Source organism: Argiope bruennichi, chromosome 5 (genome assembly GCF_947563725.1).
Source record: "Argiope bruennichi chromosome 5, qqArgBrue1.1, whole genome shotgun sequence".
NCBI lineage: Eukaryota > Metazoa > Arthropoda > Arachnida > Araneae > Araneidae > Argiope > Argiope bruennichi.
In genome coordinates, this window is record NC_079155.1 from 101346553 (window position 1) to 101458431 (window position 111879).

The window sequence follows — 111879 nt, forward strand, 5'->3', positions numbered from 1 at the left end:
CCCTTTCATTGTACATAAACACAGTTTGCATAGGAGAAAAGTAAAATATAATCAAAAATACCAGTTTCTTTTAATTAATTATTCACCAAAAAATTGAATTTTTTTCAGTTAATGTAGAATGCACAAATATTTTATTGATTATCACTTGATAATAGGGAACAATATGTATTTTATAAAGTTTGAAAGAATGTTCTATGAAAATGACTTACCTATTTATTAGAATGCTTCAAAATAAGGATAGTTTTATTTGCAGGTACAGTGACAGTGAATAAAACAGGAACTGCAGAAGGAATTGGATGAAAAGCGGCATACGGATATTTTACACTAATGTTTGGTTCTCGTTTGATCGTCTAACTCACACAGGATCGGGTATGGGTCATAGAAATATAATAATCTGAGAGCACTGCGTATTTTTCGTTTACTTCTTGATTTTTTGTTTCATGAATTTAGTAGTTTACATTGGACACCATGCGATTAATCAGAACAAGCGCAGTACATGCGCAGTACATTTTAAATCGCAACTACGATATATTTGGTAATACGAATAGCAGTTTTTCCGTTGGTATAGTATACTTTCGAATAATATTTTATCCGTAGGCTCGTACCTGCAAATAATAATTTCCTTAAGATAAAGTAATTTTGTATGAGCAGTATTTAGTTTGTCATATATACATGAACAAGTTATGTGGCCAAAAATTAAAAGGTGAGAAAAATTGCAAAATACCGACTTCCTTCATACATATGGGATAAAAGAATAATAGTTAAAAAAAAAAGCAAAATAGTTTGAAGATGAAATTTAATTTCCAAAAACATTATCAAGAAATTATTCTAAAATCTTTCTTAAAAATAAAGATAAATATCAGAAACTCGCAAAAATTAAATTTTATGAAAGGTAAAAAATTTCTTTTCATTATTTTCCGATTAGAAGGGCAAAAGAATAAGAATTATGATAACTGCAAAATCAAAATGAAACTAATATATAATTCAGTATAAAAATGAATAAGAAGCAAATCTGAAAGCAAATGGCCATTATATAATTATAAAAACCTTAATTTGAATTCAGAGCTAAAAAATATTATATTTCACAATGAAAAATTTTTCAAATGAAATAAAAGTCTTTGCATTCAATAACATACAGTTGTAAAAGAATATTAAAAATAAAAATGTTAAACATGTAAAATATATTTTAGAAATAAAAATGTTTTATATAAGAAAGTGTATATATACTACTATTTTCTATAACTGCAGGCTCTGACGTAACCTTTAGGGACTACAAAGACAGTCTTACACCTTCAAATGAAATTTTTTAAGGAGGCTCAGTAGAAGAGTATTGAAAGCCCGCAAAGACATATAAAGCTTTTTTCTAAGCCCATTCCTTACTTTCTATTCAATGCATGTATAGAAGAATTCAGCAGGGGAAAGTTAAAAAAAAAAGTCGTTCGGATATATAATAGATATAAAAATGATAGATTCCTTAACCTATTCAAGAAAGTGACTCATTTTCACATCCTGTAAAAGGATGAAGTCTAGTAAATATTTCAGTTTATTTCTAATCGGTAAAGTATGCGATAAAAGCAGTTCGGTACCCTTTTTTCCATCCCCTCCCCCTCCTGTCTTCTGTTTACATTCCATCTTTCACCACTTCCCTTGACAAGGAGAACTGAAAGATTATATTTTCTTACGAGAAGATAAGCCTATTCTTCAAGTGAAACTCCAACCAACACAAAGATTCTTTCATGCCACTCGCCGATCTTTTGACCCTGCCTCTTTCCCCACCCCCTCTTTAGATGCTTGTCACACGATAGGACTGCTATTTTCGTCAACAAACTGTCACTCGATAAGCCCAAATTCTGAGGGGGAAGGTAACGGAAGAAGGGTGACTTAGCCCTAACGAATAGAGCTTCAATACTGCTGAAGTTCATTAAAAGACAGATCGGATTCGGGTATGCAGGACGTCTTGGCACATGTCAGACTTTCTTGAAATCGGCGCGTCATTAAGCGGTTGATTCACCCTTAATTAAGAATTAGAGGAGAGGCAATCTGACGCTCTGTGTTCTCCGCAATCAACAGAAATAAACCGTTCTTGGAAGCCGATAGTAGTATAACGTTCCCAGCTTATTAACTCCACTTAGAAACAAGGAAATGCAATTGTGGATTTTCCGTAGTCCTGTTGATTAATGTTTTATTAAGTTGCTCCAAGGATTTGATCTGCATTTTAGAATCTTCAAATCTGGATAAACTCGTGTAGAAATTGTCAGAATTCACTATTGAATTTATCAACCGAAAATGAACTTCTCAACTTTTTTATACATTTGTATATTCTCTATTATAACAAATGTGGTTTTCTGTAACAGAGAAAGAAAAATTACAGAAATTCTGGAATCCGTTCGAAAAATTGAGGAACATCTTTCGAAAGAAGACAGGCTTCGAGAAATCGCTGATATAATTCGAATAGATGCTAACGTAGAGAAACTGAATGCGAAAATGGATCGTGTCTTAAATATCTTAGACAACACGGCTACACCGGCAATTGGAAGAATTGATAGCAGCTCTTCCGTCAGTCAAGCTAACAACATGGAAATAATCCAAAACAAGCTGCAGAATTTAGAACTTTCGATAGCAGGTGTAGAAGAAGCAATGAAGAAAATAGATTTTGATCCCATGAAAGTTAATGAAATTGAACGCCGAACCACTCAACTAAAAGATGACATGAACGCAAAATTAAGAAAAATGATGAATGTTCTGACTGCTCTGTATGAATTGAACAAAGATATGAAAACTAATGTAGAAAGTCGGCCCGATAACAAAGAACAGCCAATTGGTGAATCAAGATCGTCGAGCTTCGCTACTGAATTCTTAATGGAAAATTTGGACGAATTGGAAAGAAAAATAAAAGAACAATTCAGTGTTCTGACGAGTGAGATCCGATCAGAGGTTACAAGTTTAAAAATCATGGCTTCTACTGCCAATTCTAACTGCCAGCCTGCTACTACAGAAGAAGATGAAGATGAATGGATGACTCCACAGGACAATGCTAGAGCAGGTAGACCACCACCGGCTGGAAGATCTTTGACCAGATCCAGCAATGGCCTTGATAACTTAGTAGAAAGTCTTAGTCGATCGACGAGAGAAATACGAGAAGAAATCCAGCAAGGAATTCAAGGTTTGGACACGAAACTTCAAAATCTAACTGCTATTGCCCAATCTCAACCGAAATGCGATTCTTTTGATACTGCAGAATCTATAATTACCAGTAGACGAGCTGGTATGCCATTTGATAGAGTTCCAATTCAAAATCTTGATGAGAATAACAGAAGAGCTAAGAGCGATACTTGCACAAAAGTTGCTCAAAATGTCCCAAATCCGAAATCTTGTGCCGATTTGAGAAGAGGAGGAGCAACTTGCGATGGAATTTATGTGATCTTTCCGAAAGGACGTAGAGCTGTAAGAGTTTTATGTGATATGACTACTGATGGCGGAGGATGGACTGTAAGTTAATTTAATTATTTAATTAATTATTTTAATTAATAATGTTTTTATTTAAAACACATTATCATTTGTAAAAATTTGAGTTTCTTCTGTAATATATTTATCTCTTTATGATTATTCTAAATGTGGTAGTGTTTAATTAGTTAATATGGCAATTTTATGGTAGAATGGTAGTTAGTATGGTAATTTTTAATTTTATAATTACCAAAAATGCAGAATCATCTACAGTTTTCTTTAATTTCAATAAGTTTAATTTGATATTCAATGCAATGGTTAATTAATTTAAAGATCTTTTTATTGAGATCATATCAGAATCTATGTAATGCATCACATCTACATTATGTGTAAAAATTTCACCATTAAAAATGAAGTTTTAAATGTCGTCTTTCTAAATTAAATTATTATTTCTCATAGCACATAGAATTGCTTTAGAATTGTTAAATGTGTTATAAGCTGTAATGCATAACTATCAAGTAGATAAAAATAGAGTAAAATTTTCTTCCATAATTCATGTATTTGCTTCAGTCTAAATTGAAATACTTCATTCTTTCTAACTTTGATACATACTTGATATAATTAATAATTTCATAATAAAAGAAAATGAAGTCAAAAAAAGTTTTGAAAGCAGCATAAAATTTATTTCCGTTGTAGAAGAACAATATTACCTTTAACAATACAAATTCTTTACGGCTGAATTTTTTGGAATGCAGTACGCTATTGCATTTTCTATCAATTTTTCAAAAAAAAAAATGCTTCCAATTATTAATCATTTTAAATAATGATAATGTTAATAATCATAAAGTGTTTGCCGAATGTTTTCTTTTTATATTAATATTTCTTTTAGAATGAAAAAAAATTATATTTTGTAATATAATATTTTAAAGGTAATATTTTGCATTATGGGTTGCACATTTCATGCAGTTAAAAAATACGTAAATTCTATATCATGTTTTAAATGTGATATATTCCTGTAATTAAAAACAAATATAAGATAATATTTTTCTTTGTATTTGAATTAAAAAAAAAAACAAAGTTTTAATAAGCAGTTTTATTCAAGAAATAAGTCAGTATGTTTAATTCGATCAAAATTAAAATTATTAAGGATCTCAATCATATTTTATAAATATCATAAACTTAACTGCAATGCGAAAATTTTTAATCGTTACTTATTCATTCGGAAAATGCATATTATCTAGCAAATAGACTTTTATTTGAGGTAGATTTAGGCAGAGGCAGTTTTTTCGGCCGTAGACAAAACACATTATGAGGTCCCACTTCTAATAAAATGATCAGTTCAGCTTCACATTTCAACACATTTTTATCGTAATCAATTCGTTAGTAATTTATTTTAGTGGTACGTTCTTTTTATTATTATTAACTCTTTTTATTTTCTCATATACGTATAGAAAAAGTATGTAATGTTCAAAACGTGTGAACTCGAGATTTTGATGAATATTCATGTTCCAGATCTCCTTAAGTTCAAAAAGACAATTGTGAAAAATGTCTGTCTGTGACAAAGATAACTTCAAAACACTTTGAATTAGATGGTTGAGGTCTTATAAATGAGTTTTACACCAAATTTGTAGATTTCTTTAAAATATTAAGAATAAATTGTTCAGAGGAAGCCTATCTGTTCGGCTATTCGGATACAAGTTAATATGATAACTACAAAACCATGTAGGATAGATAGATAAAATTTAGTACACAGATTTAACATCTACAATATAGAACATCTATCAAATTTTGAGCTAAATCCAACAAAGAATTGAACGTCTGTTGGTTTGAACTTTCAGAAACATGTAAACGCAGTAATCAAAATGTAATGACTTAAACATATCATATTTGGTATGTGATTTTGTAACTACATGTTCAGCTTTGTGTCAAATTTGTGTTTCAATTAGTTGGAAAAAATGTGTCTAAAACGCAAATGCGTCCTTAACATTTCATCTTTAATGCGCCCACTAATTTTAATCAGATTTAATAATAGTATTGTTTTCTAATATAGCATTAAAAATAGTATACATTTTTGTGAAACATAAAAACAAGTTTTGTTTATTTAAATTTAGAATTCTTTGCGTCAGTCGTAATTGCTGATTGTGATTTTCAATAAATTTCTTTGAATGTCTAAAATAATTGTTCAATTTTTGCCTTATATTTTCTTTGATAATATAATTCTAGATCTTCCATTAGAACAAATTTTTTTTATTCTTAAACTTTTTTTAAATTAATTAATATCGTTTATTTGATTTAATTTTTTGGGTTTTATTTTTACTTCTTAAACTTCGTACATTTTGTTTATTATCGTTTTTAATTTACATTAACATCATTCGTGTTGTTAATATTATTACAATTCGTGTAAATTAAACTGTATTCGCGTTTATTTTTTTAATTCAAAATACATTTATTTAATTTTGTCTAATTTTTTTATTCGATTACATTTTATTTTTTCATTAATTAATATGTATATTAGTAAAAATTTCATACTTAGCAGAATACAGAATACAAAATTAAAATTCCTTCACTTCGTGCTTTAAATAACTCGATATTATTGAGAGAAAACATGAACATGTTATTTTATTTTACAGTGTAACAGTCAAAATCCAAACAATTACATGTGTTTAGTTTTTCTCTAAAGCAATGACCCGTAACGTAAGTTAACGTAATAACTTTTTCTCTAACCGTTTCCTCAAAATGTAGACTCACCATCGAGACGCGACATAACATGATATGGCAGGCGCGTAGACAGTATTATTCAATTTGTAAATACACGTTAAATAATGTATGCAATCACATCTGTCATCTGATAGTGAGGTCACATTGGCTGACTTCTTTCATAAAAATAACATTAAAAGCTGAGTAAGAATTACAGTCAAATATACTTTACAACAAACTTTCACTGTTATATAAATAAAAATTTTCGGAAAAAAAAATTATAATTATGCCCGTGTGCATTTTTTTATTTTATAATAAGGTGTATCGATTTAATAGTTTGACAATTATTTGTTGAAAAATCACGTATGGAATAATCAATAAAAGGATAACTAATGTTAGATCTTTGGCAATTTCTTTACAGAGTAAATAAATAACTTAATCGTTTTCAATATGTAATAAAATTCTACTATTAAAATGTAATAGGAAGTCTAATATTAATTATGTTTAATAAAACTATGCACCAAGTTAATAAATATTTTTATGTAATAAAAATATTTAAAATGCAATAAAATTCTTATCAGGGCTGAATAAATAGTCACTTCTTTAATAACATTTAAAAAATAGAGAGATTAAATTAGAAAAATAATTCAAAACTATTTTCAGGAAATTTATTCCGAATAATGTTTTAGCCTATTGTTAAAATACCAAATTTTGCTCTCTTTCTTTTTTTCTTATTCTAGCGGAAACATGGAAATCAGAAATTAGTTTTCAAAATATTTGTCTACAAAATCGAACACTGTGAGTCAGAGGAAATATATATATATATATATATATATATATATAGGCAAAATTTCCTTTTTTGTTCATTCAAAACCATAAAAATAGTTTTATTTTGAAAATTTTAATAGAATTCTTTGTTTGAAATCGCATAAGTTAAATACTAAATACTCAGAAAAATGTATTGTACGAAGACAGAATGTAGATGATAAAATTATAAGAAAATTTTTATCGTTTTAATTTATACTATAAAAGATAACTGATTTTCCAAATATAACAAGTCTTATAGGACTCAAAAGTCAACAAACACGAATGTTCCCAGCTAGCTTTGCTCGTATACATTCATAATATAACGAATTTAATGTTCATTTTCATCATATAGTGTTAGGAATCGAGTATGCATTTTAAACATCTTCTTTTTGCCTAATTGGATTTAAAATTCGATACATATTTATAATTCACATATTTGAGTCAGCTCTTCATATACATATAAATAGAGAAATCTACAAATAGTCAACCAGTTGATGCATTTGGTTCTAAATGTGCTACATTTTTACGATTCTGAGGATAAAACTATACAGTAAATACCATCCATCCAGTTTATCGTATTTTTAACCTGCATACATATATGGGTGGGTAGACAAACAGATTCTCAACTTCTGCGTTTCATTCAAAATTTGAGGAAGTTTTAGTTTGCATCAAATCTGTATTTCCATTTTTTTTTTTAATTATCATGTTCGCAAGCATATGTAATTTCCCAAACTGGTCTTAAGATTTCAGGTCTTAAGATGATCTAAAACGAGAAATTTTATCAAAATTTAGAAGCGGAAGTTTTTGACAACAGTCGCCTCAGGCGAGTAGTTGGTTCGCAAAGAATATTGGTTACATCGTATTTTAAATAAATGGTTTAGATATGTCATGTCCATGATTTTATTAAATTATCTTACATTGAAGCCCTTTTATTTTAATTGTGTATATTGTACATGGAGCTGCATACACGAACTTTTCTTATGGAGAAAGTCCTGTAATATCATAGCGCTATTAAAAATGTAAGTATCTAATTTATATAAATTTCAATCGATTAAAATATGTAAAGCCCAATTTATCTAACTATTTAATTTATCTTTCACTTTTTTATTCGTCTTATAAATTACACAAGCATAAAAAATAATTCCACTTCAGCTTTCAAATCTGGAAGAAAATCACGTGATTAAATATTGGATAAAACAATGGAAATGATTTTCAATTTCAGGGCGAAAATGTAATCTATTATTAAAAATAGGGGAAAAAAAAAACATTTTTTTTTAATTTACAAGACTTATCAAATACACTCGCAGCTATTATATTGGTATCATTAAAAACATAATTTTTCTTTACATTTTAAAATAGAGTGAAATTAATTTTTGTGCAGTATTACTTTTGGAAGTTATTCCGAAAAAACTCCAAAATTCAGTTTAATTAATTAAATTACTAATTAAAATTTCAAAATATCGTTCCGAGGTGCGCATTCCCGTCCTCCAAGTTATATATGTACCAAATTTAGTCTGATCAAACGGTTCTGGTCTGTAGAGTGCCTGCGCACACATATTCACCTTTATTATTGGTACAGATTACAATAATTCTTTATATATAAGTATAAGAGAGAAATAAAAAGGCAGAAACCATTTCATATCTTGCAAATGGAAATATTTAAAAATGAATTTGCAGTAAAGTACCATTAATACATTTGTTATTTATGCATCGTTTCATTATAGTCCCGATTCATGCGCATCTATTGTGATGATAGGATATTTCATTTATACGACGCAAATAGCTTAGAGCTTCGGTTGTTCGTCATTTCCATGTCGAAGAAATTGAGATTTTCTGAGAATGGAGATCATTTTTCTGAAGTATGTAAACTGTAATAACGACACGATACAATGAAATTATTCACAAATGGTGAATGAATGAAAAATAAACTATCTATTGCTAATTAAAACTGTGGTGAAGAAGTTATTCCGCCTTTCTTTAAAAATGTAATGGAATTTATTTGAAAATTTCGAACTTATTTTGTTTGTCAAAATGCAAGTAAAAAACATTACATGCACATAATTCATTTCATAATCCTGTTATTCAATTCAGAACAATCAGCACGTCAAAAAAATTGAAGATTTTTTAAAAATAAATTTAATAATTTTATTTTTAATAATTGATATGCTTTCACATAAATAGAATAAAATAAGAAATGCATTATTTATCCTCTGGATATGCCACAAATGTTCATCTGATTTTTCCTCAATTTTGCAATAAAATCTAAATTTTTAAATTTAATTACTGATATTATTTTCAAATAAATTTTTATGAATAGCCTATAATAATCACATTTTATTCAAATTCCGCCTATATTTTTCATTTATGCATCTTTTTATGTTCACTCCCTTGAAGGACATATAAATGATGTTTCACCACATTTATTTGCAGTAAAGCAAATAAATGTGATAAAATTTGCTTTACTAAGTAGTTGCCCATTAATTCAATTTTGGTTGAAGTGTAAAATTAGGGCATATTGAATCCTAAACATAACTGAAAAATGAAGTCTTTTGGAAAAAAATAATAAGTTGTGATCATTTTCATATATTATTTGTGTCTGAATATTTTTGATTTCCCATCGTTAACACCTGCCAATTGCTGCGTCATAGAAACTGACTGTTTATATTCTGAAAGTGATAATGTCATTTGCATGAAAGCCGACCTTCAAAAGCTAACATAACTCGTGTCGCCGAGAAATATCACTGTGTTTAAATAAAACGCATTACTTTTAAACAAATTAACTCTGAATAAAAATTTTAAAAAATTGCTATTCTTTTTTCTTGGTCTGTATTTAAAAATAAATATAAAACTATACATATAATACAGTTTTATATGATGATATGACATAATTGTATAAAAAAGCATCCATTAGAAATCTCGGCAGAAGAAATTGATTTATTGTTTAGAATAAATCTCGTTGAATTTCATTCAAATTACAGTAGAATAATAAATATCTAGCAAAAATATAGCTGTATTGAAATTTTTTTTTAATTATTGATTATATATAGCAGATTTTATGAAACATTAGTTGTTACTTTGAAACATATGTAATAAATTTGTTAGAATGTATATGTACTTCTACGATGACGGAATAAGCTAAATGAAGTTGGAATTTCTAGAGTCTGTCTCGAAATATGATTGTGTGTCTCGATTGTTAAAAAAATGTTATGAAATTCAACGTCGTCATAGACTACGTCACCCAATAAACAGAATGCCAAAAACAAACAGAAAAAAAATCATTTAGACAGAGATGAAATATTAAGATAAATATGTTCTGAAACAACAAGATTTTATGTTCTGAGACTCCAAGACTACAGCATTTCATTAGAAACTGACGAAATTTCAAACTTCCGTGATTTAAAATATCACAGATAAGTGATATCAGAACATTATTTTCTAGAATTATCTCATTAATATGAAGGTCATTAAATTAAGAAATATCGTGCAGACTTCGAGTTTTCTGAGAGCATTTTTGCTACATTTTAAAATCACTGACTGACTTTTAAAATCCATTATATCAAATATCTCTGGTTCTTATAATTCTATATAATTAATTTTATTAATTTTCGAACACGCAGAAAAGGAACCATTTTTTATATATAGGTAATATATTTAAAATGATTCTTAAAGAAGAGATTATTAATAAATTGCTAAATCTTTTTCGGCCAAGAAATTCATTAATTAATTTTGTGAACTAAGATGTTGAGATATATTCACAGAGAAGGAGATCTTTCTTGTGGATATATTGTTTGCCAATAAATAGAGAAAAGAAAGAAAACTGGTATTTGTAATAGTGAGAAAACCCGAGATAAAATGAATGCATTAAATGGTGTATCAGACTCACAAAATGCTTTCATTGATGTACTATTCAAAATTGAAATCCAGTCTAACTTAAGTACAGAATACTTTGATCCACAAAGATATTTTCCACAAACTGACTCTTTTTGAAGACATAATATAAATGCCAAAAGGCTGATAACATGTTTTAAAACTGATTGAGTTCCAAGACTAAATTAAAAATTTTAACTGGTAAAAATTTCCTTTTTGAATTTTAAGAAATGAAAACTTCATGAGTTATTATAAAACTACTGCTTATTCAATGCAATCATTTTTCAAATAAATCAAGGATTAATAAGGAAATACTTTGTAGTTATAAAATGATTATCTTTCATGTCAGCTATAACAAATTGCGATATCAGATATGAATTTATTTCTTTTTATTAAAAATGAAACGCTATCTTGGAATTTTTGAAACGATGATATTCATTAAAATCAACTTCAACATCAACAACAACAATCTTTTCGAAATGCATACTTTTTAATGATAAATGGATAAAATGCTGAAAAAAATAAACCTATTTTCAAAATTTTCGTATTTTTTTTTTAACCGTATATTGTATAAAATATTTTCAAAATTTTTCAGTTAATGATATTTTTATGCAATATGTACATATTATACTAAATCAAAGCTTGGAAATATTCTACAACCATACGTCATGTAATGTAATATTCTGTTAGATTCCAAAAATAATTTACTTTATATACAAATTGCTCAATATAAAAATTAAGTATTCTTTGTTATATAACAAGTAGTTTTTAACCAATACAATCTCCAGCAATTTTCACAAAAATTGAGCTACATAGAAATATTTTTTGAAGTTTTAATATATCATTATAACAGTGGCAACGTATTTATTGATTTATCTAATATCTAGCATATTGTGTTTAACTTCATTGTATTGTGAAAAAAATCGAGCACGGATTTTTGACTTTTTTTTTTTCGATTATTTGAAGTCGGATCTGCAATTTGTGTCTCAAGATCGCATTCAAGATTTTGTTTATCTGGCTTAATAAGTTTCTGAGTTACCGTATTCTACGTATGCACGAATGGACAAACCATTAGATAACCAGTTTTTGGATGCATATGGGCGAAATTTGATACGTACCTGCAATTCGATGCTAAAACGATATGTCAACTTCCGTTAATCTCGTTATTTTTATTTAGAGTTTTCGTGTTCGTATGTACACAGACGACAAAAAGACCGAAATATTTCTTTTAAATTAGTGTTTGCTATCAAAATTGTGGCGATAATTTTGAAATAAAAACCACATAACAAGTCGTTTTCTTTTTATATCGTTTTTTTTTTTTTTCTGAGTTACCGTATTTACATAATGTAACATTTTCTTTTCGTTCTCTTGATGAATCTCCATGTCATTTATTATTATTATTATTATTAAGTAAATGCTTTTCTTTGTATATTTTGGGATGACAGCCTTTGTAGCCCTCATTCAAACAAACAAACTTTGTATATTTCGTATTCTATTACGAATTCTTCTTACCACAGTTGAAATCTTTAATTCTCCATTGCATTTCTTGCTGATATTCACATTTTAATTTAATTTCCATAAATAATAAAATTCATATTGGATTAGGTTTTTTTTTCTTCAAATAAAACATCATGGAAAATTATGATTGACATTTTCGTTTCAAAAAGTTGCTTGGTTTTTTTCTGGCTATCAATTCGTCCACCATATTAATAGCAATAAATTAGTGAAGTCAACCAACTTTGATGAACTATATCTTTTCATACCAAATGAAAGCAACATCTTAAAGTATACTTTCATAATAAACATCTGTTCGTTAATCGTACATGTGAAATGGCGAAATTAACCGAGAAATTATTCTAGTTATTGAAGTTAGGGATTTCATTTAGTATTTATATATCTTAAGAAATGGTGGCCAGAGAAGAGCAGGTGACTATTTGTAACGTATTTAAATACTATCAAATTTAAAATTAAATAAAAATCTGCAAAAGTGGACCAGTGATTGTGATTGGAATATAAGTTCTTTAGCGTTTCCTAATTATTTGAAATATGTAAATAACATTAAGATCGGGAAAATTATATTATTAAAACTACTTGGTCTTGTTTTTTCAACTGTAAGCAATGTATTCAGAAACAACGAGTGAAACTTAATTTGACGTATTTAATATTTTTTTAAGTGCCTTTGTTCTCATTTGATATGAGATACACGTGCCGCTTGAACATACACGCGTTAGAAGTCATTTTAAACAGATGCTTCTTGTACAAACGGTTATTTAGAACGCACGGTTTACGACAACTCTCCATTTCGTCATCCTTTAACACCTGCATAAAAAATGCCAACAGATGTGGAAGATAACAGTGCTATTCTTTTTAGTAAGATGTTCATTATTATTCAAGATAACAAGTAAAAAATTCCAAAAGACAATGAAATTTGTCTGGGATACTTTTATTTTTATTTTTCTAGAAGATTTTGATCTACCCATTATATATTATTGAAAAATAGATTCTTAATGATTTTGAAAGAAGATTTTTTTTTACATCTTAATAATAAAAAAATTTGAATTATGATTTTTTTGTAATCAAAAAATTTCTTGTCATGAGGGCTGAATTAAATAATACCAAGGAAAAAAAATTATAAAATCTTTATTCTGTAACCGATTAATTAGCTCCTTACTTTTCGGAGAATTTTGTAGCTGTTTTGTTTTTAATTGAAGATCGCACTTATTAATCTGCAGTGTTTCTGCATTCTTAAAATCAACGTCATACTTTCATTTACGTCATATTATCTCTACAAATAATAAATATGAATGTCTGTAATTATGTGTCTGTTTGTTCTGGTAGGCGCTCTATAGATCAGATTGTTTGACCTACAACTAATCAATTTGGTACCCATATACTTTGAAGAGAAGAAATGTGCACATTGGAGCGATTTTTTAAAAATTTAATTAAAATTTTAATTAATTATAAATGTTGAATTTTCGCATTTTCTGCAATGATTTCCAAAGTTATTATTGTGCAAAAATAAATTTATATATGAAAGGGTAACCCGATATTTATAACCAAGGGCTTCAGTGCCAGTCATTTATCATGAAAGGAATTTTTCACAGAATGGCTACGAATTTCTTTTATCTTATTTTACCAAGATCTCCATGATGTATTCGCTTCATATATCTTTGTTTTGCCTCACTGTTATATTGCAAGATAACCCCCTCCCCTGCTCCTCAAAATTGTTCTTCTCTAACAATAAAAAGTATGTGTGTGCGTCTGTCAGAGTTGAGGAAAAGACCTGTACTTTCTATATGTAGTAAATTCCGCACTGATATGATTTAGAGAATAACAATGCGTATCTCGACACAATTATTTGAAGTATTAGTTGGATTTTTAATTAATTTGCATAATTCATATTTCGAATCTCTAGCGATATTTTTATAAAATGTTATTGCAAATAAAAAAATTTTATATCGTCTTAAAATTTTAAAAAATTGTCTTTTTAACTATACAAATCTCAATGTCCATGCAATTTTTTTCTTTAATTTTACAATTTTGAAAAAAAAATGTATGAAAATTGCAGAAGCGATATCCTTTGTTGAAATGAAATTCAACCGTTTCCTTGTACATCATTAGTCACAATTAAGGCTTAAAAAAAAGAATTTGCTTTTTTTCATTTTTACCAGATTAAATTTCTACTATCACTTTTATTAATGTGGCGAGTTATTTATATTTAAAACAGAGAGGGGGGAGGGTGCTATTAGGAACAATTCCTAAATTTGGTTTTTGAATTTAATAAGCTTTGAAGATAATTTTTGAATTTCAAATTTTGATTTCGTTGTCGTGCTTCAAACAACCATTAAAATTTCTGCTTTATAAACAAGAAGAAAAATAGTAAAATGTGTGTGTGTAAGAAAAGTTACAACTAAGAGGAAATATGTTATCTACTTTCAAAAAGAATATATTGTTTACGTATAATTTTTTTTTATTAGAGAAAGTAATTTTTAAATGAATATTATAAAAATTTTCCAAAAATGTTATTTTTTCAAAAAAAAAAAAAAAAAAAATGTAAAAATTATGGATAAAAGCGCAAAAAAATATGGGAAAAAACGCACTGAAATTGATTCTAACTGGGCATTCAAGTTTTTTCTGAAAGTAAATTTTAAAACTGTCTTTGCATTTTTCCTACAAAAAAAGTTTGAATTATAAAAATATTCTTATAAATGGTTTAATTATTGGTGCATAAGAATTATTCTTCAGAAAATTTTCTCGTTTTGCACATCACATGTACAAATAATGATCCAAAATTAATTTAAAAATGCTTAGCCATATATGTGTTAAATTTGTTTATTTTTATTATAAATTACAAATTAACATTTTTTTTTCAGGTTCTCATGCGAAGAGGCGATTACGGAGAGAAAATGACAAGCTTTCACAGAAACTGGCTTAGCTACAAAAATGGATTCGGAGATGTTGAAGGGGAATTCTGGTTAGGAAACGATGTAATCTTTTTCATGACATCAGAGGAAGCAAACATGTTACGAATTCACATGTCAGCCTTTGATGGTGATGAAGTGAACTTGGATTATTCCTCTTTTTCTGTTGGCAACGAGACTACAAATTATCGTCTGCAACTTGGTCCTCCAGCTGGTGTTCCGAATATTGCTGCGAATAGTCTGCGGTACCACAACAATCACCCGTTTAGCACATTTGATCGCAAAAACGACGACTTTGACCAAAATTGCGCAGCTACTTACAAGGGTGGTTGGTGGTTCAATGGATGCTATTTTGGATTCTTAACAGGAGAATATTTTAAACCAGAAGATAAAAGAGAAAACTGGCAAGGAATTTTGTGGTATGATTGGAAGGGAAATTCAGCTTTAAAAGGAGCAGAAATGATGATTCGACCAAAGAATTTTGTATCATCGAACTGAATGGTTCTATAAAACTTGTGTTAACTTCTTGGATTTATTTCTTTATTATTATTCATCATAAGTTTACAAATTCCAAAGAAATACGGATCTTTCTCATTGAGTTTTGATAATTTGTTTTTTAATATGGAATAATTTTGTTGATAATTGCTCAGTGATTATAACAGAGATATTATTTATTAACATTCAATCTATATTTTACAATAAAAGGCTTGCGCCAACACAATTTCTTATAAAAAAAAACAAGAAATTTTTATTTAATTAATGAAAAAATACCAACGCTGAAATACAAAACAACATAATAACATTTCATGATGATTTATCTGAACCTATTTTATATGTATTCAAATATCATCTGCAGCAAATTATTATACTGGATTTAGAAGTTTAAGTAGTAGACAAAATGCATTCATGCATTTTTTAAGGATATACTAGTATTTTTTATTTGTTTTTTACAATTGTAATATACTATCTATTTATTAATAAAAATATAAAAATCAACAAATGTTGTGTGTTTATTTTACTCAAATGCTTCTTTTTTTCCTTTTAATATAAAAATTTGTCAAAATAAAATAATTATTCCAGTACAATATCAGAAAAGAAGACAAATTATAAAATAAAATGGTCCATTTACTGATAAATTTTTTTAAAAACATATATTAGTTCAATGATAACAAAAAATTATTTGTCAAAATTAAATAATAACTTGTTTAAGGTTTGTCTTCGAAGGTATAATATTCAGTATGAATAAATTTTAAATGCAAAAAAGAAACTCAAAATTATAATTTCCTATTTCAAAAACACGATAATAATTTTTTTAATGAAAATATGCTCAAGTTATACAACTTAAGCTAAGACTCATTATTGATTAAGAAGACCAAGATGCTTGATATGCAACTAGCAAATTGAACAATTTGCTTCAAAGCCACATCAACATACCTGTGCGATTCAAATTGAATCCATAATTTCTACAATGCAGCTATCAACCGTCTTTCTTCTTTCCTCACTATTAATCTATAATTAAATTACTATTCTTTTTATGCATTCATATAAATTTTAAACACAACCATTTTGTTATGTTGTTGTATTGTAAAGCTCTTCCCCTCCGAAAATAAATAGCAATAAATGTCTAGGAATTAAGAATCTTTGACTCGGAGCACACCGTGAAACTTCTCGAACATCACCTTACTTATTGAACGTTATCATGTAAAAAAAATATAGAAAAATAATTCAATAAAATTCATCTTAAATATTTAAAATAAATTAAACCAGAAATCAAATATTATGAAATTTTTATATTTAACTAACTTTGGCTACTATAGCATAGTTTTTGGCGACTATAGCATGAAATATTGGCTCTCCTGGCAATTAAATTATTAATATGGAATTCATTTATTTGATTCTATATTTTAATCCATATCACCTTACTTTTTGATATGATTGAAAAGTAAGAATTTGTTGAAATCAGTCCACCACAAGTTACTATTCGTGGAAATTAAATAGCGTATATTCTATGACATAAAAAGGAAAATGAAAATCCTACTTCGCAGTTAATGTCCAAAACAAAACAACAATTTTTTATCATAATTTTCACATATGCAAAGCAGACGAATGAATGGTTTGATTGATCAACGAAATTAGTTTGAATTTCATTATAACAATTAAAGCATTGTTACATATCGTATATCAAATTAAATTCAAAAAAATTATCAAAATTACAGGGGGGAATATACAGAATTGGTATCATAAGAAAGATAACTTTTTGAGTTTTAAAACAGTGTAAAAATCATTTTTGTGAGATTATATTTTTAGAAGATATATCAGAAAAACACCAAAAACTTGCTCAATCTTTAATTAAATATTTTAATTAATTTTGAAAAGTCCTTAGGTGACTTTCCTCTTATTTTGAACAGCACATGTGCTAGAACACATCAAGATTTGAAAAAAATTATAGGTTTGTGTAACAGAACTTATATGACAAGCATTCCTTTTTATAGATGCATATAGATTGAGATAAAGTATACATTACGAATTGCGTGATCTTACATTTTTTATCCTTTGTAAATCTTTGTATTTTAATACTTCTCCATAAAGTTAAGTGCTTTTGCCTTATTTTACTTTATAGGATAAACATAATTATTCAAAAAAAACATTTCATGTATAAATAAATAACATATGTAATGAGATATCATAATAACTGTCGTATAATATGTTTTAAGTATTAAATATGTGTAGGGGAAAAAGAAATAATAGTAGGCAATTCAGCACACAGCTGTGTCAGTAGATAAAAATAGATGGCTTTGAATATTTCCCAAAGGACATGGAAGGAATATATCTCAACCCTTTCTAATATACTCCCTCCACCCTCAACTTTCTAATGCCTCGATACTATTAGAGAATTCCCGGATATTCAAAGGAATCATTGTTTCGTTTAGAATTTCGGAATTTCAATTTTTAAGACAAGCCTCCGTTTGAAAGCAACAATAAAAAATTCCGTTTTTAAATATTGCCAACTTGGCATTTTTTTTCATTAGAACAGACCAATTTTTGAATCAATTTAACCATTCTTAATAGAAATCAGGCTTGTTGAATGAATAAATTCTATATGGAGTAATACCGTGCACTATGATAATTGTGCGGTAATATCTGTGTGAAAAAGTAGTGAGTATTTTATTAATTTTATAAATACTTCGAAATTATGCGCGGCATACTAATAAAGGATTATAAAATTAGATTCATTTAAAAGCAGCTACTGAAACGGTTTAAGTTGTAGGATTTTGACTTGCATAAAGCAGATTTAGGGATTCCAAAGAAATTTCCTACTCCTCTGATGTTTCGCCCTCCCTTGTTAAACCATTTCAGTGGCTGCTTTAAATGTACTTTTAAACTGGTTGCCGTCTTTTGAATATTGAAATTTAAATTAAATGGAAGCTGGTTTTCTCAATTTACAAATATCAAAAACTGTCTAAATACCCTTTGAAGCTGAACACCAGCCTCTTTTATGAAATCGTCCATTTTGAACAACCAAAAGATGGCGAGCAATTTTACCTATTACAACTACCTAAAAATTATCTGAAACAATCGACAAAAGCCAATGGAGACTGCTTTTGTTATTACTTAAGAGCACTTTCCATGCCAAACTGACAACCATAAACTGTATCGATGATTTTAACAAGGAGGTAGATGAAAACTACTTTAAAAATTTACAAGAATTCTTTGAAAAGTGTAAATTAATAGAAAAACGAATTTACAGTGAAGACTAAGCCGAAGTAACAAAGCAACAACAATGTAAAAGTTTCTTAAAATACTGGACCCAAATGGGATGAACCAGTTATTGCTATCATTTGCGAAAATACGAGGTACTCCATCTTGAAAGTTTGGAGTGGAGGATTGCGGCTCAGATGCCATCTCTTTAGGGATAATAAAATACGAAATTTGTCGATAAAAAACTGCCTGCTAATCAATCAAATTCCAGATTACGAACATAGATATAAATAATGGAAGTGTCTCTTAATCACGCTTTCTTAAATTTAGCTTTAAAACCACTTAACGTAAGCACTCCACGGACTCTTATTTAAATTCTAGTTCAATAATTTTAGAAAGCAAAATTAGAGAAAGTTTTACTTAAATTTTTAACCGTGAATCGATATATAAATGCTTGTTATCTTACATAAAGATTGATAATATTGTAAAAATATGTAACTCAAATAAGTCTTCTTTTTAATGTGCTTTTATTATCTGTAAATTGCATCATATTTAGCACAATGATAAAAAAAGTTACAAAATATTTTAAAGAGTAAATCAATATATTTAAAGCTACCAAGTCTGTCATGTTTTTTTAGTTACTTTTGGAGTAACAAAAGCTCAAGCAGAAATGATTTTTCAAAATTTGATTAGTTAGTAAAAATTCTAATGCTTTTCTTCGGTAACTTCGGAGTATATTATTGTATAAAATTCTTTTAAGCATCACTTTGAAATTTGAAAAGAAAAGAGTTTTTAGTATTAATTCGATTTCCGTTGAATTTTTTATCTTTTTAATAAATTAAAAAAATATTGTTAAATACAGTTTACAAAAGCACTTTTTATTATTTTAATTATTGCGTTTATATCCGTGTGCACGGAAATGAAATGAAATGCGCTATTTTGTGTGAATATTATTGTAGCTATAAGTAAATTTAAGTTTAAAAATAATAAATATAGACTAATCAATCTTTAAATATTATCGTGCTGCGATGTTCAGACAAATAAAAAAAGCGGTTATTTTCAAATCTGTTTTAAAATTAACATTTTTTATTTTAATTTCCGAGGAATAATAATACATTACAATTACATCTAAAGACCGGCTTTCAATATGGTTAGGTTAACATGGATTTGATTTCGAGTTTTATATTTTTCTGTTTTAGAAAGATTATATTTTTTACTAAGAAAGCAGATAGCTGCTTTTGTCCTTAAAATTATGAATTCTGGAATTCATAAAATGTAAATTTTGGGGATATCTTCTTTAAAAATAGAAGGCAGGACCTTCTTTTCAATCCTCAATACAAAATGTCAATTTTTATACATTTTATTTTTTACTGATCTTTAATTTACCATTAAAAAATATCAGTAGTGATCTTAAATTATTTACTAAAACTTCTTTTACATTCTTTAAAAAAAATACGTATTTTGATTTAATTCTAATTCTTGTTGATTATCTCATTTATATTTGTTTAAATGTGTTTAAAGAGGAGTTCGTGTCAATTTAAGATTTATTTTTAAAATACTAAACTCAGCTTTCCTTTCTTTCAAAAGGAAAGTTTAATAAGTTTTAAAATCTCTTTTTGGAAAGAACAAACGTGGAACCTTTTAATTTCATTTTGTGTACAGTATTGCACAACAGAGAACAATTCTTCTTTCTGCAATTAGTTTTTCATTTATTTAATGTTTTGTCAGCAATTTTCTAAGCTTTAATTGTTATTAATGTCAAAATTGTCTCAAAATATATAATTACTACCATATAGATAAATAAGCTAACTTATAGTAATTTCTGTTTAATAATTAAAATTTTAAGAAAGATTTCATGCATTGTTTTGTATTACGCATAATGATATCTTTAATTTCTTTGTGAAATTTTTTTAACTTCTCGTCTTAATTCTAAAAGTTACTTTAGAAAATAGTTAATCTGTAAACCGATGGTTATAGTATTTTAGTTTTCTAGCAATAGCGACAAAACAATCAGAATTTTAGTTGACTAAAAACAATCACTCGTTAAAAATTGTAATTACAGTTTTCCGCAATATAACAATAAATAAAGTAGATGAAACTCAAAAGATACGAGGTGCAGGCCGAAATTTTCCACGAATCAATTTATAAGATGATTCATGGAAAATTTCGGCACTAGTTTTTGGCCTCACTTGCTCTGCGGTCATGTAAGTATTTCTCAGAAAAGTCGTAGACAACACAGACTCTGACGAATCCGTTTGTTTTTTTGTATCTGTAACATAAACATAAATCAGTCGTTCAGAAATTCACAGACAAATGAGTTAATAACAATTACACAATTGTCTTTGATAATTATGGCATTTGTTTGATTGAAATTACGACAGAATTATGACGGACTAAATATAATTTCCTTACTAGGAAAAGTTTTTAAGCACAAGGAGATCTGCCGCGAATTACGTTTCATGTACCACGATTTTTACTTGGCATGATGTAATGAGGCATAGTAAATTGATATAAATTGTTCATCTAATAAAGTTCTTCAAGACTTTTTCAGTATTAAAAATACTTAATTGCAGTTTTGTTTAATTATTAAGAAGAAATATTGTGAAGTGAAGAATGAATCATGAGAAAAATTCATTCATTGGATGTTAATGGATTTCCGAATATAAATAACCTTGATTTTGGTAGTGTGTAGAAATTTTGTAATCAAATGGACTTTTCTTTTTGATAGTGAAAATTTACTCACAAATCACAATAAAAAATAATAATGATTAACCCTCCAGCTGCTTATCCCGCGATTTCCGTGGGTTGCCAATCTTTCCATTTGCATCCCGCGTTTTTCGCAGTTTAGAGTGTTTACTTTTACGAGTACAGATTTTTACTATATCATATTATTGTCCTGTAGCACACAGTAGCAGTTCGCTTTCTTAAAAAAATATTTGAACTTCCTAGCAAACATCGCATCTAAGTAGTGATTTTTATCACGCAGCCGGGTTTAAAACAGATAAAATTTATAAAAATTTTTAAAAACATTTTTACCTATCAGAAAGAAAAGATAAAATGAAAAATTAACTGTATTTTCTTAACTTAATCTGGAACCAATTCAAGAAATGTGGTTTAAAAAAAATTCATCTACAGTTTCCCTTTAAAGTTTTTTTTCCCCTACAGAACAGCTTCCCCGTGAATGAAGCATGTGAACACTACGAATTTCCTGCCATTTTGGTCACTCTTATTCCACGTGATTTTGTCAGGTAACTTTTAAACTCGTAACCTTCAAATAATGGTTTCTCACGTCGTTTGTGCGTGATCTGTTAATAGCTACTGAAATACTGATTTGTTTATTTTTACTGAAAGAGATTTGGGCATTAAAACAGTGGCAAAAAAGTAACAAACAATATTACTTAAATAGCAATAGTAAAAATCAATATAACTTTTGTAATTTAGGTAATTGTATACTTTACTCCATATTTCACGTAATAATATTTTTTTTTATTTTATTTTCTCTTCTCGAAGTTTTTAAGGATAAAAAAAACATTAACAATTTATAAAACTTGTTATAACTTGTTGCTTTTTGTTCTATGAATACTTCCACGTTATGTTTTGTTAGTCTTGAAATAAAAACATAAAACAAAAATAAAAGAGAGAGAACAGCTTTAGGGTTTTAATGAAATTTCAAATTGTTTCATGAATTTTAATTAAATTTCAATGCTTTTATAACGAAATTTCCGTGCTTTTTTAATGAAATTTCACCAAGCTACTTGCAATCTCATGCAACACTTTTGAGAAATAAAAAAGGAAAACGGTTTCATCAGAAACGTTTTTCATTTAATTTCAAATAAGAAAATCGATTCGAAATACGATTTTTTCTGAAATATGCATTTAAGGAAATAATAGTTCATTTAATTTACATATACAGTGAACTTAGCAAATTTGTAGCTGACAGGAACACATTAAAGATTCGATTCGATCGAAATAATGAAATAATAATAATTTTTTTATAAAAATGCTTGTAATGTATTAGAATTATTATTAAGTCAAAAGTCAATACTTGCTTTGTCATCTATTTTTATGAATTCTTTGCGAAATTCTTTGACGAACTGTTATACAAACGGTTGTCGCATACAATTACGAAATTATAAATGTACTTTTAGAAATTCAACTTGATCTAGAAGCAGTAAGTACAATAAATAATCTATTACTAAATTATTTGTAACCATATACATAGTGCTATAATACCTCGTTTTCAGATGAAGAAGATTCTGAAAGGAAACAGTTAATAAAATTTTCCTATATTCCGTAACAAAAACAAAACACATAGATTTTCAAGTCAGTGAAATTACTTCACAGAGTCTCATATTCTAATCACGGAGAGTCACCTTAGACCATTTTTTTAACCTTGAAAAGTTCCGTCTACAAGGACGATTCATCATTAGTTAGATGATATGCTACTTCACTTTCTATTTTTCATTGAACAATCGATGTACAGTAATATCCAATAGTTGTTCTTCCTCAAGGAGGAAGGGGGGAGGAGGAAAGGGATTCTTGTTTTGTACGTATCATGATACGGCTGCGCGCTTTTCTTTTCTTATAGGTCTGTTTACGATCTGCTGTATAGAAGAGAGAAAAATAATTGGTCACATCACATTGCGTCAGATAAAAATAGTGTGAAAGAATGTTCTCTTGATAAATCTGTTTACTTTAAAGGATCATCCGATTTTTCTGAAGATGTTTTCAGAGGAGTAAATCAAATATTTGTTGTCCGAAATTCTAACATACACTCTCAGAATTCAGATCTTGAAGTTACATTTACGGTAAGTAATCTATTTTAAAATTGTTTGTGACTGTATTCGAATTTTACTGGAAGCTTTTATATGCTACGAATAATGTTTAAATTCGCCTACCCTTTTTAAAATTTAGAAAAATAATTACTTTAAATTAACTGAATAAATACATTATGTAACTATCTACTTAATGAAATTTGATTTAGAACAGCAGGTAATAAAAATTAATCTTATGTAATTCCATGAATACAGGGTAAATTTTGTTGATCCTAAATCGCCTGAGTATAAACTGTGCATCACTCAAAAAAATTAAATCGTTTTTCTTCACTTTATGTATCTAAACAGATTTTCAAACTGAAATAAAAACTGAATTCAGCAATGCAGGAATCTTCAAACAGTTATTGTGCAAATTATTTCTTTCTTTTCATTTTCTATATAAGAAATATACATTTCAAAACTACATGGTTATTTATTTGGATTGCATTCATAGCGATATCCGATACGTTGTAATCTCTTATGTTTATTTATAAATGAGCCGCATTCAATACCGGATTGTTCGTTAAGAATGAAGATCTTTTTTCAGTTTCATCACTTAGATAAAATTTGATATTCACGATTCTCTTAATGAAGTAACGCCAGTTATTGTAATACAATGAGATCGAGTGCTCCGTCAAAATAACCCAATACTGGTGTGAGGACTTAGCAGAAAGAAAAAATGATCGGATTAGATTTCACAGAAAAGTTGATGAAATAAAAAAGGAAGCAAATTCCATTAGGATATTAGCTTTCAAAGATTGAAAAAAATACGTTATTAAATATTTATATAAACAATGAAAACGGTTTGAATTTCACTGCAACAATAAATAATATTGTTGAAAATTATGCATAAAAATATTTTTGATAATTTATTAAAATTAGGATAAAACATAAGGCAACATCCAAATTAATATTATTAAAAGAATAATTTTTTGAATTTTAAGATGATGCAAAAAATTATTTTTTACCCTGAAATGTTACAGACAAAAAGGTCATTTACTAAAAAAATTAATTAAATACAATTCTTAACAAAATTTCAAAATGAAAAAGAAATCATTCCGAAATATAGATACCCGTCTTTCAAAATATATCTGTGCCAAATTTGTAAGGATCTTGGTTTAACGGTTCGTCCTGCAGAGTGCCAACTGATAACCTCACAGACACCTATTTGTTTTTAATGTTTGTAGATATTAAAAGTGGTATCGTTAAATATATTTTTTTAAATAAATTTTTGGTTGCTTTTTAGTAGAAAAATCAAACAGCATCCACTTTTTTAAACACAATTTAATGACATATCATACAAATGGTTAAGCTAATAAACTATAATGTAGACATCAATAATAGTTTAAATTGATGTCTACATTATAGTTTAAATTAATGTCTACAATACAATTTTAATTTCGTACTCCTGTCGATATTTTTTTTAAAAAAAAAGTAATGAAAAATATATGAAAGAATAATTTTTTTTTTCTGTGTTGTATCTGTCGTATTTCTGTGAATTTAGAATATAACAGGAAATTTTTAATTTGAAACACATATATACATGTATTAATTTTATCTTCACTGAATAATGGAAACTAAAGTAAAATGGTACATCAAGAACCTGTGTGTGAAAATTTACGAATTTTTTTAAAATTGATGGAAGAAATGTTGTACTTTTTTTTGCATTATGTACATTTTGAAATTATTGTTTAGATATTAAAAATTTAAAGGAAGAAAACTGTTCTGATGATTAATTCTACAACTGTTTCATTTATTCTTAAATGAACCACCTGGATTTAATTCTCCCGCCAATGCACAAAAATGTTACAGTCCTTGTTTTTGTTATTTTTTTCCTTACAATAAAGAAAGGATTTGCAATTGAATTGCAATGCAGGATGGAATTATGGATCAAAATATTTTGTTTACTTTAAAGATTAAAATATTATTTTCAAGTATTTATTTCCTGATAAAAAGATTTTATTGTTGCGAACGGAGTGTGAAGTTAAACTTTTTAAATTCTTAATCAGCGGAAGATAAGATTTATTTATCTGTACAATTTATTTTAAAAAGATAGCATGTTCGTATCAGTGCCATTTCCTACACAAAAAGTACTCGCTTCAGATTACTTAAATAAGATGAGAAGAAAAAAAAAAAAAAAAAATGATTCACGTGAGATTTTAATAATTCCCTCATTGTTTAATTTCATTTTGTCTTTTCTTAATTCTTTTGCTTTTCTTCTAATTCACGTGCACATCTCGTGCAACATACATGGCGAATTTGATATCTTAGTAAGTGATATTGATAATAGGAATGAACGAAGAAAATTCGATAACAAAGATTACTGACTAATCGCTAAGTTCCGACAAAGCTGATAAAGCGACTCCAGTTCAATTCAATCAGTCTGGTTTCATACGTAAAGAAGTTTTGTTGGAATGATCGATAGAATTGCATAATGGGTTATATATTGTGAAATTAGTTTGGAAACAAATATTATAAAAGTTTTTTTTTTTTTCAAATAACTTATAAAGAACTGGTAAATCTTTCAAATAGTAGCTTTTAAAAAACCAGTAGACAAACGAAATTTCCCCCCTTTGTTTTTAAATTTATTTTTCATTTTGCTTTTTTTTTGGGGGGGGGGGTTCTTTTTAGAATGACTTTCCAAACAAAATTTTTAATAAAAGTAAAGAAAAACAAAATGTTTACTTAGAGATCTGTTTTAAATACATTTTCGTCATTCATTTTAATGAAAATGATCATTGTTTGACAACGGATTCTAAAACCCTCCGCGCTTTTGCGCATGCGTTAGAATAGGTTTAATTCGTCAAAATAGGGGTGAGAGGAAAGATGAAAGGAAGGGATGTTTACATTTAACAATAAAATAAATTCGGATTACTCTCAGACTGAATTAAAATAATACGGTCAGAAACGATGCGATATTCACATAAACGTGAAAAAAAAAATTGAACAAAATAGTCTCTAATGGGACGAAAATCAAGGTGAAAGAGTGACCAAGAATTCCGGAAAGGCCCTCATCCATCCACGTCTCTCCCCTTAATGATATAGAATCGTCGAAAAGTGGTCGTCTCAGAATATTGAAACGAACAGTAGCATATTGATTAAAAGTTCAAAATAAATTTGATAGAAATAATGGCAGAAAGGATGAAAGGCTAAAAAGAAAGGATAAAAAGAATTTTCATCAATCCTGCAGTTTTATATCCTGAGTTTTAAGTTGATTCTTTGAAAATATAGAATCAAAATGCATTCGAACGTATTCCTGAATGGTATAAGTATCAATGTTAAAAACTATATTCTGTATAATTTGTTTCACATAATTTCAAAAAGATTTCCATGGCTATTACACTTTTTCAACTATAAAAAAAACCTTTTATTCAATTAGTGCTACTGAAATTAACAATTGCTGATATTGAAGAAAAAATCGTCTTACTTGGATACAAACATATCTTTAACCAATAAAAATATTATAATTTCGTCCCAAATTTCACAAAATATTTGGATTTACACACACACACACATACACACACAAACAAAAAAAACCTTGAATGCACAAAATGCTTAGATATTATTTCTTTTTACTTAATGAATTTGTGTTAAATTCTTTTACTTTGCATAGTTAAATCGCATCCAAGGTTATCGGGATTTTTTTTTCTCCGGAAGATTAGAAATTAATCCAAAATAGCTTTATTAAAATAATTTTTAATATTATACAGATAAATTTGGATTTAAAAAATATCGCTGAAATTATTTTTTTTAGATTTCATATTTTGTTAGCTATATCAGTATCTTGCTTTGAGTTAGTTACTTGAGGACTATTTGGCTCTGGTCTCGTAATTCTGAAGTAATGTCAGATGATGAAGATGGAAATGAGCTGGCGCTAAACTCTCTAAACTTCCTCAACACAAATGTAAGAATCTCACTCCTCAAATCCCACTCTAGCCTGAAATTATTTTACCTATGACAGCAGACATGGCGAATCTTCGTCGGATCCGGATCTCGAGCCATAATCTTCAAATCCCAAAATCCGGATTTTAGCATAGAGTCACTATGATATTTTTTCTATGGAAATTCACGAACTAAATTTCTATTAGTAAAAAAAAGGCGTAACTCCTCAGGAGTAAGAAAATTTTATCTAGAATGTTCTGGGTAAAAATTTTTTTTATCTGAGTATTTTAATTATGTGTTCATAACTTTATTTAAATATTTGACATATATAGGGTGCCCATTTTTATCGTCCAATAATTCATTTCTGAATTCATTCTTATAATTCTTATAATACTTATAAGAATAATTCATTCTTATAAAATTCCAATTATAAAAATAATTTAAAATACAAGAAAAATTATCTTTTATGTTGTTTGAATCAATAAAAACAATTCTGAATAAGTTACGAATTCTGACTTATTATATGGTTCCCGATCTTATCAGTCATATTTAATAAAATATTATTGATGCCCTAAAACTTGTGATAAAAAAAATCTCATCGTTGACCGAGTTATAGACTTTTTAAATGCGCATCGCATGCTAATTACACTATTACACTACTATTTACACTATTTAGAACATTTTTCCAAATGGAAGTATGTACTTATCACTGAAAGATTAGAAATTAGCTTTTGGGCCACGATTAAAATGAACATCTCGTATATGGATAATACATGGAACATAACTTTTTAAAGGGGAATGCCCCAAAATATAATATTTCATATGTGCCTATCATTATGTGATGTTCCATTTCAACTTTAGGGATCTGTTTACAAATTTTCTTAGATTTAAAAGAATTATAAGGAAGTTCTCTTTAACGATACTAAAACAAGAAAAATTATTAAATATAGTATAGCAATAAAATGTTGTGAAACAATTTAATGTATTTGCTTTACAGTCGGTAGGTATAGGAATTATTGTGTATCACATGTACTTGAAGGCTTTTGACCTTATTCGTTAGAATTAGGCTGATGTTAAACTTAATTTTTATATTTATATTAATAAAAACAAGAAGTTTATTTAATGTCATTCCCGTAAAGAAAATGTTTAAATTTTTGATTTAGGAAGGGGTCTTGTAAAACACAAAGAGATTGTTCAAATATTAATTAAAAATAAAAACAGAAAAAATTAATTGAAGTAACTATTGTTAATTTGATTTTATTAATAAAAGTCAATATAATTTAACGATTTTCAATAATAGAGTAAAGATAAATAAGAAACGACCTTCAATACTAGAGCAAAATTTGGGGTGAAATTAACAGGAATAAAAAAGAGTAACATGATTTATGCAAAATGCATGCTCAAAATGCAATGCACTTTTGGAGTTGAGATAAGGAACAGTTTAGGAATATTACAAAGCTTCATATTTGCATTAGTAATCACAAGTCAACGTGTCTTCTCGTAACTGAAAAATAATTATCAAAATTCTTGTCCAAGTCAGTTAATTTCATTTTCTTTTTGGAGCTAGAAATACTAGATCATACTTAAGAAGTTCCTGAGGAAGTTTTTCTGAATCTGAGATATATTTTGGAAAACTTTAACCAAAACATTTTCCATATGATTTAAAATGGATTAAATTTTTAAATCGTTGGATCTTAGTTTGATATCATGAACCAAATCCGTAATTAACAAACTTGTAAATTCTTTAATTCACTAAAAAGATAATGAACTCATTTTTTTTTTTTTTAGTTCCTGCCTTCACCAAATGGTGGAGCCATAAATTTTATCAAGCCCTCAACAAGCCTAATCGTGCAAATGTCTATAAGCGTGTTTACGGAGTAATTATAAAAGAGAAAATGGCTTATGTTTAACGTCTGAAATAAAATTGTGGAAAACAATCTTATTGACAATAAAGTAACATTACAAATAAAAGCTGTTTTTAAACTTGACGCCGTCGTACACTTAAAGACCCTGAGCTTATTGACTGCGCGTCACAACGTTATCTAACACCGTTCTGAACCGAGAGTATCTGCTTGATTATTGTTAGTTGCTTTATCTTTCGAGTACACTAACCGAGTAATAAGTCGATTCAAATGAATGCTGGTCATTTCTGATTTGTTGATGAATGCTTTGTTATGGGTATCAGACAAAGATATGCAATCCTGAAGATATGTTATTCAGAAATTTGAGTAAGACTTAATAGTAATCTATACTTTCTACCCCTCTCCCCCCGCCTCTTTAAGATGAGACTGACAAAATCCTTTCCAGTCAGAATCTTATTTGGGATAAATAATTCTTCAAAATTTGGGTGATAACTTGGATTTAAATATCAAGTAAAACTGAGATATCAGCAAAGATTGGTAAGCCGTTTTGTTTTTAATAATGTTATTGATATACAGGGATAATCCCCATCCAAAGCCATTCTCGACAAATCTAAAGGATGAAATTATAATTATAATTTAAATTAAGATTATGTGAAATTACATAAATCTAGATGCGAATGTATATTTTAATCAGAAAATGTTAGTCACATGAACTTGGAATATAATTTTTGTGACTACTCAATGTATAAAACTGTCTACTCAGTTTGTAAATTCAATTCTATTAATGATCATGTAAGATAATGTATTTCATATTTAAACTCTAAAGTATATTCAAGTTAAGATTATTCGCCATGATCATGGATTATTGATATCACGTTTATTTTTACTTTATCATTCGTTTATGTAAATTAACTTATTATCCCTAATGAATTTTTCTAATAAAATAATTAAAGTTAGTAAAAAAAGCTCTCTCAATAAACAGGATTATATTCAAGTTTATGCCTTTCGATAGTTCCAAAATATCTGTCTATTAAATGAAAGGCAATTGAAATCAATGACGTAGCACTTTCCAATTCATCAGGGAAAAAAATCTAAGATTGTCACATGAGGTAATAATTCATTTCCTTGCTAAAGTATTAATTCAGAGCACTGAATTAACACTTTGTTCACATGGCATGAACTTTGAAACTGTAACCTATTCACACAGAAATCTTTCCGTTGGATGCATAAAGGAAAATGACGCTTTATTCAACAGATATTCTAAAAAACACAAAGCAGAAGTAACACCTGACAAAAACACCACATGTGAAAACTGACATTATAAGCAGACATCATATATCTCTAATTAAACAGCATTAATAATGTTCAGTGACAATAGCTTAACAGTTCGCTCTGTAAACAGACTTCATCTTCTGCTGAGCTCACACACTTAGAACTGTTCTCTCAGGCGAAATTCCTAAATAAGGAGAATTGGATGGTTCCCCCTACTCATGATTGGAAAGAGCCAATAAGCCGGGGCAGTCCTTAAATCTTCCTTGTGATAGAAAAACCAACACTTGCCTGTCGCGCCTTGCCAGTGGCCACCTTAAATTTCTTTTCTCAGGGTGAAAAATTTTACCCTCTTTGCCCGAAATGCTGCCAGCATCAGGCCTCTGCTAAACATATTCTGGACTGTTTAGGATTTCATTGGGGAGAAATTTATTCTTCTCCCTTCCTCGTTTTTGACTTTCTTCTTGTCAACGGATTTTTGGATTTGGTCTGACTACGTCAGACCATGGAGATTAGCAACAACAACAGAATTCGAGAGATATTAAAACGTTTAAGTTTTTCTTTGAGATTATATATTTCTCTATGAAGAGTGACAGCAAAAGGATTCTTCATATGAATCTTTAGAACTCGTGTCTTAATAGAGATAGAACCATAAATCATGTTTTTTAAAGAACATTAATTTTTGTCGCTAGTCATAAAATGTGTAGCAAAGATCTGAGATCATAGCTTTATAGATTTGTATCCCTAAGAATCTTAGTGAATCTTTCTTTCTTGTTATAAGACTAACACAGCAGAGAAGCGACTTTACAAATTTCTAATAATATTTTGGTATATGTGCAATTGCTATAAAGCTATGTTGATCCTTAAATTTGCTAATTTGTCTAAAAAGGCATTTGTATTTCTAAAATTAGTACTTTTATTATTGCTGAAAAAATACCATCATCTTATAAATGTTCATCCAAACAATTATTATAAATAATTATTTATATGAATATGAAAAATTGTTAAGAAGTTTGTGTTTTATAGTGTATCTTTTAAAAAGCAGTAAAATGATATAAAATGTAAAACAACGTTACAGCAGTTTCATTGATTCTGTTAGATGACGCTGAATTCCTCAATTCAATTAACATCAAATTTATCTTTAAAATTAATGCCCCAAATTATTTAATGATTTATAAATTTAAAAAAAAACTCTCAATGTTATCTTTATCGATGAATAGCAAAATAAATGCAAAGAAAAGCAAAATTCAAATAACATATAAAAACAATACTTCTTTAAAAATATTATTTTAGTTTGATGTTTGATGTTATATGAAATAATTTCGTTTGATATAATTTTAATTATATTTAAAAAATATATTTGATTTTTCTTGCAAGAAAATTTGGTGAATGTGTGTTTGGTGTTCTTTAATAATTAACAGCCTTTCATCCAAATTTATATTCTTCACATTTATCTACAAAATACAAATAAAAACCTGTTTTGATAATCACCTTTTAATTTTGTAATAAAATTGAAAACTTCGATGGGATTAGAGTAATTGCACATTTTTTTGATTGAAGGTAGGGATGACGAATATTTTCAGAGCGGTTATTACGTAACCAATATCAAAAAGTCACAAATACAAGTGATCAATACTTTTCAAAGAGGGGTGTGATTCAAATCCTTCATACGATCTTACTGATGATATTTCGATTACAAGTTTTGGATCACGATAGAAACTAACAATCGATACGATATCACTGAAATTTGCCGGAGCAGTGACGATACGATCTGTCCAATGGAAGCTCTCGAAAGAAATCTGTGATTGGATTGAAAAGTGAACGGACCGGTTATTGGAATTATTGTATCGTATCATTGAATTGCATATCACTGAAATTTATCGCAGCGGTGATTTCACCGAAAAGTGCGAGGCTTCACTGGAAAGTGCGAAGTCACCGCTCCACTTTACGGGAGTAACCGATATTCGTATTTGATGATGCAGTATTCCATACTGCATTTTTTATTGCTCGTGACATGATTGACTTTGATTACATGTACTCTGTTTACTGCTGGCGGCATCTATTGGTAGAATATAGGACTAAAGTAAACATTTTAAAGAAATGACATATATTTTTAACTCATCTTTTCCCGAAAATGGTTCACTCTAATAAATAAATTAAATAAATAGTTTTGAGAAAAAAAATAAAATTTAAGAAGTAAGCTGAAACAGATAAATTAATTCAATCACACGTTAATTAAATTAGTAAATTAAGTATTAATGGGGTCAATTCACGGTCACGTGTCAGGTACCAAACAAACCGTTTCTGTTCAATTTTCAACCGTTCTGCGCATATCGTGATGTCTGCCGATAACGTTGACGAAACCATTGTTTAGTAAACATTACGCTAGCCGATCAATTATTAGAAACTTCTGATTTTTTTTAAAGATATTATATTGAATTATTTTCTCCAAATTTTCTTAGCTATATAATTTTATTTCTTATATTAAAATTTTAATTAGTATTTTCACTGGAATTATTGTTTTTGCATCATTAATTAACATCGTTTTTTAATTCGTTTGGTGACGCTTTATTCTTTCCTTTCCCTCCCTTTATTTATCCGAAGGATACATTTTGACAAATGACTATGGCAGTGTTTTTGAAAAATTACATATGTTCTTTTTTAGATATTATTTTTTTTTTTGTGATATTCGAGTTTTGATTTTTGTGAACCCGGCACAAGCTAAGAATCCGTTCAGGAGCATACGCCGGAAAACAAACCTCATTCCTTCCTTCCTTCCTTAGATATTATTTAAATAGTATTGAATGTTGAATCTTATGAATATAGTTCCCCCAGTTAGTTCTTTTTAAAAATAATTATTACTCTTAGATAATTTAATATTTTAAAGCTTACTAATAAAATTATTTTTTTTTCTTATGTAATTACTTTTATAAATATTGAGACTTTGATGTTTTCAGTTTGCTCAGAGGAAAGAACATGAAACTCAAATTAGTATATATTCAATAAATTATATTTACAATTTCAAATAATGAAATATAAAAGGCATGGATACCTTTTTTTAAATCTATGCAACTTATGAATAAATAATTTCATTTTAATTTGTAGAATTCATTAAAGGAAAACAAACAAAATTACGCTTTCATAATTTTTATTTACACATTACAAATATATATATATATAGAGAGAGAGATCAAATATATGTGATAATTATTTGAAGAAATTTTATCAAATGTATGTTTTAATGTACTCACTAATTCAAAAAACTAAAAAAAAACTATTTACTTTTTATCAACATTTATTTTTCTAGTCAGAAATAATATAAACACAGTATGACAAGAATGTCAGTGTAAATGATGAAATCAATTTTATTCAACAGAAACATCCTAGATACTAAAGAACAGTTTTTTTTATCACTAATAAAAACATAATGTTGAACAATATACTTTTAAAGCAGAACATTTATGAAATTTTTTTAAATGCTAAAGTTACATTGATAAAAATTACATTGAATGAATATCATAAAATAAAACAAAAACATACAATACAGTAAATTTAATAAACAAGAATAATCTCATATATATATATATATATATATATATATATATATATATATATATATACAGACAGAGAGAGAGAGAGAGAGAGAAGTTAAATAGGATATAAAGAGGAATTGAAAGAAACACTTTTATGCTTTCACAGAATTTTATAATTCGAAATTGATATGTTAAAGAAATAGAAAAAAAAAAGTTAAACATGCATGTAGCAATGAAGTTGGGAATAAAAATTATATAATAAATGCTGATAAGGAAATTTATTTTCAATGAAAAGACCTTTATTTATTAAAACAGAAATCACTGAGGTGCACAGTGTTATAACAGGATATTATGATAACAGTGAATTTCAGTTTAAATACAATAAACTATTGACATTTCATTTTTAACAATAGAAATAATGTTTGATATAAATTCACTTTGAATCCATCACAAATCTGCAAATGTAATTAGAAAGCTAGTAATATTCACTTCCACCTAAGTTTAGCATTATAGCAGTTGTTATTTTGGTAAAAGTTACTTTTAGTGTGCACCCAGCTGCGCCAACAATGCCAAGTCGCCAATAAAGATGGCGGACAAAATAAACAAATACTTCCACAGAACAGTTACGGTTACCATTTCCCGGCATCTAATTAGGACTTTTTAAGAATTTTTTTTTTCCATACTGCCCGGTGCCTTCTACAGATGCCGAAGGCATCTGTAAAAGGCACCGGGCAGAATTTTTTAACTTAAAAAAAACATCCTACGGCTTCGCTAGCAGCGGGAGCGGGAACCTAGTATCTTCGCTAGCACATTGAACATAAGGACAGTGTGGATAACATAATGAATTGAAAAAAAAAATAAAAGAATGAAGTACGTTATACGAACGGATTTCAAAGAGAATTTTAAAGAATTAATGTACTTACTTGATTTAAGCAGTTGCCTCGACAGGATACGATTTGGATATTTCACTAAAGAATCGGCGTATTTTTTCTGTTATGACGACGTTGTTCTGTCGGCGCCAAATATACTCTGCCATGTAGCCGTCAAATTCTCCGGCTACATGGTTTGTCCCGTGTAAAGATCTTTTTACTGCGCTCCAGGTTCCCTCCATAGAGTTGGTGTGAGCGCCTGTTTCCGGGTCTTTAAATGTCAGACTGTGGTTCACCGTTAAATGCTGAAAACCTTCGTTTTCAAGACACTTATACGATGACCAACAGTCTGAAATGATGGTACTTCCCAGAAGAATACGCCTTTTTATAATTTCGAGTAATACCTCTGTAGATCTTTCAGGCACTACTTCAAAAAAACAGTCATTTGTGTATCGAACTATTCCTCCAAACACCCATTTCCCTTCCACTCGTTTTCCTCTATTATACTTTCTCTTTCCAAATTTGCTCTCATCAATCTCCACAATCTTTCCAACGCCACCTATTTTCCCGTCAAAAGCCAAACAAGCATCTTCACATACTCCTCGACAAAAATTCATCCAATCAGTCACCGTTCTTGGTGAAACATTTAAATCATTCACAATACTTTCACGCCTCATTCGGTTTAACCACATGTACGTTAAGCACAAAATTGTTCCTAAATCCAAATGACTTTTATCGAACCAGGAACCCTTTCGTACAGAACGTTTAATGTGGTGTGGATTCAATCCTTTCTTTCTACAACGCCAGATCTTTCCATCGATTCTGTTTCCTAAATCAATCAATTTCATATTCTCACCACACACCGGACATACACACTTAGATGCAATCAAACCATTCTCCATACAAAATTTTAAACACGCATTCTGTCCTAACTTTTTCAACTCGTAAAAAAAAAATACATTCCACTCACCCTTCATCCATTCTGCAGGTTCGAAATACTGTTTTCCATCCCATTTGCCCGACATCCATTCCTGAACAATTCTAGACATAACAACTTATGGAGGGAACCAACCGTTAGAGCACCAAAAGAATTACGAGAACTGCGAAGAATTCCATTGCAGCCGTCTTTTAAAGTGAGAATGCAGACGATTTCGTTAATTAAAAATCCAGACGATTTTTTAATGCGTATACTTATAATTGAAAAATTGCATAAGAATAAACATTTTCTGTTCGTATTCACATTTTAAAAAAAGAAAGAAGAAAATAACATTTAATTATATGCTTAAATTTCTTTATTTAGAATGCAGACGATTTTTTAATGCGTATGCTTATAATTAAAAAATTGCATAAGAATAAATATTTTCTGTTCGTATTGACATTAAAAAAAAGAAAAAAGAAAATAACTTAATTATATGCTTAACTTTCTTCATTTAATAAACTTTTAATTATAATAAAGAACAAAATTAAAATCTTTAATCGATAATTTAATATTTTTAATTTAACATTTCTCATAATGTAATTGTAGTTTATGTACAACTCAACCATTGCAAAAAGTTGTAAACAAAACAGCAGTACGGTTGCTAGAAGAGGAATCCGATGGGTTGCAATATTGGCGACAAACAGCTGGTGCACACTAATCTTCACTCAGGCCGTTATTTTTGCAATAGGAGTTTGTTTACTTGCATTAATTAAATTTAGATAAGATTTTGTAAAAAAATGCACTGTAATACTCATGTAAACATTTTAAAACCTTCTAAGCATATTCAAAATTATCAGAAATTTCATCAAATGTGAATAAAGTAAATTAGAAATGCACTCACGATTTTGTTTGAATGTTTTTGGTGGCGAATCGCTTACCGATTTCTTTCCCTTCGAAGAGTTTTTTTAACAAATTACTGGAACAGCTATATTTAATAAATGGACACACACTGCATGAATTCTTCAAAATGATTGGAGCATATCACCGACTTCGAAGGCTTGAAAAAATCTATACCAAAGCTATCAACCCAAGTCAGGATTGTTGAAAGGAAAATACGAAAACATTTTATCATGACAGTCACTCTTGTGTTCCGCATTAAAGCATGCATTTATCAGCACACCATTATTTCCTCTGTTAACACATAATAAAAGAGGAAAGAAAATGACTCAAAAATTATAACTTCAAATGTAAACAAAAAATCCGCTTCATACTTGGCGGAGAACGTTAATGGCAGACTGATCGATGAGAGTGGCGCGGATGAAACTTAAATGCCATGCGCAAGAGGTACATGACATGTGACTTTTACGTCACATGAATTGACCCCATTACAATTAATAAATTTTATATTTAATATTAAGTAATAATTTTTAATTAATAATATGATTGAAATAACAGATATTTGGAACGCATATTTAAAAATAACAATAGCAATATTATTTGTTATTCAAAAAATTGTGGATTATGCATCTCTAGTTGAAGGCATACATTGAATTTCAATATCGTATATTTGTCGAGATTCTTAATATGCCCCAATAAAATACCAACGATTTATTGCGCAGCTATTGTTTCACATATTAAATGAACAACGTGATGCAACAGAAGTGTATTTCCTTCGTTTTGTTTTGTTATTAATTGATTTTAATATTAGAAATAAAGATTGTAAATAAATAAGTAAACGTACACAGAGGAGGGGAATAGGATGATAATTCGAAAAAAAAAGTGTCATGTCTTTGTTATCTTTATGTTAAATGAGAGGCGAATTTCTGACTAGGCAGCTGCTTTGAGCCACAAAGCTGAGAATGGGCTTCAGGCAGGCCGATTTAATTGTTTTAGTCGAATTGCTAAATAAATAATTTTTAAAAAACACAAAAATAGTAGTATAATATTAGCACTTGGTCAAGAATAATTGGTCAAGTTCCCATATATTTCATTAAGTTCACTTACTCATTGCAATATTTATAAATGCTGAACGTCTGCTTTAATAATATTGTTTACAAATTTGGATGTAGCGAATTGCGAATCATTATAAATAGATAAATAATAATGAAAATTAATAATTGCTAAAAAATTAACCTAAAATAAATCCTTCACATATTATGATTTATTAATGATTTAAATGTTAAATATATTGAACAATGAAATTAAATTGATCAAACAAACTGTATGAAAGAGGAAGCATCGTAATGCTCTCTATTCAGCGTCGCAGTTGTCTAAATCCCCTTCTAATAAATAATTTTTAAAAAACACAAAAATAGTAGTATAATATTAGCACTTGGTCAAGAATAATTGGTCAACTCCATGGTCACTCTTCCGTTTAATACAAAGAGTTTTACTGAATTATATCGTAAATTGACTTTGTGATTAAAACGTCAAATATTTTTTTTACGAAATAAATATATATCCTCAACAGAGAATGTGTGTGTGTATGTATGTATGTGTATGTGTGTATGTATGTATGTGTATGTGTGTATGTATGTATGTGTGTGTATGTATGTATGTGTGTGTGTATGTATGTATGCATGTGTGTATGTATGTATGTGTGTGTAGGTATGTATGTATGTGTGTATGTATGTATGTGTGTGTAGGTATGTATGTGTGTGTGTATGTATGTATGTATGTTTGTGTATGTGTGTATGTATGTATGTGTATGTGTGTATGTATGTATGTGTATGTGTGTATGTATGTATGTGTATGTGTGTATGTATGTATGTATGTATGTGTGTATGTATGTGTGTGTAGGTATGTATGTATGTGTGTATGTATGTATGTGTGTGTAGGTATGTATGTGTGTGTGTATGTATGTATGTATGTGTGTAGGTATGTATGTGTATGTGTGTGTAGGTATGTATGTGTATGTGTGTGTATGTATGTGTATGTGTGTAGGTATGTATGTGTGTGTATGTATGTATGTGTGTGTATGTATGTATGTGTGTGTGTGTATGTATGTATGTGTGTATGTATATGTATGTGTGTGCGTATGTATGTATGTATATGTATGTGTGTGTGTATGTGTGTGTATGTATGTATGTGTGTGTGTATGTGTGTGTGTATGTATGTATGTGTGTGTAGGTATGTATGTGTGTGTGTAGGTATGTATGTGTGTGTGTAGGTATGTATGTGTGTGTGTGTGTATGTGTGTTTAATCTACAAAGTTACTATGCAGTTTAGCTAAATCATATGCTGTATCATACCGCAGGAATTCTCCAATTCTGAAAATCATGCCATTAATCTCATTAAAACCGCAAGATTCTTTATATGCCCCCAAAAATACAACCGAATTACTGCGCAGCTATTTGTTCCACAAATTAAATGAACAAGGTGATACAAAAGAATTGCATCAAAGTCGCGAGTTTTATTTCCATGATCCATTGGTGAATCTTTAGATGACAAAAAAAAAAAAAAAAAAAGCATATCCACGATGATTTGAAATGTTAACACCTCCTATTAAAGTCGTCCTATGTACCAGTTACATCTTCGGTACTTTCGGTCGTCTCTAAGTTCCAGGTACTATCTCTAGCGCAAACTTGAACAACTGAGTCTCATCGTAACAGCATTGCTTGTTCACTTTATCTGAAGAGCGATGACAGCTTCGGTGAGAAGCTGTCATCGCAATCGAGTGCTATTATTATGCCCCTCAAAAATGTCACTTTTCTTACAAATTTAAAGATAAGAAAATAAAAATAATATCATCAGTTATTAAGCATTTCTATAAAATTTTCTCTTCTATAAAATAAATCAATTATACCATTTGCAAAAGCGTTTTTTTCTAACGTTATTTAATCTCTTCAATCACTATAAATTATATCTTTAATAGATTTTAAAAAGAGAAGGCTCGAAAGTTAAACTTTTAACAATGGATAATATAAAAGAATTCGGTGGAATTTTAAATAATCCATGATTCTATGTGAAGAGGAGGAACTATTTTAAGTGCCTTATATCGTTCCAAGAAAAAAAGATTAATTAATAAAAGTTAAGAAATAAAATAAAATCTCGATATGTATAACTTCGTACTTTTCTTCTTATCTTCAAAATTATGAAATATAATGATGAGAGGTCTCTATTCATAATACAGAACGGACTATTCTGTTGCTTTTTTTACAGCTAACACTTTCATGAAAAAGAAATTTCCCTTTCGTGATGATAAAAAAAAGCTCATAAATCAATGATTGATTTGATTCTAAGCTTTTCCTTCCCGAACGTCTTAAAAGATGCGTCAGTTGTGGAAATTGAGTAATCCTCTATCGGTATATCAATAAAAAGAAAAAAAAAAGGCTCGTTGTTTCGTAATAGATAAAAATCAGTCGATTCAGTAAAAGCCCAGCGATAAAGAATGATAAAAAATTTTTACTATCAGCGATAAAGTTTTCAGCAGGTGTTTTGAGGCAAGCCTTCAACAAAAGTACGTTGCTCTGAATCCTATTCGATCGTACCACTTTCCTGTCTGTGACCTCCACCTTATGAAGTACGTCGCACGATCACGAAACTGAGTTGCGGAAGCGTGTGCGCGCAAGCTTGAAGAGAGAGGGAACGAGAACATTCGTTTCTTTTTTTTAAATGAGAAATCTTGACATGGTTCCTACTCCTGATTTGAATCCTTGAATTATATAAATTATAAGTAAGTTCGTTTCAATTGTAAACTTTTCAATGATCGATTTTATATATCTTGTCTTACTATTTTATAATATGAATACCGGCTGAGTTAAAATGTAATTCAAGTACTTGACGTTTAGCGCATTGTCATAATCCATTAAGCGATGATAATTTTAAAAAATCTAGTGGTTTATATTGTTAGTGATTTGTTTTTTTAACGTGGAATTTTGAAATAATGTATATTAAATTGACATATGTCAATTTTTTTACTTTCATTTTCCCGCCTCCCCTTTTATGACAAGTTTTTTTCTTGTTTCCCCGTTCTGTTTTATTATTTTCACTTTTAGAGTACATTTGATTATGTGTAAAATAAAACAAGAGGCAAGAATTTTTTTTTAATGTTTATAGTTACTTACATAAAAAGATGTATAGTTTTACAGAAGTGTAAATATTGGCAATAATATAAATTGTTGAAATCAAAGTTACGCCAGATATAGTGAAAAATTCTGAAAAAATAAAAATTCTTCAATTTGCCTAACTTTTGCCGGGCTTCCGGTTAAGATATATTTTAATAATCAGTAAATTTAAGCCTTGTTAAAAAAAGTAATCTGAATTGTTAATTTTATATATCTAAAAATGGCATGTTCCGGATTTTTTTTTTTTTTTTTTTTTTTGTCTTTTTCGTTTCAAGGAGTCATTTTATAAACAAAATATTCTATTTTAAAATATACATGAACATTAAATCCTATTAAACTAATATTAATTATTTATGATAGAATTTATCAACGCAATAAAAATACACTTTTATCCATATCATGAATATGAAATAATATCAATTATCATTTTTTTTAAAAAATTAATATTACATTTTCCTACTTGTATTAGTTATTTTTATGTGATATATTACTTTCTGAATTGCTTTCATAGATGCAAATAAATTATTAGTATTGGTTTATTTATGAAAATGCTCATTTAATTTTTTTATAGGTTCCATTTTAACAGTGCATTTTAGAAGTACCTCTTTCAAAAGCATAAACGAAATCAACAATCATTCTCAAAATTGTAGCCAAAATTTCATCTCTCTAAAAGAATCTCATCAAAATAGTTCTCATCTGAAGTATGGTTAGTGATTGGCGTCCTTTTGCTTATGGTGGGCTTGCATCAATTGCAGCAGAATTTGGTAATCTATTTATTATAACTTGTTAAGGGATATTTACTACATTTTTAATATCATTTAAGTAAGATTGCTATAAAACTCAGTATAAAATAATAAATAAAATCTAATGCAATTTATATGCTAAATATGAATCTGTGACTTAATACTTGTTACAATAAGTGTTCCAAATTAAGGAAATGTGGGAAACAAGCATTTTACTACTTATCCAATAGTAACACATTCTTTACTTGTTTTTTTTTCTGTGTGTAACTAACAAATTTTTTCATTGCTTTAATAGGTAATCTTTACTTATGAATCTTAACAAGTGTTAATCATTGGCCATACAGGAGAATTGGTGGTAAATAGTGTCAATCTGTAACTTTTAAAGATTATAAGTTGCTAAATATGTTAATCATTTTCAAAAAAATTCTTATTGTATTGATTAATTTGGCAAGTTTCCACAGTCCAAGTTGGCGATAATTTTTTTTCTACCTTGGCAAGAACCTAAAACCTAATTCTCCTGTTTTATCTAATCATTTTATACATTTTCCTATCAGATGCAAGTTGATAAATGATATTTGTCAACAGAACACACACATATATATATATATGTAAAATATTTTGTGCACTGCAGTTAAATTGGCAGTGTTTGTTAAATATAATAATTGGTACAAAACTTCATTTTTTCTATTGGTATAACTATCATTTGTACTCAAATTTGCAAAGTTTAACAATCTTGCAATAGCTTGAAAAAAGCTGTTTTTCACTATCTACCAAATGATGTTTTTGATGTTTGATTGCTGTTTAGGTAATGGAGAATTATCAAATATTTGATCAAAGTCTTTATATTAATAATATGACCACAGTCAGTAAATTTTTATTAGATTTATGTTTGTATATTAATGCAAAATTAAGTTTTTCAGCTCAGAAAGAGAATACATTATACCACAAAAAATTCTAGATTGTGATACATAAGATTTTCTAGAGCATTTTTTACAGCAAAATTACAGTTTAAATTGACTAATCTAATGATGTGAGTTCTTAAATTTGATTTATATGCTGCTGAGTTCACATATAGTTAATTCCTTTATTAGGCTTTTTATATGAACAGAGCTGTTATTATTAAATAATATTTACTGGCATTTTGCAGACTTTCACATTTTTCTTTTCTTTCACTTCATTAATAAGTATCAATGTAAAGTTTCAGGAAACCAAAGAATAAGGTATTTAATTTTCTTTTAATGCAAAAATTAAAAATATTTTTAAGATTTCAAGTATCAGATTATTATAAAGAATAAGAATTTTTTTTTTTCTCTTTTGAATAATACTGAGTTTTGTAAAAAGAAAAAAATGTTTAAGTTGATGAAAATTAACTTTGTACATGTTTTTTAATCAAAAATTTCTAAATTTTCCATAAATTATTCATTTTTAATGTACAATTTTAAATTGAACTTTATTTTCACATTAAATTTTTATCATTTTAGGAACGTTTCCAGTTGATACAACGAAAACTCGTCTCCAAGTTCAAGGTCAAGTGTCAGATGCCAAATTCAAAGAAATCAAGTATAAGGGCATGACTCATGCCCTTCTTCGAATTTCTAAGGAGGAAGGAATCAAGGCTTTATATTCAGGGTTGGTATCTTAGCCTCTTTTTTAAATTATGTTTTTATTGCATGTTTTAATACTGCTGAGAACAATTTTTTACTATAATTCCACTTATGCTTCAGTTTTTATTGTAATTAATGATTGAAAGCTAACTATGTATTCAATTATAACTATGAGTTATACTGTAAAATGGAAAAAGTATTTTCACTGTTATCAGTACAAATTCTTATTGATAGAACTGTTAATTTAGTTTCAGTTCTTTCATCTATCTGCACTCAAACCACTTACATACAAAATTTAGCAGTTATATTTTATATTTATGATGGTCTAATTAATTAAAAGAATATGCTGTTATTTCCTGATTTCAACTTTAATTTTTGATGATGCTTGTATATTGTAACATTTTAATTTAGAAATTAAATTCATGCTAAAGTTGAATTTAGGATGAAAGGTAAAGGGAGTATCAAAGTTGTGATCATATGAATTTATCTGTTTTTTCAAATTCTTTTGCATTGTGATAAATACTTCAAAATAATTTGGAAGAATTGTAAATATGTTTATTTCAAATTAATTTTTCTAACTAATAATATAAGCTTCAAAAAAAAAAAATCATAGATATTAGTACAGGCTTCATTTACAATATGTGCCATTGACATGATAACAAGAACTTCATTGCCTGAAGAATTTTTAATTGGTATATTTTAACTATCATGGCTTTTTAAATCAGCTTAAAAAGTTTACTTGTAGAACAGTTTAGTGCAATTCAAAGATTTTATATCTATATTATATTGGAATATTTTCTTCGCTTCTGTTGCTTTGATTATGGCAATTTTCATTCAATATTCTTATTCACAATATATTATTTCAATGTAAGTTAGGTGATCCCTTGCTTAAGGAATTTCTTAATGTGAAACGAAATCTGCTGCAGCTTTTATTAAGAATATTGACACTGTCGTTAATGTTTAACATTTCAGTTATTACATTTTGTGGGTTATTCTGAGAATAATGAGCAAGAATTTCTTATTAAGCATTAAATTTCATATAAAAATTATATATTTTGAGTTGATTGTTAAATAAAATATTTGATAGTAACTTTTTAATTTAATTAATTACTTAAAATGAGGAAGCTAATTTTCTTTTAAACAAAAACACATTTGCATAGTTAAAAATAAATTTGGGAACCACTTGCATGAAATTAAATTTCATGTTTACTTCCGATTCCTATATTACCTGAAATAATGGAATAAACTTTTGCCTGAAAGAAGTATAGTAAAAATTCAAAATTTATATACAATTTAATAAGAATTAACTGATAATAATAGAATCAATACTATAATTAATATCTTTTCACAGGGCAATAGACTTCATATTTAATAATAAATATTCAGTTTATGGAGAAAAATGCCTCTCTATTACTCCTGAAAGGAGCATCTTGGCATAAATCCTTATACTAAATGCTACGTATATAACAAAAGTTATTTCATTATTCTGAAGTCTTATTAAAAAATCTATCATGTAAGGAAACTTGACTAAAATTACTTAGCTTATATTTAATAAAATTTAATTAAAAATGTTAAGTTCATAATGTTGGCAGACATCTTTTATTATGTTGTTTGAGAGTCATTTATCTGTTTTGTAATTTTCAAATGTTGCATATAGGAGAAAAATATATTCTATATTGGATTAAAGGTCTAAACTTGAAGAACATAATAAAATCATAAATTGGATGTCATGGTGAAAATTAAGAGTAATTTTATAGTATAAAATTACAGTCTTTTTTATTACAATCTGAAATTGTTAAATTTGTACTGATTATTAAAATAATTATCATTTTTAATATAATGTCAGACCATTAATCTCTTTTTGAGAAGTATTTCAAAATTTATTTCAGTGGGCAATTATTTTTAATAATGTTTATCAAATGTTGAAGCTTTTAGTTAAATTTTAAAATTATAATTTGCAAAAGAATGGATTGATTTTTCTTGAACAAAGATGTTTTTAATATGATGTTTAATAAAATAATTAGTGTTGGCTATAAGTTTTTTAGGCATGTGCACTTAATTATTAGATTAAATTGAAATCATGAATGCATGCTTTAATAAAGGAATTTTTTTCAACAATTCTTTCTTAATTTTGCATGGCATATTTAAAATGTAACAACATTTTTAAGAAAACATCTTCAATGCTTTACTGCACTTCAGATTTCATATTTTGGCTCTAATTGTCATTTTATTCTTTAGTTGCTACTTTATATTCATAATTTAAAATAATTACAAAATTATATTTAAAATTTTCAAAAAGTTTTGTTTGATATCATTCTATATAACAATTGATTAAAATAAAATATTGATTCTTTTCCCTCTTATTTCAGATATTGAAAGTTTGTTTTAATATTTTTATTAATATTTTGCAAAAAAGAAAAAAAACAACAAAAAAACATTGTAGTTTAAAGTTTTTTTTTATGTTGATTAGGACTTTTGTTATTGATAATTTGAATGTTTATGTATTATTTAAAGAAAGTTTGTTCCAACTTTGCTAAAATGCATTCCAACCCTCTTCCTCCCTTTAAATTCAAGTATCGTAAAAAAAAGTATAATAATTTATTGTTATTGGAAAACATTTGAATATTAATTGAGCAGAATTTTATTTTCAAATAAATAAGGTTCTAAATTGTGCAGATTGTCATACTATTTTATGCTATTGTTAGAAGCTTCAATTATGTTGAGTATATCAAAAACCCTAATTGCTTATGGTCATGAGACAAATGACATACTTTAATACACATCCATAAGCAATTAGGGATTTTGATATACTCAACATAATTGAAGCTTCTAACAATAACATAAAATAGTATGACAATCTGCACAATTTAGAACCTTAATTTATTTGAAAATAAAATTCTGCTCAATTAATATTCAATTGTTTTCCAATAACAACAATAAATTACTTTTTTCTACGATACTTTTTTGTTTCATGAATGCCATTAAGTTTTTAAAGTTTTTTTTTATGTTGAGAAAAATACTTTTATATAATTTTAATGAATGTTTATTTAAAAACAAATATGTTGCAGAATTATTGAATTTTATCAATTTGAATGTGCTTATAATGTTACATAAGTATGTTTTGTTTTTTTGCTTTGTGCGTCGTGATATTTGAGTGATTTTGTGTGTTGTATTAGTGCTGATTTTTATGAGTTCTTTTCAGTTGTTAAAAGATCTGAATATCCAGTTTGCACGTTCACATAATCATCATAATATCTTGAAAGGAAATACACTTAATTTATACTAAATAGAATTTATTTAAATAAAAATGTGATGCTATATATAAAATTTAGGTTGACACGTCTTTTCAGAATAAAATTGATTATACAATTCTTTAAGGTATTTTAATACATATGCTTAATTGCTATTTATTTTAATGTATGATGATACCCAGCGTATTTTCTCTTGCTGCAACTTTTATAATGTTTAAATTATTTTAAGTTTTTTGCTATTATTTAGTATATATTTAATTATTACAGTCTTGAAATGTCAAAAGATTTCATTATTTTTGAAAAATTATGTAGTCTAATATTTTAAAAAATTCTTGGTCATGATGATTAAATCATGTACATGTCATTATATTAGCTGCAGCATATGAACGTTGGTCTTTATTTTAATTTCTGTATTTGCTTTTGAATTCGCTACGGCTGCAGTATTTGATTTTTTGATTACCACCCAGTGCTATCTTATCTGCTAGGTTAGGTCACCCCGTGCGGTCTTGGTACTGCTTGCAAGGTGTTACCTGATCTGGGAGAAAGCATCCAGTTAAGTCAGCATTACAATCATTAATTTGTGGTAGGGTAATTCACTACTACATTTTTTTGTGGATTTGTATTGTGGGAATATTTTTTTCTCCTTATGGGAATTCAATTAAAATAATTCTCTTGAGAAACAATTAATTCCATTATTTTTTATCAAAGAGTTTTGATTTGAATTTTAAAAATATATATGTATGTTTAATTCATCATAAATTTTTGATATGTAACTCAAAAAATTAATCGATAAATTTTGACTTTTAAAGAAAAATGTTTTATAATATTTTCATAATTAATAGAAGAAATCTAAGAAATTCTGTCTGATAAATTAAAGAATGCTTAATATTTAGATAAGTTTTAAACTGTAAAAATTAGCATGTCTTTAATATTTCCTTTAATGAATAAAAATCAATTTCTGGAATTTTTACGTGAAACTGCATATTTAATTTGAGATATTTAAACATCTCTCAATATTTGCGGAGAATTTGTGGAATTTATCAAGTGCCAACATGATATTTTGAATAAAGTTTATACAAAAATAGGTTACAAATAAAAAGGACAATAACTTTAATTTAGTGATACATTAAAATGTCTACTAAGTGGAGAATTGCTTTATTTTTTATAAATGAAATTAATGTTGTCTCCTCTTGTTTTTAACTGGTTTAATCTTTTATTTTAATAAAAATTATATCATGAAATATTTTTCATTCGATGTTTGTTAGAAGTTGAATAAACTTGGCAAGTATAATTTAATTATCAATTATTTTTTATGTTTATGCTTGCCTGAAAAATTTCACTTTGCAGATCCCTTATAAATCTACCACATATTTATAGAGAATATGGCAGTTTCATAGTGGAGATATATGTATATCAAATTTCATGTTGGCATATGCTAGCTTCAAATTTGCTACTGCCATTTTTTTTATTTTTTACATTGTTTGTAAACAGCTGGGGGAAGGATGAGAAGCATAAAGTTTGCTTCCCTTATAAATTTATCTTAAATCATTATTAAAGAAATTGCTTTATAGCTAATTATATGTGAATTAATCAAATATTTCAACTTTTTCCATTTAGAATTATAGATTAAAATTTTATGGGATTTTTTAAATTTCTATAATATGATTTATGAAAACACTAATCTTTTGAGATGTAAGTTTTAACTATCATATTTGACTTATTCTTTTATTTTTGACTGAGACATAATTTATTTTAACATCACTGATAATTTGAATTTTGCCATCTGATTTTTAATATATTTTTGTAATTAAGGTTGAAAATTTTTTTAAAATATTTTTTATTATATAATTTATTTCCGATGCATTGCGTAATTATTTAATAAATTTCGTATTATCAAGTATTATTTAAGATTTTTTTAATTGGAAGAAATTATAACCTATTTAATTCTGTATGCAATTAAGAGTTTCAGTTTTCTTGAATTTGTTATTACCTTTTGATTTAGAAATAAATTAATTTAAACTTTGGTTTTGATGATGTAATGATGAAGTATTTTATAATTAGTAATGAATTTCACTTTACTTTTTTTGTAATATGTAATTGAATGAATCATTTTAACTAAATTGTTTTTGTTGATACGTTGGGGATCAAACATTTATTTATATACTATATATATATATATATATATAATTCTTTGTGGATAAATAGTTTCACTTTTTATCTTGAAGGAGTTTACTTTTTTCTTTCTTTCTTTTTTTTTTCTTTTTCTTTTCTTTCATCTTTGTTTTGCATTCAAACCTTATACTAAATGCTGAAAGCTTATTAACAGTTTTCTTTTAATGACAATGAAATCCTATTATGCAGTCATTAGTTTTATTTAAAAAATTTTAATTTTTTCAAATCTTTTTATTGATCTGAGATGTTTTGCAAATTTTACATTGACAATTAATAATATAATTAAGTTAAGCATTTGAAAGAATATTTTGTCTTTATAAAAATTTCTCTGCTTAAGTTTTAGAAAAATTTTGATTACTGTCATTCTTAATTCATTGTGTACTTGTATTATTAATTATATAAGAATATAAATATTGTTCTTTTATGAAAGATTTAAAATTCATTCTTTTTAAATACATAAATGTTAGTAGAACAGTAACATAATGAAATGAAAAGAATCTAATACCTAAACATTAATTTTAATTATCATTGATACAAATTTACAGTGGTAGATTCTGACATATTTTTATGCTTTCTAGTGCTTTTAATTTATTAAATTATTTATTGAATTAATTTTATAAAGAATTTTCTTAATTATAGTAAAATTTAATTATCAATAATTTTTTTATAAAATCATGTTCATTCAGTTTGATTTTAGTTCCCCCCCCCTCCCCGAATTGTCAATATTTATTATTTTGTTCTAAAATTGAATCTGTATTTTTGTTAATATAAGATGCAGGCAATTATCTCGGAGTTCTGAACAATCAGTATACTTGAAAATTTTAATATATTGTTACTCCTTTATTTTGTAATGGTTTTTAACCTTATTTAATGTATTTATTTAAAAATAATTTTATGAGAATGCAACCTTATCCATCTATATTCAGTTTATATTTAAAAATAGATTAAATGGCTACGAAATTCAATTATTTTTATTACCCATTGTTTTCTAAGTGTAATTTCATTGTGCAGAGCTGTATCTTATCTGAACATGGTAGCTGTTCCATTTCCCTAACAGGTAAATATGTATTGGTAAGTTAGAATCTAAAATTGATTCATTTTTTCCCCTTTTAATTTCCTAACTTTGCTTGTCTTTTTTTGTGTATGCTTGTTTGAATGCATATATATTTGCCTTATTTTCCTAAAATTCTAATGATATCTATTTATTAATTATTTAGCTGTAGTAATGCAAAAATCTCCCATGTCTTGTTCTACATAAATTTTGGTTTCTTTCAGAATTAAACCAGCACTTTTAAGGCAGGCTACTTATGGCACAATCAAAATTGGCATTTATTACTCATTGAAAAGTATAGTCATTAAAAATCCTCATGGTAATTATAGTTCTTATTGTAATTTTTTCATATATACTTAATTTACATAATTAATTAAAGCAACAGAAATCATTATATTCTTTTGAAGCATTATGAGATTTGTTTATAATATCTTCAAACAGCGTTAGATTTTTTGATACAAGTTAGTTGTTCCTCTGGGAATTTGAAATATGCTGTCCAAGTGGAATTTGATATTATGAACTTTCATTTTATTTTTAAGTTTAAATTTTATACAAAGATTCATTTGAATATACTCTGTTCTATATAGGGCTATTAATTTATTTTTTCAGTTTGTTAATTTTAAAATTAAAACTTCTTTGATAAGAACCCTCCATTTTTCAATTTTATCAAAAATCAAAGTAAAACTAGTTGGAAAACTGATACTTCTCTGAGAAATTTTATCATGGCTGTAGTAAATAATATGCAAGAAAATAAGAAAGTATAGCATTATAATTATGAATTAAGCATTAATTAAGAGTTGAATTTAGAATAATAATTTAAAAAATACTATGATTTAAGTTAAGATGGTCCATTCTATTTTTATTTGTTAATAATATTAAATCAGAAAAAAAAAATGTCCTCAAAAATTTTTTCGTCTAACAATTGACTGTTTCACTTAAGTAGTGCATGTCATAAATTCATAATATAATGTTAATTTTTTGTGTATTTGAATTGATTCAAAATTATTAAAATATAATCCTCTGTCTGAATTATAAAAATTAATTTATAATGAAATTGAAATGTAATATTTTGCCATATGAAACAGTGTTATCAGTGTTCATGTTCAATTTTTTTACTAATGCAACTTGTTTTTTAAGTTGTCTCTCCCTTTCAGAAGCACAGCCAATTTTATTTTACTTTGTGAACATAACACTAATTGTCTAACATTATTTAAAAAGAGAGATTGGACTGTTATATGTTATTTTTACTAGGTATTTTAATTTATTAATAACTAAACATCCACTTGTAGCTGAGAAATATGAGATTTTTCAAAGGAAACTCCTCAATCGTGAAAGGATTAAATAAATGAATTTTTCAGTTTCTTCATTAAAATGCATTGCTAATCTTAGTATTTATTGATTGTGATGGTTTTTCATTTCTTTTTGTAGATGAAACTTTATTTAAAAATGTTTTGTGTGGTATCACAGCAGGAGTCATTGGTTCATCAATTGCAAATCCTACTGATGTCTTAAAAGTAAGTGACTCAGACAATGTTATTTTATTCAAATAGGAGAAGCTTTTATCCATGCCTGATATTGTAAATATGAAACTGGTATCAAAATTTTGTGGGAGGCAAAAAGGTCTTTGATTAGTTTACATTTTAAATAAAGTGAAATTATACTTCTTTTTAGAGTTGTACATCTATGTGATAACAAAATTTGATGTTACGTAAAATTGCTGTAAATACCTTTATTGATTGTGAATGATTTACTCTTATGCCCATTTTTTTATTTTCCAAAAAGGCAAGGAGGACACTAAGAAATTATTATTTTTTTTAAAAATTGTCTAAAATAACTATAAATGGTTTTGTAACTAAATTTTATGTAAATATATAAATGATTTTATAAAGTATTGGTGTATTTTCCTGGGTGTAATAATACACCGTATAACTTATTCAATTTTAATTTGGCAATTCACTGACTATTGTCTATATTTATCTATATTCTGATTCCATATCTAGTTAAAAGAAATTCATTAAAAAATTTCAGAGAAGATAAATAAAAATTCTATATTATGTTGATTTAATTTTATCTTTCACAGCTAAATTGGATCATATAAAAAAATTAATGATAAGAGAAAGATTGCCAAAGTTATTTTATAATATAGGGATATTAGACAATAAAATGAAACATTTTATTTGTTGTTGTTTAGTTTTAAATCATCTTTTTTTAGGTTCGTTTACAAGCAGAAAAAGAAGCATATGCTGAAAAAGGAATGCTAAGGTGCTTTTTAGATATATATAAAAATGAAGGCGTGAAAGGTTTATGGAGGGTAAGGGTAATCTTTTTTTTTTTTTCCCTTCTTAGACTTGTGTTTAAATTTGTAAGCAAAATGTTTTGACTTCAAATAAAATAATAATTTTTTTTAATTTTATTTATTTTATACATTGCATTCACATAAATATTAAAACTTTGTTTTGTTTTAGGGTGTGTGCCCAACAGCTCAAAGGGCAGCTGTTTGCGCAGGCGTTGAGCTTCCAGTATATGACATAACAAAAAGGAATCTCATCTTATCCGGTACCATAGAAGATGGTGTTTTCAATCATTTTGTGTATGTTAAGAAAGCTTTCTCCTCAAATTATTTGTCTTGTTAAAATTTTCTTTTGTATTTTATACTCTACTTTCTGATCTTTAGTTTTTATGACTCTAAAAAAAATCTTGATGTGGAAAGATAGTTTGATGATTTATAAGTCAGTTTATCCAATAAAAGTATTAATTTACTATAGATAATATGCGACTTTGGGCTACAGAGCCGATAAATAAATTACACCTAAAGCAGAATAAATTTATTTTCTGAACTATGTATTGAATTACTTGTATTAGCTGCTTGCTTCTTTAAATGTTTTCTTTGAAGGCAATAATTTTTTGTCTTCATTTATCATCCCATGTATTTAATTGCTCATAACATGTATATTTTTAAAGTTTATTAAAGTAATTATTTCCCTCCTTTGATAGGTCTAGTTTCACTGCCGGTTTAGCTGGTGCAGTAGCGTCTACACCTATTGATGTTGTTCGGGTATGATTTTTATTTATTTTCTAGTCACTTTTGACGAACAGTTGTTTTTTCAGGGAGATTGATTATTATTAATTTCAATTAAACTGTCTGGATATAACTTCATAACTTTGATGTTTGTCAAATTGTCAGACATTAAAGCCATGGTTTTTTTTTTTTTTTTTTTTTTTTTTACATATGCTCTATTCATTAAGAACATTAATCTGCGTAGTGGAGATTATTTTATGATGCTATTAAAAATATTAATATGTGGTTTCTAAATTTTCTTGTATTTACTTTTTAAATCTTATAAACTGCACAGATATTATATTAACACAATATAACAGAATCTTCCTGTTTGAGCTTTTTACAACAGAAGAAAATCATGGCAAATATTACTGAAACAAAAAAAATGATTTGAATTTTAGGACAAAATTTTGTTAAGTCATTTTTAAAAATTTTGAAATATTGTAAAAATTATTGTGCAATAATATTTTTGGAAGTTATTGTGGGAAAAAAAAAGCCATAATAAATTTTGATTTTTAATTAATTTATAATAAAATTTCAAAAAAAAAAAACTCTCTGAATTGCACATTTATATTTTTCAAAATAAATTTGTAAATCAAACAATCTGGCCTGTTGAGTATCACACATCCTTATTATTTGGAGACATGTTACAAGTTATATTATTAAAATTTATTTTAAAAATGTTTTAATTTCTTCTAATTTTAGACAAGACTGATGAATCAAAGAAAACTCAGAACTGCCATTGTAGATGGTGCCCGAATGCAAGTTCTCTATACAGGGTCATTTCATTGTGCAATTCATGTATGTATGTTTGACCAGTAAATTATGTGTATTGCTATATTATTTTAAATAATTTCTTATCAAAAAATATGTTTTGTTACTTAAAATCTATTAGTGTAGAAGTACTTATTCCTCAAAATTTAAAACCTAATATAATTTTTAAGCTTACAAGCAAATGAAATACTGTATATGTATATTAAGCAATAGATAAGGCAAAACTTTATTAAATTAATGATTTTTTTTTTCTTCTTTTTCCCAGACTGTACAGACAGAAGGACTTTTAGCTCTTTACAAAGGTTTTGTGCCAACGTGGGTTAGATTAGGACCTTGGAACATTATAGTATCCTTTATATACTTTGTAAGGTATTTGATATATTTGTTGTCAATTATTTTACTCACAGGTCTGCAAAGCTTTGTATTTTTATGTCAAAATTGTAAATTGTATTTTATGTATATTTTAAATTTCTTATATCAAATATATGTAAGTTAATATATATTTGGATTTTACATCAACTTGTGTGGTTGATAGGATGTATTATTCAGTGATATAAATTGTAAATTTTGCAACTGTAAAAAAAAATAGGTAAAAGAATCCTTAGGCTGGCTGGTCAGAAACCTTTTTCGTGTCCATTTGGAATATTCTAGATGGGTTATAGTAATAGGCTTGTATTAAATTATCTGCCTAACCTTTCTATTTTGCAAATGCAGGTTATTTACTTTATATTTGGCATACTGTTTTATGGTCTCTAATTTAGAATGAAAATAGATTTTAGTGAGAAAAGGCTATCTAATTTAATTATTTTTGACCCTTGTAAAGATGCAACTGTATATCACTGGATTCCACTAATTGTTCACAGCTTAATTTATGTATAATTTTTTGTAAGAGATAGACTTCTTTATTAGAAATTATAATCATATCATTTTTATTTGATTCTAAATTTTAAAGTGCAGAATTTGATCTCATTCTTTCATATATTTGTAGACAAATATTGTGAAACTGAATAGTTTAGCAATTACAGAGTAAGTTTAATATTTACATAAATTTAAAATCAACTACATTTATTCTTATCTTGGACACAAATTATTTTTTTATCACAAATTGCCATGTTAACTTTTAAAAAATCAGTCATTGCATACAAGCTGACCATATCAAATTGAGTAGCACATCAGATTCCTATTTTTTCAGCTTCATTGGTTACAATATTTTTTTTTCAATGAGTGATATGTAATATAAATAAAATTATCTGGTTTGATGCTTTTCAGTTTTAATGGCATATGCATTATTATTAGTTTTCTGTGTACTAAATTTTAAATGCCTTATTGTTGGGCATTTGGTAATGAAAGTATTGATTTTTATTAACACTAGAGTTTTTATTACTTCATTTAGTTAATTATACTAATTGAAAAAGTATGCTTTGCATTCCTTTGATTAAATCATACTACCTTTTTCTTTGTATTAAAAAAAGGGCAAAGAATTCATATTTTAAACATGAAAAAAGTTAACTGATATTTTTCTTTTCATATATTTAAATGTTTTCAAATTATTGTATTCTACTACCATACATTTATTTATCCATGAGTTATTGCCTTAACTTTGCATTAGTTTTTTATAATGTATGAACAGATGAAGCGCCTTTACTGAAGGCCTATCAGATTTTATGCCTCCTTGCGAACTTAACTTAAATGCCAGTAGGAATATTCTGAAGTCCATGGCCCAAGCTTAAACCACTCTTCGCTTCATTTGCTGACAATTTTTTGCTGTTGAATTGGAGAGTTTCTGCAAAGTGTTTGCAGTATTAGATATTTTTGTTAGGACTATTTTAGAGTCAATCATCTTGTTTTATTTATTTTGTTTTGTTTACAAAAATATCTATTTTCAGCAAATTTTCGAGAAGTTTATACACATATACTTGTATATATATCTTTCTCTATATATACACACTTTGTTTGTTTCATCCTCCCAAATGTGATAATATGGCATTGGTTAATAAATTTTATTCTAGTGGATTTTGTAAAACTTATTTATTTCATCTCATCATGTTTGCTTTGTTTTTAATGCAAAAGTTGTTATTGATTTCTAGTGCCAAATTTAAAAGCTAGCAAATAGACCTGCTGCGAATAACCTCTGATATCTAATAATTAAACCTTCAAAACGCATGATGCTACAATGAAAATAGATTAGTAATATCAGCAATGATAATGTAAATAAAATCAAACAATACTCATTGTTTAATGCAAAGCAGTACCTACTTTGTTTATATTAATCATTTTATGTTCATAAGTTGTTTGAACAATGGTGCACATGAAAAGATACAGCAACCAAATTTAATGTGTCCTGATATAGCTTATTAATTCAATACAAGAATTGTACTTTAAGGTAAAATTAATGAAAGAAAGGTATCAAATTATTATTAAATCACATTTTCATGAGTACATATATTCTTTATACATTTTAATGAATATAGATAAAATAAACTCTTACTTACATATATATTTTAATACAGGGATTGGATTTTTTTTTTTTTTTTTTTTTTTTTTCAATTAGCAACTATTTAGCCTTCTCCTGAATTTTGATTTGATGGTATGCTGCAAGTTAAGATTTCTATTTATTAATGAAGTAAAGTTCATTTTGGTAAAAACGTCAATATATTTTAACAAATTTTAAAGTCAGTCTAAATCAGCATTATTTTCAATTATTTCTTATGTTCCAGTTTTACATGCATTGTTTCTGAATCCTCTTCATTAGCAGGTTTAATTTTGAATTTATTATTATAAAAGTTATCATTACATAGACTAAGGTAAATCTGTTTGCATTATTTGCAGGTTTTGAAAAAAATTGTAATTTTCAAACATTTTGAAAGATGTACTCAAAATCACAACAGAAGTGGTTTTCTAATCAATCTGTTTATTAAATGATGATCAGTTGCTTATTTTTACAAGAAATGCAGTTTCTGGGCTTAAAATATGCAGACATGAGATAGCTTAATATGACACTAATTCTGTATTTTAGAATAAATATTATTTCATTATTGTAATGAATACTACAATTCAATTTTAATCCTTAAAAGTCTGTTAAGAAAGTTTAATTTTATGTTGCCCATGTATATGGATGATATGTGTTCAGAAACATTGCTTTCTTGCTGATACATCCAGTTTAGAAATGATAGTATATGTTGGCTCATAGAGAACAATTAATAAGCATATTATATTATTTTAAAAAGAATAAGTTTATTTTATAAAAAATAAACTTAGAGATAATTATTATCTTTATTTCAAGATTAGAAAAATTAAATGTACATATTTGTTTGTTCATAAAAGTCTAATAAAACATCACAGTTAAAGAGCAATATATTCAGATATATTTCATGCTAGAAAAACCTTTCATATCCGGAAACTGACAAGAGATCCACCACCATCAAAGTGAGAAGAACAAATACTGATAATCCGAGTGTCAATATCACTGTAGAAGACCTTACGGTCACACCAAATAGCTTTGACTGTAATAAACACATGCATATTATTTTTAGAGTTTTAAATCAAAATATTTATTTTCATTTCACATTTATGACAATATTTCTTTGACATTTATTATTTGCTTTTTAGAACCTTGTTTTATACAAGTTCTTTGCTTTGTTTTTTGTCTAAATGTGCTTTGTTATGCTGCAACAGACAAACTTTTATTTAATGCACATATGTATTGAAAGGATTCCTTAATGAAGATGCATACAGTTTTCATATTTATTTCTAATTATATATATCGGAATAAATTCTTTAACCGTGTAAATAACACACTCAATTGTCAGGTTATTTTTAATACTCTTTGCCATGGGTAACACTAAATTTACCATTAACATGAAAAATTTATTTATTCTGGGAATTTTTAAATTTTTATAAAAGGCAATAAGGATTAATTTAAACTGTCAAGACTATTGCTCGTACTTCATCTGTTTATAACTTTTATTTGCTTTTTATTTAATTAAACGACAAATTATCCGATATTTCATGACAAAAGTAATAAATGGTATCCTGCATTGATAACAGCATATTCTTTTTTAATTCTTTTGAATGTCTATTTATTTCTTCACATCTTTTGAAATGTTTAAACTGTAAATCTGGTCTCTGATGATGATGCTTTAAGCATTTAAGGAATAATAATAGACAAGATGTGTTAGTTTTGTTCCATCTGTAAGTAAGTGAAATAATTCTTGAAGTTAAAAAAAAATTGATGTTTACCAATATTATTTTTTTTTTAATTATCTTAGCCTGCTAATACATATACCAGAATTAAAACTTTCTCAACTATTTTGACATTATTAAATTTATTCATATCTTTCAGTATGTATTAACAAATGCTGATTTAGAATAATTAAATATCGGAAACACTGCAAAAAACTAAGCCTCCCCCATCTTTCTGGGTTCGTTATTCGTTAAATGAGAAATGACAATAACTTTTTAAAATTATTTTGATAGCTTAAGAAACTAGTTGTGGCATCTCTCTGTAACTTTTGAGCATACTTTTTAAGAAAGTTGCATACAAATTGTAGACCTTGGGTAAAGTTGTAAGCATTTTAAGTGCTCAAAATTTTATTTGCCGAGTCCTTCACATGAGCATTTTATATTTCGTTATTTAGCGATGAAAAAACATAGGATGTATTTTTGATGCTTTTTTATTTAACAATTGAAACTAAAATATGACACAGGACTAGGATTTTAGTAATAAGATCGCATGTGAAATTTAATTTATCTGCGATTTTGCGTGTTTACATGCATATGAATGTAAAGACCGATAGACGATACTATATTAACAAATTAAGTGACAATAGATGAAAATATTAAAATTTTCCAAAAATTGGAATTCGAGACTTTGGTGAATTTGCTAGTTTTAGACTTCCCTTTGTTCGTAAAACGGACTTCCTTTATCGTGTTCGTAAACGGAACACGATAACTCAAAAAACATTTTGAGCTAGACGGCTGAAATTTGGTATGTGGTCTTTACAACGAATTTGTACATTTCTATTAAATTTTTACGAAATTTATTCATAGAAGGTTTATCATTTTTCTACCCAAGTGCAAGTGATCACGAAACTACAAACACGGTAACTAGTAAATGAATGAAATTTGGTACAGAGTTTTAGCGCCTAAAAGTAGATTTCCATCTAGTTTTGTACCAGTCTGTCAAAGCGCTGAATATTTGTTGAAATTGCATTCGTATGCATGCAAATGAGATAAGCAAAAATATGATATAGTTAAATGAAATTTGGTATATGATCCTGTTTCTAAAATTATAGTTTTGTGCCAGATTTTGGTTTTAATCGTTAGAAAGAAAGGCATTCAAAATACATGCTCGGTTTTCTTCACTATATTTACGAAACACAAAAAGCTCATATGCAGGACTGAAAATAAAAATCTGAGCTTTCACGGGCTTGCTCAATTTTTGTAAGGGGAAGGGGCATAACACCTTTATTAAAGAATCTAGGTGAAAGTTGAGGGGTGGGGAATTACCGCTGTTTTTTATAACTGATATATCTGAATAGAATTTTTAAGCATCTATAATAATCGATATTTTGTATTTAAAAATTTTATTGTTTCAGTTCATATAAATTTTTTTCCCTGGCTTTTTAAAGCTTAGTAAAATATATTTAATTATTCTGAAGTGATCCAGTGCTAGCTTGATTGTCACTAACAATAGATATTTTATTGAAAGAGAATAATGCATTTTAACTTACTCTGAGAGTGGCTCCACTGACGAACAAAACAAACGAATCCAATTCTAGCATGGAGCTCGTCTGGTAGCCGAATACCCTCATTTCGAAAGATATTTGTCGCAGTTTGCTGCCGGTTTGAGTGAGCCTCGCTGCCTGTAATGTTATAATTGGATTTTGAATATCTATTAAAGCAGTTTCAAAATTTGTGATGGTAATGATAACTGGAAAGTTGTAAATCAGTTTACCTTTATATGCTGTAGCGAAGCCATGATAATTTGGGCTTGGGATATCTCTACTAGTAATAAAGATGAATGTGTGGTGTTGGCCCTCTACAAGTTATATTATTTGACCTATGGTACCAAATTTGGCACATATATACCTTGATGAGTGGGAATATGCTCTTTGGAGCGACTTTTTTTGAAATTCCTATTAATTCAAAATTAAATGAATTTTGGAATTTTTCTGCGATAATTTCCAATTTTATATATATATTTTTTGCAAAAATATTTTAAATTGTTTAATTTTTTTAATTCCTTATTAATGATACCTATTAAATAGTTGTGCAAAGTTTTTCTGGACCTAATTTCTAACAGATTACATTGCTGCCCAGATATTCAAATTGTTTAACGAATTAATTAAACGTGTGATTTTTTTCCCATTGCTAAAAATTAAGAAAGAAGGATTCTATTTAAATCTATCTAGTTTGCAAGACGAATAAAAAGTGAAGTTACTATAGCGCAAAATGTAGAAGATGGATTAACCCCACGTTTTTGTTTTTAATAGCTTTATGATGTCATGTGACTGTTTCCATTGGGAAAGTCCATGTGCACAATGAACGGAATACATGAAAAATAGTTAAAATAACTCGCCTTAAATATCTGATAATTTGAAGAAATCATGGACAGGAAGTTATATCTAAATTGAAATTAAATATAATCAATATTTCTAGCGAACAAGTTAGTTGCCAGAAGCCGTTGAAAATATATTCTCCACATGCAATAAATACTGGGAAAGTATTTCCCATTATTTTTCCGCATGTAATAAACACTGGAATGAACATTTTCCATTCAAGTATGTATGTTTGCATCATATCACTCTTATTTGGAACAATTCGACATCATGTTTGCTTTTCAAAATGTGCTTGCATTTTAATAGGTAACTATTTCATGCCATTTATCAAGAGCAATTTTGATTGCTTTTAGTAAAACATGCTCAATTTTTCCTTTCATAATGATACGCATAATTTATAACCATTTATACGTATTACTAGTTTCTATAACTTTTTCCAGGAGCATTGTCATATATGTACACTTACAGTAATTAAAAAAGAAAACCTAAATGAAAAGAAATGCTGATCTGTAGGATAAAATGCATAGTTTAATTTTTCCTGGCTTGCTAAAGTACTGCTGATGTAAAATAAAAAAAATCATTAACACCAGATCAGGTTTTCATTAAAAAAAAAAAAAAAAAACACCTAGAAACTACAATCAATATTTACAAGTTTTCTGATTTTCATGATTCATAGATTTACAATATCAATGATTTAGCGTGATAAATTTTTTCCATTTATCCATCTTTTTCTTGCACTTATTTGTAAAAAAAATGAGCATCCTTCATTTTCTTTCATTTATTTTAAAAGTAAAAAAAATTAAGTATTATGATCCGAGTTCTACATATGCAGATTTTGAAATACACAAAAATATGCTTGCTATTTCATACAATATTCTTTTTAGACCTTTGTGGAAAAGAAGGAAAAAAATATGTGTATATTATATATATATATATATATATATGTGTGTGTGTGTGTATTCATATACACACTCATAAGAATATCGGATACTCATAGTACGTATTACAGAACATAGAGGTACGAATATGTAAAAAAAAAGAAGAAAATAAGTTAATAAAAAATTTATGGTACAATTGAAATTCAATAAAAAATTCATGTGCATTGATTTAATTGATATTTGAATATTTATAATTGTTGCTAGCATTTACTGCATACATATACCATTTACAATTCATAATTAATATACAGGGTGGTTATAGTTAAAGTTCCACTTTGAAATGGTCATAAAAGGAGAACTACTGGACCAAATGTTATCAAACTTGTCAATAGTTTAAAGAACATCATAAGAATTTCTTTCTCAAAAAAAAAAAAAAAAAGCACTGTGGGGGGGATGGCGCTGTATGCAATATTGTGAAACAAAATCAGACATGAAGACATTGGTTTAAAATGTGCTTAATCGTTTTTTAAACAAAAATGTTTGTGGGATTATGTAAAACCGCAATATCTTGTAATTAATTGGCTTATGGTAGCAAGAAGCAAATGATTTATGCAGATGCGCTTTATACGTCATTTGGTTTTCCGGATAAACGTGAGCCTATTTGTCAGAGTTCAAATTTTTACGAATCAACAATGTCTCTAACCATGCAAGACCATTCTTTTCTCGTTAAATGTTATTATGAATGCGATAGCATTGAAGGGAGTGCTGTGCAAAGACATCGTTCAGAAAGAGGGATATACTAAGAGCTGTTGTTGAGACTGCAGTAATGCGATTTACTTTGCTTTCAGAAAATGATGGATGTCACATTGAACATGCTTTGTACCACATTCCAGAAACGATTAAACACATTTTACAACAATGCCTTCATGTCCTATTTTGTTTAACAATATTGTATACAGCGCCATTTCTCCCTTGGTGGTGAGTTTTTGAATTTTTTTTTGTGTGTGTGTGGGGGGGGGGAAATTTGCATGACCTTCTTTAAACTATTACCAAGTTTGGTTAATTTGGTCCAGTAGTTTTTATTTGATGATCATCTCAAAGTGAAACTTTAATTATAACCATCCTGTACATTAGTAGTGGGATTGAATTACGACTGAATATTATGTTATACAAGTGAACTCCCTTTTTCATCATTCATTAAACTTTTTTTTTTTTATGATTCACTTTACCATGGTCTTATCTCTGTATCACCAATATTTAAAAATCTATGGCCGATCATTTTTTTCTGCAGTGATTTTAATAAAGATATTTAAATTTTAACCACGCAACGCAGAAGTTTCTTGTACTTACTTGAATCAATGGCGCTATGAGTGCAATGAACCACAGAAATGGAAACAATACTCTGTAACTGATCACAGTTCCTTCTTGTAATCTATTCAAGAATAAGAGAGCTGTACCTAATAAAAGATAAGTAAAAATATATATATATATAGTGTTTATTTTTATTCAAATGAGACTTTTCATCAAAATGAACTTATTAATTTATGATTGCACATTTTGGTTATAAATTTTAATGAAATTAAATATTACTTTCCCATTTTATATATATATATATATATATACATTTGCTTGGGAAAGGATTAAATTATATAATTTAAATATCAAAAAAATTAACTCGAAAAATAAATGTTATTCACATTAAATTCTTTTACTATGATGTTATTTTGAAAGTAAACAATAATTAAAAAATATTTTGAACTTTGTAATATATAAATAAAATATCGGAATTTGAGAAACATTGTATAATAAAAAAAATTCAGTATGATCTACCCTTTTTAAGGAATGAAAATTGTCATTTTTTTTTTATTTAATTGCATAAAAATGTGAAATAATTCTTTATACATAAATTAAAAAAATAATATTTATGTTGGAAATAATTTTTATTTTATTAAATATAAAACAATATTGACAGCATCTTCAAATTCATTTTCTATCATATTGTGGCAGATGAAAAACAAATATTATAGTGGTGATTTCAATTTCACTTGATATATTTTATCTTGCTAAGTTTATGAATCAAAATATCTTTATGAAAGGGAGATGCCATCGTCAAAAAGATCTTGCGGCGCCTTGACAGTATTTAAGATATGCGACTATGCTAAGAATGAATTTTTTAGAAAAAGCCTTAAAATTGTAATATTTTTGTATAAAATAAATTGAAAAAACATCAACTCAATGAAAATGCACTTGTAAACATCAAAAGTTTTGTTAAAAAATAATGGCAAAAATTATGAGCTTTTTAGCTAAAGAAAGGCATATAGCAAAAACCTTTTAGTTTAAAATTTCAAATGATTTTTTGTAAAGGCTTTCAGACAGCTTAATAAATATATTTCTTAGTTCCTAATAAATATATCTCCTAGTTCCTGAACTAAAGAAAAAACTCAACTTCCATCCGATCTTCAAATATTGGAATTTGATTGATAAATAACATGAAATGTTCAGGTATTTTTTTCGCATCGTGAAGCATTAAAACAACTATTGAATATTCTTAAAGGAATTGATTGCTTACTCTCTAGTTCAGAAACTGCAAACATATCGAAAAAATTATTATGCCAAATTTGAACGCAATATATCTATTAGATTTTAATTTGGGATGTTTTTCGTAAGTTTCGAGGAAATATCATTTAAAGGTATAAAAAAAAGCATTAAAACATGTTTTATGCAAATATAAAGGTAAAAGGGGCTCTGCTAGCGCATAAAAATGAAGCAAAATTAGGTGGAGAATCTCCAAGGTAACCTCTAACAAAGAGTAATTCGTTGTTAAAATGTACACCAGTCTGTCTTTCCCTTTTTTGAATTAACTTCCTCCTCCTTTTTGTTCTTGGACTATGTTATGACCTTACACATTTGATCATTGACACGTGTTCTAACAAATAAATTTATCACAGATAATATATCAGAATATCGTAATCCCATTAGTATTTAATCTTACTGAAAATATAGCAAGAAAAGACTGTAGAGAGACAAAAATAGAATATTTTTCGGAAATAATCTTTTTGATATTATTTGCTTAGATAAAAAAAAATCTGTTATTGGCAAGAATTAAATAAAAAAAATAACATTATTGGTTCTATTTGTTTTTTGTTTTTTTTGCCGCAAAAATTAGTTTTAGTAATGGTACCCCATAAACATATTTAGAAAACGGATTTTCTCCGCGATATGCCGTTACAATTTGCTTATTTTTACCTAACACATTTTTAAATTGAACCATCAAATTGAATGTAGTCTTTTGAACATTAAATAATTTTTTAAAATATTATAAATAGATTTCTTTCTCTTGGAATTTTTTTTATATATTTGAGAAAATTTAATTGCTATTTTGATAAACCTTATATATTTTGATATACTATACTCGAACATTGAAACTAACCTAAAATAGTGAGTTCTGTGAAGTTGACGATGCACAGTCCCATCATTTTTGCCACATTTCCATTTAAGAGACTTATATACTCTCGGACGCCTAATATTTCCTAGAAAATAACGGAAACTAGTAACAATTGCTTTGCAGATTCATACTGCCGACAGAAATTATAGACATTTAATGAAAAAAGAAAATATATGAATAATTGTAGCAGTTATAATTTTTTTTGTTTATAAATCTCTAATCATTTAAGGATTCTAAATGCATTTATTCTCTTTTTTCTCATATTCTATTTATTATATTTAAGCACTGATGTGTCATTAGTATTTAAGTATATATAAGTATTATTGCTTTGCTAAAAAAATACTGTTATTAAACACAATTTATTTAATAATCATTTAGAAAAGATAATTTATTTAATAAACATTTATTAGAAGAGATATTCCTTAAAAATAATTATTGATAGAGGGAGTTAAAAGGACTCCCTTTAAACCTAAAAATTTTTCCATGCCATTTTTAGCAACTTCCCTATCTTCCTTCTAAGCTTCTTTCTTTTATATATATATATATATATATTATTTTGGGATTAATAGCAAAATAATTCGACTTTCTGAATGCAAGGCAAATCTTAAAAAACACAAAATTTTCAGTTAAGATGTATATGCACCAAAAATAAAATGTTAATACATTATTCTCAGTAGAATTCAATAACCTATGTTTAAAGTAGTTATTTCATTTTAAAATATTTAAAAATTGAATATTCAAAAATTTAATTTGGCTTTGATTTAATTTATTAGTTTTTCAAAATATTGGTATTTTTTTTTTTCTTATTTGAATTCCTCCTCTGTTGTATTATTCTGCATAGCACAAGCTAAGAATCCCACATCTACTTATCTTTTTAAATATAATAAGTCATTTTAGACTATAATTTTAATTTTAGGCTTTAAAAACCGACAGCTTGAATTTGTCTATTTCTATAATAAAATACATTTTATGAACAAAGAATTGTGAGAAAATTATTTGAAATAGTGCAGCAGTTGAAAGTTCCTGACAGTGTTTTATTACCTGATTGTAATAAATACAAAGATTTCAAATGCCGCTAGTTGTGGATTTTCAAGTTCTGTTATTTTATATTATTAATAAAATTTTGAATAGTTTTGAAATTTCTAGTAGCCAAAAGCACTGTACTCTATTATACAACACCTTCTGCTCTTTGGAAATAATTGGCTTTCAAAAGTTAATTAATCAAATGTTTATTAAAATTGACATTTCAAAAAAATTTATGGTTCAAAAAAATTTATGAAGAATCATCACATTCTTTATTCAGAAGAACTTACATGCATGGCTGATTTGATTTCCATGGATTTCTCGTGCAGCTTAAGACAGATACCTTTTATGTACAGAATGAGGGTTTCACACTGGACACAGTAGTTAATGGCAACAGCCATATTCACACACTGGACAAGAACCATGCCTGCGAACTTGACTCCCAGAAACACATATTTGTATATCACACCTAAACTAAATTTTTTAAAAAGAAAACATTCTTTATAACTGGTGTTATTAAATTTAAAGATTTCTATTTGGGAATAAACTCAGATATTTTTCTTGTACTCTTCAAATGTGGAAAACAAAAATTAAGTTATAAATACAAAACATAATATTTCGAATGCTGATTCATTTATTGTTATTAAGTTTTATCCATGCATGTCCAGCAATAATAAAAACTTATAATATAACAAAATAAAGAGGATAAATTGTTTTTCAGGCATACATATGGTATAAAAACAGTCAAAATATATTTCTAGAATTCTCTGACTAATAAAACATGTGACTACCTCGCTTTATAAGCCAAATAGTGAACTCTTGGGATGAAAATGAAGTTTTTGATCATAATTTGTAGATATAATTCTCATTATTCTAAAAGTGAGCAAATTTAATGTTAGGATTTATGGTCTTTGGAGGAGAGAGAGTATCAAGCAATATCTCTTTCTAAAACATTCCGAACCTCTCTCTCTTGGCTGTACCATTCGATAAATATCAACTTCTTACGGCAAATCTCCGACAAGTTGATCTCTTTGCACTATCATCAATTCCACGAAAATTGTCTCCAACAACTTCTCCAAAATCCACTCCACGAAGTTCAGAAATTCATCGCTATAGTACTAAACAGTTATCAGTTCTCATACAAAACAGTGTTGTACGGCCATTCAATGTGAAATCTATCTACACCAAGATTACACTTTCACCAAAGTGATGACTTTCTTTTCTTTTGTGTCTCTTTTGGAGACATAAAAGAACTAAGACATTTTCTTTTCTTTATGGAGGGGTCCCTTATCCTCACCATACGAAATATCAGTAATCTCCTAATGTTCTGAATCTACACTTATCTGAACTAAGAAAATGTCCCACCTTTTCACGAGCGATGTTTCTGGCTTCAAAAAAAGATGTGTCCGTCCTCTGTAACCCAATGAGAGGGATGTATTTTGTCATTATCCGGACAAAAGGCCTTTCTCCCGATGTGCCGATCATCAATTTGGTTGAAAAATGGTTGTTCCAGATGCAATTACGAGATGCTGACAGAACTCTGTTATTACTGTTTATTTATGATGTTACGTTATTTGCACACAATGCCCAACAATATTCTTGCGATATCTACATGATATTGTGAATATATTGTAGAATATCTTGTGAGGATAAGACGTTTTGATATCACTCATCGATTCTCTATATTAATGATATTTTTTGGGTGACTCTTGTAGTATAGATATCTATAATTTGGAACTGGTTTCCTAACTCAAAAATCCCCATGCAATACACTCCTAACCACGGAAAGCTTCTGCTTGATGATGTTCAGCTTTCAAACTAAAGATGGCCCTCAACACATCATCTAAACGCTTTCGAGAAACCATTTTCTAGAAGGAAACAGCTATTACAAACGATTTCTCTATCTACGCTTCATGTAATAAATACAATTTCAATAGTGAAATTCACAAATTAGAATAAGTGTCACTTTGGAAACATAAAATCATTAACGAACGCATTCTTGTAATTGTTTGACGGGTGTTAAATGATAACGTTATATTTTAAATTCTATATGGCATTTATATTTAAAATATTTTTGGCAGCTATTTTGAATATTTGTAACAAATGATTTTGTGTGAAAATCTGTTAAATTTAAAAAAAAAAAAAAAAAAAAAAACGAATATAGAATAAAAGTTTAGCTAGAAATATCAGTTGCACCTATCGAAACACACAAATGGCATAAAATTTAAACATTCGAATAAAATATACTGTGTAAATAAAGTGCGTCTCTCCCCCTCCCAATCCCCCGAACCTCTTTGACAATCACTCGAACTGAGCCGATATGTTAACCTGCTGAGACGGTTTTGAATTGGTTATAATTAAGAATGTTTGTATCTATTGTATCAGGGTTTGTGGGCTGATTTTTAAAACTGTATCGTGTGCTGCACATTTTTATGAATAAATTAAGGATTTATCTTTATTATTTTTTCTGGGTTACAACTCTAATTCTTTACAAATTGGTTACTCGTATAAGTTTACAAGAGAGTTTTCAATGTAATCAAGACAAATGGATTGAAGAGAACGAATGCTTTACTTACAACTCTAACCTGTTTTGCGGAAATGTAAAATTGTACAGAATCTCCAATCCAACTTGACAGGATAGCCAGATAAGAGCAGCGAAAAAGAACACCCTAAGATAAAGAAATAAACATTTTAAATGAGCAACTACAGAAATAAACATTATTTAAAAACGTTTTAAATCTCACCTAGAGTTGCGAATTAAAGCATTTTGTAGACCTCGTGTAGAACTGGATTGTAGAAATACCTAATAATAAATAAAAAAATGAAATAACTTTTTTCACTTCATAATGGAAATAATTAAACCAAAAACCATGTGGTAACCACCATTTAATTTCGGATGTTGGAAATTGAAAGATAATACATGATTAATTATTTTAGTTATATTAACATTCTAATTGACTATTCATAAAGAATATTTTGAGGCAAATAATTTAGAACCGTAGTTCGATAAAGAGAATATCCGCTAAGACAATATTCATTGCTCCAAATTTCAACACAAAACCAGCAATAGGATGTTTGACAAATTTAACTCGCATCAGGCTCTTAGGTATGGTGGCTCTTTGATGCAATTGTGTATTAAATTAAACCGTGGTCAGATGAAGAGAACGACTCCGGGCCATTGCTTGCATTAAAAACTTCCGCGTCACTCTAGATAGAAATTCGACCTTTGGCGGCAGATTTAACTTGAGCCAGATCCTCATCCATAGTGGATATTTGGAGAAAGGTTTTTAGAATAAGGGATCCTCCGCTTTTGAAAATGATAGCATACTACTAAATACTCTTAGTGTCTCTCTTTATTTATGATTTTAAATCTCAATAAAGCAATATAACAGTATTTCATTAAAATGGCATGAAATTTGAAAAGTTCGATATCAAACATATATTGTACATGCAGGACAGCGTAGACATTTCCATACAAATTTGTCTAGATTCCATCTTATTGTTTTACACAAAAAGTATAGATTAGGAAATATAGTTTATATTCATATAATTGGATTTTCCAATTAATGGAAATAATGGTTTGAAGAAAACAGTTTGGGTATGACAAATGCATTTCTTTTCGACCAATGCAAAATATCTTGAAAATTTGCAAAGATTATTGATATTATTCAAATTTATATAGTTCCTTTCGGAACAAAATTTAGTTTTAAATTTATTTAAACAATTTTGGTTATGATATTTACAAAAAAAAAAAAAGAATGGCAAATAAGGAACCTTTTAAAGAAGCAATCTTACCACTAGTAAAAAATGCCACTAAATGTGATGTGATTTATGATGAGCCAATCTGAGCTGGAAATGAGCCAGTCAATATGTACTAGATATCCCCAGTCTAAATTTTGCCAATGATTGCCAAATTAATTTCCTTTATCAAATCTACTGCATTTATGTTATCCGTATTAGCACACTATGTCCAATAACATTGCTACTATATCTACACGATGTTGACCGGTATTCAGAATGTTGATAACATTGCGGAAATACGGTACAGCATCTTCTGCCAATAATTTAATGTTAATGTAATAAATTTTAATTATTTTAAAAGAGCTATAGGGTCTCATAGTGACATTTTTATACATATACTCACTCTTTCCATCAGTGAAAACAACTGCTCGCATTCCACCAGTCGAAAGTGATAAAACCCATATGCGAAAGCAAGGAAATGCACAAAACTGGGCACTATATAAGTAGGTACAATGTGTTCGCAATAGCCGGAACCCATGGGCCTATACACAATTTTTATGGCGTCCATGACGTATCTGGCATGGCAGGAGAATGTTATCATTCCCCAAGTGCAGTTGCCCTTCATGTTCACTTCATGAGGAGTAGGAGTAGGAGGAGAGGGCTACATTTGATATGAAAAAGATATGTAAGCTTATTAAAGTTACTAATATAATTGAAACAGAAGGCGAGATAAATAAAAGAAAAATAAATATTTATATGGCACTTTTCTATACACAATGGCAATTTTTGCACTACATCAGTGTAAAGAGTCGAGAATCGACACCAATATTTGAGAACTATGCTTGTCTACTAATTATACTACGTTGCTATGTTGTTGCTAATATTTTAATACTGTTTCTACAATGTTACTACGTTAAAGCTAATATTTAGCTACAACATGATGTTTGGTTGGTGGGCCAAAATTTTAGCTCCATGGTGATTTGTGCTGTTCTAACAGAAAAGTATCTCTACATCTGCAAACAAGTACAGAAAATATTTATACATTTTTAGAACCATTTCAACAAAGAATTTTTTTTAAATATATTTTTTTTTGGGGGGGATCATAATTTTGGTATTATTTGAAATGAAAAGTATCGTCTGTATCGATTTTCATTTTATTATCTCTTATTTGAAATGAAAAGTATCGTATTTCAGATTCATTCTTCGTTCAAACTGTGGGTTGAAGGGTAAGTTTTTGCCCTTTCAGAAGAGAAATATCCCTGTTCTATTATTCAGAAACATTATGAAATGTATGGCATTAAAATTTATTAATGTGAAACAACATCATTTATTGTAAAAGGAAAATCTTCAATCACTACTTCTATATGGAAATATTATATAAGACTCCGAAAAAGGTACCGAAAAAGTATATATCCGAAAGGTATATATCCGAAAAAGGTACATATTTTTCAAATATTTCTAAAGTGAAATTGTCGGTAACAAGTAAAAATCTGCCAGTTCAAAAATCAATCGCAAATTTTTTAAATAATCTGCACCAATAATAAATAAGGTAATAAATTAAGATTTCCAACTCAAAGAAGCTTAAAAAGAAAAAAATCTAATGTTCACCAGCTTTTACCAATGCATGTGGCTCAACGCAGAGCAGTTTGTAGAACTCTGTACGAAAACTATTTAATAGAAAGTAAATGGAAATGTTAGCCTTGATAAAACATGGCTTAACTGCTGCAGCAAATGACTATAACAAAAATAGGTCTATTTAATATTGAAAATGAAGAAAATAAAAATGTGAAAACCTGGTTCCATCAATGGCGAAGTTTTAATAAAGATTTATAAATTGTATCAAGATTCTTTCACAGTGAGAAATTAAAAATAAGGAAAATGGAAAGAAAGTTAAATTCAACCCAACCTATTAACGAGAGAAAGTTTTTCCTTCGATATTTATAAAGGAAATTATATTTCTTGAATCCTAATGCTCTTCAAAGAGTGAAACAAAAGGTGAAAATGCTAGAAGTCATATTTTGAAACGTAACGCATTCCTTGAAAAAAATGAAAGATGATACAGATATTGCATATATATCTTTTCAATATAATCCTGCAAAGTTCCCTGATGTTTCACCAACGGATTATTGTGTTTTTTTATCTATTAAAAAACGCTGTTTTTAATCGCAAATACACCGCAAGTGGTGTATTATGGAAAGTAGAATAAAAGGAATGGAGGTTAATACTCCTTAAAATTTTGGCAAAACCCTTCTATCATGGAAAATACGAATGTAGGGTTACAGTCCAGTAAAACTTCAGAATAACCATTTTAAAAATAGTCTTTACATTTTAAACATTTATTAAACAGTCTCAAAAAATCGCTCTAAAAATGTGTAAACACCTTCTGCATTTTTATCACTTTATTGTAAACAAAAGTGACAGATATGCCACTGCTTCACGATTTGATTTACTTACAGCAAATACAATTAAAGAAAGAAAAAGAATTATATATTTTGTTTAAAGTTATCGAATGTAGCCACTTGTATCATGTTTAAAAATTATATACAATAAATAATCTATACTACTATTATAAATGTGAAAGTTTGGATGGATGTTTGTTAGTCAATCACGCCAGAACGGCTGAACAGAATTGGATGAAATTTAGCTGAGAGATAGATTATAGTCTGGAATAGGACATAGGCTACTATTTATTCCGTTTAATTGAGTGGTTAATTGTTTATTAATTAAAAACTAACTTTCCCGCCAAAAATCGCCAAATGAGTAAAGCTTCAGGGATTTTTTTTCTCCCCCACACCAATGATTTTGACTATTATTTCAAACGATTCTGTTTATTTTCTTAATGTTCGATACATTTAAAATTAAAAATTGTTAATTAATCAATCTTTCGGATTCATTCTGAAGTACTTTTGAATTAAAATAAAACAGAATGAAGGAAAATAAAACTTTATAATCTATATTGCGTTACCCCAACTGGCGTAGAAAATTCATACATTTGTGTTGCCCCAATTGGCGTTGAAAATTCACGCATGCGCAGGAGTAACAGAAGATAAAACCATTGATGCTATAAATTCCAATCTATTTCCACGCGTACAAAGTCGCGGGTAAAAGCTAGTATCATATAAAACAAGAGCAACCTCTTAGCTCAGTTGCGGTGTTTGTCTCCTCAATAGCGTAATGACAAAAGTTATAGATGGGCCGGGTTTGTATGATTCTCATGTTCTGAAGACCGCTCTGAAGTCAAAGAAACAGCAATATGATATATAGCCATAATATTATTATATTATTTTATATCGTCTTATTGTTTAGTCTCCCCCATGGAAACTATTATGGGGAGGTGAAACAATAATATTTTGCACCGGGTGAATTATGACCCCTACTGATCAAGAAAAATCAATATTGTTGGATGTTAAAATGTACAAATTATCTTCCACGTATGCATTGAATTAATAAAAACATTCAAATATTTATCAAAACTGTGAAATTCGGGTGTGCTTAAGCTACTTTTAACTGTATATATGTATATAAAATGATTTACATTTCGACAAATAAAAACACTTATATACCGTTTTAGTTGTAAAGACTGCTTAAATCTATCAATGTAATAAGCAAAATTTGAAAGTCTGTATTCTAAAAAAGATTCCGTTTGTTTTATTTTATTTTTTTGGGTGGTAGTGGAGTGTACAGAAGGGAAAAAATGAATATAGATCTTTGAAAAATAATTCATTTGCTAATTCGTTAAGATGAATCACCGAGTTTAAAGTTAGAGGTTGATAAAACCGCAAGTATAATGTAAATATTCAATAGATGTTCTATATATTACCCTTCCATATTAGTCTTTGCTTATTAAAAATTGATTATTAGCTAAAAGATGCCTCCTAAATTTCTTTTTATCTATATCTATACTTATAATAAAGCTCAATGTGTGTGTGTGTGTGTGTGTGTGTGTGTGTGTGTGTGTGTGTGTGTGTTGGCGCTCTACAGGCCAGGTCATTTGACATACAGCTATCAAATTTGGTACATGTATACCTTAGAGGTCGGGAATGTGCACCTGGGGTCCCTTTTTTTGAAATTTTAACTAGAATTTTAATTATTAATTAAAAACCAACTTTCCCGCCAAAAAAATCTTCCATTTTCCCCACCGACAACTTTTCCGCCAAAAAAATCTTCCATTTTCCCCACCTCCAAATGAGTAAAGCTTCAGTCTTTTTTTCTCCCAACAGTAATGAGGCCAGGGTTAACATTTTTCGGCGGATTATTTCAAACGATTCTGTTTATTTTCTTAATGTTTGATGCATTTAAAATTAAACATTGTTAATTAATCCATGTTTCAGATTCATTCTGAAGTACTTTTGAATTAAAATAACACAGAATAAAGGAAATTAAAAATGTATAATCTGCATAGCGTTACCCCAACTGGCGTAGAAAAATTCACGCATTTGCGCTGCCGTAACTGGCGAAGAAAATTCACGCATGCGCATTATGTTCTGATTGTTGCCATGACAACCGTTATCAACTGATGATTTAAATTATTTTTAGGTTAGTTGCATGCTTTTGTAAGTAAATCGTATTTATTACAAAAGCAAGCTTTTTGTATATGCTTATAGTTTTAAGTACATCGTTTTTTAAGTAGTTTTTTTTAACCTGTTTTCAATGATTTAAATTATTTTTAAGTTAGTTGCATGCTTTTGTAATTAAATTGTATTTATGTTAGTTATATATTTTTTTGTATATTCTTATAGTTTTAAGTACATCGTTTTTTAAGTAGTATTTTTAAACCTGTTTTCGACCGATTATTTTAAACGATTCATTTTCTTAAAGTTTGATGCATTTAAAATGAAACATTGTTAATTAATCGATATGTTCATGATGAATCTGAGAAAATTTTGTTGACAAATTCTTGAGATATTACATAACTTAAGAGAGATATTCTTTAGTGCCCATAAAGTTTAAACGCTCATTGACTCTATTATCAGTAATCATATTTAAAAAAAATGCTTTGTTTCAGTAAAAAATATTATATTAATTGCAGTTTAGTCATTTCCATTTTAATTTTAAGCATAAATTCTACCGGAACTAACAGCAAATTAGAGAGATACATAATATGTTATGGCTGAAGGACTTTATATTATTATGAGTGAATTACATGGCTATCAAAATTTGAAGCTTTAAAATATTTGATGAAGAAGCTATTAAAGTAGGAATTACATAAAATATTTAATTATTAAAATTTTAACGAGCATTAAGATTGGCGAACCGGCTGGTCGCCAAAGGCGGCTAGTATGAAATAAAAGAATGGTACAAATGAATTGAAAAGGCATATTTGGCGTACTACCTCTACATCTCTATGAATGTTGAATTTTCCTTGGCAATTTAATACTTGGAATACATAGTTACTGACGATGAGGGTAAGAACAAATGCAGGATAGACACAGTTGAAGTACCTCCAGAATGATGACCTTCGGCTTAGAGATTCATAAAACCATGGTCTCCAACCAATCTAGAAAGAGAGGAAGGAGAGAGAGAGAGAGAAAATAAAAGACTTTGAGAATTAAAAAAAATTAATGACCGATATTGTTTTTAAAGACTTGCATGGATATAAGTTACTTTTTACTTTTTTGTATACATAGCATAGAGAAAGTATAGTAATCGTCAAAGAATTCGAACTCGAGATTTTGACGAATCTCCACGTTTCAGACAACCCTGAGTTCGAAAAACATATTTTGCCTGTCTGTGACAAAGATAATTCAAAAACGCTTTCAGATAGACAGTTGAAATTTGATATATGATCTTTATACCAAATTTGTATATTTCTGTCAAAGTTTGAGCAAAATCCATTCAGAGATAGTCTGTCTATCCGGTTGTTCGAATATAAGTTAACACGATATCTACAAAACGAAGAGAGCTAGATAGATTAAATTCAGTGCATAGATTTAACATCTATAGAGTAGAGCTTTTAAATTTTGAGCCAAATCCAAGAAAGGGTCGACCTTCTGTTGGTCTGTATTTTCAGAAATATGTAAATGCATTAACTCAAAGACGCAAAGATTTAAATATATCAAATTTAATATCGAATTTTGAAACTAAAAGTGCATTTTTGTGTCAAATTTTAGTTTCAATAGAGCCGAAAAAGGCGTGAAAACAAATTCGAGTTTCGGATTCTGTTAACCGCATGTCAAGATTAACAGCCAAAAAATTCGCCAAAGATGGCAGGATACATTCAATAAAAATTGGTTGATATTTTGTAACTATTGAACGCCAATGCCATATAAGGCGGTTTCTGGGATAACACTTTTATTAGAGATTGTGTGAGGAAATTTTGGTGAAATCACTCTCGTTGATTCTCTCATACATCTCAAATTTATTTCACCTATTTCCGTTTTTCTCTTCATCTTTAAAACCAGAAAACGATAAAGTGATAGCATTATGGAGATATTTTTATGATCTATTTAAAACCATTAGGGTATGTGATTGTCCACTATAAAAATCTGAGTTATAATGTGGTAACATAAGAAACGATACCATAATAACGCGCGTCCGTAGTATTCAGTGGTAATAAGAGTAAACAACAACCAGATTGAATAGTGATAAAACTGTGTTAAATAATGTAGGCCGAGAAATCAAGATTCAAGGCTTACGATTCATCCTATTGTATAATGCAAAGAACTAGTTTTATTATTGGTGGGGATCAATTTTACCTCGTCATCTTATTTATGTATTCCGTTTTATCATTTTATTAGACTGATGATTTTTTTATCGTTTGCTCCATTATATTCTTGGAAGTTTAATTTTAATCTAAAGACATCTTTATTCGGGTAATTAATTCATTTAATTTATGAATATGCAAAAGAGCAAGCGAGATTATACTCTTCTCAATTTTCTGGTTTGAGAACGTGATAAGGCTCGATTTGTGTTGCTTTGCATAGTGAATATGCATTCAGGTAAAAACAACAGTTGGAGTGGTCTTCCTGAAACATTCTCGCATTTTCTCTAATAATAGTCTTATCCCACGTCTCCCAAAATTAAACTGTGGACTTAGGGAAAGACACATGGCATGGCACTGGTGAACAGTAGTTACGGAATATAGATCTTTGATGTGAATCTAACACTTTTACTGAATTTTTTGAGCAAATATGTATTTTGGACGTCTGTTTTCTGATCGATCCTAACCAAATTTTAACACTGAATTACAATTGTGTTTTCAGGACTACATTCCGAATTTCAATCATTTAAGCCATTGCATTTATATGCAATTGAAAGCACAGACATTCAGTGAACCTTCGACAGATTTGGTTTAAAATTTGATAAAAATCTAAATTTTAAATGCTAAGCTTGTGAAACAAATTTTACCTATCTACCTTGTAAGTTTTGTAATAATCGAATTCACTTATATTTGAATAGCCAGACAGATTTCTTCTGAATGGATTTCATTCGAAATTCGATAAAAATCTACGTATTTAGCCTAAAGTCCATGTATCAAATTTCAGCCTCTAGCATCATCTATGATAATTCAAAGCATTTTTGAATTATCATATTCACAGACATGAATACAGACAGACATAATATCAAAAATGTGTTTTCCTGACTCACGGAGGTCTGAAATATTCGTTAAAATATCGAGTTCGAATTACTTGATGATTACAATAACCCCTCTATACTTCGTATACGAGAAAGTAATGAAAATCATTTTCGTATATTTGAGAATTTCAAGGATATTTAAATTGAGCAGCGAATACATTGAATATGCAAAAGAACAAGCGAGATTATGCTCTTCTCAATTTTCTGGTTTGAGAACGTGATAAGGCTCGATTTGTGTTGCTTTGCATAGTGAATATGCATTCTAAGCACCTTATATGCGCAATAAATGTTAAATATATGCATTGAATAGATCAATCTAGCTTTCTTCATTTTATAATTATCGTATCAATTTATATTCGAATAACAAGACAGATGGATTTTTTCTGAACAGATTTTTCTCAAAATTTGAAGAAATCTAAAAATTTGATGTAAACGTATACCAAATTTTAACCGTCCTGCTCAAAGATTTTTTTTAATTATCTTTGTCACAGACAGACGGACATTTTCTAAAAAAGTGTTTTTCGAACTCAGAGAGGTCTAAAACGTGGAGATTCGTCAAAATCTCAAGTTTGAATTTTTTCACGATTACTACATTTTTTCTATACTACGAATATGAGAAAATAAAAAAGTAATACTCACGAAAGACAGAAGACAGGAATAAGGAGCGATGATCGTTCTTTTGCATTTTTTGAGAGATAAGGGAATACTAGGAGCATCTCCTTCTCCGTTCAGGTCTGATATCTATAGAACAAAACAAAATGAACTTAAAACAGAACCGGAAATCGATAAATCAGAAATATTTCATCAGTTTCAATTTATTTATTGTCATAAAATTATCAATTCTACTTTGGAAAATAAATTAATACAAAAATACAGCTTATTTTGATTGTTTATTTGTTTCTTTATTAAATTATGATTTCACTTTCTATTTCTTAAATATGTAGCTGCTAAGTATAGTTAGCTAAGATCTAATCATGGTCTAACGTTTCAGGGCTGAACTTGTTAAAGTGCAGCAGTTTTTTGTTCTGAGATTTGAAAGAGTTTCTTTGACACGTGTCGACTTAGGAAAGAGGTGTTTTAAAAAAGAATGCCATAGTTATTAGGGGTACTGTTAGAAATAATTAAATAAAAAAGTGGGATTTAAATCAGGAAATAAGAGAAAATTTTAGTAGCAAGTAACATGGATTAATATAAGATAAAAATTAATTAAGAGTTAAATTAAATTTATATTATTACATACACTTATATATATATATATATCTTTTTTGTGCAATTTTTATCCGATTGTAGTCTTCTTCTACATGTGCTCTACCACATAAGAGGAAGATCATTGAACGAAATCCAAAAGTTAATTAAAATATAAATAATAAATTTAAGCTATATCTTGTGATAGTGTTACTTTACAAAAAAGAATTTTATGCTGTCTTAAAACTCAGTATATTATTGATACAAATTTTTCTCCAATTTTAATAATTTTTGAAAATTTAATTTGATTTACACAATCTAACAATGTTTTTATTGCCATGATAAATTTCGAACTAATTTCACTGTTCCATCAAACCATACTTATTAGCACAAGATAATGGACGATATTTCCACGATGTTCTTCGTCATTCTGAATGCCGAAAAATATCGTAAGAATATCGTAACAATGTTGTTAGGTATTTTGCGCAAATATGGATTCAATCGAATATTTTTGCCATAGTTAAAATGAAGATCAAAAATTACTTTCTTTGAACATTGATTCCGAAACAAGGATTTCCATTTCCGTATTTATTTCGTAATTGCATACATTTTTTTTAAATATACATTTGTAGTAATATTAATAGATTGATTCCATTAAATTCATATTTTTCAATCTTGTCATTTAACAAGATAAAACTCACCTTGCTATTAAATAAATGCATTCTATGTTAATGATTTTACAGCCAGGAAAGCTAATAAAAAAAACCCGCCCGAATAAATGGTTACCAAAGGCGGTTATTAAGAAATAAAAATTAAGGGTATTTTGGGCATTGTTTAACCTATTTATCTTTCAAAAATATTTCAAAACATAAGGAAAAGAGGGAATTGTTGCTGATTAGAAATATTTCAGTACATATATTTACTTATTTTCAGACATATAATTTAAATTTTTTGATTAAATGAATGTATAATGTGTGCTTTAACTTTAATAAAGTCTGGCTGGATTTTTTATTGTTTTTAAACATATTCATAGCCTTTCTGTTGTAGATTGATTAAGATACATCACGTATGTACAAGGAATAATAAATATTTTCTCCCACACAAAAAGCGGCAATATCTGGAAGGGACAGCAGTAAACTTACGTCGACGTGTACTGCGCTGTCCATACTGAGACTCCTGCGCGCATATTCGTGGGAGGTGAGGAAATGTTCCCCTGCTACACAACATGACTGATGGTGTCCGGACTCTTGGATGCTGCCGTAAGTACTGCGCCGATAGAAATCCTCCTCTGTCAGGGAAATCCTGAGACGATCCCGGAATTCCACTGACGGGATGGAATTTGGAGGACTTGAATGGTCAGATGAGAGCTGGAAAAAATAATAATGAAACTAACTATAATATTTGACAGTAGTTGAAGTCAATATGTAACTATCCGTTTCAACTTCCCAAATTGTGGAAGCTGAAAATGTCTTCTTCGATTATTCTATTTATTATTATTTAGTTTGTTAGTTTTATTTATTTTAAAATTTCATTGCTTTTAAAAATTTGTAAAATTTGATGCCTTTGCAGAATATTATTATTGTTATCAATACGTTTTTATTAATTCACTTTCTTCTCTGTCAGTCTATTTGGTGAAAATTTGAAATCGATTTTAAATTAACTTTACGATGAAGTAGGTCTTATACCATAGCTCGGAAATGGATGATTATGCAATATCAACTCGCTATTTTGTCTATCTGTTCAGTACAAATTTTGCAATCAATTGAAACCTTTCATTACAGACAGATGGCGCTATGTCAAGCCGTTAGCTCATCAGGAAGTTAGCTTATAATTGATTCCAAACTTTCACACACGCAAGGTTTAAAAACAATATATATATATACTATTCTATGTATTTAAACGGACTAAAAAATATACAATAATTTCTCCTAGTCCCACACAGATTTTGTGATTAAGAATTTGAACAATTCACAATCAATAATTTTTCAAGACAATCTTTATGGGGGTAAGAGAAATTATTTTATACTTTTTATCCGTTTTAAAAATGCAGAATACAATTTTTTTATTTTACTAATTATTGTCAAAGACTTCACGAAAAATTATTACATAAAAATAATTTTTAAATTGTTTGGAAACGCAGAAAAATATTTGCCGAATCATGTTTTTTTTAAAAAAATTATTATTATTACTATTATTTTGAAAAATGTTTCAGAGCATACTGAGCTGTTTGGGAAAAGAGGAAAAACTTCCCTTCAGGTCCGGGGAATATTATATATATATATATATATATATATATATATATATATATATATATATATATATATATATATTAAAACAATGCTAAATTTAAAACAAATGTTCGTTTATTTTTCTGTATAATGTATTTCTTTTTAAAACTAATCATATTATTATTATTTATTTATTTATTTTTTACATTTCTTACAGAAGCTTCTGTAGAATATAGAAAATTAGGAACATTTTTCTACATAATCGTAATCAATTTGATAATTATTATGAATCTTTCTAACCTGCGGTCTTGTTTTTGTTTCGTTTTTCACATATTCAGAGACATTACAAGATTATTTATCCCTTTCAAAAAAAATCTTTCTTATTTATTAATGCTGAAACATTTTCATCCAGACTGAACCAGATTATTTACGATATTCAACTTCCGTCTTTCTATTTTTGTGACCGAAATCGATGAAGAGAAACAGTGAAACCTTTGTTATTCATTGAATACTTTCCGATAGAATTTCTGATAAAACAATTCTTATTTTTGCTAGAAATAGCGGACAGTGCACGATATTTTTTATTATTTTTTCTTCCATCATAATCTTACTTATATAACTGTATTAAAAAAAATAATCTGTATAATAAAAAAAATATATATAAATAATTCGAGGAAATTTTTAAACCCTATAATATACCACGTTGTAGCATCAGGCTAAAAAATATGGTCTTGTATATAATAATAATAATTTAATTTAATCCACCATTTCTGCAGTAAAGTATTGGCAATCTTATTAAAAGAAACATTTAACAGCTGATAGTTTAAGTTACTAAAAAATGAAGTGATAGAACAACGTGTTTTCAATGTCGAACAATATTTCAAAAATAATAAAAGTCAGTTCCAAAACTTGAGGATCAAGCCCCTAGATCGGGTGATTTAACAGCATGGATTTCTTTTTATGGAGTTATTTGAAGTCAAAAGCATATGCCAACAAGCTCGCAAGCACACGTGCTTTGAAGGTGGAAATTCAATGTTGCACCAATGAATTCAGCCACATTTATGCAAAATGGTCATGGAAAATTTCGACAAAAGAGTGCTTATGTGCTAGCAAAGTCGTGGAAGCCATTTGTCCTATGTGTTATTCCATATATAACCCTATCCTGTGTAATTGGCGATTCAATATTTTATATATATATATATATATAATTAAAAATAGTTGAAATTTATTAATTTTTTTCTTCGTTTATTGTCTTTGACTTTCGATCGATTTAAAAAATTTTATTCTTTAATTTTCTTCTTGTTTTAAATAAATGCGAAAATACATATTAAATATGTTTAATTAATACATAAAGCATTTCAAAGAATTAAAAATCGTAATAAAATTCTAAGCGGAGGAACTATAGGGTATTAAATGTTAAATAAGTAATTATAACCAAAGAGATGAAGGATTAAAAAGTAGAATGATTAAGAATTATTTATTAAAAGTTCGCGTTGTACTGAAAAATTCGATTTAATGGAAACTCGTTTGGAAACAGTTCACTGAGAACAAAGTTTCTGAGGGAAATAAAAAGTTCAGTACACTTTGAAACGTTCACATCCAATTGGAGAATACTTACTACTGACAGCTGAACCGGAAGTGTGTAAATGCTAATGCGTCTGTCGCTCATTCTTCAAAATCCATGTTCGAAAGGAATAGTAAGTCTTTCCGTTCTTGTTCGGGAAGCTATTATCGAATGCAGTTTGACCTTTTGAGTCAAAAACAATTGAAATTGGAAATCTTTATCTAAGAGATTACAATTAGATAAAAAGAATGTTTGATTACTCCGTACACCACGATATCTAATTACTCTTTTTTCAAAGAATTGTTCTAAATTGTTTCTAAAGTTTCTGATTGAAAGACAAAATATTTCCTTGAATTTTATTTGTTCTAGGTATTTTTTTTTGTGTTCCAAATGTCATTTATAAGTCATTTTGAAGGATTGAAAACATATAGAGAGGTATTTAATATTATATTTTTCTTTCTATTTTCAATGTGAATATCTCAGCTCACTTCAAGAGGCGCTGCTTTCTTTTTAAAAAAATGACAAAATTTTATTTACTGTCACAAGAAATTTGTGGCTTTTTAGATAAAAATAAGAATATCTATTTTTATTAATAATTACTAGTTAGGTTTTAACTTCGCTTCTCTCTAAATTATATTTTTTTTAAAGTGAAGTCTGCTTATACTTAGTTTATTTTTCTTTTCATATACGATGCATGATCATTAAAAATACGCAGCAAATTACATAAATGGAATCTGTTTTACTGTCTTGGCACCAAATTTGTGGATCTACATTAAATTATGTACCAGTCAGTTAAAGGAATGAGGACCAAAATGCATGCTCGATTTCTTTCACACTGCAGTGGAGATAAATACCCAATATTATTGTATTCCTGGCAAACTAAATATTGCGTTCCCTGAAGAATAGAATTACAGCGATACTCTATTAAAATAAGAATATATGATAATAGCGGGGGGGGATATGGTTGTACGTCGTCTGTAATTTATGCTTACAAGGAAGATAGATTCTTTAACGATAAGTGATGTGCTAGGATAGAACCTGGGACCTTGTGGTTCGCAGTCCAGTAACTAAACCTTGATACAAAAGCGTACGCTCGTGTAGCGTAGTTGTTAACTGGCTTATATGCTATTCACCATAGTACTCTCTCTCCAGTGAGTCGGAAGTGAGACGAACAATATGGCTGTTGAGTGGTGATGTATTGAGCTGTTGTCTTAATTAATGGGCTGTACCCAGTTGAATAGCGAGTGTGTGTGGGTGAGTGGTTGCTGCGTCAAATGAGCCTGACTACTTTGGTTGCGGTAGATGGCACCACAACAGCTGTTACAAAGGTTGAAGGTTCATCGTCCGAGGTCACCAATTTAACGATAAGTGATGTGCTAAGATAGAACCTGGGACCTTGTGGTTCGCAGTCCAGTAACTAAACCATGATACAAAAGTGTACGCTCGTGTAGCGTAGTTGTTAACTGGCTTATATGCTATTCACCACAATTCTTTTTAGTGGAACTAGTAATGAATTATGCCATATTACAAACACATTTTTATAAAACTTGGAACTTCAATTTTAAAGTTTAGTGTTAAAATTTTTTAAAAATGGTAAAAAGTGCAGATTAGTTAAAACCAATGCTTCTTAAATTTTGGAGATATACAAACTTTTACAATTGTTCTTGTACCAGAATCTTCAATAATAGTAAGCAAACATACTGAACCAGCAGAAGTGGTTTCCCCAAATTTTTGAACATACTTCTTAATAAATGCTTTTGTTTATAATTAACCGTACGCCATTAGCGAGAAATAGTTACGAAAGAAACTATTAAAATGCGTTCATTGGAGAATTTTTTCTGGCAATTAGTCACTGGGATGCAATTAATATACAAGTACCAGAAAAAAGAATGTGTGATTTGGATGCCCCTTTTCGACAAATTTAAACCAAAATTTGACGAACTACAGATTGCAGTCTCAAAATCACACATCAAATTTCATACAATTTAATCATCATATTTTTGAGTAGATATTTACATGATTATGATAATACAGGCCGAAAAATGAGCAATCTCTTGGTGAATTTGGTCCTAAATTTGACACAAATCTACACTTTAGATGTTAATTCTATGTACTAAATTATACCCATTTAATTCTCTATCGTTTGCAGTTATCATTTTAACTTATTTTCAGACAGCCGGATGGAAAGATTTGATCTGAATAAATTTCATTCAAAATTTGACAGAAATATGCAAATTTGGCGTAATAGCCATATAACATCTAGCTCACAACGTTTTTGATTTATCAAATTCAGACATAATTCCAAAAATGTCCTTTTTTAAAAAATCTAAATCCAGATCTAAAACGTGGACATTTGGCGAAATCTCGAGTTCGAATTTTTTGACGATTACCCTCTATATGCGAGAAAATAAACAGGCATCCTTAAAATATTGTATCAATATTTTTCAAAAAAAAAAATGTTTAATTCTATAATTCTTAATTGATCTCACACGAGTTCGTAAATTTTTTTCACACAGTCAAGGACTTAGAGAGTGATTTTTTTTCAAATGAAAGGGTATTGTAAATGGAAAAAAGTTATTAAAATGAATTCCATACTATATGGTTATCGAAAGAGACCCCATTGTAAAATCATCGTAAAAGATTATCGAAGTAATAGATACGATAATATCTTTGTGTGGCTTACAATAAAGCGTTCAAAGCTCACACTTATATAATATCTTAATCATATATTTTGAAAAAAAGCTTTTAAAATTTAGATGGCGATTTCATTTCAAAATTCTTTTTGTTAAGATATTTATTTTGACATCATTTTTGAGCTTTATAAAATTTACCTGATTCCTAAACAAACGCTGATAATTTTTAAAAACCTGAACAAAAAAAAAAAAAAAAAAAAAAAACTTTTTTTTGAAAGAAAAATTTATTTTTAGTCATCTCGAGGACTAATTGGAGCCTCTTGACAAAAATGCATTTTTTAGTTACCACTAGGGGTAATAAGATTTCTCCACTAATTTTAAAGTCAAGTTTAATTAAAGTAACACTCGTTTAGTCATATTGGCCTCATATGATAAATAACATTTGCCGTTTCCATCTCTAAATTTCCACACCATAGTAGAGAAAGAACATTAGAACATTGGAACAAATCAAGAATGTTCCGAAATTCAAATCAAAATCTGATCAGCTGATTGGTTTCAGGATATAATAAAGCAGAAAAATTAATAGGCAGAAAAATAAAGGAAGATGTGCTAAATTTTCTCTATAAACTTTATATAGAGGGCGATAAAAACAATAATAAATAAAACTCTGTTTCATCATGATAGTTTCATGGAAAATTAGACATATTTAACTTATTAGGATGTAAAGAACTGCTAAATTTAGTTAGATTTAAAATATGTATAGAAAAAAATTAAGCATTTTGTAAATCAGTGCAATAAACAGCAACATGTGAAGATTGCAAAAAAGAATGTAAATAACCCTCTTATATTTTAGAATATTTTTTTTTGTTGTTGTTGAGAAAAATTGCATTGGCTTATAATAATGAATTTATTTATACGAAAGTATTAAATACAAAAAACTTCTTTAGCAAAATATTTTTTAGAAAATATACCACAAATAATGTCTTCTTAAGCTCCTTTAATAACCATAAAAAATCATTATATGGACTTATTTGATTAATTACTAATATTCTTTGAGGAATTCATTTTCCTCCAATGAAAAAAAAAAGAAAAAAAAGAAAAGGAAACCAGCCAGAGTAGTCAGCCCAAGACTTTCTCGTGTATACTTTAATAAAACTGTTATCCTAGAGAACACCTTGTATAACATTGGCCGACAATAGTTACGAAATATTAACCTTTGGCGTGAAGTGAGCATTTTTATTAAATCTATCGTATATCTTCGTGAGTTATTTGGCGATTAATCCGAAAATCAAATTTGTATTTTAGACGCGTTTTTCTCAATCACCTGAAATAAAAATTTGGCACAAAGCTGCACTTGTAGTTACAAAATCACATACCAGATTCGATATATTTAAGTCATTGTGTTTTTGAATGATCGCGTTTACATGTTTCTAAAAGTACAGACCGACAGACGGTCAATTCCTTACTGGATTTGGCTCAAAATTTGAAAGATATCTAGATTATAGATTATAGATATAGATTATAATTCTGTGTTTTGAATTTTATCCATCTAGCTCTCTTCTTTTTGTAGTTATCGTGTTAAATTATATTAGAACTGCTGGTCAGACATACTTCCTTTAAGCAGATTTTGTTCAAAATTTGATAGAAATCCAAAAATTTGGTAAAAAGATCATATACCAAATTTCACCCATCTAGATCAAAACATTTTTGAGTTATCTTTGTCACAGATGAACGGACATTTTCCAAAAATAGGTTTTTAGAACTCAGGGAGCTCCAAAACATGAAGATTCGACAAAATCTCACGTTCTAATTTTTTGACGATTACTATGCTTTCTCTATAATACGTATTCGAGAAAATAAAAACGAAAAATCAACCTGATTAAATGACACTGGAAACCAACTACCATTTGCACTCAGTACAAACAAAATGGTCAAAAGGCGAGAGTTAAAAAATAACTGATTTCGATGCTTCATAATACTTTAGTTACTTAATATTGTATTTAAATATTCTAAATCTCTAATTATCAATTGAATTTAAAGCTTGTATCACACAGAAAAAGAACTTTTTTGTTCATGAAATATAACGAAAAAATCCCCATTATAAAAAAAAAATTGACCTCGAGATTGATGAATCACCGAATTTTTTGCCCGCAAAAAAATACTTTTGTAATTTTATCGTTTATCTTTTCTTCCTTGTTTATATAAACAGGATATCTTATTAATATCAAGAGCTAGATGGAGCTGAATAATCTTTGCACCAAAGTTGTGAAATATAAAATTTTGTATCAAATTTTGGTCCCTATCTTTCAAATGAAAAAGGCATTCCTTCAAAATGCATAATCGATTTTCTTCTCTATCCGACAAAGCTGGCACACAAATCACGCTAATTTTGGAAAGATATGAGAAACTCGAGGTGCAAAGCACCTCAATTTTTTTATTACAAATTCACTGCTTTTGGTAACAAGCTAGTTCGCTGATATAGTGATTGTGTTCAATTTTTCATATTCATTTCTTCGTGCTCATCAACCCCCCCCCCCCCTCCCGAAAAAAAGTACTTTTAAGCATCATTTTTGGATAAACATTAAAACGTATTATTTTAGTCTTACACCTGTGCTGCTTATTGTGCAAATAAGACTTTCTAAAAGTGCCAAGTCCCATAACATGATAAGACATTCCCACACCATTAAAATCATAACTTATTGGATAATGCATTTTCTAAATGCCCGTTGTCTTTTGCAGTAATGTAACTTTCTTCTTCTTCATTGAAAATGCGCAGATTTTTAATACAATTATGAAACAAATTTCAATATTTATTAAACATATTAAAAATGTATTAAGAGCAACCATCTTACTACGTCATATCAAGCCGAACCACTTATCTTCCAATAAGTTGTAATGCTCGAAGGTTAAAAACCTTGAGTTCAAGCACTCCGCCCACTTTTCTGCAAATCAGGAAAATTGAGTAGATAATAAAAAGAATCTTTCTTCTTTAGTTTTTCAACGATGGAAAAAAAACGTGCCATTAAATACTTTATCAAACAATGAGAACTATAGCAAAGAAAACTATTGCGGACAATTATGTAAAATATGTACTTAAAAGATTGTTGAAATTTCGGAAAATTGCAGAGCAATTAAATTGGTGTTAAAAAGATAATTTTTTGTTATATGTTTAAATATTAGTAGTCTCAGGTGGCCAGCTGGTTGGCCGGAGATATTGGTTAATTTGATTTAAGATAAATCATCTAGATGTAACTTCATGCCCATGATTCCACAAGACTATCTGGCTTTAAAGCCGTGTTATTTTAATTGTCTTAAGTTCTTTTTATTGTGTACATGAATACAATACATCATATTCTTGTGCACATAACATCATAGTGCTAATAAAAATATAAATTTCTGCTCATCTATCTTCCAAATTTTGCAACATTGTAACTTCATTTTTTTTTTATAAATACATTTTATTAATAGTCAGATGGTTCGTCGGAGACACGTTATATTTAATTTCATTTAAATATAACTTCAGTTTAATATAACTCAGTTTTCAGTTTAAATATAAGTTCATGTCCACGACTAGGTCAAATTGCCAGATATTAAAGCCGGTTATTTTAATAGTCTTACGTTGGTTCAATTCATAATGTACATGGACCTTCCTAATGGGACTCCTAATGGGACTATGATGTTATGGGACTAGTCTCACTAGTCCCATAACATCATAGCGCTATTAACCCATTTAACGGATTGCACATATAATCTGCAAAAAGTTTCCGAGTCAAAAATATCGGTAGCACACCGTGGATGCAATAATATTGAATTGCAATAATCAATCAATATAGAAAAAGCAGCTTCTGGGTATGGTCTCTTCAGGGGACAAAAAAAAAAAAAAAAAATGCCGACTAGAATGGATTAACAAACATAAATGTGCTGTACATTTGTCTATTAAATTTCACGTTATTGTAACTTCACATTTTTTATTCGTTGTAAGCAACACAAATATTAATCAGAATCTATCTTCTTTATAACAATGAGAGAAAATAAATCGATTAAATATTTGATAAACAGTTGAATCTCTGGGCAACAATGGTATTAATAGTTGGAAATTGGAAGAAAAAGAATTAAAAAATAGACAACATTCAGCAAAATTCTGCACAATTATTAAATTGATATCATTAAAAAGGCAATTTTTTTAATTTTAAAATAACGTAAAACTTATTTTTGTACAATAATATTATCGGAAATTATTGCGGAAAAACGCTAAAATGTACCTCAATTCTTATTTAATTAACATTTTATATAAAATTACTCCGAGGTTTATACATTTCCACCTTCCAAGGTATATATAGGCCAAATGTGGTAGCTGTAAATCAAACGGTTTGGCTTATAGAACATTAAAAAGCAAACACACTCTGTTGTTTGTTGTTGTTTCTTATGGCACTTGCCGTGGACAAGCCCGCTTTTACGAAGACAGCCATTTTAAGCCGGTGGAGGAGCGTCTCTTGTTTTTTAGTAGCACCAACTAGGGCCAAGAGTACGACTTTGCTACTCACGCATTACTCTTCGCTTACACAGCTCTCCTTTTTACAGAAGGGCACATTCACACATCTCACAGATAGAACAACGGAAGAACAACCATGCCCAAACCGGGACTCGAACCCAGGACTCCCAGATCACTGGGAAGACGCGCTACCCCTATGCCAGGACGCCGGCGCACATACTCTTTTATTGGTTGTTGAAATAGAGACAACGTTTTCATTAGAATAAGAAACATAAAGCAGTTTAATAAATACAAATTGTTTAAATATAACGCATAATATTCGGATAAACTCGTTCATGATATTACTAACTGGAAATTTAAAAAAAAATAATAATAATATTAGTTTCTAACCAAAAAAATTTATGAAAATAGCTTATTCAAATGTAAATCACTTTATAGACTTATAATTCGCAAATAATATAACATTAATTGAGAAAAGGCTCAAAAAAAATTAATTGAGGCTCATAGAATTGAATCATTATAATTAGAACGTCATTATTTTCTGGATTTGTTATAAAAGAATCCAATTGTAAAATAATTAGTAAGAGCAAATTTTGCTGCTTAATTTCTTTAATAATATTTGAATTAATAATATGTATTCATTTATTAACTAAATTATTTAATAGGTTCGGTTTATGTAACATGAAAATTAAATAAATCACGAGATCAATTATACACTATTTAAACAGAATGACAAACAACCAAGAACTATTTTGAAAATTTGAGATAATAAAATTAAGTAAATAATAATAGAAAATATGAATTTTTTTTTCCTGCGCATTTTGAAAAATTCTTAATGAATTCACTAGTTGAGTAATAATTATTGTTTTATAGGAAGATTTTTGCATATCACTGAAATATTTGAAGTTCATATTCAAAATTATATTCGTAAAAGAAAGCATATATTTGTCAATAAAACAGGAAAAAATTCGAGTTGTCACAACTTTACCTCTTTCGATGTCTTCCATTTTAATTGTACCATTTCATTTACCCACTTTTAAAGTAAGTTATTTAGCTTATGCCATCTAAGATACTATATCAAGAACTAATATGTCAGATAACAACGTCGTCGATTATTCAGCTTGCCAGCATCTTTTTTCTTTCTATATGTCCAAAGTTGTTGCTTATGGATATCTGAATCGAAACTAATTTTTCTTAATGCTATAGGCTGTCATACTCTTTATGCCTTGTGACATATGGTGAAAAAAAATCAAATCAAATATACTGAGCAGATTGTCTGGCAATAAGCAACTTAATTTGACATGAAATTTATTCTTGGATAGCTGGTTCTTAACGAGAAAGGATTTTCAAAATTTTAATTAGATTTTTAGTTAAAAATTAATCAAAATTCTAATGTTTTCCATTAGTAACTTCAAAGTATATCATTGAACAAAGATAACTTATATATCACTATTAAGTTTTAAAAAAATAAGATTTTCAATTAATTATATGTCAGTCTAATTTTTTCTTTAATTAAAAATTTTTTTTATATATTTAAGTGTACTTTATAACAATACTTTTCATTTTTAATAATTATGTTTTACACTACCACATTTGTGAGTATATTAAATATATTTTTTGTCCAAACTATTGTTACTATATTTAAGACTAAATTCTAAAAATAATTCAAAGACAGGCAAATCAAGCTTACACCATCCTGTTGCGAGGTTTCTGGTGAAAGGTTCGAATCGCCATTAATTTTTTAAATTTTATTTTTAGCATGTTTCATTGGTATGCAAAATGTACCGTACTATAAGTCAGCACTAACTTCTAATTTATATTGCATAACTGACGTATATAAGAAAAATCATTCATATAAATTGATGCAAATAAGCATCATTTTTAAAAAAAATATCGTAAACCTGAATTTTTTTTTATAAAATGAATTTATTTTTCGTTCCGTTAACATATTAAATAGCAATTTTCGAGCTTAAAAATGATAGATAATTTTAGTAGAGAGGAAAAAAATATGTTAAGCATTTACTGTTTTACTTGAACCAAATTAACATTTCATTCCCAAAATAAAATGAGTCATCTAATTACACTAGAGAAGACATTCATACTTAAAGAATTGCAAATGATTATTTGGGACAATTTTAATCTTTTTATGCACGCTCTAACAACAATGCATGAAAAATAATTCCATGGCTATTATTTACTAGAAAATAATAGCCAGGAAAACAAAACAATTCATGATAATTGTAGAGAAATTATATTTTCGTAAATTTTGATGACATGCTTCCAATAAAGAAAATTTTATTTAGCATTGACTTATCTGACATTTGCAAAGCGCTGATAATGATTTGACTGTTCGAACAATTTCATTACAAATGCACTTGGAAAACAAAAAAATTCATAATTGTAGAGAAATTATATTTTCGTAAATTTCGATGACATGCTTCCAATAGAGAAAATTTTATTTAGCATTGACTTATCTGACATTTGCAAAGCGCTGATAATGATTTGACTGCTCGAACAATTTCATTCCAAATGTACTTGGAATTCTTATCCATTAAAAAAAATTGGTTTGGAAAGCACGAATGAGACAGATATTACATTTTCTTTCAGTGTCAACACAGTAATGTGATTCTACTCAGAATCAGGGCTCATATTAGTCACATGGGTAATACTTTCATAAAGAAACATGATCTATCACAATTCTTAACAAATCTAATATATGAAAAGAAAATAATCATTCTGATTAGCATTCCGATTAGTTTCGTCGATCATAAATCTAATTACTCTGAAATGACTACTAATAAAATTGAACTTACCTGAGGACAACTAGCAGCTTTAATTCCTGGCATGTTGTGGAAAAATATAAAAATTTATCAACCAATATCAGTTATTGGTTATATTTAGAACTTAGATTAGTTATTTCCGTAATACAAACCGATCGTAAGTACACAAAGCTGAATTTGTTATTGTTTTGAAGTACAAAATCATAACACATGATCGAAGCAGAATGGCCGTCCCGATCTAATCAGCAGGACGGAAAATCATGAAATGATCGAATAAAGCTTTGAATTCAACAAAATTGCACTTTAATCTAGAAAGCCAGAGTTCAAACGACGGATTGTTTTAAGGTAAATGAGTCTGATAACGAACCCTATCTTTTCGATAACTTGTTAGGCACTGCGTTGCGATGATTGACTCGATTTTGTAAACTCAGCGTTATTCGGACATTAGTTTATTACTCTTTTTCGAGACAGGATTTTGATTCTCATTGTTTATTAAACTGTCTTTTTATTTTCCAAAGAATTGAAGCAGTATTCGTTATAAAAATATCGATAAATAGAATAAATTTAATCTTCAAAACATTAAAAAATCACATTGCTACTGATTGTTGTTCTTCAACTATGTGGAATTCGAATTCTTAATCGCTTATGTTCTTTGTTTAGAAGTGAGATTTTCAATCTCCGAAATGCCCACATTTCAGAGATTACATGCGAATGCACTTCAGAAGTTATGTCATGTGAATTCACAAGCGGACCTTCCATTCGCCATTGTACTTCTTATACGTATAAAACACTTTTCTTGTGTGCATCTTATAGAAACAAATTAAAAAAAATAACCAGCAGAAATGGTCATTCCCTACGCTTTCTTACAAACTCACTAATAAATGCATTTGTATATTATTAACCGTAAACCAATGGAAAACAATAGTTTTTCGAAATAGCCTATCAGAGCTTTTGACAATTTATTACTGAAATACTGTCAATACGGAAGTTCAAAAAACCGAATGTGTATTTTGAATCTCCCCCCTCCCCAATGAATTAAAACTAAAATTTAACACTAAATTGCAATTATAATCCACAAATTATTTACAAACTTTCATATATTTAAGTCATTGCGTTTTTAAGTTATCGTTTTTATATGCTTGTCAAAGTACAGACCGACAAAACGATCAATCGCGCAAAGGATTTGGTTCCGAATTTGACATTTTTCTACAATTTGTATGAGAAATTTTTGCACCAAATTTTATCTATCAAGTATTTTTGTTTTTGCATTTATCGCGTTAATTTTTATTCAGATATCTGGACTGCCTCTGAATGGATTTTATTCGAAATTTGATACAAATCGACAAATTTAGTGGTAAGCCCGCATACCGAATTTCATCCGTCTATTCAAAGCGTTTTTGAGTTATCGTATTCACAGACGGACACACAGACATAATTCCAAAATTGTGTTTTCAGATTTAAAGAGATCTGGAATGTAGAGATTCGTCCAAATCTCGAGTTCGATTTTTTTTTTTTTTTGACAATTACAATGTTTTCTCTTTGTGTACTTCGTATATTAGAAATTAGCGAAAATGAATCATACTTCAAATGTTAATATGTCGCATTTCTGCAGTATGTATTTATTCGAAAATGCACATTTTGAAATATAGCTATTTTTTAAATTTAATTTACAAAAAAACTCTAATGTCACATTGTTTCCAAAATTAGTTAACGCATGATAATTCATTTGCTGTGAAATGAATTGAAAGGGCAAATTGCATGTACTAAGGTATAATTTAAGGTGTATGTACACACTTGAAACTTCGAAAATAGTTCAAAATATCGAATATTCTTTTTATTGCTTAATAATGTTCTCTGATCCTTTAGCTTTCAAACGATATCCAGATGTTTTCAATATTCGAAATATTTCTCGAGTTATAATTATTTCTCTTGAGGAGCTTGCATTAAAAACTCTAGTTACGGTTTTTTTAAACTTATTTCATGAAGAATGTTATTTTTCCACTATGTTGCTTCATTCAAACAATTATAACTCAAGAAGAAATTAACTAAATAATGTGTATGAAATAGCGGATGTTTTGTGCCTCAATCAAAGCTATATTTATAGAAATAAATTTTTAATAGCTATTTAAAAGTTAAAATTACAGAAAAAATTTCGCTTTTTCTATTCATCGTTGATGAAAAAATTAACTAAAAAAAACTATATATTTTCATAACTTGATTGAGGCAGGCAACATGAAGACTAATATTAGGCATCATTTCCAACTAGAATTGTGTGTCTGTACAAATTAGAATTTAAGATATCATGTTTCAAAAAATAGGCTAATTAGCTCATTAAATATTATTTATTTATTTAATAATTAGTGTAATATGATTTTTTCTCACTGAAATGAGTTTAAACATATATTAATGACCTACTGTGAAAAAACTGGATTTTTAAAGTTAAAATTTAAAAAAAATCTTCTAGTGTGTACGTACACCTTAAAATAGTGAATCCGAAATGTATAAAACCATAGGTGTTACCAATTGCGAAATTACGTCTGTCCACCCTCACATCTAATTACAAGGGAATCCAACCAGATATACAGAAAGTGCTAGCATAGGAAAAAATTTAGCTTCTTAATTTCAAAATGGAGCATCAGATACATTGATACTCTTTTAATATGACTAATACAATACAATTTGCCGTGATAGAAAATACATTGGAAAGCATTTTAATGGGTATTAATAAATGTAATTAAATAATATGTAATATTTTAGTAAAATAAATTATATATCACTGATCTTCGATTTCATGAATTCTTTCGAACAAACATTACTAAATAATTTTGAAATTTCATTTTTATTTCTACTAATAAATTTCTCTAATTTATGCATATATTTATTTCCTAGCTTGACAGCCTATCAGAGATAAAGTATATGTTTCGGAACTAGAGTCTGAAACTTTATCACATTAAAGTTCCAATATTCATGTCAAGTCCTTAAAGGACAAATATCCTTCTGATGAAGTGATATGGAAATTTGAAAACCGGTTCGTTTTTGTCCTTGGTATTTGATTATGGTTCAAAATTGCAAGATCTGTGCCAAAATAGGTCTTGCATAATTTTAAACTGAATAATTATTGCAACTAAAACTGAAATTCAACATCGCCGCTTACCACATATGATAAAAATATTATTGATTTTTAATCGTTTTAAGGCAATTTGTTGATAAATATTAATTAAAATATATTAACCCCTTTATCTAAGAAGTTATTTGACCACTTTCTTAGATAATGCATCGTATTTGGGAAAATTTATTATAATTTTCATACACGTTAAGAACGGAAAGAACAACCATTTTGCTTAAACGTGTTGGCAATCATTGATTTCTATCTCAAAAGTTTCTTTTTGTTTTGATGTTTTTGTTTTTTCAGCTTTGTTCCAATATGAAGTTTTTGCAAAAATAGAGTCATTAAGTTTTCCATGAGGAAAAAGGATAATGAATGGGAAAAAAATTGAGTGACTTTAGAAAAATTACTTTAAGCCTTAACAACAATAAATTCTGACCAGAAGTATTAAAAACAATACAAAAATCCACAATTATAGCGAATTCATCCATAAAAAATTTGAGGATACAAAAAGAATAATATCAAAAAATATAATTGTCTAAAGGACAAAAATTTCATCGAAATAGAACCTTACAAAATTTCTACTTCTTAACTTCATTTCAAGTTATGGAAGTGAACTCCAAATTCAATAATCCGACGTTTTCGCGAAACTTAAAAATTATTTGATGATTCTGATCTCATCTTATGTAGCTTATTTTCGGATAAGGATTTAATAAAATCTTTTCTTCACAGACTTTATAAATTTGATAAGCTAATTTCACTTATAATGTAATTAATCACTTCCGAATTTTAAATATTTATTGATTGAGACCACACATGTATAAGATTTTAAAACGCATTTATAAAAATTCAAAAATTATTTACCGGAGACAAATCATTTGTAGTTCTCAAACATTTTCAGAGTAATGGTGACCTGATTGAAGATTAAAGGATTCGAATTAAAGGTTAAAAAATTTCAGATTCGAAGACTAATTTCATTACAGAACCGCCGCGTAAACGGATCTGGTGAATTTTAAAGCTGCTTGGGTCAAATGTATTTTCATTGGTAAGGTGTGGATGTTTGAAATGAAGTTTTTGATGCTCTAATTTATCATCTGACCTCTTTGCAATATTATGAGTTCCGAATATTCATTTATAAACGAGATGTAAATATAAGTGTATTAAACTAGCTCAGAAATTAGTAGTGGCCTCGTGGTGAAGTCTTAGTTTCGGAGTATAGGGTCGCGAATTCCAGATCCTATTCTATGGAAGATCCACGTATACGGATTAATTGGACACCAAATCCATCAAAATTAACCACAGTCTCGTTAGTGTGAAAATTTTGAAAAGAGGTGCTAATTTAGATGTCGTTCAGATCATCTGATCAGGAACAAAAAATTTGACTCAAATTAAAGTCCCAAAATAGATCTTATTTAATTTCAAAACAAGAAGCTAATTCAACAAAAGTAAATTAGATGTTTTCTGTCCATGGCCCTTCTGTGATTGAAAACTAGCGAGATCGATATCCCGACACTCCCTAATAAAAATGTTACTTTCCCTTTTCTTGCATAAAAAAAATGTGGATCTTGGATAAAACCGTGAACTTCATACTGAAATTTTGATTTTTAGAATCTCCCACATGAGCATTTAGTGATTCGTAGTTTAGCGAAGAAAATCGATTATACATTCGAGTATATATTTGTCTAATGATTGATTCTAAATATGATACAGAATTACAATTTTAGTAGCAGGATCAAAATTTCATTTATCTAAGTTAATGCATTTTTGAGTTATCGTGTTTATATACATGCAAATGGAAGACTGACGGACGGTCAGCCTTTAGACGGAATTGGTTCGCATTTGATGCATAACTAAACTTTACTTTCTAATTTTTAAAAAAAATTTTGTTTATTAACTATTTAAATTTTATTATTAAATGCCTTTACATTTTGCAGTTATTATTTTCACTTTAACTCGACAGATAGACAGACGAACTTCTTGTAAACGAATTCCGTTCAAAATTTTGTCAGAAATCTGCATAATTTGTGGGAAGACCAAGCAACAAATTTTATCTCTCTAACTAAAGATGTTTTTTCATTTATCGTGTCTACAGAAATTGAGATGGAATTATATACAGACAGATATAATTTTAAAAATGTGTTTTTGAGACTCAGAGAGTTAAAAAAACTTGGAAGCTCGTCAAAATTTCGAGTTCGAATTTTTAGCCAACTACTATATTTTCACTTTGCATACTTCACATAAATTACAGGAAGGGAAAATTCTGTGGCGCTGTCAATGCAAAAAGAGCTGTGACACAAATTTATACGTTTGAAAGGAAACAAAATCGGGAAATGGTCAAAACAAATATGGAACATGTAATAATAATAATTTTAAAAAAAGGAATTTATCTAAATCAGGAAAATGAGTAAATAACTTTTTGGTTATTTCTTTATTCAAAGCGTTAAAAAAGGTCAGAAATATACGTTTCTGGCGTTTTGATGGCCTTTTGCATCTCCCCCCCCCCCTCCCGATCCTCCCCAAGAATTCATCCAAAAGGCTCCATTTGAAACTGGTAATGATTGCGAAAAAATTTACTTATTTGATTGCTTAATCCGAGCTGCACTTGAACTTTTTCATACAGCGAAATTTTCAGGAAATTCGAACTTTTTCTACAATACGCAATACTCAAAATGTGAAACTATGATTCATTATGTACTAGCCGCCTTTGGCGACCAGCCGGTTCGCCAATCTTAATGTTCGTTTAAATTTTAATAATTAAATAGGTTGAACCGGAGTTTAACCCCCTTCTTCGCCAAGTTGCGATAACGCGCCAAAGCTGGCAATCTTTATTATGCACTATAATTGAGCATCTGCTCCTTTGCTTTTGAACATTTCGCAAGGCCGTTGTTGGCGATTTTTAAAAATTGCGCCAAGCAGGGGGTTAAACTCCGGTCGTACCATTAAATATTTTACGCAATTCCAATTTTAATAGATTCTTCAGCAAAATATTTTAAAACTTCAAATTTTGATAGTCATATAATTTACTCATAATATTATAAAGGCCTTCAGTCATAGCGTGATATGTATCTCTCTAATTTTCTGTTACCCCTCGTAGAAATTATGCTTTAAATTAAAGTGTAAATGATTAATCTGCAATTAATATAATAATATTTTTTACTGAAACAAAGCATTTTTTTAATAATATGATTACTGATAATAGAGTCACTGAGCGTTTAAACTTTATGGGCACTAAAGAATATCTTTCTTAATTTATGTAATATCTCAAGAATTTGTCAACAAAAATTTCTCAGATTCATCACGAACAGATCGATTAATTAACAATGTTTAATTTTAAATGCATCAAACACTAAGAAAATAAAATGAATCGTTTAAAATAATCGGTCGAATACAGGTTTAAAAAAACTACTTAAAAAACGATGTACTTAAAACTATAAGCATATACAAAAAAAATATACAGTGGCTCCCAAAAGTGTTCGTACACCAACAAGAATCAATTAAAAACCTCATTATTTACCATTATATATTCTTATTTTTACATGAAAATTTTTTCATAGCATATTTTTACAGTTCTTAATAAAGCAGTGAAGAATAAATTTTAATTACGATGCAAATTATTTTTTTAAAAATGACGATAAATAAAATTGCACAAAAATAGGACACAAAAGTGATCATACACTTTAAAAAAACATCACTAAATATGAAATTTTCAAAATTTTTATAAATGTTTAGTATTTAGTAGGATATCCTTTATTCTTTATAACAGCTTTTAAAGGTTTGGGCATAGATTTAACTAAACAGTCGGTTACTTCTGCACCGATCTTGTTCCATTCTTCGATCATTACTGCTTTCAGTTGAATTTTCGATTTAATGTCGTGACTTCTTATTCGCACCTCTAATTCTTTCCAAATATGTTCTATAGGTTTTAAAAACGGTGATTGAGCTGGTGTTTTAAGGGTTTGAGGGCAATGATAGAGGCAAAAAAGACGAACATTCATGGCCGTGTGCTTAGGATCGGTATCTTGGTAATACACAAAGTTATTTAAAATGCCCAATTTTTGTGCTGACACTTTTAAATTATTATTGAGAATATTTATATAAACTCTATGATCCATTATGCCATCAATGAATACTAAATTGCCTACTCCAGCCGCTGACATACACCCCCAAACCATGACACCTCCACCGCCATGTTTTACTAAAACTAAACCTTGGACGTCAACTAAACGCCAACTAAATTCTTGGGATTAAGTTCTTCGTTTTTTTTTTTTTGTTTTTTTTCTCTCCGTACAATGATTTTCCCATCCGACCCAAAGATGTTAAACTTACTTTCATCTGCAAATAAGACACGATTCCAATAGCTCTCTGGCTGGTTTATCATAGATTTGGCAAATTTAAGCCTAGCAATTCTGTTCTTCTGACTTTCAAAGAATTTTCTTCGTGCAGAGCGGCCATGTATACCAGCATTCCGAAGAATTCTACGAATAGTTCCACAGAAAATAGAAGTTCCATTTGATTCATTATATTGTGAAGTAAACTTTATTGCACTCAGACGTGGATTTTTTAGAAATTTACTCACAATATTTCTTTGACTTCTAGCTGACAGAATTGAGGGAGACCATTACGAGGCTTGTTTGCAATCCTTTTTCCCTCTCTGTAACGTTTTATTATGCTTTGCACCGTTGAATGAGGTAGATTAGTTATAGTTGCCATGCCTCTAATTGATTTTCCAGCTTTAAAATGAAATATAATTAATTTTCGTACGTCTAAACTCGTTTCTTTACGAATGCGCATCATATCTAAGAATAAAGTAAATAGAATAAATAATTGTGATATTAAATACTGAAATCAAACGATTTTAGTGTATTTTTCAATTAGAAGAAAAATAAGCCGCAAAAGATATTTTTATGATGGATTTAAATAAATAATGTTTGGATGTACGAAGACTTTTGTGTTCTAATTTTGTGACATTTTTTATTTATTTATTTTTTAGAACAATACTACTTGATTTTTTATAAAAATATTTGTTCAGTTTTATTAAGAACTATTTAAAGATGCTAATTAAAAAAAACCAACTAATAAAATGCTTTATTAAGAAGTATAGAACACAATTTCTGCAAATTTCTTTAGTGTACGAACACTTTTGGGAGCCACTATATAACTAACATAAATACAATTTACCTACAAAAGCATGCAACTAATCTAAAAATAATTTAAATCATCCGTTGGTTGCCATGTCAACAATCAGAACACAATGCGCATGCGTGAATTTTCTTCGCCAGTTACGGTAACGCAAATGCGTGAATTTTTCTACGCCAGTTGGGGTAACGCTATGCAGATTATACATTTTTAATTTCCTTTATTCTGTGTTATTTTAATTCAAAAGTACTTCAGAATGAATCTGAAACATGGATTAATTAACAATGTTTAATTTTAAATGCATCAAACATTAAGAAAATAAACAGAATCGTTTGAAATAATCCGCCGAAAAATGTTAACCCTAGCCTCATTTCTGTTGGGAGAAAAAAAAAAAAAAACTGAAGCCTTAATCATTTGGCAGTGGGGAAAATGGAAGATTTTTTTGGTGGAAAAGTTGGCGGTGGGGAAAATGGAAGATTTTTTTGGCGGGAAAGTTAGTTTTTAATTAATAATTAAAATTCTAATTAAAATTTAAAAAAAAGGGACCCCCAGGTTCACATTCCCGACCTCTAAGGTATACATGTACCAAATTTGATAGCTGTATGTCAAATGACCTGGCCTGTAGAGCGCCAACACACACACACACACATTGAGCTTTATTATAAGTATATAGATAAACTGATCATGATAAGAATTAATAGTGTCAGCGTCCTGGCATAGGGGTAGCGCGTCTTCCTCGTGATCTGGGCGTTCCGGGTTCAAGTCCCGGTTTAGGCATGGTTGTTCTTCTGTGAGATGTGTGAATGTGCCCTCCTGTAAAAAGGGGTTGTGCAAGCGAATGAGTGATGCGTGAGTAGCAAAGCCGTACTCTTGGACCTAGTTGGCGCTACTATAAAAACAAGAGACGCTCCCCCTCCGTCTTAAATCGCTATGTTCGTAACAGCGGGCTTGTCCGTGGCAAGTGCCGTAAGAAACAACAACAGAATTAATAGCAAATTCTGGCAGTTGAAATTTGAAAGTTGGAAAAAATTTTCAAACATAAAGATACTAGTATAGCTGTTTGTAACTTCTACTAATAATAAGGATGTATGTGTGTGTGTGTGTATCGGTACTTAAGTAACTGTAGACCATTTGATCTGCAGCTACTAAATTTGGCAGATGGTGTTACACCTTGAAGAACGGTAATGTATACATCAGAATGATTTCTTTCGAAATAAAGTTAATTAAAAATTAAGTTACATTTTGACGCTTTATGAGAAAACTTTCTAAAATATTATAGTACAAAAATAATTGTTATATCGTTTCACAGTTTAAAAAATATATCAAATTATAAAAATGTGTCATAAATTATCATATTCACATTTTAAAAAATATATTTAATTAATAATATTAATCTTATAATCAAGAAAAATTTTCCTGAATTTTGGCAATTTTTTCAAAATAAATTTTTGGCCCAATTTCTATTATTAAATTATGTTGCTGTCTTAAAATTCAAATAATTTTTATTATTCGTTCAGATATTTATCGTGCAATTTTCTTCCAATAATGAAAGCTAAAGAAAAAAGTATACTGTTTATTATATGTGTCATTTGCAAGTCCAATAAAATAAGTGACAATAACACGAAATTTAGAAAATAGATGAACCGCACATTTACGGTTTTAATAAAACTATGATGTCATGGGACTGAATTCCATTAGGAAGGCTCATTTACACATTGAACAGAGCATATGTAAGACAATTTAATGCTTAGAAAATAGTTTATTGACGGAATCATGGGTACGAATTTATACATATGAAATTTAATTGAAATCATTTATAACTAATATCTCTTACGAACCAGCTGGTTACAAAAACCGATTAAATATAATGGAAATGCAACTAAATGTATGTCTGAAATGAGCTTTTCCATGTTGTTTTTCATAAAGTCTTTTCGAATTTTATTCAGATAAAAATGCAATTCCGATGGTACAGCAAAGTGTAGATGCTCTGTAGAAAAGAATGTTAGTACGTTTATGCCACTTTTTAAAATCCAATTTAAAGGGAAAATTATTTTGTGACATATGCACCTTTTCTCTCTTTATGCCAATGACAGTAAAAACCCTGCTTTTTCTATAAATTGATTGCCATTTAGTATGGTGCGTACTTGCATTTCATATCAGCTATGAGAAACAGAAGGGATAGCTATATCAATTATCTCTTGAATAGTTATATCAACAAAATACAATTTTATCTTCTTCGAGTTTGCTATCAAAAGGCAACTTAAATCTATACTATTATTATACTTCCGATTTTTTACAAAACATAAAAGATAACGAATACAATTCTTCCAGTTTTTTTAGTTTAAAAATATTAATTAAGTCTATCGTTTATTAAACCTTTGTTAATACACAATTTTTTGCGCAAGATGCAAAATCTGATCTGATTAAAGCTTAATATCTCCTACAGCTTACTTTTAAACAACACGACGGCTGTTTTGAAATAAATTTCATAATTTTAAACCGCGGTCAGATAATGAGGGCAGCAATTGAGCCGGAACCTTCCTTCCAAACTACGGGGAAAACACTCGCTTCTGGATGGTGGATTTAACTTACATCAGGCTTACATATACGAGCTTCGAGCTTGAAACTTTCCGTTTCCGAAGCAGAAACTTTACCATCAGACAAACGGAGTCTTTCAGTTAATTAAAAAGAAGTAATTTTTACATCCCCCCATCTCTTCTTTATCAAACATTTCACGTATATGTGCATCAGCTCGTCATTGTCTAAGTTACGTAGTTTAAATATAAAAAATTACAAAAATTTCCGGGAATATTAAAATTGAAACATATGTTTACATCAGTGCATCCTGTTCAGTAACTGAATCTCATGCTGGGACATTGCTACAAAAGTGAATATTCAAAAGAAATGATTTTCCTTGACCAAAGGGAATGATCGCCCTGAAACTTTCTCGCATGCTCTTTAGTGTACGTGTGTAATATTAATCACGTAACACTAACTAACAACAGTTATGCTCGTGATTACTAGCGTGCAATATTTGGCGATTAATTGCAAGGATACAATTAACACACAGCAAATCGAATGCGTAATTTTTTAAAATCTTTTTTCTGATTAATTGAAATCCAAATCTGACATATAATTATAATTGTAGTCACAAAATTACATATTAAATTTCATATATTTATTTAGTCATTGCGTTTTTATATTATCTAGTTTAAATACTTATGAGCTGGCGTCCTTGCATAGGGGTAGCACATCTTCCCCATGATCTGGGCGTTCGGGCATGGTTGTTCTTCTGTGTTCTATCTGTGAGGTGTGTGAATGTGCCCCCCAGTAAAAAGGGGTTGTGCAAGCGAATGTGTGAGTTTCATCTTCATATGAGCTGGAAGTCAGACTTCTGGCCTCGGGTGCTCAGGGATCTTCACCCTCAGAAGCTACTGCACCCCCTTTCCGTGGTAACGAGGACACGACATCATCATCATCAAATACTTATGAAAGTACGGACTGATAACTTGACGGATTTGGCCTCCAATTTTGATTGAATTTACACTTTAGGTGTTAACCCGTGTGTTTTGTTTATTCTTTACATTTTAGAAATATCGTATTAACTTATATTTCGACAGCTGGAAGGACAAATTTTCTCTGAATGTATTTCGTTCAAAATTTCATACAAATCTACAAATTTGATGTAAAGGTCATATATCAAATTTCATCCGTCTAGTTCAAAGTAGTTTTGAATTGTCGAATTCACAGAGATATATGTATTTTTTTAACATGGGAAGATTGAAATGTGGAGATACGTCGAAATTTCAACTTCTAATTTTTTTGATGACTACAATTCTTTCGCTTTGTATTCCTCGTACATGAGAATTTTAAAAGTTAAAATAACTAACTGAATATTTCTTTATTCTCTTGGGATTCAAGGGAAAATACATAAAAATTGAAGGTACTAAAAGAGATTTTATTAAATTTTCACATTATTAAGACAAGAAAATAGACTAAGATTACAAGGAGGCAATATTAGCTGACCAAAATTTTTAAATTTGAAGTCTAGGTTTTTTTTTCCGACCTAATAAATATAAAGTATAAAAAGTAACTCGATGATCCATTCATTTCTCTTGTACATTCAAGAAATTTTTTTAATGCTATCTAATATTTTTCTTCTGGGAAATCTTATTGGTTCAGTGTAAGAACTTTGAAATAATTTTGTTAACCCAATAGATTAAACAGAAAGAATTTTTGTTCCTCATTTTTGAGATTATTAGCAACCGTTTGACAATGAATTTGAGTTTAAAGTTTATGTTTTACCTAATTTTGTTCTTAAAAACAAGGAGCTTGTTCTATTTGAAAGAGGGAATAATATAAATATTTCACATATTGTGTGTGTTTTTTAGTGATAAATCCATGTAAAAATTGAGGGCTTTTTTTTTTTCAGTGGTTAATAATTTTGCAATCAATTATCTTCCTCCTTCCCAAATTTTCAAACTAATAAAACAATTTCGAAACTTTTTCATGTAATCCTATAGAAATGAAATTTGAAGTTAAGAAAATTCAACTTTTGTGTTCAAAAGAAAACCAATTATCTCCCTCTTTTCCAAATTTCAAACTAATAACACAGTTTCGAAACCTTTCCATATAATCCTATAAAAATGAAATTTGAGTTTAAGAAAATTCAACATTTGTGTTCAAAAGAAAATCAATTATCTCCCTTCTTTCCAAAATTCAAACTATAAAACAATTTCGAAACTTTTCCTATAATCCTATAAAAATGAAATTTGAGGTTAAGGAAATTCGACATTTGTGTTCAAAAGAAAATCAATTATCTCCTTCATTTCCAAATTTTCAAACCAATGTAACAATTTTGAAACTCTCCATGTAGTCCTATAGAAATGAAATTTGAGGTTATGAAAATTCGATATTTGCTCTTAAAAATATTTAAATAATTTAAATCCAAGACAGATTAAAGATATTCTTAAAAATAAATTAATTTTCAAAATCTATTTTTATTATTCCTTTTTTTTTAAATTCCTTCACTATATGGACTTTTGTAATTTAACTTCAGCTATGATATTTTTTCTAAGCTCTAGAAAACAAGCATTTTTGAAATTAAAACGCTAATATTTTCTACCATTTTTTTGTAATTAGTTTCTAATCTTTGTCATAAACTATTTACTGAATCATAATATTTAAATAAACATGACATAGAAGGAGAGATTTTGTCAGTATTTTAAAATAATAGTTAGTTATGTCTGTGCATAACTCGGATAAAATATATATAAATGTCACTATACGGGCTTAGCACTCTTCCCAGTTAGAAGAATATATTTAAAGCCAATGATTAAGAAATTTATCTTTTATGCACATTTTAGTACAGTAAATACAGCAATACGCTCAGAAAAGATTTGTGGCAGTTAGAAGGTTGAATTGTAATTTGATGCCCCGTTTTAAAACACAGCCAAATTTCAATCTTTAAGTATGAAAATAAACACTAAGTTTATTATTTTTTTAAATTAAAATTCAAAGAAAGCATGATTACTTACGATAATACTTGAACCACTGCTAGTAAGTTCCATGCCGGTTTGTGGTATTTTTTGTGATGATCTTTTAACTTCATCTTGAGTTTCCATCATACTGTAAAGATATCAACAATCAAAGTATGCTAGTAAATAATTTTATCATTTGAATCACCTGAAACAGTCGTAAAATAAAATAAGTAGTGACATTTGTTCGCATTTAAGTAATTAGGAACTAGTTCTAAAGAGTACGTTTTATTATAATTGTTTTCACAAAAAAATAGAAAAATTTTTACCAATGTATATTTCCGAAAATAACCATTGCATTCTGAGTAGGTTATTAGGCAAAGTATTGCAATTGTTTGAATTTTATAAGACTAAATATTTGAATTTATATACCATTTTCTGTTTTGGTTAATTCTTAATGTATGAAACGATGGTACTATGTAATTGCGTAGATTTTAAAAGGGTAAAAAATCTTCAAAAAATTATTCTGAATTATTCTAAATTCATGAAAAAAAAAAGAGATGCTAAGTCATAACAATGAAAGTAAGTAATTTATGATAATAATTTAGAATTATATTAGAAATCATCCAGGCTTTTTATTATTACCATTGTGCTTTGCCAGTATTAACAGGCACAGATGCAAAAGTTTATTTTTATTGTTAAAACTGTTCTAAATGGTTAACCTCTTTAATGAATTAAAAAATATCCATTCTGCATCCCCCCCCGTGAGCTCGTTTCGTAATTTCTCTTTCTTTCCAGGAAAACTGATGAATATGGACAAAGAATTTATAAAGGAAAAAAAGAAGAGATAAACAGGTGGGAGAAGCTTAAAATTAAAAATATTTTTCAATGGTATTTACACTTAAATAAATAATTCAAGTCTGCCTCAGCTATTATTAAGAGAAGGAAAGAAAAAAAAAATAAGGAGTGATATTCCGGATTTCGGTTTTTTCAGAATTCTGAAATTAAAAAAAAAATCATTTTCATATGAAAGATCATGTACTGAACCTTAATAAAATTAAATAGATCAAAAATGGCACTTTAAGAACAACTCTCAAAGTAGGCATCAAATATCTGTGGAAACTACTTACGTTTTCTACTAAATTACATCGTCATTAATATTATTTAATAGAATTTAAGAATCTGAAATAAATGTGAACTGTTGTTAGATTAACAAATTTTAACTTAACGATTTTTTTGTTGTTATTTTTAGAAACTTACGAAAATAAGAAAAAGTGTAACAAATTAAGTTTTCCAATAAATCTAATATTTTTAGTTAAATATTATTTTTATTTTTTAATTACTTAAATATGTTTGAGATATTCCCACTCAAAAAATTTTTGACATAATGAATGCTTTAGCAATTCGATTGAATCCATAACACCATAAATTTATCACTTTTACAACAAAGATTGAAAAATGGCAATACATGACATGTTAATTTTAGCAATTATCTTAAATATAAAAAAATATATTGCATCTACTTTTGCAATATTATTAGTTACCATTCAGAAAGCGGTGCAAAATATTCTAAAAATCATAAGAATAGCAAGTAGTATTTTGTGTTATTATGGATTACTCAATATAAGCTATGCAAATCAAAATATTTTCTGCGACACATTTTCAATTAGAAATCAAATTAAAGAAGAATTCTAGAACAAATTCTTAACTAATTTTTTTTTCGGAACTCAATATTCGTTACGTTATCTACATATTGTAACAAGAATTAAAATATTACTTACATTAATTATTCATAACCAAAATTGTTCATTCTTCATAAAACAACGTTATATATTTCTTTAGAGTCGAATTTAACCATTGAACAACTTGGAATAGACTCTGAGCAGTTTGTTTCTTTCTGATTTTATTTCCAGGACAGTAACCTTGTGAATCCTCCTGTCAAACGATGTTTAATCACCTGCCCGTCTTATGGTAATATCTTCTAAACAATATTGTGTAAAGAAGGTATTTTGAGAATTATTTTTTATAGCTTAGTTTTACAGGAAAAATACCCATTTTGTTTGTCGTAAGAGTATGCAAGAAAATTACTTTTATTAAAGGGTATTAACTGTATATTACTTTCAAGAAAATATCGTGTAATGAAATAACCTTTTTGGTTTCAAGTTAAAGTAATATACAGAAAACATACATTCATTTAAAAAAAGCTGAGAAAATTAAGATAAAACAATAATTAGTAAACGCCCGCGTCGTAATTTTATTACAGCTGTATTTAATCACACTTTCAGTCTTAATCATCATGTATTACGTTCGCAAGAATTTTTACACCGTTTTGGATAGCTGTTTTCTATTTAATAGTTTCATAATGAATGAATCACACTGTTATGAAATATATATGAATCAAATGTTTTTTTTTTTTTCTTAAGAAATAGCTGCTTCTGGCGATGAGCTAGTTCGCCAGGAATATTGGTTACTTTAATTTCAGATAAATCGTTTAGAAAAAAAAATTAAATAAAACCTTCATATCCATGACACCGCCAAACTATTAGACATTAAAGTAAAGCTATGCTATTATTATGTTATGTTTGTTGTGTGAGGAACTTTTCTAATTTAGATCAGTCCAATAACGTTATAGCACTATTAAAAACATAAATGAGCGGCTCATCTCTTTTATATATTTCGCAAAATTGTAACTTCAATTTTTTATCTGTCTTATAAACTGTACACATATTAAAGAAATTAACGTTCAAGAATGAAAGAAAATCACGCGATCTGGTAGTTGATAAGACAACGAAAATAGTTTGAACTTCGGGGCAACAAATTAATCCATTGTTGGAAACTAAGAAAGAATATTTTTAAAAATTGCCAAAATTCAGGAAAAAGGAGTACAATTATTAAATTGGTGTCATTAAAAAACATTTTAAAATTTTGAAATGGTGTAAAATTTATTTTTGTGCAATAATATTTTCAGAAGCTATCACGGTAAATGCTAAAACTAAGTTTAGTTTTTAATTAATTGACAAATTAAAATTTCAAAAGATTCACTCTGAAGTGCACATTCTGACGTTCCAAAATGTATATGTGCCAAATATGGTAGCTTTAGATCATTCTTTCTGGCCAGTAGAGCTCCAACACACACACACACACACACACACACACACGTTTATCTTTATTATTTGTAGAGCTAAAGATTAAAAGAAGCTATGAATAAATAAAAATTCTTTAAAGTAACATATTTAAAACAATTCTTAAATAATCGTTAAAACATTCTTTAGTGATAATATATGCATTAAATAAATCATCAGAACACTTCATGAATATAATATTTACGGATTCGAAGAGAACATTTGGCAAATGAATATTTTCTTATCAATCGGTTTTATGCTAGAAAAATTTGATATAGGCATATTTTTTATCATTGCTGATTTTTAGAAGAAAAAAAAAATTGTAAAAATTGTATGAATGAATAAATTAAAGAATGAAAATTCGTTCATTATTGAAACTTTTTTGTTTTTTACATTTTTAAAATATAATGTAATAAAATGTCAAGATTTAAAAACAAAAATTTCATTAAAAAATTGAAAAACAAGATAAGAATATGTGAAAAGAATTGAAATTAGAATGAATTTAATTCATTAAAAAATAATTTTTCTTGTCTTTAGATATACAACATTTGCAAGAATTCTTTAATTGGGCATATTGCTGATATCATTCTCGACATACAATAATTCCTTATCAAAAGATTTTTTTAAATTAATGATTGATTCGTATTCGCACAATACAACAAATATGACATCAAAATTTCATTTTAGAATGAATTGCACAATTTGAAAGAAAAAAGTGGCCTTGACGTTACACTACAGCATGAAACTATGTTCAGTTAGATGCCAAATGACATGCGTAGATTTTGTCATATACGTCTTGAGAAATGATCAACTGTTTATCTGCTTTAAAAGAAACTATTTCTAGAAAACACTAACGAATCGCAGCTCTGGAATTCACTTACTTCAACAACGATCAAAAATCTTGAAAAACATTAATTCAACTGACATTACTGTATCAACATTAGTAATTATTCAATTATTGATCAAGTTCATCATAAAGTTGCAATTTACTTAATCATGAACTACCCCTTATGTATGATCAAACACCGTTAACAAATTTTCAATGCAGTGGCTTAGTGACCAGAGGGCAATGTGAGTATAAATATCCGGGCGCTAATCTTAGAAATCGTTCTTAAGATAGTATGCTAATGTATTAATATCATTTTTTATATCCAAATATGACAGGAGGTGTAAAAAGTATACTAAGGATGATGTTAGTACTTTTTTAGTCACTGATGACGACAGAAGGGAGTTAAATAATCACATGTACCGAGGCCATTTACCTTGGTTATCACTATCTCAATGTAAACATTATTTGAAAAATCGTCATAAAACCTAATAAAGATTGCATGTCATTATACTTTTAAGCAAAATATGGCCATTCGACATAGATTTCTATCATTTAGGTGTTTGTATAATATGTAAGGGACTCAATTCAATCGTGGCTCATTAGCTGATTTGATGTCCTATTAACACAAAATATCCGAAAGCATTATTATAATATCTACACGATGTTGGGCGGCATTCAGAATGTTGCACAGCATCGCAGGGATAGTGCACAATATCTTAAGCTAATAAAGAAACTTTTAGAGAAAAGTATATAGTCAACTATAATCAGCTTAGGAATGACATTTTAAATAGTGTAAAGAATTACATTTTATATCAGTCATTGAATGCACTATTAAATAAATTACAAAATCTAAAATTTTATTCAGTGCTCTTACCCTGATAGACATATTTAATACAATATTTTTTAACTAAGATTTTAAATAAAGTTTCATTTCTATGCGATCAAAACTCACAATTTCAGAAGCTTTCATTTTCATTACTTTATACCAATCCATAATTGCCTCAAGGAAACGCCAAATGTTGAATGGAGTCCTATGAAATCATCTAAATTAAGATACTTAAAGTTTCACAACTCGGTTAACTTTAATCGCAGGAGAGTAAAATATTTTCTTTTAATGCCAGTGTGTCAAAAATATGTTACAAAATATCACTAATATGATTTGGATACTCTTCAAAAATTAGATTCCGTAGTTTTTTCAGTGGAATACTTATTAACTTAAATAGCATGAAATATAATTATTTACCTCATTTAAAAAATGTTTACAATTTGTCTATCTCTTAAGGTGTAGAAAACAGCCATTGGGCCAAAATTATAGTGAGCAACTTTTATATCTAAAGCTAAAATTCTAAACTAAAGCAAATTGTGCTGAAATTCTTGCTAAATACAGAATATTTTATTCGTTCATTTTGCGCTGCAATTACCGGTTAAAAACTAGTTAAACGACGATTGCCGAATACGTATGAAATAAATAACTTTTGGTAAAAATAAAAAATCTAAACGTTAGTGCCCTTTAAAAAAAAAAAATAATTCTGAAATTAGACTAATATTTTCTTGATATCATTCGATTAAGAAGCTTATATTTAACATCTAATAGAGGAAAATAAGTATTTTTAATAAAGTGATACAATAATGCTTTGCAAATTACTCTAAATAATTTAATTCTAAACCGAACGATTTCTTTTTTAAAATTTCAACCACAATCGATTGGAGTATATTTATGTTGCAGATAATGTAAGATCTCATCTTCGCTGAATCACGTGTAACTCCCATTTTCTGTAGAGCACGCGCATTAATGAGCGAGAAAGGGAAAAAAAGGTACAAAACCCATAGACAGAGATTTTTTTTTAATTTTTTTTTTTTTTTACCTGCGTTAGATCCTTGAAAATGTCGAATTAGGTATTACTGAAATGTAAATATGTATGTATAATGTGCATAACTAAACGCCTTAAAAGGAAATGATAGGTTTCTTTTATTTGCGTCTTAGAATTCCTACTGAGAAGGTAACCACGATCTATTTAATCAAAAGCAAATAATGCTAAAAAAAGTTATAAAACATTGTTTTTTGCTTTAAAAAGTTTAATAAAAATTAATTAATTAAAACACTAATTTGTAAATAAATTTCATATATAAAATTTCTTTATTAAATGATTTTGATTTCTTCAAAAATGAAAAATTTAATTTTATGTTAATTGAATATGTCCTTCAAAATTAATATAAAAGGATAAAAGTATAAATGATACCAATATTATCAAAATGTGATTCAACACAATATAGTTATATGATTATTCATTTGTTGATATAAA

General features: G+C 28.3%; 4 protein-coding genes across 6 annotated transcripts; 2 read left to right on the forward strand and 2 right to left on the reverse strand.

Moving 5' to 3' along the window:
- The first annotated feature begins 1835 nt into the window (after positions 1-1835).
- LOC129969428 (fibroleukin-like) lies at positions 1836-15760 on the forward strand. The gene is made up of 2 exons (XM_056083997.1): positions 1836-3489; positions 15189-15760. The coding sequence occupies exons 1-2, from the start codon at positions 2287-2289 to the stop codon at positions 15732-15734; spliced, it is 1749 nt and encodes a 582-aa protein (XP_055939972.1). The 5' UTR covers positions 1836-2286; the 3' UTR covers positions 15735-15760.
- A 7781-nt stretch (positions 15761-23541) lies between these two features.
- Positions 23542-55815, forward strand: LOC129968745 (kidney mitochondrial carrier protein 1-like). 2 transcript variants are annotated; one of them, XM_056082954.1, is made up of 11 exons: positions 23542-23743; positions 41721-41913; positions 43374-43521; positions 50195-50289; positions 51399-51484; positions 52183-52281; positions 52436-52560; positions 52965-53025; positions 53734-53829; positions 54068-54148; positions 55412-55815. In XM_056082954.1, the coding sequence occupies exons 2-11, from the start codon at positions 41853-41855 to the stop codon at positions 55448-55450; spliced, it is 891 nt and encodes a 296-aa protein (XP_055938929.1). In that variant the 5' UTR covers positions 23542-23743; positions 41721-41852; the 3' UTR covers positions 55451-55815. The 2 variants fall into 2 exon arrangements, with proteins under 2 accessions (XP_055938929.1, XP_055938928.1); XM_056082953.1 differs by lacking the exon at positions 23542-23743 and adding an exon at positions 40552-40758.
- On the reverse strand, positions 35224-36066 carry LOC129968322 (uncharacterized). Its single transcript, XM_056082177.1, has one exon. The coding sequence runs from the start codon at positions 36064-36066 to the stop codon at positions 35224-35226; it is 843 nt and encodes a 280-aa protein (XP_055938152.1).
- A 1246-nt stretch (positions 55816-57061) lies between the features above and the next one.
- LOC129969490 (uncharacterized) lies at positions 57062-92183 on the reverse strand. 2 transcript variants are annotated; one of them, XM_056084088.1, is made up of 12 exons: positions 91940-92183; positions 79352-79576; positions 77664-77765; positions 74782-74946; positions 69853-70110; positions 68453-68511; positions 68285-68377; positions 65999-66182; positions 64671-64770; positions 62591-62697; positions 59535-59666; positions 57062-57305 (listed from the first exon to the last, which is right to left on the reverse strand). In XM_056084088.1, exons 1-12 carry the CDS (start codon positions 91970-91972, stop codon positions 57177-57179), a joined length of 1587 nt encoding a protein of 528 aa, XP_055940063.1. In that variant the 5' UTR covers positions 91973-92183; the 3' UTR covers positions 57062-57176. The 2 variants fall into 2 exon arrangements, with proteins under 2 accessions (XP_055940063.1, XP_055940062.1); XM_056084087.1 differs by lacking the exon at positions 91940-92183 and adding an exon at positions 82056-82144.
- Between the last annotated feature and the right edge of the window lie 19696 nt (positions 92184-111879).

Bases quoted from the DNA above. Each gene is read 5' to 3' on its own strand.
- LOC129969428 (XM_056083997.1), top strand. From the start codon at position 2,287: ATGAACTTCTCAACTTTTTTATACATTTGTATATTCTCTATTATAACA. The intron at 3,490-15,188 runs GTAAGTTAATTT...TTTTTTTTTCAG, and splicing joins CTGATGGCGGAGGATGGACT to GTTCTCATGCGAAGAGGCGA.
- LOC129968322 (XM_056082177.1), bottom strand. From the start codon at position 36,066: ATGGAGAATGGTTTGATTGCATCTAAGTGTGTATGTCCGGTGTGTGGT.
- LOC129968745 (XM_056082954.1), top strand. From the start codon at position 41,853: ATGGTTAGTGATTGGCGTCCTTTTGCTTATGGTGGGCTTGCATCAATT. The intron at 50,290-51,398 runs GTAATTATAGTT...TTCTTTTTGTAG, and splicing joins AGTCATTAAAAATCCTCATG to ATGAAACTTTATTTAAAAAT. The intron at 51,485-52,182 runs GTAAGTGACTCA...ATCTTTTTTTAG, and splicing joins ATCCTACTGATGTCTTAAAA to GTTCGTTTACAAGCAGAAAA.
- LOC129969490 (XM_056084087.1), bottom strand. From the start codon at position 82,106: ATGAGCGACAGACGCATTAGCATTTACACACTTCCGGTTCAGCTGTCA. The intron at 77,766-79,351 runs GTAAGTTTACTG...TTTGTTCTATAG, and splicing joins ACAGCGCAGTACACGTCGAC to ATATCAGACCTGAACGGAGA. The intron at 59,667-62,590 runs GTAAGTACAAGA...ATAACATTACAG, and splicing joins TCATAGCGCCATTGATTCAA to GCAGCGAGGCTCACTCAAAC.